The sequence below is a fragment of the Siniperca chuatsi genome, linkage group LG3, assembly GCF_020085105.1.
Source record: "Siniperca chuatsi isolate FFG_IHB_CAS linkage group LG3, ASM2008510v1, whole genome shotgun sequence".
NCBI classification, from domain to species: Eukaryota; Metazoa; Chordata; class Actinopteri; order Centrarchiformes; family Sinipercidae; genus Siniperca; species Siniperca chuatsi.
In genome coordinates, this window is record NC_058044.1 from 10,271,192 (window position 1) to 10,415,370 (window position 144,179).

General features: G+C 39.3%; 1 protein-coding gene and 1 long non-coding RNA gene across 3 annotated transcripts in view; one reads left to right on the forward strand and one right to left on the reverse strand.

Moving 5' to 3' along the window:
• The first annotated feature begins 9,399 nt into the window (after window positions 1-9,399).
• Window positions 9,400-78,430, forward strand: LOC122873189 (F-box/WD repeat-containing protein 7). 2 transcript variants are annotated; one of them, XM_044189581.1, is made up of 11 exons: window positions 9,400-9,793; window positions 53,971-54,053; window positions 55,366-55,507; window positions 59,331-59,465; window positions 61,445-61,568; window positions 61,748-61,884; window positions 62,800-62,913; window positions 68,643-68,824; window positions 70,892-71,117; window positions 72,640-72,850; window positions 75,951-78,430. In XM_044189581.1, exons 1-11 carry the CDS (start codon window positions 9,569-9,571, stop codon window positions 76,217-76,219), a joined length of 1,848 nt encoding a protein of 615 aa, XP_044045516.1. In that variant the 5' UTR covers window positions 9,400-9,568; the 3' UTR covers window positions 76,220-78,430. The 2 variants fall into 2 exon arrangements, with proteins under 2 accessions (XP_044045516.1, XP_044045517.1); XM_044189582.1 differs by lacking the exon at window positions 9,400-9,793 and adding an exon at window positions 49,267-49,704.
• A 38,292-nt stretch (window positions 78,431-116,722) lies between these two features.
• The window catches only part of LOC122873776, an 80,011-nt gene continuing 52,554 nt past the window's right edge, over window positions 116,723-144,179 (reverse strand). The window contains exons 2-3 of the long non-coding RNA XR_006377510.1: window positions 128,383-128,546; window positions 116,723-117,539 (exon numbers count right to left, since the gene is read on the reverse strand). This is a non-coding gene — a long non-coding RNA (uncharacterized LOC122873776). The remainder of the gene's footprint in view (window positions 117,540-128,382; window positions 128,547-144,179) is intronic.

Here is a 144,179-nt window from a genome sequence, read left to right on the forward strand (position 1 = left end):
AGAACTAATGTGCTCGGTTCAAAAGGGCTCTGATGTAGCACAGCACCAGTGTTTGGGTGTCAATGCTGGACTCTCGTTTCAGTGGTGACTGGTGGCATGGCCTTTTGTTGAGTGTGTTTCAGTGGCCTGCACTGACAGATTTTGACAAGAGCAAACAAATAAATTTAGAGCTGACATCCCTAAACATTGGCTTATTAATAATATGTCATATATGTAGGCTATATATTTAAAAAAAGCCAAAAAAGGCTTTAACAGCTTTAAAAATGACATGACAGTGCCACCCATATAATTCTTTGTTTCAATACAAGTACTAACTATATTGTGCATTTATATTATTTATATAATCAAAATCTGTAGCTGCATCAGACCCATTATCGTTTCCTTTTCCAAAATAATACTAGAGGCAGATTTTTGTAATTTAACAATACTTACATGAACAATCTTTTATACTATTGTATTGTACATTCTCCTTAATACACCAGAGGCAACATAGAGGACACCAGAGATAATACACACATCTCAACAGAGAGTAATGACTAAAGCTGTGACCGATTTGTCATCAGCATTGTAGTCTCGTGCTGCTCCTTCCACACCCTTCTGACAATAGGAGGCTGCACAGCAGTTAAGTTTAATTATTGCTGTTGAAGAGCATGTGGCTCTGTTTCCTGTATTATGTCATACCTGTGGTCTCAATAAAGAGTGACATGTCAACTGCATGTCATGTTATGTGTGTCTGAACCTTTGATGGAGATATTGCCCTTGTTTTTATTGGCCTAAATATAGCAGTTAGTCTGAATTTGCTTGTGTTTGCCTCTCACCATCTGACACAGCTGTCAGATAGGTTTGTCTAGGTCTTATGCACTATAGTGGGCCAGCTGGCTTTGATGTTGAATGTACACATTTTGTTCAGCTATGGGTCTTGTATGCTTGGAATTAGGAGTGGTGTAGAAAGAGTAGATCAATAGTTATTGACAGCTCAAGTGAGAAATGTAAAACTTCTCAAAAATAATAAATAAAATAAATTCTAAATTAAAAATAATTTCTCAGAATTACTATTTCATTGTTTAAAAAGTCAAATTCATCTGATGTATTTACACTCACTGTGTTTTAGGTGTCGTATGTCAGTGTAGATGGAGGCTTCTAAATTTTAGTGATGGTGGAAAATTCGACTGTAGCTGCCTTTGGGAGGGTTGCTGTATCCTACAAATTGTTTTTCTAGCCACTTATACCATATAGGAGATTAGAGATATAGCATAAAAAACTAAATTATCTTAGGAAGCCACAGTATATTCTTTTACTGTTGGATTTGTCCCCTGATTCCAGGGTATACAAATTATTTATGACCTTGTAGCTACTTCTATACCACTTTCCAAAAAACATAGGTTTAGAACGTGCTGTACTGTGATAAAATGAAACTCATAATGATCAAAAAGGCTAAAGCTTAACAGAGATAGATGAAAACGTACTAGACAGAATCAAATGAACAATAAAACAGGTTTTAAAAGTTCCCAAATTAGCCTAGATTTGAAAACAGATTCAGCCATTCTGAAGTAGTAGTTTAATGTAATCCAAAGCTTCAGGGCTGCAAATGTAAATTTTTCTTTAGTGTTGAGTAGGGAGACCGCTAGGGCTGCAACTAATGATTATTTTCATTATCGATTTAATCTGACTGAATAATCTGAATTATTTTCTCAATTAATTGCAAATAGTGAAAAATGCCCATCACAACCCATGGTGACATCTTCGAATGTTTTGTTTCGTCCAAACAGTCCAAAACCTAATAAAATCTTTAGTTTACAATAATCAGGGTTCCCACGGGTACTTGAAATCCTTGAAAATTTTTCAAAATAGACATGGGTCATTGAAAGTGCTTGAATTTATATATTTTGTGCAAGAATATAAATTGAAGTGTTCACACATTCAAGCCTTTCTCTCTTTTTAACTGTTGTCTGTGAGCTCCGGTGAAGCCTGCTAGTTCTCATTATAAAAATTCTCAGTGTTGTAACAGTAATTAACCTTGATCTGTGTCTCAAACTGTCCCATCCTGGGTCCTTGAATTTGATGGAATTGGGCCTGGAAAGTTTTTGAAAAGTCCTTGAATTTGATGTTTAAGGTGTGGGAACGATGAGAAAAGTAGAAAATCCTCACAAATGATAAACTGGAACTAGGTAATGTTTGACATTTTTGCTTGAAAAAGGACTTTCTTCTTCTTTTTCTTTTTCTTTTTCTTCTTCTTCTTCTTATCAAAATAGTGGCTGATTATGTTTCTGTCGATCAACTGATCGATTAATTGACTAATTGATGCAGCTCCAGAGACAGCTAAAGGGCCTTGGTAAGCAGCTTTAAGAAGACCACAATACTGTCTAGTGAGTGTGTAGACTTTATGTAGCATCCACAATGACTAATATAGACCATGGTCATATAATAACTGATTTCTTGTCATTGAAAATGGTCAGTGTATTAATATAAATAACAAAATTCAAATAATTCGTTACTCAGTGTTACCGGTAGCGGTGTCCTTGTTCATTTAATAAGCTGCTCTTGCAGATGAAAGCCTGAATATTCAAAAACACTTTTAAATGATGACCAAGGACCAAGAATCTGTCAGTCCATGTGGGGTTAGGTGATATGTACATGCACTTTATGTGTAGCAGAACTACATGTGTAAAGGTTAGAAGTAGAAGCAGCAGTATAAAGACCTATAATAACATGATGATGTTCAGCTTTCCGGGCATGTGTTAGCATGTCCCTGGTGAGGACAGATTGTGTTCCAGGTGCTGTAGACTGGGGTCACCAGAATTAGACATTTCATCTCCTCTTCTTACTTGACACTCTTGTTTTTTGCCCCCGTGCCAACGGGGTGATACTCGGGGTTATGCTCATCATTTAACTTTTTCAGTTCTTAAAGAGCTTCATGAATCAACATTTAAGACGCGTATTAGCATCCCTGCAGGCCTAATGTACAAAGAGATTCCTGAGTTGAGTTTAAACTTGATTCTGATTTACATTTTGAACAGATGGCTGTCTGTTCAAAGGTACCAAAAAGGGCATGCAGCACATGCTTTCATGTGTTGAATGACAGGATATATGGTGTTGGGTTAACATGAGCCTTGTAGTCGTTGGGCTGAAGCAGGTGTTGATATCTAAATACTGTGCCATATACATTAGTCCCTGGGAAAGCAGGTTATTTGTCATTAGTTGGTGGAAAAAATGTCTAAGGTTGTTTAAGGTAAGTGCTAAAGGTTATAACAAAATGATCTGAAGAGTTGAGTACATTTTTACTGAAAATGATTATTATTCCCACCCTTAATGGAAATTACTTCCACTTCTTAAATTCTTTCAGATACTATAATAAGAAACACTGTTTGTTACATTTGAAATACTCGTAACACCACATACTTTGATTTCATTTTCAGTGCCGAAAATATTGTAGACCATTAAAACACAAGCTCTGTGAGAACCCCCAGGAATTGTGAATATACAGTTACTACTACTGTACTATTATTGTAACTACTTGGATTTGAAACCCTTTATACTGCTCAGCTTCACAGACAAACCGGCAGGCAACTAACATTTAAGCTACTTTTCATTGGTTGGACTGTAGAAAAATGAGGAATTGGATGACTCTGTTCCAATATTCTCTATTTCCATAACTCTGCATGAATAGTGTTCAGTCACAGGTGGTAGATGTTGATATTTTTCAGGTGCAGTTTGCTATTTTGTCCAAGTGTAGAAATTGAATGTGTTTTATGTGGTAAGAATCAACAGGAACATATTGTGCCCATTTTAGGCTCCCTACAGTACACTGCTGCCTGTCCATCTTAGATTTAATTTTAACATATCACTCATAACTAATGACTAAGGCATTATGTGATCTTACAGGATTAGATGTCTTATAATGACTCATCAGGGACCTTTGGTGGCAAATGGATCTGCAGAGCTACTATAAGGCATAGTGGGAGGGCACGATGAGGGCATAGTGCATTGACAGTGTTACATTGACATCAACACTGGCTGAATAAAGCATTGAATTATCTGGATTGAAAGAAGATATTAACATTGTGAGGTGGGTGTTTGATATGTTACGTACATTTTGTCTTGACAGAAGGTTTGCATACTGCATCTACATCTGAGCATCGCTGAATGTGAAGTGTAAAGTATCTATTTAAATCTAATCTGTTTGTATCATCCATAGTTGCTCAGAGCAATATGTCTCTGAACTTTAGGAAAATGAACTACACCTCTACCGACTTATACCACTGTACAGTGATGTGAACTGTACTGCAGGATGTTCAATATGTGAACAATTTTCATGTATTACTAGTTTGAGATAGGAATGAGCAGCCAAACTATTTTTATTGTAGCAAACTTGGACAATTTGAGGTACATTCAGTGCTCCACTTTTCTTCTGTTCATTGCGATTAATTAAATGCTTTTCAAAGAAAAGGCAGCCTGCTTATTGTAGGTGGCGTCTCCCACCCACTGGCCTTGTCACACAGGCAGAGATGAGCCACGAAGGGCCAGTGTTCTCATCCTCCACACGAAACAACTAGTTTGAGTCACTACCAATATATATTGACGACAATTTATTTATATTCATTATATACTGATACACTTCCACAGGCCTGTTGAATTGATCATTTTCCAGCAGAGTCGTCTTTTCTGTATCTTTGTTAAAGGGATAGTTCGGCTTGCTCATGTCTTGGTTAACAAATGTTTAATTTATTTGGCATTATTAAGACATTAAATCACACACAACTAAAAAGACTTATTTCCATTGTAATACTTGATATAAAGATAACATAGATGCAAGTTTCAAGGTGACAAGGCGACATTATACTATCAACGAACTGACACAATAAATACCTATATCATCATCAATGAAGTCACTCAAAGTCGAATGTCCAAAATTTAAATAATAAAAAAAAATACATACAACTTCCAAGTTTCCCATAAGCCATTATTTGACCTTGATTTTTAATTTATTTTTCATTTTTAAGTTGTTTCTTTATACATACCCTCATGGGAGCTTAATTTGGGAGGCTAACAAACTAACCAGTATATGCCACAACCAACCAAAAGGAGTCACTACTGCAGCTAAAAGGACATAATCCCTCACTGGCTTCCCACTTGGTAGCACTTACATTTCATATGGGTCGTCCAATCATGCTGCAAGCACAACTGCCGATTGTCTTCTGTGCTGCCAGGTACATTATACTTGCAGGTTGTGCAGTGACAAATCTGTTGTCTGCAGTGGCAATCATGCTTGGGAAGTAGAGCCTGGTTAATGCCTGTGAAAGAGCTAATCAAGTTTAGTTGTGGATACTAAAATTGTGATTGGATTTTCATTGCATTGTGCAGCTCTAATTAGCATTACGGACTTCTTAAGAAAAGGTTCTTGGTTATTCGTAAGGTTCCAAGCACAGTCACTTAATAGAATTTAGGGATTATGTTGTTAACACAATAGATTCTTAAAACTTCTTGTGAAAACCTGCCTTTGTCAGGATATTGTTGTATTGGGGGATTTTGCAGTGCAGCATTGTTGTCCCAGTCTCTGACACCAGAGGGAGGCAGTGGTCTGAAAGTCATGTACGTACAATAACCCATGAGCCACAGGTTGTGGGTGCTTGTTGCAGCTATGCTCAGACTGCACCACAGGCTTTACCTTGTAATGAACTGTAGCCTGTCTCACATGGACACTGTCAAGAAGTGTGTGAAAGTGAGAGACCGTTCATGTGTTTGTTTTCTCTTGTGATGCCTCTGGTGTTTGGCAGAGGTTGTACCGTAATTGCTTGCTGATGTAGAGACAGTGTGGGGGTGAATAGGATGAGAATGATTTTAAAAAAAACAACATAATTTTCGTACTAGAAACCTTCACTTTACATGGATCTATTATATTACATATTTAAATGTAATACACCACGCCCCGTTGCCTGTTGGCTGATATACTGCATCATCCATTACAATTGCTGAACATGCACCTCAATGGTATTATCCCTTATAAATTAAAAGGCTGACTACTGCCTGTCATTAGGGCGCAGTAGGAATAGATTATGTTTATTATATTTCATCTTATTGAGTCTATAAAAAGATTCTCCATTCACAAAGTCACCTCATGCTCTCCAGAGCTGCAGTGATGGGGTATGAGTGATATTGGCAGCACTGAGCCAGCAGGAATAGTGTGGAATAGTGTGGAAGAATTTCAGTACAGTTAATATGCAGATGTAAAATGTATTTCTTATACTAGTAAAGGCTAGAAACGTGCTATGTTTTGCCTGTTTTATAGCAATATATTATAAGTGGAAAACAGTTTGAGCTACAAACATTTACTTGATATTCCGATATAATAAATTATCATGAGAAGCAACATTATTGTACCAGTATGCAAACACATTAGTCTCTTCTGTATTTGTCACTTTAATCTAAATGCTGTGTTTTGGCCATTTTTCAGTGGATTGGAGAGAAGGTGGTTCCGTCATATGTTTTCATTTGATGCCTGCACGAAAACTACTCCTTGCAGGTTTGGTCTGCAGTATTTGTTACCATGATCGCTTTGTTGCTTTGTTTGACTTTGAGATTCAGTGTTAATAACTTTATTCTGCTCAGGCAAGGCCTACAGTGTCCCCCATCCACAGGGCCTTCATCTGCAGTCATACCCTGTCATCTCTGTTGCTCTGAAAAGCTGGGATTGATTTGTAAGTGTACTGACTCACTAGAGGTCAAGCATTCTTGACCTCTGGCACTCCATCAGTCTTGGGATGTCTATCAGGGATTTCAAACTCAATGATCAGGCAGTAATACTAGGACACAGTATTATGAGAAAGCAGACAGGAGATATTTGCCCCTTTTATTAGCTTTGTTAGTGTACTTTATGGTCAAGTTATGAGCTTGTACAATAGTAACGTTGTGACCATAAAAGATTTGTGCTAAATAATTATAGTGGTTTGTAGTCAGTGGTTTTATTCCTGGCATTGATCCTCTACTTCTTTGATTCCTCAATGGGTCTGCATGTTTCTGTCTACCTTTGTAGCTTCATACTCCTAAGATACACACAACACAGTTTCAGTTGTGTCATAGGACAACATAACACTTCCTGCTTTTCTACTGCACAAAGTTAGAACATGTGATTGTGGGAACTTTTTCAAGAACTCCAGGAACTTTATTCCCTTTTTCCACCAGAGGAATCTCTCTCTTGGTCATGGGAAAGCAAACAGAAATACAAACAAAACATTTTTGAAGTTCCTTTACATGTTATTTCCTGGATCATTTGATGGAAAATGACATAATAGATAATGTTTAAGGAAAATGTTCTTCCAAGCATTGGGGATAAGCATCGCAGAGGATCCAAGGGTAAATATGCTGGCATGGCTTGCTATTTAACAAGTTACTTTGGGCTGATCACGTTGTCGCAGACTGGAACAGTGTGTCCGTCACATAGCTTTATGGCCTAAGATTAGTCCGAAAGCTCAAGTAACCTCTACAAGGCCTGGGTCATGTCAGAAACAAGCAGCCGTTCACAGGTGCCTCATTGGTTATTTCATGATGCATGTGAACTATTGTCAATCATGGTTTGTAAACTGAAAGGGAAAATTAAATGATCATATTAACCATATCATTCCAGCTGTATGGAAATACATTGCTTTTTAGCTTTTGTCTTTGTCAGTGTACATTTGAAATTGCCTGCACAATAGACTAATTCAAGTATGCGTTTCCTATTTTGCTGTGACCGCCAGCCGGCTCCAGTGGACTCACAGGTCAGAGTTCACCTTTGTTCAACTTGGGCGAGTAGATGTGCTCAGTCAACCAATGGAAACACTGATGCAGCTGTGTTTGTAAATGGAGAAATCATTTTTTTGTGTTTTATCACTATGTTTTATCATTTATTATCATACACTGTTTATAGTTTGCGATTGCTCGGATCAATATTTATTTATTACCTACATCAGAGCTGGGACATCACATCATTTTTCAGTGCTGAGTTTGGGGCAATTTTGTTGAACAGAAATGTAATGTGACCATACCTTTTTAGAATCCAAAAAAACATCAGTGAAAGACAATTCCATACAATATATTCACCATCACGAATCTGTTTAGTTTAATTAAATGCTTGGAAACCAATACTGGATGTGTGAGATTTAAAAGTTGCAACTTGAAGTCTAAAGTTTTGCCTTGCTTGGCACTGGTTCTCAAAACTTGGTGTTTTGTTGGCCGAATGTTCAGTCAGAGCGCTCTCTTTCACCGACAGCCTCTGCTGTTAGTTCAACATGCTCAATTGGCTGAACAGCTGCCAATAAGGCGCCAACTTGCTCCAATTGTGCTGAACATACTGTAAAAACTATGGGCGTTGGTCAGCCACAAACACTCAATGGCGTCCAACGGCCGACTGTTGGCCTGTTGTGTCGGGGCCCTCAGTCTACTCTGATAGATGTTCTGGCACTGTAATCCTCCTCAAACAATGGTGGATGTGAGAATAGAAGAGAGGTTAAGCCCTGTAGGTCTTTCTGTTACCATATGTTCAGACACACAGGGAAGGTTGTCTCTTGCCACTCACTCAATCTGTAGATTTATACATATTCAGCACAGATTGTCAGCTGTTTTCTGCTGCATATTAATGGTCTGTGGGAATTAGAATAAATGCCATATATAACTTTTCTCAACTCCCTGCTGTTGCACTACTTGTTGCGCCAACGCACCTCACACCTCTGACCTTAGTGCGTTGTTGTGTAGCAACATTTAATTGAAAAAGGTTGATATCCTGCTGCTGCTTCTCTGTTTGTAGCTGCATGTGAACACACTTTAATAGACTTTAATAAAGTCCATCCCTTTTGACACTTGGTCAAGTGAATCCCTGTTTAAGTGCGTGTGTCACACATACTAACATTGAACTACTGTGTGATGGTCTCCTGAAATATCCTCAGCCTCTTTGCTGACATAGACAGTTACTGACATTCCTGAACACCTTGGTTCATGGAAGAGTCAGAGAAGGTTAGCATATAACAAATCCTAGCTTCAACACTTACGTTGACAAATGTGATTTAGACAAGGATATAGTAATCTGTTGTTGTTTTGTATGCTGACAGATTTCATGGGGTAAAGTTAACTGGGCTCAGTGATGATGTAGGCCACTAAGTTGGGAGGACCAGAGGGGGGGGTCAGAGAATGACCACAATGAGGAAGCTCCCTGGACACGTGTGCTGTGTCAGACGACTGCTGGTACACATTCCACCACCGAGGGGTCATGAGAGCAGATTCCACAGTGCCTGTCTGAGAGGGGAGAGGCTGAGTTGGTCCATCCTCTTTTCAGGCCCTGACAGCAGCTGCTCTGCCTGGCTTTGGCGCAACAGTGACCTCACACCCCAGAGATATTTTAAAGGGTGCCAGTCAGCAGGGAGATGAGTTCTGAGTAAGTAGGTGCAGAGGCTCAGCAAGCGCAGTATTGATAACAGTCATACAAGGAAGATACTACATTACTACACTACTCATTTAAGAAAAGTTATCTGCTTGCGACAATAGTCGGCCAGCTTTCGAAGCTCCTTCTGGGATATGATCCATTAGACCTTTTTTTGCAATGCTGCGGCATTGCCCTATTCCCCGTTTCTCGTCTGGTGCTCGGAGAAAGATGCCAAATGTTGCCTGTGGGAAAGAGAAGACTTTGCACGTCCCGCTGGAGAGCAAGCCACTCAACCTGGCAGACCCCAAGGACGTTGCCACGGAACCGCTACCCCCTCAGAAAGTACTCAAGATATTTAGCATCAACATCATTGCTCAGGGTTTGCCCTTCTGTCGCAGACGGGTGAGTATTGTACCTATTGGACCAGTCAAACGGTTTGGGTTCGGTTGAGCCACAGAACCCAAAAATGTCAAAGGTCATCCTACACTCCCACCGCCCGGTTGTTGTTGCTTTGTGTAACTGCTGGTTTAGCAAAATGGCAAATCAAAATTTAAGCTACTTACTTTAATTTCTGTTCTATTTTTAATTTGTTTTTTCTTTTGTCAGCACAATGAACATTTAGACATTTACTGCCAAATTAACTTTTTATCAGTTTTGCTGGATTTAAAAATCAGTCAAATTAATGTAAACTGCACCCCAAAAACGTTTGCAGTCTTTGTTTTTCATAAAACATAACATACATAATATACACAAATGAGCAGAATATCTTCCTTTTAATGACTTGTTTGAACTTGAATACCTAATAAATTAAGGTACTTGTGATTATATAAGATGGATATGTCCTTTTGTCAGATGTATTTAAGTAGTTTCCGTATGCTTATAGCTACAAAGTTCGCTTGCCATGGCTCCACCCATGGCAGACGGCGGACACCAACATGTAACCTTAAAAAGGCCGTCGCCAATGTGCCTATTTTTAGGTTATGTTTTAAGATGAAGATATATATGCATTAATTGGAGAGAAAATAGGAAAAATAAATGTTTTATATTTATAGTTTATGGAATAATTATTTCTTATATAGAGTAATCTGTTTTGTCTTGAAATGTATGCAAATGAAATAAATAGCCCATACCCGTCAGTGTCATCCATCATGGCCAGTGAAGGAGTTCCAACCTGACTTATGACGGGTGGTGATTTTAACATAAATCAATTGTTTATTCCTACTTGACCATGTCTACTCGATGGTTTTATTTTATTAATGGTATGTTTGCATTAGAATTTGCAATTCTTCTAATATATCAGTTGAAGCAATTCCAAAATATCAATATGCTTTTTCTGAAAGACACAAACCCTCTCTAGATGACTAGATCTACATGACTAATCCCTCCATGTTTTGTCACTGGCAGTCTAACGCATCACATCAAGAGATTAAAACCAGTTACGACACATTCACAAAATTGTACAGCCATTTTAATCGATAAAAATTAAGTTTATTTCACGGTAGATTATATCTTACAAAACTGAAATTAATAAAATGTAGAGTGAATAAATCTGGTATCTGTACATTTATTTGACAAATAATTTATTCATGCTGGCATTTGAAAATTTCATTATTTTGAATTACATATACCGCTTTTGTTACTCCATTATTTTTTTGTAAACTGTAGATGATTAGAAAAACTACATTTTCTCAAAATGTAAAAAATCCGTATACAAAAACATCCACATAGCCAATATTCGCTGAAGTTGATTTTAGTTTTGGTTTATTCAAATGTATAAAGCAGGAAAGAATTATTTTTAGTTTTCATATTCTCTACATGTATTTGCTTTTTTTAATTTAGCGTTACAATACATATCTGACACAGTATGGTCTGAAATCCAGGACAGCTCAATGAGACTTAGAGATGCAACATTATAGTGCTGTTTCCATTTAAAGACCCACGTTGCTTCTGTCGCAGACGGGTGAGTATTGTACCTATTGGACCAGTCAAACGGTTTGGGTTCGGTTGAGCCACAGAACCCAAAAATGTCAAAGGTCATCCTACACTCCCACCGCCCGGTTGTTGTTGCTTTGTGTAACTGCTGGTTTAGCAAAATGGCAAATCAAAATTTAAGCTACTTACTTTAATTTCTGTTCTATTTTTAATTTGTTTTTTTCTTTTGTCAGCACAATGAACATTTAGACATTTACTGCCAAATTAACTTTTTTATCAGTTTTGCTGGATTTAAAAATCAGTCAAATTAATGTAAACTGCACCCCCAAAAACGTTTGCAGTCTTTGTTTTTCATAAAACATAACATACATAATATACACAAATGAGCAGAATATCTTCCTTTTAATGACTTGTTTGAACTTGAATACCTAATAAATTAAGGTACTTGTGATTATATAAGATGGATATGTCCTTTTGTCAGATGTATTTAAGTAGTTTCCGTATGCTTATAGCTACAAAGTTCGCTTGCCATGGCTCCACCCATGGCAGACGGCGGACACCAACATGTAACCTTAAAAAGGCCGTCGCCAATGTGCCTATTTTTAGGTTATGTTTTAAGATGAAGATATATATGCATTAATTGAGAGAGAAATAGGAAAAATAAATGTTTTATATTTATAGTTTATGGAATAATTATTTCTTATATAGAGTAATCTGTTTTGTCTTGAAATGTATGCAAATGAAATAAATAGCCCATACCCGTCAGTGTCATCCATCATGGCCAGTGAAGGAGTTCCAACCTGACTTATGACGGGTGGTGATTTTAACATAAATCAATTGTTTATTCCTACTTGACCATGTCTACTCGATGGTTTTATTTTATTAATGGTATGTTTGCATTAGAATTTGCAATTCTTCTAATATATCAGTTGAAGCAATTCCAAAATATCAATATGCTTTTTCTGAAAGACACAAACCCTCTCTAGATGACTAGATCTACATGACTAATCCCTCCATGTTTTGTCACTGGCAGTCTAACGCATCACATCAAGAGATTAAAACCAGTTACGACACATTCACAAAATTGTACAGCCATTTTAATCGATAAAAATTAAGTTTATTTCACGGTAGATTATATCTTACAAAACTGAAATTAATAAAATGTAGAGTGAATAAATCTGGTATCTGTACATTTATTTGACAAATAATTTATTCATGCTGGCATTTGAAAATTTCATTATTTTGAATTACATATACCGCTTTTGTTACTCCATTATTTTTTTTTGTAAACTGTAGATGATTAGAAAAACTACATTTTCTCAAAATGTAAAAAAATCCGTATACAAAAACATCCACATAGCCAATATTCGCTGAAGTTGATTTTAGTTTTGGTTTATTCAAATGTATAAAGCAGGAAAGAATTATTTTTAGTTTTCATATTCTCTACATGTATTTGCTTTTTTTAATTTAGCGTTACAATACATATCTGACACAGTATGGTCTGAAATCCAGGACAGCTCAATGAGACTTAGAGATGCAACATTATAGTGCTGTTTCCATTTAAAGACCCACGTTTTTTTACTCAGTGTTGAGGTACTCATCCGAGCTCACTATTTTTTTTTCAGGTATTTCATTGGTCTCCTCCAGCTGTTAGTAAAGATTGTATACTTTCCAAGCAAAATGTAGCAGGTACTTTGATGACAAGTAAATTGACAAATACATTTAAACAAATTTAAACATTAAGCTGAGAACATCTTGGCAAAGGGATACCAACTGTTTTTGTACGGCTGCATTTGACCTCTGAATTACAGTGGTGCTGACAGTGTTTCCTTATTGTCATCAGAGATAGAAAAATAGGCAGTTAAAAATATCAACCTCCAATCTGTCAGGAAAAACTTGAGATAGATGGGGTAATGAGGAGAAAGGTCGTGAAATATCGGGGAAAGAAATAAGTGTGTCACAATGTCACAATGACTGGAGAGTGTCTGCTTTTTCCATTCTTGGTTTTCTCTGATCAAAGCCAGCTGCTGTGTTGACCTTTTTTTTTTGAGACAAAGGATCTATTATGGTGATTTAGTTTTAATTAGTGCGGTTTATGCAGTAGTTAAACAGTAGGTTCAAAGGATAAGCTGAGACATACCGCAGCAGGAGGCTTCTTTAGTTTACCCAGCCACAGGCTTAAATTGTTCAGTCTAATCTGTGTTGCAAGGCAAGGAAGCACTGATTTAAAAATAAATAAATAAAAAAAAGTAGACAAAGTGTGAGTCGTTGTTACGCCTCCTTTGACAGGAAGATGTTATGTATCATCCCTAATTACATAATACACATACAGCCTCTATAATTTTATATGTTGCAGTCATACCTCAGCATCAAAGACACATTGTCCAAGATTTCAAGATTTGTACTTTCCTATTTTTAGCCATGCTAGCAGCATGGCTCTATGGATGGCATTCAGTTGGTTGGTCCACCGCTGTGGTCCACACTGAAATATCTCAACGACTTTTGGAGGAATTGCCATGAAATTCTATATAGACGTCCTGCTTCCCAGAGGATGAATCCTAATTACTTTGGTGATCTGCTGACCTTTTCTCTAGCGTCACCATGAGATTGACATTTGTGGTTTTGATTTAAATGTCTCAACAACTATTGGATGAATTGCCTGAGAATTTGATTTACAGTCATGTCCCCATCAGGATGAATTGTTATCACTTTGGTGGAACATCCATCAGTATTTATGAACAAATACCTACAATAATAATGACATTCCCATCAGCCTTTGTGTTTAGTGCTAATTAGCAAATCTTAGCATCCTAACACACTAAACAAAGATGGTGACCATGCTAAACATTATACCTGCTTAGTATCAGCATGTTAGCATTGCCATTGTGAGCATGTAAGCATGCTGATGTTAGCATTTAGCTCAAGTACAGCCCCGTAGAGCCTCTTGCATGGCTGTAGACTCTTAGTCTTGTTTATTTATGTGGTGAAAAGATGGTAGCAGAGACACCGACTCTTTTGTCATATACTTAACTATATTTTAAATGATGGGTTCCACACCCGTTAAGGTTAACATACTTTACACAATGTGTTCTTAGCAACAGCAGTAAGGTTTCATCCTCTGTCTCCAGCAGGATGAAAATTGGTTTGACTGTTAAAGAAGAAAGAACTGGGGAAAAGCACAGTTGGGATTATGCTAGCCCTTGAGTTAAGGTGTTAAACTCTGCCATCTGTATGCCAATGGCACCACCACATTAAGGGGTCTTACATTTTGTTTGCATGAAAAGACTAAGGCATCTGTGTTTGCACTCAAGAACACTTTTACTTGCTTTTGTTGTTTAAAAAGGCAAACAAGTCAGGAAGCTCTAGACGGAATAAAAGGAACATGAGCTTTAAGGTGGTTTACAAAGTCTGTTTTGCTGGATTAACTAAGTGGAAGGTCCCACAAGGCCAGTTCATGGGGTTGTTGGTCCATTCAGAGAAGGAAGCAATGTGGGCTCTGCTGTGCATGTGGCAGCTGTCTCCAGTGAATGGCATAGCTGGGATTTCCCAGGGTCTCTGCGGTATGGTACAACTTAAGTTGCCTGAAACTATGTCTTCAGAAGGAACAAACCATACTATAAAATACATATTTTGTATTCTTCAACTGTCTATCTTGTTGCTTGTATTGGTTATTCCTGGAAGACTTTTTCTTTTATTCCAAGAACTCTGATTCCAATTAATATATTAATTTGGCCTTGGACATGGGAGTTTTCAATGAGGCAATGTTGTTTCTTGTATGTCTCTTGAGAAACTTAAAGTGAGATCTACATCGGCCCTAAAACTTATCATACTGTACTAATAAAAATAGTCCTGGGTTAAATTTCCAATTAAAATGTGCCCAGGAGCCGCCACTGTATTTCCGGGAGCCAGAATGGGTATCCAGCTGTTGCAGGAGATAGCGATCAAGATATAGATCATTAATAGCAGGACATTTTAGTTGCGGTATTGCTTTTCTCACCCACCACACCCTGTGCTGCAGGCCTGTTGAGTAAGGTGATCTGGACTTGCCCATAGCAGCTATGTCTGTATCAACAGCTATCAGCAAGATGCATTTGCTGTTTGAGCAGGTGTTGTCGGTGTGTTGCAACTTTCTTTAGCGAGTTTGACTGACCCTCTGGGTTTCCTGTGGGTTTGTCTGTAGACATGTTAATTTGAGCCACACAACTACTGTAATTTTTTTTCTAGTTTTTTGCACTGTGTATGTTTTGTTAGCTTCATTTGTTGGCCTCTGTTTTAAGACTGTGAGCTGTAGTTATACTGGTGGCCCATCGGTCTGAGACGCATATGTATCCACCCAGGGACTCTTGTCGCATGTCTTTCCCCTGTTACTACTGTTTCTACTGTCAACTGGTTAATTAAGACAGGATGCCATTTTAAAGAGAGATTTATCAGTTAATTAGTAAGTTTTTATGCATATTATTTTGTTAAGTATGAATCATGCTCATCATGCATCATAATGACATGTGAAGAGAGACACATGAAAGACACAGAAACACATGTCTGGATGCATTGAGGACATTCGTATTCACTTTCAATTCGAGTTGTCTGTCCCTGTCTGTTAGGTGACAACTAGGGCGACCTGATATCGCCCCTGGTCCTGCTACTACAGAGTCAGATGATCTGATAGCGGCTCAAGTGTTATTTATCTTTACAATTCATGTTTCAAAACCAACTGTTTTCCATCACCAAACACTGAAATCACCTCAGGTAATTCAATGTTTGGATTGTGCTTAGTTAATTTTAGCTTCACAATCTATTTTGTCACATATCTTTAGTTGTTTTGCAAAAATGCAACCTGTTGGTACAACTGGTCAATGTTCTGTGATTATTTGTGCACATTTGTAAATACTACAATGCCATTTAAGTGACAGAATTGAGTAGCTTGTCAAATGAAATAACAAAACAGTGTCACCTTATTAATAAACTGAGTAAGTTGCAGTTGCCTTTTCTAATGTCTGCCTTTGTAGAGAACTGTGAAGAAAGTAAGGCTCCCCGTGACAGTATCATGCTGCTTCACAAACACCATCACTCAGGCCTTTTTAACCATTTTTCTGCTGTTTTTGGATAGCCAGATGTTGAATATTGTGTTTGACAGGACAAGAAGCTAATTAATCTTTTGAAGTTTTTAACTTTCATTTTTTTTTCTTCTTCCATTACTGATGCAATTCATTGCAACACACTGGAGTGAAGTTGCTGTGAAACTGAAGTGAGATTCCTTGCTTAGTTTGGTGTTGCTATTGAAGTATTTGACTCTTTTGTGCCATTTAGATATGTATCTTAGGAATTTCAGAGTTTTCTATTTTTATCTTACAGTGTTATCCCTGAAAAACTAGAATCAGACTTCTACGGTTAATTTCTCGTTTCTCTACCAAGTAAGACATGGAGACATGGAGCAATCATGCAAATTTGGTTTTGATTAATGTTTTGTTGGTTTTGAATAAATAAGTAGCAGATAAATAGTTGACTATTAATTAAGAAAATGAATCTGCAACTATTTCAATAATCAGTGAAATCAAATTTCAAGTTAACACCAGCCATTCTCTAGTTGCAGTTTCTCAATTGTGAAGATTTGAGCTTTTGTCTTATGTGACAGTAAACTGAAAATGGTTGGGTTTTAGACTGTTGGTCGGAGAGACAGGACATTTGAAGACATCACACTGGCCTTCAGGAAACTGTGAGAAATTGTGTATTTTTCACTATAATGAAAATAATCATAAGTTACTACCCTAGTTTAGAGACTGAACATATGCGTTGATCAGACAGGTTGCTGTGGTATGTTCATGTTTTAAGTCATTAAACTTCCTTTGCTTGCAACAAAGAGGCATCACATGATGATACCTTAATGCATTTGAGCCCATTTGTTAAGCACTGGCATGAAAGACGGCTGATTTTGTCCACCAGACATCAAGCCCTTCTCTCTATCCTGAAGTAAGGGCCACACCACAGTACACTGCAGGAGGTTGGATTCCATTGCCCTTGGGCTCCAAATAACACAGAGGGGAGGAAGGCATCTGCCATTGGCTATTCTGAGAAGCAGGCCCATTCCAGGGAGCACACAGATCCAGTCAGCCAGCTACCCAGCACCCAGATCAGCCAAACAGTTCTGTTTACCCCCGATTTCAGTGGAGACTCATATAACTAAGGCACTCAAAGACTGCGATTATTTTGTTGAAAAAGCTACTCTGCTTTGATTGAAATCTGTCTAGATGGCCCTTCTAATATTTTCTTGTGAAAATGGGATACATTTACAAATGTGTTCAAAAAATATTGCGATAACATATTGGGAAATCTAAATAAAAACTTTTTTTTTTAAATTGTGATAACCTGCTGCGCATACAGCTTTTCTATAGTCATTAATGACCGAGTGGCCTTTGCATTTTGACATTGCATGTGATCGGCGAACTTAATCCTGATCTAAATACCTCTTGAGTTCAAGCTTGGGGTGTATAGTGTGATACTGTTGTGGTGCTTTACATACAGAGCATACTGGATAGCGATGTGCTCCCACCTGCCGCAGGACTGCTTGAAGGCATTGACATTTCCCACACAGTTGGATAGGAGCTGAGAAAAGATACTCTCTTCCTTTAGGAAAGTGTCAAAACTCCTAAACATTTTCCTTTTTTAAATGATAACATGAAGCAAAATGAAACCTCTTAAACACTTCATCTTTCACACATACAAACACCTTCATTACTCTTTCGCTAAATTATTTATCTCAGTTGTGCTGCATTGCACACACATTTTGCCACATAATTCAACACTGTTGGATACATTCAATAGACTTGATCTGAATAAACCACCTGGGTAATAGCCTCTTGAGGTTCAACTGCATTTCAGTGCTTTTTTAGTTTGTTCTTGTAAAAAGCTCTTTATTTCTTACCTCTTGCACTAAATCTGCTGAGGTGTCCTTTTAAAAATTAAGCACTTTTCTGTGATAAAGTGCAACCCTCCTGTGACAGTGACCACACTTGAGCTGCTGTGAGATGTTTGAAATATTTCTGCATGGTGTTTTAAAGGAGTCTCTAAGCTGCCAACTATATAACCACAAGTTTCTAAGCTGTCTATCATTTCTTTTCCCCACAAAACAAAATTCATAATTCAAGGAGCTGTTCTCCCATGGTTCACACTGAATTAATTCAAACACAACCAATATAGCTTAATCTCACTTGGCTGGCAAGCTAGCAGGTGAGTCCTAGATTTGTTGTTGTTGTTGTAGAGTTATGGGCCATTCACACATACAGACTCAAATGCTGGGACAGCTATTAATTGTGGTTATTAATTGTGAATGGGACCTGGTGTTCCCCCCTGAGCGATTTAAACGGTGCCCAGCGGCACTACAGGGGAAAGTTGAGAAAAGCTTAACTTTATACAAATGTCCTCTGAACTAATGTGAGCAACAACCAGACGAGAGCCAATTGTGCTCGTTTTAATACCTGCAACAAAAGCACAGAGTTGTTTACTACTCTGCTCCACTAGTGGAGTGGGGATTGCTTCCAGGGCAGATACAGGGCCACAGTGCCAATCAGTCTTGTCCGCTCTGATGTCATTGTTGTATTAAAACAGTTTCAACAACGCATACCGCAAAGTCCGAAGGAAGACTTCAGGAGTATTCTGTACTTGAGGAAACAAACTGTGCAACAGTAAATTAACTACTTCCTTGTGTAGTTTCATACCCACATACCTGTAGTAACATACCCACAGAGCTACAGAGTTATTAGAGGCCAGAGACTACCTACTACTTTTATATCTGTATGTGTGTATGCAGCGTATGGCAACTGCTTTTTACAAAGTCGGCAAACAGTTTTGTTGGTACATTTGCCATCTATGGTGTAAAATACTTCCACAAGCTGCTTCTCAGATACTTCGTTGTCATGATTATCCGATCAGTTCATCTTTGCTCACCATTGTCTTCCTACATTATCATTTATTAGCTTAGCTTACTTATAGGTCAATAGGGCATGCAATACGTCAAGCTGTTAGCGCCCTTTGCCGGACCACAAGGGCAAACAGCTTCAAACGGACTGTTGTGCTTATAGACTGTAAATTTTGACTTCAAACTGGTCATTACAGTTCGAATATTAAATTTTTTCACGTTTGAACGTAAGTTCAAATTTCAAATAAAAAGTGACAGCCCTACCTCACAAGTTTGTTGGATTCCACAGTTCGCCCAAGTGCTGCATGTTCATACATTGCTGCTTGGTGCAAAACATTTAGAGTTGAGCCAATGGGCTGTAAAGCACTAGATTCTCATATGAAGTCTGATAATTGCAAGTGTTATACTAGTTTTGAAACAGTTGTAGTGTGTAACTGTAAATTGATTCACACATTGAGTCATCTGCTGCCAGTTTGGTTTTGTGTACTACCTGTGTGCATAGAAAATTGGTGAATATTCAATAGAAACTGTTGTATTATATTTTTTTTTTGCCATTTAAACAGTATTATCTTTTCCTTTTTTAATGACCCTGAAAAATAAAGGTTCTGTCATGTACTGTACGTCTGCGCAGTAATCTGAATTTTGGTATATTTGAATCAAAATCTGATGACAGTTGGTTGGTTGTTTGTTTATGTGCCAGGCACCTGTCAATCAAATGTGATCAAACCACACCCACACAGTCCTGATGAAGCAGAATAGTTGGGTTTTTGTGTGTTAAACTAACAAACTAACTAAGGGTGTGTTTTTTTTTCCTCCAAACTTTAAATTTGAGTTTGCTTATTTAATCATGAATATTTAATGTTGCTCTTGTGTTAAAATTCCTGTATGTATGTGACTTAAGTGGGCAAAGTCCTGACGTAAACACTCCATAATGATCGGTTGTCTTATGGTGACAAAATTTGTTTTGGCATCATGTTTGTGTCCTTTGGTGTAATTTTGTCTTTACAATTGGCCGCTCCACCAGACTGAGCTGTGATTTGCCTCCAGAAATGTGAGGCGTGGATCACTGTGTCCAGTCCTTTTCACCTGTCTTAGTATCAGCATTTCTCAGCGCTGACCTTCAACAAGACGCGCCTGTGCCTTTCACAGTGTCCCGCTTGCTATAATCTGGTCATCAGTGAAGACGGCCCGTGAATGGATAGCTGACTGGCTGTAACTGATGCGGCCGTCTGCATAGTTTGTCTAATCTGTGTATGAACCCTGCTGTCTGAGTCACAGTGTGTAGTCTCCCTGCTTTTGATGTGTACTTCTGTTGTACTGCAGTGCCGTCTGGACACTTGCTGCTGTCCGTGACTTCCTGCACTATCACACTACAGCAAAAATAACAGTGTTTAATATGAGGTTTGTGAAGTTGTTTTGCCTTGTTTTTGTTATGCAGTGTAAAAGGTATTGCTAATGTCAATGCTGTTTATTAAAGTTTGAAAGTTGATGGCAATTTCATTGTCAGTCAGGCAGTGGCAACTTAACAAACCGTATAAACATCTTTTAATATCAGAAAAAGGGAAGTGTCTCTAAAATACGCAAACACAGGGATATTGTCAGAATATATTAATTTAAAAAAACATTAAGCGATAAGCACACTCAAGGTCAAGTCTGGTTTGATAGCGTTACACTGTTGAAACACTCTGTACATTCTAAAGCTCTTAATATTGACTATTTGTAAAGGCAAAAAACCTTGAGCTTGCCGCCTCTTAGTATTCACCTGCACTTGATGATGGAGTATCAAGTGCCCCTTTATTACTTTAACGGCAGGAAGGCAAGGTAAAGTAGGCATGTGCACATCTTAGCTGGTGTCACAGAGGTCTGTTGTTCAGAGGTTAAGCAGAAATTCAAATACATGCTCAGCAGCAAGGGGATTACACCCTCTGTTGAATGCAAGGCCTCTAACAGGGCAAGACGATCAGAAAGCTTTTGAAAAGAGAGGGGAAAGGATAGAAAAGAGGATGAATGCAACTTAATGATATTGCACTGATACAGGGCCGTTCTGCTGGTGTTAACACAGTATTTTTAGCATTTTGTTTAATATCATCAAGGCAACAGGATGAAGAGGCCACATTGGGTGCAAATATTAGGTGTTGGTTTATAGAAAGCTATGGTAACACTTTATTTGGATAGTTTGCCTACAGATAGTATTTGTAACATCTGTAGATGTTTAACAGATTATCAATAAAGTATATGTGAGAATTCATGAACATACCCTAACCAAGATGTTTTTCGTGCCTAAACCTAACCTAACCAATTGTTGAATCTCAGCTAATAAGCTGTTGAAATGTTACAGATACTCTATAAACTATCTGTAGGGGGATTATCCAAATAAAGTGTAACCAAAACTATTTCTTATAAGAGTTAATTTGTAAAATGAAGCATATTGTGTGGAAAGTTGTTCCACAGGTGTCTTGATTTGACTAGTTGTTCACACTCATTCTTATCTGAAGCACATATACTACAAAGGCCCAAAAACATAGTACAATGAAAAACCAATTATGTTGTGCGAAATGCCCATGGGTCATATTATTCTAACAAACTTTGTGATGGTGCATTTTTCAGCTAACCCAGTGGGTTTTTAAATGGTTTGTTTAGCTTAAGAATAGAGCTGCAACAATCATTCGATTTAATCAATTAGTGAATCGCCAGAAAATTAATCGGCAACTATTTTGATGATCGCTTAATTGTTTTGAATAATTTTTTAAAGAAAATATTCTCTGGTTCCATCTTCTCCAATGTGATTATTTGCTGGTTTCCTTTCTCTTCTACACTTGTACAGTGAATATTTTTGTGTTTTGGACTGTTGGTCGGACAAATTAAGACATCTGAAGAAATCATCTTGGACTCTTGGAAACCCTGATGAGCATTTTTCACTATTTTATAGATAAAACGATTAATTGAGAAAGTAATTATCAGATTAATTGATAATGAAAATAATAATTAGTTGCAGCCCCACGTAGGAAGTAGGAGATTTTTCTCAAACCAAAAAAACAACAACAACCACCTAATCCTTCAGTTTCTCTTACAAATTCCAACCAGCCAAATTTGGAGATACATAGTTTTCTTCAGTAACACTCTGTAAATCTCAGTATAAAATGTTACATCTGTCACGTTCATCATAACACCAGTTAAGATTATTATGATTTTATGATGATTGAAGAACAAAGTCTGACTGTGAACCAAAAGTGAACATAATATCAGAGATGTGCAGTAAATCTTCTTGCGGTTGTCGGTGGCCAAGTGACCATATTCAGTCTGAGATACTGTACCCGATTCATCATCTGACATTGATTAGCAGCATGTACAGTGTGAGAGATGATGGATGACTGCCAGGTTGGGGCCATGACATCCATATTTATAATTTGTGCAGTTTATAAATGACCTTGGCTCTGATGTACTGTACCTCCAGGTCTGACAAGTAAGGCCTTGTTCAGACCAGAAATAGCTCTCTGTTAAAAAACCACAAGAGCCTGCGTTGCTACAGGTACCGGTGAGAAAATGAAATATGATTCGGGCGGTTTAGTTTAAGGAGTACATCCATGACTTTGAAGGCTTATCACATGCCAAAACACTACACAGGGGTTTATGATACTATGAGGGAGAATTTTACAACTCTGGAAAGTTATCATGGCGGCAGTCATTTGATCCTCAGCCATGGTGCTCTCAAGGTAAATAGAAGAATTAATGCTGTACAGTAACCTACCAGGAATATACGCTTGCACATACAGTACTTGATTGGCCAATGCAGTGTGCTGCCGGACAATGCAGCATCGCGTTGTTTTATTTTTGCTGGATGCGCCTGCATTTGTTTGCCGTAGCTCTCTGTAGGGCTCACTGAAATTAATGAGGAAGCTGTTTTTTTTCTGACGCAGTGCTGTTGTCAGTCTGAATGCAGCCAAACATATAATCCCCAGATTCTTACTTTTTCTTTTTACTGTCTGCCCACACGACATGAAAAGCTTCAGAATGGTTACTTAAAGTTGTTGTTCAATGAAATTAGTCTTCCTGCACTCCTCTGACTTTCTGCATTTAATTATTCAAAACATCAAGGTTGTGTTGCTGTGAGGAGGTGGATGCATTCATTGTAAATGCGCTCCTATTAATGTAAATGTGGTGACTCAGATGACTATTAATAGAGTCTTGACCATCTCCCTTCGGTCTCTCTCTGCTGGAATATTGTACAATGTGCTCCTCTCCACTGTTACAAACATCACATCAAAATATGGCCAAAGGATACATCAGCTAATACCAGGATCTTAGAGAATAAATCTGTTAAGAATAAATTATGAATGACTACCTCACCAACATCATACTTCATACTCTCTTATAACATCATGTTGCAGTAGCTGGATCGGTTAAAGCTTTCTTCCTCCCAGAGTTCATCCTTTTGTTAGTGTGAGTTATAATAATAATATAAGAAGAATAATCAGCAATCCTTCCAAGCTATACCAAAATGTCTTTCTAGTCTTTCAAGGACATACCTCTCATTTGTGTCATTAAAGGTACAATGAAGTGGAAATTATAGCTCCCTTTCAGTTGCCCTCTGAGGGCATAGAACAGAGGGAGGATGGCTGCATGCCTGGCAGAATTATTGACTCACTGTTCATAAAACGTCAACTCTCGCTTGGGCTATCTTTGTATCAATTTGTCATTCTCTCTTCCTACTTTTGCAGTCTTTTCTTTCACTTGTTCATTCATTAAAGGTTTCCCTCAGTCAGGAAAGATGACTCCTGGTCTTATCTCTGAGGAGAACACTATCACTCCTCACACTGGATGGGCTGCTTATTGTCCCGACTAAATTGAGTCATTCAGTCTCAGTGCAGATGACTCCATCTGACTGAGCATTTCTACAGCACAGACGACGATTGATTTTGAAACTTTTAACTTTCCAAAAAAAGTTGCCATTGTAAAAGTGTGAATTACTTAGTTATGAGCAAATCTATTTTATCCAATCTTTTTAAGAGCGGCAGACAAAAACAAGAACATAATAAAACTTAAAACACATCTTCATGACCACCACATAGTGTAACCTGGTGTTTTCTTTGTCATTAAAGTATGTTTTAGTACAGCTTCTTTTGGTAATTGTCAAGATAATTTTGTGTACTTTTGGAAAAGATTCCATTTTTGTTATTTCTAGTTTGAAGGCAATACGGAAATGTTGAACCTCCTCCTTTGCTGTTAGCAAGGATGGTCGAAGAAATATTGAAATTGTTCATTTGTTCAAAAGGTTGCTTTGTAATTTGACATTTGTTGACATTAGACTTCTGTTCCCACACTTCTGACTTTTACAATAACCCCTAATGTCTACTGGACGAAATCTGGACAAATCTTTTCCCATTTGTTTATGTCACTTCTCCAAAGTCTGTTAAGCAGGAGAGGAAATGCCACAATTTCCCTTCCACTAATTTGGAATGGATTTTAATATGCACTACTTGGAAAATACAGATACAAAATGAAGATAAGACGGCCTTTGCACATGCAATAATTAAAATTATTAAAGTGCAGCCACAAAGGATCTGTGTCCACAAAGAAAATACATGAGCCGCAAATATGTATTAAAATCCTTGTGAAAGACAAAAATGTTGGTGAAATAACTCTTTTTAACTACTTTCAGAGGCTCTTCTTCTGAAACTTTTCCATTGGACATTTTAACAGAGACGTGACATAGCTGTGGCACAACTCAAATGTGACAGAGCTGCAACCCGTGGATATCAGGGGTAATCCTTAAGTTGCTGATGCTGTATAGCCACTAAACTTTATTTGAATCATTTAGTGGCTCAGTTGATCAAGTAGTTCATTTGTATTAAGCAGAAAAATAAATGTTGCAAAGCTAACAAAGCAGTTTATTAGCCAATCATACTGGAATGAATGAAACCACAAATCTAGCCTTTAGTTTGAGCTGTCCATCTCCCTCTGATTAAAAAAAAAAAAAAAAAAAAAAAAAAAAAAAAACTTGAAACAAAAGAACAACTTGAAAAGGCGGTTTTGAGAGCTGCCTTTTGAGAAAATGTTTAAAATGATTGCTGCAATTTTAGCTCATTTGCAGTATGTTACAACATTTAGTTTTGAGGGTTCCCAGTGTGTGTAATTTTAAGTAAAGAAATATGTGACAAAGTGGGGGAAAAGTGAAAAATAAGTGCAGTTTCATTCCTGTGACTTGACGCCTCTGTCTTCTCACAGCTTGTGGACCTCTGTGACTTGTGCGTGGGAGTCGTAGTTTTCACATTTTGCTTTCAGACTAACAACTGCACACTATCACTCTTCTTTACCGTTTCAGCTCTGGTTTGTTCCTTTTTAAGGGAAACAAAGAAATTGCTTTTACTTTTCAGCTGTTTGTGCAGCGAAGGCTCTGTGCTGGTACCATTTTCAGCTGATGCTGGTCTGTACAATTGGTAGAGAAACTAAGGAACCGAAATCGATTTCTATGAACCAAAAGAGAATTGCTTCATCACTACACAACATTACATCAGACACCCACAACAAACACCTTCATTACAGAGCTGTGAATCCCACCCTCCTGTAGTCCTTGCAAGTCGGCCTCACAGAAGGCCAAACAGTCCGTCCTTTTTAGAATGCAAACATTTGAGTAGCTTCAAAACAGTACCCTAGAAATTAATTATTTATACTGTGCAAGTTGTTGTAATCCTGCTCTCTTCCTTTATCATATACCTCATTACTTATTTCTTTGCATCTTTCTTCCATTGATTGAAGTTCTTACACCTGCCGTTGTGGTGCTTTTAATATTTAGTTTAAAGGGTGTATGATCAGGTTTTACTTTTTCTGTGTGAACTCACCAGGTAGATAAAAAGCTGCTTAGGAACAGCTCTGCAGATACTTAGAATTAGTTAGTTGCTATTTAAAATTTGCTGTCCAAATCCTCTTGACCACACCTGTTGGTGTTGCAGTTCAACATTATTTGTTAATGGCAACAATACTAGTAAAGGGTCAGTTCACCCAAATTACACAAAAAAACATATTTTTAGCATTTAAGCCCCAGTAATATCTAACAATGCAGATAGTTTTTGCTTGATTTTTCCTTATATTGACATATCAGTCTCTGAAACTTCCCCCCAAACAATGAGTTGAATCGATTTCTGCTTGTGCTGCTCCAAAAACTGAAAAAATGACATCTGAAAAACTCAACAGAAGTGTGTGTTTCCAGAATCAATGTCCTTGTTACTAAGAATAGTCCACAGATCTCATTGAGAGTTTACATATGGACAATTTTTCTGTACGAAGTAGTTTGACTAAAAACTATCCCAGCTCACATCAGGAGACAGGGTACAACCAGGACAGGGCTCATGTTGGATTTAATAAATTATAACATCATGCTGTTTTAGTAAAAAGTGATTGTAGCACTTGGCCACCCATTGAACCTGCTTATAAAGCACTCACTGCTCATTCTCTTTACCTAAAATAAAGAGCCTTTGACTAACAGAAATGTGTTTTCATTTTTTCTCTCCTATGTCCTGCTCCCCTGTTATGCAACGCTATAAACACAGGTAAGAAAAACCTCATCTCTTGATAATGTAGCACTTGTTTTTCAGCTTCATCTATAGCATGTTTCTTAGTTCCATCTTTTCATGTACAACAGAAAAAAAATTAAACATAATCCCAGTGCGCTCTTCACTGGTGCTTGACATGTTTTCTCTGCAACAACTCTAAATGCTGTTTTGTTACCTCTAGGGGGCAGCATGAACTAAAAGTTAAATGATCACTAAGGCAGTAGAAAGCTAAGTGTCACCCAAGACCTGCCCCTTGTCAGTATACAGCTAAGAGGGTTTGTGCATTACAGCTGTGTCTGTATTCGCACCCTGTCTCGCTATGACAGTGGTTTTAACAACCAAAGGTTTGATGTGGACATTTTGTGGTCTGATAGGAATCCTACATGTTGTTTGCTGCAGTTGCTTTAGTATCAGCAGTTGTTTTGTGGCTCTCTGTTGTCATGCTTTAGTTTTGTGAAATCATGGACACTTCCCAGTCACATCTTTTGTGCCTGAAGACTGTGTGACTCCTTCTGTTTTCCATCCCCATCTCTACCTTTTGGAGAAATTTGTATTTATAAGCAGTTCACGTGTCCCTCAGACACACATCTGCTGTCTTTCAAGCACCAACTCTCTCCTCTTCACTCATTTTCCACATGCAGACACTCCCGGCTAAGAGCTTCATTAAATGTTCAGGTTGTTGTTATGACGACGAGTGCAGCACTCAATACTACATTAAAAGTCTGAAGAAGCTCTTACACTGTTGCACGCAGGTTTAATGCAATGGTAATTTTACAGAAAATCCTTGGGAAACAATTCCTAAGATGTTCTGTGCTAAAAGATCATTAGCTTTTGTTAAAGCTTTGGTTTGAGAAACAACTTAAATTTGAGGGGGCAATCTAAGAAATACAATGGCAGCTGTCTATTCAGTAATATTGTTTCAGTTAATATTTTGGTACCTTTTTAAAAGTAAAGTTTTCATGATTACAGTAATACATGTCATCATATTTTTCAAAATACCAAGTAAACTTGTAATAGCTGTGCTGTAACTGATCCATCCAAGCACACAGGTACTGTTGACTGGTGGGCTGTACCTTTTATCAGTATATAATGATCTGCAATCTGCAAACAGTTTTCCCTGGCATAGTGTTCTTTAGTTAATGAAATATTGCCGTATTGTTTGGCCTTCAGTCTCTCTGCTGGGGTGTGGAAGTGGAATTGCTCAGCCTTGGGTGTGCTAGAGTTTGATGGAGCGCAAGTCACCAGATGCAAAGTGGCTGCCAGTATCACAACTGGGCACGGCATGAAGTGGTGCAGGGATAAATGAGGACCTGGTGCAGCGTGGGGTCAAAAGCTGCATCTCATGCTTTTTCAGTGCTTCTGACTCACTGCAGATTCTCTGTGCCATAGAAAAGGGGTGTCATGAGGTCACAGGCCCACTCTATTGCACAAGCTCAGTCTACTACACGGTGTTACTCCAGTGTAATAGTTTCTGTGGCAACTGAGTCAAAACAACGTCTTGTTTTATACTTTATATAATGTTTATATCAACTTAAAAGAGCATTAAAGAACTACATTGTCACTTATTTTCTCAGATCAAAAATTATTCATTATTATTATTTATTTGTATTTATTTATAAGGCAAGGCAAGTTTATTTATATAGCACCATTCAGACACAAGGCAATTCAGAGTGCTTTACAGGGGCGTAGAAATACGTTAAAAACAGGAATGCATTTACAAAGAAAATCCAGGAATTTATCAGTGTTTATTTTTAATATTCAAAGAAACATGAAAATCCATAATACAAAACTTGGGATCAAAATCAGATACAAATGCAGTTCATATAGCAAACATTGTAGCTTATTGTTTGGATAAAGAGGGGATACAATCTAGATGAAAATCAGTTTAAACTGGTCTGCTCCTATTTTAAAACTCATAATTTTAGGTTAAAACCGAGAGCTATGAGCTTCAATTATATACTCTTGGTGAATTCAATGGTCTCCAAAACTTAAGTAAATACATGGTATGCCTTTTGCACTTCCTAGTTTCTTTTGACTTTGATCTTTTGACTAAGCCACCACCAGCAACCACCCCATCCCAATCTTAATGTGCCTTAAGCCTCTATGTTAAGGTTTCCAATATGATTCATGTGGAATCAAATGCACCATTTTCTGATTTATCTGTTGAAACAATATGGACAGCATCACATTTACGGATCATTTTTCCTGCAGCTCCATGGAAGAGTTGACATTTTGTCAGCTCTGCCAGGTGTCTTCAAGCATGAAAGGCATAAAAAACAAGTTGCCAGGCAGCACTTCTGTATTCATGTTGAGGTCACATTAGGCTACACAGAAAGCATAAACCAGAGATGTCCCTGTTGATCTCCCATCCCCTCATTGTGTATTGGTGTCCACTGGAAGAAAGAGCAGCTCTTTTTTATGTGTTTTTACTGGTCAGCACAGCTCTGACTTCTCATTGGATAAAACCATTGTTCACGTAGAAAAGAGTAAGAAGCTCATTTATTGATTCTTATATTCAGCCTGAGTGCATATGTCAAAGCGTGAAGGGAAATTGTTTTGCTTCAGAGGGATAATAATAATGGAGTAGTACCAATTGGAAGGAGGTGTGTGTTAAAGCAGTACTTTGTAGTGTTATCACCATCTCAGAGTGCTCACACATTAGACAGGAGGGTGGCATTAAGTTCCAGACCAGAAAAGGTATGTCACCAGTAATATTTTTGTACAGTGTTCTACCAAGAAAACATTCAAATTGTGAGAAATGTCATTTTGAATTTTCAGCCCAAGTTCATTGTATAAGTATGCCAATAGAGCCCACAGGGCTTAGGTGTGGTTTCGTCCGAAATGGCAATGTCGGCGTTTAATAACATTATTTTTTTGAATTGTAAGCTACCAAAACTATACTATTGCACAACAATAGTATAGTATATATGTATATATATTGTTTAAAACAGAACAACAAACAACAACAATAAAAGGATGTTGTTTTGGATGTAATTTCTACCATGACCAGAAGTTAACTACCAGGCTATTGAATTTTGAAATTAAATTACTCTGTAATGTTTTTGGTAATTGATTAATCTTCTAAGTCATTTTTAAGTAAAAATACCAAATATTTCCTAGTTTCAGAATCTCTGTTGTGATGATTTGCTACTTTTCTTTGTCTTATATCATAATAAAATAAATATCTTTAGGTTTTAAAGTGTTGGTCAGACAAAATGAGCAAATTTCTGACATTTTCTTTGTACTTTAAAAAAAAGCAAAAAATTGCTATCAAAATTTTCTAAACATTTTATAGAACTGGATAATCCAGAATACTGATGATAATGGTAATTACCTTTTTAGAAAGTTTTCTCATTTCTCTTTAAAGTATACAGTATGACTTTTGTAAAAAGCCCTCACCATTCCTGGATTTTTATATTAACGAAAACAAATTATACAAGGTTACAACTTGTGACTATACTGCATCTTTTCCAGTCCCCCAACAGTTTAGCTCTGTTTGTTTTGCATGGCCAGGAATTGAATATTTACCCTGATACAGTTCCGTGCAGAATTTGGATTTTGATTAGCAATTCATGGCCTCCTTTAAGGCAGTATAACAAAGCAATCAATATCCTCTCCTCTGATGAGGATGGGGGGGGGGCATGTTGTAAGGATTAATTTACTAATACAAAATGGAAAATCAATGATAGGCTCCTCACATGCACACACACACAGATGCACACATGCATGGACACAGAGCAGCTGGATCTTCTGAGCTTTGTTTTTATCTCAGCTGCAGTGTGTCACGTAGCCTCTTTTATATTATAGTGATGGATGACAATGAAAGGAATTCCATGGCTACATTAGATTTTCTAGCTACATCTCCTAACTGGGCAGCAACATCCACAGCCTTTCATTTAAACAGAGCTCTGATGTTATTAGCACAGCCTCATTACTCTGCTTGGAACCCCTCCCACTTGTTACCATTAGTCCAGTGGAAAAACACAACCATGTTGGGGACAGACTTCAAGTTTAGCCAAATTACATTTACCACTGATTTACACTAAAGTTAACTTTTAGAGGCAGGCATTTCCCACTTGATTTTTTTCCCCCTGAAATGTTGTCCATAGTTATTTTGCTGACTCCTTCCTCGCTAATGGAATATACTGTAACAAAATGTAATGAATCATTACTCCTGGTGAAATATGTACAGTATAGCTCTTAGACATTGGAGGTGTATTGGTGGTTTTAAGGCTCTCTTTCCTGGAGCATTTGGTAAAAGAAAAATGTTTAAGAAAAGAAAGCAGTCACTTACCTTTAGTTGATCAGTAGATTCTGATATTAAAAGGGGTAACTTTACACATCAAAGTCTGTTTACAGGTCTTGGGCAGTACTACTGCATACGTGAAAAAGGTTGTATAAAGCCTTTTGTGGCTCCAGAGGGAGCTGCACGAAGTCTGAAACTGCCTTAAGTGATGTCAGTTGAAAATGAAAAACATCTGGCTGTGTGGAGTTAGAAAGAAGTGAGTTTACCAGATCTATAGTCCACTCCTCTTCTCTGCTTGAGGCTAGCGGCTCATTGCTACATTAGCCGCTACTAGCATAAAGTACAGAATGTCAGCGCTTGAGTTGTATTGTGGGTGCCAGGTTTTGACAAGGAAGAGGAATGAGTGGAATAAAAAAAAAGACATCTCTGGTTCGTTCTTCTTCTCCTTCCCTGCCTTTGTTGGCAGGGTCACACTCACTCCGTAGCACTATTACTAATCAGAAATGTCACACCTTTAAATCTGTGATGGGTATCAGCCCTAAAAAGCCTGATTGGAACATCATTATGTGTAAAACTTTACATACATGGAATCTTAGTGACTGATGCGGTGAAATAATGTTAAAAATCTGCCATTTCTCTTTTTAATTTCCTCCTCCTATCTAGCAGTGTTTACTGATTAAAATGACCAAATATTTGGGCTTCACAAGTCTACAAAGGTGGTCTCCCACACCATCTGCAATTGGTCTCCCTTAATACCTGCGTTAAAGTCCTTGTTTCAGAAACTTAACCCTGAGCTTTACAAAACTGGTGTTTATAGTGGGGTTGCAGAGCCCCGTCATAACTACTGACATATATTACACCTGACAGTACATGACATACTGTATGACCCTGAATAAAGAACAAAAACCAAGAATCAGTCTGTAATGTCTGTTGCCAGCTGTTGATGTTGGATTTGAAATTGTATGAACTTCCATTTTGTGGTTATTTAAGCAGCAATGACTATGTGACAATTTTATAGGGTGACTATGACTGAACAGGATGAGATGGTGCACATATTCCCATATTCCAAGATAATTCTTCCATATACATTACAGTGCAGTTGTGGTGCTTTCCTGAACACCAGAAGGATGTCAAATGTGAGCTTTGGCCTTTTCAACCTCAAAATCGGCACCATAAAGTCCTTTTGAGAAGTTCTCACGCATATTAGATCTAACAAAGTCAGTGGAATTGAAGTTACCCTGGATGTAGTGGAGTTGCTTAAGGCTCACATGTGCACCTCATGCTTCATCTCCCCTGATCTTCTCAGGGCCTCCCTTACACCTCCTTACAACATCAGCATGCTACAGTGGATAAGAGAAAGTGCTGATTCGGTCCGACTGCCCTCTTTAATTTGCGATGCGCGTGAGAGAGTGGGACCCCACGGGGCCAGGTCGTGCTGCTGCTCCATCCCCCCTGGCCAGCTGTAGATGCACCTGCTAAGTCAGTGCCGGCTACCCGGTTCACTTTCTTGTTCTCACCAATACAGGGAAAAGTATAATTTGCAAACTAAGAACTGACCTCTTATTTATGCCCAGAGAGGAATATCCAAATGTCACTTTTTCTTGGTGAAATCATTCTTTAATGTAAACCCTTGGCATGCCATTTGTCCTCACACTTTATTTACTATTAGGTAAATAACAGAATACTTTGGTGTCCAATCTTTTGAGTTAATGTGCGTTCTCTAACACCTTTTACCAGTATACAAATTCATGTTTTAATACTATAAAAAGATTTTACTACCCCTAGTGCTGCCAGGCCTTTATAGCAATTTATGGACACCTAACCCTAAACTTTAACAAAACATGTTGTAAACCCATTTCTGCAAGGTAAGCATATGAGATTCAATTTCACAGTATGTGTTTTTATAACGTACCTGGCTGAGAGAGGATAATGTGGTTACCTGCATTCTTTAAAAACAATAGAATTACTCAAAAAAAGTAGAAAGAAAGTTGAAATAGTTGAGTGCATCTAACTCCAAATCTGCGCAGATGCATATTTTTCGTAACTCAAATCACATAAACAAACATGACAAAAGCATGATGATCTACACAGTGAAATCCTGACATCAGTTATGCGGAGGATCAGTTGAGCATCGCTTGTTGCTCATGTTTCATTACTGGTGATCAGATGGAGACGCCAAATCCAGTAGACAGTGTTAAAGTGCAGCTGTAAATTTCACTGGGTTCGTCCTGAACTGTGAAGAGATTTGTGGGCATGTTTAGGAGTCATCAAGACATGCCTGCACAGATAGCAGGCGATAGACCGTGAAATCTGGATAATCTAATATTCATGAGAACAAGGAAATTAATAATCATGTTACTGTATGTTGAGTATAAACATCATATCATCATAATTTGTGCAAAAATACACATAGATGGAATACTAGTATGTGTGTAAAAGTACTTGGCGAGATATGGATTCACACATGGGCACCACTGCCCTGTGGTAATTTTCTGTCACCATAGTTTTAAAAAATACATATCTATATTTATGGAAATGGAAAAATACTGCCTATGTCTTTTTCCCTGGGGCTGTTCTAGCATTACAAAAAGTTATTTAAAGCCAATATATTTATGAGACATATTGAAAGTGGGAAGAAAGTTATTTAAGATTGTTAAGATAAATAGTTATGAACAATGGAACAGGTTTGCTTGCTGTAATCATTCCTCTGTCCCTAAAGCGTTCCCTTCCTAAAGTGATTTCAGTGTGAGTGATGGGGACAAAATCCACAGTCCTCTTTTTGTAAAAAAACAAAAAACAAACAAAAAAAAAAACATAAGTTTATCTGGAGCTAATATGAGCATTCAGTAGTGTGAGTTAGACAAATTAAGTGGGTATCTTTCAAAGTTAGTCTTTTTAGTGTGCACGTCCCTCTTTGTGTTACTGTCTCTCCACTGCAGCCCAGACTCCTGAGTTTCAAATAAAGTTTTGAACCAAAGGACTGTGGATTTTGTCCTCAATCTCCTACATTGAAACTGCTTCAGGAAGAGATCTCCTTATGGCCAGTATTGACAGGAGACTAAGTCACAACGCCAGATGATATATCCTCAGGTCCCAGTGCAAACAGCAGCTGCAGATATTTAAGAACTGGGAACCAGTCAGTGTTTCTCTGTTGTGGTTCTTGGAACGCAGAGACCCTCTGGTTTGTACTGAATTCACCCTGGAAGACCAAGTGAATCCAACTATAACTACCTGGTAATATATAAAACAAAACAGAATTAAGACACAGTTGAAACTTCAGAAAGCAGTTTGGTACATTAATGTTTTAATTGAGAGTACTGATGTCTAAGGAGTCTGTCATATAACTGAATTTGAGCTTCCCATGTAGAGTATGCCTGTCATAAACTTGTCAAGATGCTGTGGAATTTTTTTTGCACTTCTGGGAAAAATGTTTTTGCCTCCATAAGTTTCCTTAAGAAATAAAAGGCAAATATTTGCTTAGAGCAGTTTCTGTCACACAAATAACTTTGTTGCTTTGCTGTATTTATTGTTAGGTGTCAGCACTTTTCCTAATGAAAAACAACACTTTCATTAAGAAGGCCTGCATGTTGAGGAATTATTGATGTGCATTATCAAAGCCTGCAACCCTGAAAGTTGAATCCCTGTCAACTTTCCCTCTCAGCCCCAATGAGGAGGATGTCTTCCCTTGTACTCTGACCACACCTTCTTTCTTAGGTTCGGTTTTATCTTCCAGTGAGTATTGTGTAAATCATTTAACCATTTGGTGATGCATTCATCTTCTTCATCTTGATGCACTTGTTATGTCTATGAGCACAATACAGGAGAAACACAGATGATTTGGCTATTTCAGACACTGGCTGAATGCTTGGTAACAATCCTATTTGTTGTAAGCACATCTCCCCTGCATAACAATTAAATGACATTGTCACTGAGTGCATCAGAGACAGATGGCATGGCCAATACAGGAGGGGAAAAGAGAAACTCTAGAGGTTGTGCTGTTTCCTGTTAAGGATGATTGTTTCCAGCCAGTTGGGGCTGTGGCTGGATGTTCGTGGCATTGTTAGCTGAGCGAGGTGAGTGACAAATTGTAATAACACACGGCAAGAAATTCCTGGTACATATCCAGCCCTGCTTATGACTTTGTGTCACATTTTGAAATAAAATTGGCCATATTCTCATGAAACTGAAGCCTTCATTAGCAGCCTCTGCAGAATTCATTACTGAATGGCAACCCCTGCATCCATTGCCAGAATTGGTTGACTCTAATAGCAAACAAGAGCCTTATCCCTGGATGAGGCCAGAGGCAGCACACTGCAGCCTGGAGGCCAGCGAGAGCGAATCCTGTTGCCAGGCAACAGTTTACAGATAGAGGGGGGGCTAGTAGCGGGGTCCTCCACTGCTGCCCACGCCCCTGCCTGTCCTTCGTCATCGTCGCGTCAAGATTAGATCTGCAACTTGACTGGCCTTGAATTATTGATTTGATTTTCCTTAGGCATCAACATTTTACTGTGCTGGTCCTACCTGAGATATCCGACAACAGCTGTCACTGATCACCAGTCTGCTGTTTCTTGAGGCTCAGGGAAAAACTAAAACCAACACCTGCAGTAGTACTAGATTATTTTTGATTGAAAACCTTAATTCTTATGAGGACCCTTGAGGATAGAAGAAATTAAGAGATTTCTTGTTATCTTGTATTTTGTTTCCAAAAGGAGGAAAGCCACAAGGTGGCAGGCAGAGTTCTTCAGTCTCATCACCTAAACAGTTTAAGATTTTTATTTCCTCTTTTCCCTTTTGTTTTTTGGGGCTCTCTGCAGCCTTGTGTGTTTGGTTGTTGTTGTTGATTTCGGATGCCTGTCTGTGATGGAGCCTTATTTGTTTCCTGAATGTCTAATCTGCCAAGTTCATGCCTTTGGCTACCCACTGAGAAGGGGGTCCTTGTTCTGTGTCTGCCTGGCTATCCCAGTGACTGTTGCTGTCCCCGGCCTCTTGTGCACATTAACATACAGCTGTCCCACAGGATGTAGTGAGACAGACACCCATGAGCTTCAGAGGGAAGCTGGGCACTCCCTCTCCTCTCCCAGATTCAACTCACAGGCAGCAGCCGCAGCAGATGGGCTGTGGAGATTAAACCACTAGGCACATGGCAGCTATTGTGGGCTGCCTATTGTGAAATTTCAAGATCATCTATAGGGTCAAGGCTGAATTGGTGTGGTGAGCCCCGCCTCTCAGTTGGCAAAGGTTTTGCTAATGATAGCTTTTTTGGCTTGTCAGGAATATTGATCAATAGACAGTGTGCTAAGGGAAAGCAAGAGTCAGAGTGCAGGTTATAAGCAGGAGCACTGGGTGAAATGTTTTGCATCAGCTGCATTATACACATTTTCTTCTTGTGATATTCTATATTTTCCTTTGTCAACAAACACTATGAAAAGGTACAAACCAACATGTAACCTACTAACAAGTATTGTTTGTATTTCCAAAGCTTATTATATATTAGCTTATTCCTCTGTGCCGCATGCCTCTATTGTTATGCAAAAAACGATCTAAACATCAATTAGCCACACTGTTGCACTGGTTAATATGTTTCTTCATTATGATGAACATGGGCTCTAAAGTTTATTTTGAGTGGATCCCACATTCAAAGCCCTGCTTTACTCCTGTTTGAGTAACATTTGCTAAAAACTAGTTTCCAGGTGTTTTTGGAAATGACTTAGCCTTTTTTAAATGAAAGTATTTGTTATTACTTGTTTTTAAAGATTAATAGCTGCAGTAGGAACAAATGAGCTTGACACTGAGTGCCACAGACAGGCTGGGAAAGTTAAAGTATTGAGAGATGGATGGAAAAATATGGACTATTGCCAATCTATTTCACATTCTTTTTAATAAACTACAAGTTTCTAGCCCCAAATATACCCACCTACTCAGTTTAAAAGACAAAGTAAAACAACCATACAGATCACTACAAACCCCCTGATGTCATAATGAAATGAGGCGCAAAACACTTGTCACAATTGCCCAGTTTTAAGCTACATCATTTTGACTTGCCTGACATTTGAAATCTGGAATTTCAGGTTGCATTTGACTCAAAGGTCATGAAACATGGTAGAGGAAATAGAAAGTGACTGAAAGTGCTGATACCCTTTGACTTAAACATCCTCTGCTGGGAGTTTAGCTGAGGGTTCATGAACGGTCCATGCAACCCAAAAATACAGTACTTTATCAATTTTGAATTTCATAAAATATAAATTTCAGCTACTCAAGTTTTGTCAACAACCACTCAAATGTCTGTTCCAATGTAGAGTTCAAGTACTGTGTAGATGGAGTTGAGGTTTGGATAACCTACTCTGGTTGCTATGCTAGTTCAGTTGCTCTCTCTGAGCAGTATTGACCCCCACGTTGTGTCCCACTATTTTTGAAATGCAGGCCAACGTCCCCTGAAGAAGACGGTGTGGTTTCTTAATTGAAAACATTAAGGTTTTCCATGCTGTTGCGGTGTGAGAGTATGACAGTGTGTGGCTGAGGAAAGTCTATTTTTGGGAAGTTGTTCCAACCTCCAACTTCCATTTTCCACTCTTGTGCTCATTTCATTGACTGGCCAGTTGGCTACGTAGGTTCTTTGTTGGGAAAGTTGGTAAAAGTGAAGGAAAGGTGACAGCATGACATGTCAACTGGCTCCATATTATTAAAAAAAAGTGACAACCATCCACCCACACAAGCAGTTGAAGGTTATGTGGTAGACTGAGTTATAACGGCTCTTAAATTTGTAAGGTTTGTCCCCTTCAAGGAAAGGAAAGTCCTCTGATTGTTGGCTTATGTTTGTACGTATCATATTTCAATTGATGTTATAGACTCTGTCTTTCACATGAGGCATTGTTGAGTTTTATTGTTGAGCGTTCATGCTTACTTGTTGGCCCCAGGAGTGCCTGCACCATTTAAATACGAAGGCATGTTTACTTTTTTTCATGCCATCTGCTGCCTCGGTGCCTGCAGTAGCCACGCTGGTTACCTCGCCCCTCAGGCTAGATGTCGTTTCAAGGTAGACAGCTCATCACGATGAATGACAAGTTTTGGAGAATGAAGCGGGACAATTGACAGCTTGAACTAACAATACACTTCCTGCCACAAGGTGAAAATTTGCATTATATAGCGTGTTATAGCTTGATGTCTATGTCAAATGGACAGATATTTTCAAGTTAATACCCCTGACCATAAACTGAAAATACTGCCATAATGTTTGTTCTTTGTTATTTCAGGCAATCTTTAATCCACTTTGAACAAGTTACCAAGGGAAAATAGAAGACAAATAATTCTCAGTCCAATTAGTTCTGTCAGAACGGGGACACAAAGTCACAGCAACAATGGAGTGTGTAATCAAACTCCACATACTGTGTTAATTTTAAAACTAAAATCTCTCAACATTTAACTTTGGAATTTTTTGACTGTATAAAGACAAAGGCCAGGTCTATTTCAAAAAATCATAATGAATCCAACAATAGACATTGTGATAGAAAATAATACTAGTGTGGGAAAAATAAATAACTATATATATATAACCTTTATTTAATCAGGTAATCTCATTGAAATCATGAGCTCTATACAAGAGAGACCTGAGTACAGCAGAGAGAAAGAAAACATAGCCAGACAAAGGCACATACAGCATCAGAGACAACCACAGACATCACTAAATAGATTCAAAGTTAAAGTTTAAAATCAGCCAGTGGGATGAGACATTCAGATTAAAAAATAAGTCTGTAATTGATTCCATTTATAATATAGTCAATTGCAGACATGATGGCTGACTGCACAATCATTTTCTTGTCCTCAAGACAGAAACGTGCTTTATTCCGATGTAAGAAACCCATTTTTATCTTTAGTTTCTGTGCTCCACATGCTTCAGAAGAAGACATCAGATTATCTTCTGTGTGATTTGGGTTATTTGAGAAAAGGTAACAAAGTATTTGGGTGTAGAAAGTATTGTTGGACATGTATGTGACTCTTTTGAATAAAGAATGTCAAACAATAGCAATCTGATAGTTTTTTAAACAATAAAACTTCCATAATGCTGGTGAAAACATTGTTCTACCTACAAATGTTCTGGTACAGTATATCAATATCAACCTATGCCCAAGACGTGCACTGTGCTGCCTGGTGTATGACTACGCATTGTATTTTCCTTTTGCGGGGATCTTGGGAAATTCTTGTATCCATTATGTACGGCATAAAGCACTACACATGAGCAAACAAATCAACAAATACGCACAATATCCACCTCCTAAAGGTGCTTTTCCAAATGACCCAAGATACTCCTCTCCCCTTATTCATTCTCTGCAAGATGGGAAGTAATAGAGTGGTGTCTTCTGTGTAGTTTGGTGTGTAGGAGTTCTCTCAGTGAACGTGTCAGAAGCTGTATGAGTTGGAGGCAGGGAGGAGGAAAAGACTGCAGCAAAGTCTGAATCCAATCAGTGACACATAACCACTGCTTCCAGTGTTTACCCTTTTTTGAGGGTTAAGCCACCAACAGCAACTTGGAAATGTGCTCTAAAACCCTGCTAAACATTTGGCTTAAACAATTTATTTTAACAAAAGCAATGTCACTTCTAATAATATATTAGCAACCTAGTTGGATGAGTTCTTGTAGCAGATGTGTCAATAACAAGAGGTTGAAGTCTGACTTTCTGCTGAGTTTGTTAGGTGTTTTTTATGAGTATGCCATACTCTTCCCTTTTCACATAAAATGCATGTCCAGCCATTCAACATTTCCTTTTGGCAGCAGCTGGGTTTCTCCTCTGTCTTCCGTCTGTCTCCATGTTGCCCAGCATGGGATGTAACTCCTCAGAGGCCCCATGCTGCCTGCCCTCACAGGCAGACAAATTTTCACCTCAAGAGTCAATGGACATATGGCAACCACTTAAAACATCAGCCTTACCAGTTATTACTGCAGACCTAGTTAGTACATTTATTATACTTATACAGTTATGGTGATTTTTCCCTGGTGGGTTTTATTAAGTTTGAAGGCAAAGATTTTGCAATAAACCTCCTATTTTAAGGACTGTTCATCTCCTATGTTTAGTAGATTTTTCTTACGTTAGCCTTATCTATTGTTGAGGTTTCTTTATTTAAGAGAAGCCCCATATTTGCTGCTGAAGAGTACTGTAGCAGTAGTCTCTAACTTGCATATTCTCTTATCTCTGCGTTAGTACATACATTAGGTCTATTCTGTCTACAACTGCTACAGTAGTATCAAGTATTTGTGTGTGTGTGTGTGTGTGTGTGTGGGAGTGAAACAAACATGCTTGCAAGCCATCCAAGGTTCACTGCTCCTTTGCCCTTCCTGAAATGAAACATTTATGACCCTTGACCCTTGTCATTCCATGTAGCCTTTTAAATCTTGGGAGATGCATCTCACTTGGCATCACTATCATCCATCTAACCAGACACTAAAGATTGTCTCCGTTTGTTCAGTATTGAGCCTTTACTGTGTTGTAGCATGGCTGGTCTTCTTCAGAATCATCTTTTGGTGCATTCTTTCTCCATAAGCGGTTTTCAGTTTGCCTCAGGTTGTTTTGTTAAGCAATAGCTTCACGTCTTTTGTGTTCACAGCGCACACCACCAAGTGTCTGTATTAGTTAATGTGGAGCGATACAAGACACGTGCCATTGCCATTTCTTATTCTCTGTACACTGCGGACAAAAATGTGATGGTAGCAATAGCAAGCAAATACAGACAAATATGTCCACCATTTTTATGAATGCATTCACCTTTGGATTTTCATGTCACAGGAGAGTGACGAGTTCCTTTTTGATGGTCACATTTAACCAAAATCATTAAACTAATTAATTCATAAAAGCTGCATTTAAATGATGCAATTAAAAAACATGTAAATGTTTAATAATTAAAATTATCATACAATTTATATATATATTATATATTTTATAATATTCTATCTTTTAATTATAAACAAATACATTTAGGTTAAAACTGATTCTTTAAAGCGGCTGTAATGAGTAATTTTATAATAACAATGTATCAAATGACAATGTGAAAACAGTGACAGTGTGAAAAGAGTCGCTCGTAGTCACGATCCTGCAGAGAATTATCACATCAATTGGCAGCTCCGCTCGGCTTTACGGAGCTTTACAGTGAGTTTCAGCTCAGGCAGATTTCAGCGAAACAGCACTAAAAACCCACTGTACACTACCTGCTCAGCACCAAACAGCAGCCAAACACAGTGAGCAACTAGCTGGTGGACATAGTGGAGCATTTATCAGCTAAAGAGCCAGATATTTCCCTCAGGAGTTGGTAGACACCAAAAACAGAGCTAAAAGTCTTCATGTTTTCATACAAGTTGCATTGCTGTTATGTTGCATCATTCATCTTCACCATCAAACGCCCAAATACAAAGATGTATGAAGTTTCTGGTGCTGTCTTTTTGAACTCTTTCTGAAATATAGCTATTATGTGAGTCTCCCTTTGTGCCATCTGACGTGGCAGTTGATAGCAGTCAAGTCATGCACTAAAAAGGTTGCTATCACCCAGTCTGTTGGTGGTCCGTCAGAGATAACAAGAATCCTAAACACTTTAGACAAGAGCCTTGGCTTTCAAAGCATGGCCAGTGGACACATCTAAACAAGATCAAATGTGCCCTTCACTTTCTGGAAATTGGATTTCTCTGTCAACATGGGAGTCACGTATTTCACTCATATCAAATGTTTTGGGGGTTTTTTGGTCACTGTTCGTTTGTGCCTCTTCTCTACTTAACCTGGCTATCAAGAACTTGCAAGATGTTCTACCTGAATTCTTTCCAGATTACCTCATCAGTCAGGCTCACCTGTCAGTAGGATCCACCTTAGTTTAATCTACTGAAAAGGCAGACCATAGCTACAGAACCTCATCCTCAAGACAGAATGGCTTTCCCAGCCTTCTCTGATCATTTTCCTTCCTGTCTTCCTCTTTCTTGAACTTCGTCATTCTACAAGTTGTTAAAAAGTATCCCTCCATTTATCTTACCAGTGAAGGTAGTGCACCCTTTGCTCTTTGGTTCCTCACTGGTTTGTTTTGTTGAGAAAGACACTAAACTACTTTTCCTCACAGTAGAACTTGTTGATTTTTCAAGGAAACTTTTTGAGGAACATTGCTAAGACGGATGGCACCATTCCCATCGAAACTCTGTTGCTTCTCTGCTTCCTCAGATTCTGGCAGAGGCTGCTCAACGAGAATGCATATTAGTATTATTAGTAGTGCCACTGGCATGTAACTTTGAACTATTTTTAAATGCAGAGCTCCTCTTCCATCATAACATAAGCTTAGATAGGGTAGGTGCTGTTTTTGAGTGTGTACTGTACTTGCACACCTCTGAGAAAGCTCAGCTTAGAAGCGCTTAACATACAGTACAGATCATATAGCAGCACTGTGGTATTATATAACAAGAGTCTACAGCCATGCTAGTGGGTCTGTGAGGCTGCAAAGAGGTGTTTTTAACTAAATGATAACATCAGCATGCTCACCATGACAAGCGGATGTTTAGCAGCTGAACAGTGAATGTCTCTACAAAATTTAATGGTGATCCATAGTTTTTGAGATATTTTACTGGATAAGTGAACATTTTGCCCTGCTGGTGGCGGTAGAAGAAATATCAGAGGATCACCAAAGTCATTAGGATTCATCCTCTGGGGACCATGACTGTTGGCACAAAATTTCATGACAATACATCCAATAATTGTTGAGATATTTCAGTCTGGACCAAAGTGGATTTTCTTTCATCGCCATCCCTTGACCCATGCCACTAACATGGCTAATAAAAATTGAGATTAATGCCCAAATGAAGGGTCAGTTATCAATATATTTGCTTATTTCACAGATTCCCACAGACTGTGTGTTAAATAGCATCCTCTGATATCTGATCCACTTAGATTAAGGTAAAATCTCAGTTCAGAGGTTACTCAGGCATGTTGTCTTTTGAAACCCTTTATTTGGAACAGCAAACACGCAAATTATTGCTTGCTTTGTTGTAGAGATAAAGGGTAGTCTGGGTAGATGGTGTTCCAGATGAGATCAGTATCACAAGTGCGGATAAAATACCAAAGGCACTGTGATGTGCGAGTTTCTGTAGTGAGTTCAGGTCAAGGCAAGCGACCAAGTCACCGTCAGAATGTCCCCACACGGTTTCCCACCACCTTTTCAAGCATATTTAGGGATCTACAGATGACAGGCAACACCCAGAAGGCACAATTTGGCTCGCTCTGCTTCATCTGGGATGCAGAGTGGTAATTCTGGATGATTAAAGAGGTTTATTCGTTTCTGTGTAAATGTTTATGCCAGCCCTGGCCAAGTTTCACCTGGCTCATCACACACATTTCCATAACCCTCTTTCATTTCTGAATGAGATATGACAGCTCAGGCTGCATCCAAATGCAAAACTAGATAGGCCTATCATTGGCAAAGGATTAGAAGTGGAGGAAAATGTTTTACCTCTATGGTGAAATTTTTCCTGTACAATTTGACAGTAGAATGTGACCTCGTCCTGAGGTACTTACCGTATAGTATATTAGAATTTGTAGAGAAGTTATTTGACTTAGAGCAAATCCAAGTTTCATTACTCTTCCTCTACAGGGCCAAAAGCTGTTTTAAAAAGACAGTCCTGAATAGATGTTGACTTTTTCTCATTTCCGAATGTCATATGTATCCTGAGGTATTAGCTTGAAAGTTATTACACTTAATATTTACTTTATATTGTACGTAACATTTTATTTACACAAAATTGCAATTCTACCACTGCTACTATCTTCACTGTACATACGGCACCTATTGTATCCATGTTCATGATGGAAGAGTGAGGCTTCCCCATTTTTTCCTGTTAGAGAGTTTTTGGTTTTCTTTCACTGTATCATTGATCTGAGGGTAGAGGGTGTCATTGTACAGATTGTAAAGTCTTGTGAGACAAACTTGTGATTTTGGGCTTGACTTTGGGCAGGCCCTCCATCCAAACTTGCTGCCCAACTTTTCAGCTATAATGTAGATCAAATGTAATGAGGATCAGTATGAAGGAGGTTGCAGCTTTTGGAGAGGGTCACACATTTCTATTCGAAGCTTTTTCTTACAAGTTTCCAGCAAGCTAGTGCCACTGAGCTGATGTTTGCTTTGGGCACTTTGCTGATGGCCTTAGGATTTGGGTAAACGATTGAGAGCATCATCCAAATGATGATGTCTTTAAAATGCAAAGAGACACATTCAGTCATTGATTACTTTACTGCATTACTTCTAACGCAACAAATGTAATATATTTGAGGAAAAACTACTGATGCAGTGTCCATCTTGATGCCCACCTCTAAAATTCTTCCCAGCAGGACTATAAGTCTCGCTTGGAAGAACTCTAGTCCGCCAGCATGTGCAATTTATTCTCCTCAGGTGAGATTGTGTGTATAATTGTTAAAAAATTATAGAACTATGTATTGTCATAGCCTGAAGCCACTGTCTTATTTGAACATTAGTGGGTGACGCAAAACTTTCCTCAGGAAACAGTTGATGGTTGGTGGTCTCTCTCTAAAATGCACTTCTTACACATATAATAGTTGAAATAATGAAGATTATAGAAGATTAAATTGAGGGATTAGGAGCCAATCAGAAGGCAGTATGTGTAGACTTTGTAGATTTTGCATTATGCTGCAGTTCTTTCAGAGATTTGGCATGGCCAGTGGTCAACCATTATTCATTTATTAAGGGTTGAGAATGGAGCAATATTTTGTTTTTCTGTGTGCAGCGTTCCTCAATTTCAGTGTACATATTGAGGCCACAGAGTCAATATCATCTTCTCTGAGCACTCACACCAGACTTACTTATTTTCCATGGGGAAATCAGTTTCTTGGTCTTTTTATTGCCTTTCTGAGGGTTCTGTGGTCAATTTTAATAGTACACATTACTAAATAAGGAGACAGAATGACTGTTATTCCCAGTAATGTTGTGTGATGACAAGAGACAAAACAGAGCTCTAGACATCGTAGCTCTGCTACAGATGCAGCAGAAGTTTATCTTTGTCGTCCAAGCTGTTTTGTAGCTTCCATGTTAGAGAGGAACTTTAAGTCCAGAATTTAAGTTCAAGACTGACTCCTGTGTTATACACACAAGTTTTTCACTGACGGTAGATGCTGTAATATTGTAATTCTGTTAGGAAGCCATACAGAAGCCCACAGCCTCCTGGTCCATTTAGAAACTTTAGAGTTCTACATTTAGGAAATGACACATTTTCTTTCTGTGTTGCATCATTATTGTGGTTTTCTGCTTTACTGCCTTCTGCTTATTGTTAAAGCAAACATCACAGAAAATAAATAGATTTTTTTGTATTTGTGGCAGGCCTTGGTTGCATAAATGCAATCAAATGTTTAAATGTCTCTTTTTTAGCCAGTTTATATTATAAGTATCTCCTCACAAGATTAAAAAAAGTAACTTTTATCATAAAATGAGACTTCGCCACTAATTAACTGGCAAACATTCCCATTTAGATTCTGTTCAGTGAGTGACAAATAACAAATTATTATTCATTATTATAATCATTATAATCATTATTTTTGACCAGTATTTTATGACACAGCCTCACCTACTTAAGCCTTTTAGTGTATGCATGTATACCTGTGTTGGGGGGACAACACTGGACACTGGCTTATTGAATTTCATTGTTCTCTCCTTCATATTTAAACTTTTGTACATTTTTTTCATTTTCACTGCGTAGACCATTGCCTATGAATTATTTTCTCAAGGCTGCTCATATACATTTTATAATGCTGCATCTGCTTGAAACTGCATTTTCTAAATAATTGCCAGTAATTGCAAATACTGACCTCTGTTCTTCATTAATTTCCCACGAACCTCATTGATGTCACAAGGGAGATACCAGTGGCTCTTGCTTTAATTTCTTTTTTGACCTGACCCCTTCATACTTGAATGTTTCGGTCGCGTGGGTGGCTGTCGGATATGTTAATTCAACACCATGCAGATGATGCTATTATTATCCTTTGCAGAATGCCATGATCCATGGTTTCCTTATTCATCAAACCTCCCCCACACGCATTGCATCTGTCCAGCCTAGAATGGGGCTCACACTTCACCATTTCAGAAAAATCTATTGAGAGGAGACCCCCTAGTCCTCATTTTTTCTACAGAGCGGACAATCGCACAATGACATGGCCCCATTTAGTGATGCATCACTGGCCAAGAAGTATTTGCCTCCTTCAAGTTCACCACCTCACATTAAACATTTGCTCAAGAAAGCCCCTTTTCTCCTGTAGTGCAGCCTTCTTCCCACCAACATCTGTTAATTTGAAATAGTAGGCCAGTCACATTCCTCCAATCGTACTAGACAGGTGTTAGACCTGTAATTCACTTATTACCTCTAATAAGGCTCAAGCGATTCATCAGTGACTCAAGGGAAAATTGATCTGACAATTTAGATAATCAATTTAGGGCTTCAACTAACTTTTATTTTCATAATCAGCTGATCTGCTATTACTTTACCGGTTAATAGATTAATCGTTTGGTCTATGAAGTAAAGTTACAACTTTTCACAGCCCAAGTTGATATGTTCAGTTTGCTTGTTTTGTGCAACAAACAGGCCAAAACCTATGATGGTAAAGACTAAGAAAACAAGCAAATCATCACATTAATCATCACGTAAATTGTCCTCATCCGTTCATTAATCGCCTCCTCTTGTATCTTCATACATCCAAGGATGCTCATCTCATCTGCAGGCTCGTACAGTATCTGTTGAGTCAGTTTGCTGAAACCTTGGCATTGATGTTGTCTATTATTTGTGCACAGTCAAATGAGACAGCATTTGCATTTCCCCACAAGCTATCTACTGCACTGCGATGTAATGAGTGTATTTTTATACATCGTCTGCTGTTCAAATATTGCAGCAAAAGGAGACGATGTCTGATGGAGCACTATTACCTGAAATACCTTGTTTGTTGATAATAACAACAAACATAAGCAGGAGTTCAGTGTGTGTGTGTGTGTGGGGGGGGGTTGTTAATGCTTTACTAACCCGCAGAAGGAGAGCGACAAAGGAGTCCACGGCCTATTCAAAGGCCACAGTGCAACTCCTCTCGCATGCCAAGCATTCCAATGTGCTGTGTAAAGGTTGAGCCGGCAAAGAGCTACGAGGCGGCCTTTTCTCATGAGGGCCACCTTAAACACACAGACAAAGCTCAAAGCGCTCTGTCTGATGCACCTCGACGTCCACTGATTTGAATGCTTTTCTGTGTGTATTGCTGTGGTGAGAAAGTGTGACTAAAATGCAAAGATTAGCCAAGTCCCTTTTTTACACCTGTCGTGTCCTCTCAAATGATCATGATTTATGTCTTACTACATTCATCCAGACTTATTTGTCATAAAAAATCCTGCATCTTACTATATAAAATTAGCTTTTATTTACTTTGGTGAATCACCATGCAAAAAGCTACAAGGTTTGCAGAGTGCAAGTGTCACGTCAGATCAATTTCTTTATTGTCTAGTCCAAAATAACTCAACAATTTTCTCTCAGGTTGTGGCAGATTTTTAAGATTTTTACCACAACTCTCTTGCCAAGTTTTTCTTTTCAGCAACAAGCCCTGAAATCCCCCCCTGTGCCAGGTCAGTCAGTAATTACAGGTGTAAGCCGGGAGTGTCTGGAAGGCTGCCAGATCTCAATGCTCCATCACCTGTGAATAGAGCCCTTCCCACGACCCTCCATTGTGTCCCTTGTTTCGATGATCTAATGCCGATGTCTTGTGAGGCCAACGGTAGCAAATGTTGAAGATCTATTGAAACTAATGGCGTGGTCCAAACTGGTATGAACTGGATATCTAAAACATTTTTGTGGGAGAAAATAGTGTTAACGGTGTTCCCAGAAGCCAGCGAACCCATGCTCAAAGTTTAATTTAAACTACATACAAATGTCAGTGTTTATAAATGACAACTGGTCAGATTAATGTAGAAATGTGTTTGAGTTTGTTCTCTTGCAGTACAGTGACGTAACACATTTGGCAGGGACACTGTTTGATATTCTCTGTTCTCAATTTGTCCAAATTAATCAAACAAAAAGCTTCTAGTGTATTTATCATGTATGGCTAAACAAGATAGATGTTTTTACATTCAGCTGCACTAAATGTTCATGTATTTTTAAACTAAAGCTGCCATCTTGAGGTTGTGATTTTGACGATCTGTAATAACAGTTGTGGAGCCATCAGCAGTGGAGATTGTTGTTAACTGGGCAGGTGCAATCACCCATTACCTGCCATACTGAAATGCAAATATTGGCCTGTTCCATTTGTGTGCAAATAAGCAGGTGCAGCAGTCGTGGATCCATTCGCACTGTTTCCTGATAGATTATAATGACTATTTTTTCTGTCCTTGGATCTGTTGGCTGGGATGTTCTTTTTAATGCAGCACTACAGTGCAGTATGTTCAATGTGTGTCTGCAGGGGTGGAAGAACTATCCAGATAATTTGCTTAAAATACCACATTGTGAAAATACGTCATTGCAAATGAAAGTCCTGTATTCAAAGTTTTTTTTTTTTTTTGATAAAGGATAAATCTTTGAGCCACTTATCAAGCAAAAATGCTAAAGATTCTCTGGCTCCAGCCTCTCAAAGGTGAAGATTTTCTGCTTTTCTTCATATTTCACTATTTTGCGACATTTTATAGACAAAATGAATAATCGATTAATTGAAAACATATCAGATGCGCAGATTAATCGACAAATAGAATAATCATTAATTGCAGCCCTGGAAGTATAATGTAGCATAACATGGAAATACTCAGTACAGTAAAAAGTAAATGTGCGTAGTTACTTTCCACAACTGCATATATGCTTTACTTGGAGGCAGATTAGCTACTTCAGTTTAATCTTCAATATAATTTGTTTGATGCAGAGGATTTTAGAAGTGAGGATGCCTCGTATGGAAAAAATAGAGAGAGAGAGAGAAGCCATGGGCGGGGTGCGCGCATGGATGGAAGAGGTGTTTTGGTTCTGCAACAAGTGGGGGTCCACCATTTATGCAGAAGGACCAGCGCGTACCCCACCCGGTGTCTGTGTGCTACGCATATGTCCCCGGTACCCTGCTCGCGCAGGATGCGCTGCGCACAGTGTTGCATGTTGGACTGCACCATTCCTGCCGTCTCCACCGGGGAGGCTGTAATCCGATCCTGTTTGGAGGAGCAGTCGTTAAGCCTGTGAAGAGGAAGAGGGCAGTGGCTCTGCGCTCTGACGCTCTCCCCTCCACTCCTCCCCTTTCTGCCGAGTGTCACCCTCTTTCTCCCTCATCTGTTCACTCCCTGCTCGGTGAGGCTGGTCGGCGGCGGGATCGTCGCATCGCATTGTTCACCCCACCGACCGAGCCCCATATAAGTCTGCGTGACACGGCGGAGCCTTTTCGCTTTTTTATTTTTTTTGTTTAGTCTTTTTTTAAATGCCTTTACCGGGGGACTCTACTGCATGCACGCCAGTCCGGTGACGTGCCCGAGCATGTTCACACCAGAGACGGCGTCGGATTTACCTGAGAGTACGCTGCCCTCACACTGTCAGAGCCATCTCCCCACCACGCACACAGATTTGGACTTCACCGATTGTCACTGAAGAGGAAAAAGGAAAACACACCGGATTACGAGGATGGGGTTCTACGGCACTTTAAAGATGATTTTCTACAAAGTGAGTAGGATTTCTGCTGGTGTTAACCGCCGGTGTCACCTCCAACACATCCCTGCCTCTTATTATTTAATGTTTGAGTCGCTCTGTCGCCCTCATTATCTCTGACGGCAGATTGTGCGGCCACTGCGGAGGATGAACAGCAGTGTAGCAGACCCCCAGAGACGCCGCTTTAATTGCCGGGGCCTATATGTTATGTTAGCGTTGCGTTAAATGTTGGAATATCACGACGGGATTTGGCATCCTTTGCCTTCTCAGTAACTTCAGCCCTGTAAATAAAGCATCAGATTCAGGGCGAATCGTTGTATCTGTAAACGGGTTACTGCTGTGGCACTTATATGGCCATTTAATTCTGCAGTGCTGGATAAAAACATGTTAATATTTCTGTGTTATACACTACTGAATTTCCTGTTTCTGGAACGCATAAGATCCCATTTTGCCTCCGCTTTGGCTCTGCACCTGCACATCAACTGTGGTCCTCCCTTCCATATAAGATACTGATGCTTTAGTTTATAACATAAATACTACATATAACAGACGGCTGGTATCACCTCCTATGTTTTAACACATGCATACTTCCACTTTTGTCATTAACTATCAGTTTTAATTAACAAAAACAGTCTCCAGCTAGTTTCCCCCTGCAATCCTCCCCAGTTTGCAGGGATATTATGATTGTACATTATGCAGCAGTGGTTCTTGCACTGACCAAAGTGGCTGCTTAAGATGCATGCATGTGATCAGTCTGCTGTCGCCTGTTGGAGTAGCCTATTCTCTGACATTGTGCACTCGCCTCAGGCTCCAACCACAGATAATGGGTCACTGTGTCAGACTGCATGAGGTAGAATATCCTCAAGGATGTTGGGTGTATTATGCTGGATGGCAGCCATAAAATGATGCTCCCTTAGTTGCAAATGCAGAGTACAAACAAGAATATGAAAGGGAATCCGTTATGTAGAGTGTGTAATGTAAACAAATGTGTTTCATATTTCAAACTCAGACTCAAAGAAATCCCTTGCAGTGAGGGATTTTTTGTGTAGCTGTGTGTGTGTGCACTTTGTCTCTGTAGTGTTGATGCTTATACTCAATTAATCCTAATGATTAAGTGAAAATGTCATTCTTAATCAATGACCAGTAGTTTATTGAATTGAACCGTGATTCATTTGTATTCTACATCCATTTTGTGGATGTGCTCATTCTAAGATATCGGCCCCTAGAGCACAAATATATCTTTATGCTGCTCTTTGGTGGTACTGACAGAAACTAAAACACCAAGAATTATATATTTTAAAGACATACTCAAACTTATTTTCTGATTTGATTTCAAATCTGGTACTGATCAGTTCTACAACTTGCAAATTTTTTCCAAAATGGCCAGTTCTCGGGTGCAAATGTTTCTGCGTCTCTTGCAAAGCTGATTTACATGATGAAACTGTTTCATGGCTGCTTAAAACGCTGTTTAAAGAATGAGAAAAGATTTATCAAGTGACTGATGCTGCAGGATGTAGTCTCCGTTGAAATGAATCAACACATTATGTAAGAGCGATTGCTGTCTTTAAAATATCATTAACTCTCTGTGTATCCATCTGTCGGGCTTTTGGACAGATAGGGAAGGGGGAAGCCAAGAGGAAGGAGGGGGGACTGATTAGTAGTGATTTACAAACACTGCGTTCTCTGGTTGCCTTTTCCCAGGCTCAAACACAAGAAGAGGCTGGTTACACGTTGTTTTGGGGTTTTTTCCACACCCGCATTTAGTTTGAGGTTTTTCTTACATGTGCACACAGAGGCGCATACACTCGAAAGCCAGCCAGCGCTCCCCCTTTTCTCTCTCACACTCTGAAACACACCCACAAAACATACGCACACACACACCCACTTCATGCGTACACACACCCCGGCAGTCCTTGGCTACTGAACTGCCATTGCAGTGAGATCACAGCGTTAAGAACTAGGCAGTGGGGTTTAAGAGCTGGATCTTAACAAGCAGAAGTATCTTATAAATCCCCCTTTATTTATTTTCCTTAGTAATCAAGCTGTTTAAATGTAGACAAGTGGAACATAAGCTACATACCTAGCTTTTGAAAACATTTGGTTTTTGCCACTTAGATTAAATTTCCCTGTGCTTTTTCTATACATTTCCATAATGAATTACTCGAGATTTTTATGGCTCTTCCCTTGATACTCTCTGCAGCTTTACACAGGAGCTGACTTGTGAGGAAGAGATCGCAAATCATTTGTCAGATCAGTCTAATGTCCAGGGGAGCACATAACCTGCAAGTTGGTGTGCTAGTCATGCCTCCATAAACTCTAAAGGCTTTGGTTGTTTTGGTGCATTGATTCATTCTGTAGTCCACATTAAATACTGAGGTAGGGATCCTGTATTGATGCCTGATGCATGGGTGCAGTTGGGATATCCTGTTCATCATTCAGCATTTCTGAATAGTTTTTCTTGGTTCATCATCGTTTTGACATACTGCGTGCTGTTCTCAATGCTCAAATGTGCCCCTCAGGCTGAAAACACTGAGAGGACAAACACACACGTACACACACTCACCAAATTATAGTGATAAAAACAAAAAAACACACATTTTGAGGAGAGGCATGTAATCATGCCACTGTACAGCCAGACAGTATGGAGTCAAACGTTGAGTGCTGTTTTCTTTTGTAGCACACAATAATACAATAACATACCCCAAAAGGCATGAAAACAGCATTGTTTGCCACAAAGGGGGGTGGGAAAGTTAATTTTGAATGTGGTTTATGCTTTCTACAAGCTATTTTCTACAATAGCAGGAGGACAAATAGAAGTTCTGCAACAAATTGTCCAGTACATGTTGTGTCTTGCAGCACAACAGGCTGGACGGCAACTGCAGACAAACTGTTGACAAATTCTTTTGACCCTAAATAAAAGTGCAAAACATGGATTGTTATGCCACATGTATAAAAAAAAAAAAAAAAACCTTGTGAAAAACATGCTATGTGCTACAGCGCAGGAATAAATCACTCATCTGCACCATGATGTCTATATATTTTGGTCAAAATATACCCTTGTTGGTGCTGCTGGTGTTTCCTACAACATAACTGATTTTAAGTGAAGTCCAGACAGAATTGAGAGAACAGTCTTTTTGTCCCTTTGTAGAATCGGTGGCTTTACTTGAGGCTTAAACTGTAGGAACATACAGGAACAAATCTTGCCAAGCTTTCACTCAAAACATATTTAATTAATCAAGAAACAAGACCAGACTGTCACATTGTGTATCTTATTTTCTGACTTAAAATCAATGTTCAGTTATTCAGCTTGTTAGCCATGAGGGAGTGGCGATGAGATGGTGATCACTCGCATATGTGGTGAGAGGCCTTGCCAGAGAGAGTGGCAGGCATGAGATGAAGAAAATTGGCTTGTACACAGGCTCCTTTGTTTGCGCAGTAGGGTAGATGGTAACAGGGATTGAGTGGTGTGTGCGCGCATGCAGGTGATAGAGAGCGATAAAGAACTGTCTTGCTCTGTTTTTTTTTTCCTGAAGTATTGTGTGAATCAAACTTCAGTGCCAAAGAATGCACCCTGTACCCTCCCTGAACACGTTTTTGTACTTTGTGGTTATTCTGTGTGCATGAACACGCTGTGCACACGGAGCTTTGGGTGTTAATGTGTGATTGCCTCTGGATATTATGGCGTGTCTGGTTGCCCAAGGATCACTGTTTACTTGTCATGTGTGCCTCAAACATGGGAAATAATCAAAATAAAAAAAAAAGCACAGCATTGTTAAACAAGCACCTGTTTTGTATCCTACTATCTCATAATGTTGAGCTTCTTCATCTACGGATAGGTCTCTGCTTTGTTATGGAGCATGTTAATAAATTGAATTTCTAGCCTGTGCATTAAAGTTTAATTTCCTATTTGCATAAAGCTGTTGCAAGACTTTGGTGTCTGTAATTTAATATTCTGAATTTCAGACATAATGTTAACAAAGTCTGTAACATGCAAAAGCAATTTTCTGCTTCTGTTTTTAAAAACTTCCATGACCCGTGTCTTTTCTTAAAAAGTAGTGACTTAACTTTCTATCAAAAAAACAGTCTATCAGAAGGGAGGGAAAAAATGACGAGCTGCCCCCTCCAACCAAATTCCACATGGCATGCTCTACATTTGTATTTACTTCTTAAAAGGATGCAATGTAAAAATTAGGTTTTTGTGTTTTTAAATACAGTCTCCTCCAGTGTTACGCTCTGATGATCTCTAACATTTTTCTTTTCTCTTTTTTATTTCTTTCTCAGATGAAGAGAAAGTTGGACCATGGCCCAGAGGTCCGATCTTTCCCTTCAGGAAAAAAGCCCTGCAAAGGCCCAGAGTATCCGAGGTAAAGCAACCTAGATTTCACCCCTAAGGCCTCCCAGTTGCTCAACAGAGACACACCTTTTCCCAATGTTTCTTCTACTGCAGTGTTCTGCATTTCTTTCCCACCTTAGGGTCAAAATAATTTTAGTAGAAATGACATTTTAAAGAGCCATATCTCCTTATTTTAGTGCTATACACATATTAAATGAAAAGAAATAATGAAAAAAATATCAAGAGGTATGAACAAAGATGCGACATGTCTTCAAACAGAATAAGGCTTCACATCATATTGTATCTCCAGCACCCAGTCAGCAGCCCCAGATGTTTCTCTAACCCTGAATATTTAATGCACGTGTTCACATGTAGCCACATTAAAATTCAGACTGAATACAGCTGTAAATGTTGCCATGTAACTGGCTCCGTCTCAGCTTCCCCTCCCATTAAAAATGAATCAATAATGAAATGGACCCCCAGCTTCCCGTTTTGCTGTCAGCAAGCAGAATCTGAAGTATTGAGGGTGCCAACGGGACGGTTTCTCCTGCTGCCCTTATATTACAAGAGCACACGGGTGCCCTTTGAAGTCCTGTGCTGCTTTTCACATCCAGGTTCTTATAACAGGAGAGTCTGGACTTCAGCAGAAATCTGAGGGATTGTGCACACTTTGAAGTCTCTGAGTTAAAAATGTATCTTGGAAGTACTTTGAGGCAAATATTTACATTCAGATGTGCTTCTCCTTTTGTGACCAACATTCAGTTTGAAACTAGAAAATGTGTGACAAGGACATAAAAATATCCTTTTGCAAGTTTAGATTTCTACATTTCTACAGCTGCAAAACTACTATTGTTTTTGATTATAACAACACATCTGTCCACTTGGTCATAAACTGTACATAATTTTTTTTAAAAAGTATGGGGATTATAATTAAGGAAATTAGCATAATTTAAAAAGAAAACAATTTTTATTTGAATTTGCCAAGCAGAATACACATGCTTTCAGCTGGGGGTTTTATTGCCAGTGATCAGTGATAGGATTAGCTGTTCCAGTGACCCAGGGGGCCATCTTTGGTGTTATCTCTGTTGTAATAATAATTTGTAGTGGAAATATCTGCAAAAATGAAGCAAAACTAACCCAGGAACAACTAAATGCCCTCATAATGAGTGTATTATTGATCACATTAATAGTGTATCCTTGTTCCCGTAATGTTTCTATTTTTTCCCCCATAATACTTGTTGAAAGCAGTGCGTTCTCGTCCTCTCTCTAATGTCTACAGTAGTAGCTATTTGCCTGTGAAGATCTCATAATTATTAGTTTTTAAGGTTTTTTTTTAATTGCAGCCCGACAGGAATTGTCCCCTGTCCAGCCACACCCACCACATTTGGCCACATTAGGACAGCCAATGGTCAGGGGCAGCAGAGACGGCGTATCACCTCAATCCAGCCACCCACGGGTCTCCAAGAATGGCTCCGAACATTTCAGGTGAGCACAGTGGAGTTTTCTTTCTTTCTTTATCTTTTTACCCCATGGGCAACTCTGAACCCTCGAGCAAAAGCTCATCAAAAAGCAGATGTTGTGCCCAATCAATGTTCACTTAGTCTCAGAGATAATTGCTGCCTTGTTGTCCTGGCCCACCACATTACCATAGGCACTGTAGCATGGAATTGGAATTAGCCGCACCTGTTCAGACTAAAACTAGTTATAACATCACATATTTCTACTGTAGACTTTGATGATGACCTTGTCATGTATTTTATGTATTTTTACTGCTTAACCCAAGGACAGTAATGCAGACTTTGGGTCTGTTGAGGGCATTTTGTGTCCATGATTAACAAACTTGGAATGGACAACTAATTTTATCTGGTTTTTAAACACTTCAGTGGTTACTGTCAGTGTATATAGACATCATAGACTGATAAAGACATATGGTAATACTGTATTAATTTCTCAATATTATAGTTTACCCTATTTTTATATTCATTTTACTATATTATCATTGCCTGTAAAGATGCAACATAATAGAGACATTTCTTTCATGTTAGACTTCAGCTCTAATGATTCCAGACTTCATGGAAATGGGATGCCATTTAAACATATTAGCCTTGACGGGGTCTCTCTGATTTCCTATATAATAGGTTCCCATGGATTTCATTACCAAAGAGAGCTTAAACTCATTATCTTTGAATAGCTGGGCGAACCTCTGATACCTCAGTGTTTATTTTACGTATATTAGTCCACAGGCCTGACCTGCCACAGTCTACTGTCTTTAATCTGGCAGCGCAGGCTACAGGCAGCTAAACCATAAACTTACATTCTGTACATTCCCCAGTCCAGTCCTAGCCTGTAGCTCTTATTAGAGAGGAAAACACAACTACAAAGCAGCATACTGTAGCTAAAAAGAAACGTCTGTCTTTTAGAGTGCAAAATCCCAAAAGAACACCAGAAGTTAAAACACAAGGACACACATGGTCATGGCAAAGTCGCATATTGCATTGAGATTTTGGGAAATGTGCTTATTTGTACTTTTGCAGAGAGTTAGATGAGAAGATCAATGCCACTCATGTCGCTTCATTAAATATAAAGCTACAGCCAGTAGCCGATTAGCTTAGCATAAAGGCTGGAATCAGCTGGTGTGGCTTCCTCTTACAGTAACAGTCAGCCTACCAGCACCTCTAAAGCTCACTAATTAACAATTTATTTCTCGTTGGTTTATTCCATCTAAAAACTTTAGTGTAAAAACAACATGTTTTGATTTTACAGAGGGTTATGTGTGGGAATATTTTGTGGCAAAAAAAGCAAACAAACATATATCCCAAACAGGCACATCTGGCTTGATACCATACATCAAATTTCAAATTTTAAAATTTATTTAAATAACACACATTTCCTACTGAACTTTATCTAAACAACAAGGCAATAGGTCAGTAGCTCAGCAATCTGTGTTGTGAAAGAAAAGTTTTTTGGCAGATACTTTTCCCTGAATGTCTGAACTAAAGTATTTTATCAGCAGCTTGTCACGATGATTAGTTGATCAAAAGAGTAACAACGCATGTGCATCAGTGAGCCAGCCAGAATTCCCTGCATTTTTCAAGTATCAGCACATCCCAGATGTTAACTCCTGGTTTGTCTTACAGCCATTGTCAGGGGATTGTTGAAAATTTAAGAAATAAGTAACTGAAGCAGAGGTAGGCCTGATGAATTGAGGGTAAGAATAGTTTACCAAAAATGATAAACTACAATTAATCACACACGTTTATATTGGAAACTCTTACAATACATTGAGCTCTTCAGAAGTTTGATTTGAGATAAATATTCATTATTCTGCAAAGTGAACAGCCCCATTGGGAACAATGAAAAGTCTTAAACTTTTAAGAAACTTACTTTTTAAAATGTTCTTTGGGGAAAAAACACAGTGAACCACTGTTTAAACCTGTACCAAATTAGAGAACAAAATATTTAAAATGACACAAACTTTCATCATTGAACATGAAAAATTGCCAAGTACATTTATGAGTACATAACAAACTAGAGGCTAGAAGGTTTACTAGCAGTTTAAACAAAACAATCCCATCTCAGGTTGGGAATTGTGAACCTGCAGTGTTTAGGATTCTGTTTAAACAAAAAGTAGTAATAATCTATGGCAGAAAATTGATTTAACACATAAGTAGATGTTGCATGGTCCTCCCTGTGGTAGGGAGGAGGTCTCTGAACCCCCTGATTACCTCCAGAACCAGCACCTCTGGCTAAAGCTTTTAGCTGCCAAATTACAGGTGGTTTGTGTGTGCCAGATTTTCCATCCTGCCTCGTAGCCTGTAATCATTGTTAGATTTCAGCGCTCCACAGAGGGAAAACAACTGCGGTTGTTGGGTCCAACATACAGTACAGTGCTACTCAGCAGCCAGAGTTAAACAACTGAATGTTCAAGCGGGAGAAATAACCCCACAGAGTTCTAATGTTGTTAATGGAGTCTGGTTCCTGATGTAAAAATTTTCCACTAATGTATTGGCTGCTAGAAATAGGCAGGTGCCTCAAGCAATTCTGTGCTGCTGTGGAGGTCACGTAGGGAACATTAACGTGTTACAGACACACTGCACAAGGTAGTATGTTTCCAAGGCGCTTCAATCAAAGGAAAATAAGAGCTTACACAAGCACACTAAGGTGTCTAGTTTGACAACGATAAATTGGCATAATCCTGCCCATAACGCCCCGCTGCTATGTTTTTCAGTTAACACTGAATACGTTTACAGCTGTGTTGGGCGTGGCAATCTAGGTGTGGAGGTGTAATGCATATTCAGCTGACAGTGTTCAAATAGTGTATTGCCACCTGTGATAGCCAACTTGCAAAAAAGATATATTTTCATTTTATTTTGAGAACCTCTGGAGAGGACGGTACAGAGAGAATACGGAGATACACAACTGTACAAGTCAAACAGTCCCTATAATGTTGTACTGATACCATATGAGGGGAAAAAACACTAAATAGCTATAACAGAAAGTGTGTTAGCACATGATTTGGGATATACATTAAAACAATTGCAAAGTCACTAAACACAAGTTGATACAAGGTAAATTGAATGTTTTGCTGTGTATGAAATTGTAAAGTAAGTGGACTTTGTGCTCCTGAAAAATATTTTTTAAATACATGTATTTTCTTGCTGGGCATCACATTATTGTCCAAAATCTCATGGATGTCAGTGGTGAAGAATAACATTATTTGATGTGATGAAGGTCTCAAAGTATCTTAGGCTACATCCACACTACTACGTTTTCGTTTCGAGTTTTGCTACGCTTACACCTAGTGTCCACACTACTGCTGCATTTTTGAGCCCCGAAAACGGATTATTTTGGAAAAGCAGCTGGCCCCAGCAGCTCAATACTTTAAATTAGCTACATATTTTCTTTATACTACAGTCTTACTAGAGAAAACTAGAAGGTGCATCCTAACTTCTGGAGGGTCAGCATTCCTGGATCTCATTTTGAGTTGACTCGGCAAATTCTCTTTTCATTAGGTTTCTATTAGTTGAGACTGTCGTGCATTGTGAGTTGCTAGTTTCAGTTGGTCTGCCACCCCATGCTAGCACTCGCGTACATCTGATTTAACAAAAAAAGAAAATCCTAAGCACTCGTACTGTGCCACTGTACACGCTTTTAGTTGTTTGAGAGTGATTGAACTTCCAAGTTTTGAGGACACGTAGTGTAGCTTTTATCCCTATCAAGCTTGAACGCACTTATTGTAAGTCACTTTAGAATATTAATGTAGATCATGTAATGTAGATCAAACCAGTTTCTTTGTCCTGTTTTCCAGAGCTGGACTGGCCCAGAGAAGCTGCTGGCGCTGGATGAGTTGATTGACAGCTGTGAGCCCACACAAGTCAAGCACATGATGCAGGTGATCGAGCCGCAGTTTCAGCGAGACTTTATCTCCCTGCTGCCCAAAGAGGTGAGTTCCTGGATCCCCTTTTCTGTTATTAAGTCACAACTTCATCTCCAGTCCTTGTCCTCCTATTCCTCTTCCTTCTGACCCGAACTCCCATGGGGAATCCCTCGTGGTAGACATTGTTTTTGAATAGGCATGACGTGACAGAGACGAGGCTTCCTCGCCAGCCCTAATCCTGTCACAGTCTTCCTTCACATCATTTAACAGCATCCATAGTGGGTGTCTTGTTTTTGCTCTGCATCATAACTGACAATACAAACAATCTCAGTGCCACACTGATGATAAGATCACATAAGGGATTCTTACAACAGCCACAGTCCACCGTGTCTGGTGTAGCTGATCAAATACTTAACACCTTGTCTCTGTCTGGCAGGTGTTAGGATGATGAGGGGGGGTTGGTGGCATTGAGAGTGAGGCAATAGGATGCAAGATTTCAAGGTGTCAGCACCACTTGCTCCAAATATACAAACAGCATCATGTGTTCTCACCAGGACACGAGCCCTCTCTTTTCATTTTGTTTTCTTTTTTTTTAATATCCTGTTCCCTCTGACTTCTTTTGATAATCCATCTCTCTCCTCTCTGCCAGAGCTGCTGGAAATATATTGGTGGGGCTGTCAAGTAATTTTAACAGGACAATCCCTGTGGCTGCACTATAGACACAGATGAAATTGAAACTATGAAGAGAATCTGCAGAAGGCTGTGTGTCAGGCTTAAAAAGCAATCACTGACTCAAGGTCCATTCATAAAACTTAGAATATCCTCAAGCCCGGTAATGACTACTGGCTTAGACCGGCTTACAGGTGATTGAGGTATGTCAAGGTTTGTGGGTCTTGTCTGGGGCAAGTGACTTGAAATAACCCTAGAACTTAACTGTAAAAACCCTTGATAATGACCCTCAGTCCTCTTTAAAAAGTTGTCAAGGAACTTTTGAACTCTGTAAAGTCAGATATTTGAGAAGGAACCATTATTAAGGAATAAAGTACTCGAACTTTTAAAGGTACAAGGATGTTCAGATCAGGGGCCCAGTGTCTCAAAGACAGACTTTGACTCTGGCTTAAATCTAACTAATAGTCAGTTTTCAGATAGATTGTCAATTTTTTCTGACATTTTATAGATCAAACGATTAATCAAGAAAATAATCGGCTGACTCATCAATAATGAAAATAATCGTTAGTTGCAGCCCTACTTTAGACTAGATCTAAGAGCAAAATGAAGATTGGCCTAACACTACCACCAGTCTAAAATATCTTGGTGAAACGGGCCCTGGTTGTTGGAGTGGCCCTGACATGATGTTCACTCCTGAATTTGTCACAGTGTGCTGTGGGTCATTATCATCTCGGATTGTTGTAATATAATAAAAGAACAATATTTGCACAACGGGTTACACCTCATCCTACAAATTGAACCCATAATCCTTCCCCTTTTTATGATGATACAGAGCAATCACTTGACCTAATGGATAATGCAGCGCATTGTCTCATAGTTGCAACAGACATCGTGTGCTTTGTCCAAATATATGCCTTTTTTAAAATATGTTTCAAAAAAACAGCATACCATAGCGTTTTTCCCCCTAATGTTCAGAGGTCCAGATTTATGCTCATTATACCAGGTTTTGTGTCTTTATGTGCAGGTTTTGGCTTAACAAACAGTAGCCCTGGCATTATTACCTGCTGTGTGAAGCTCCTATTGTATATTTTTGTTAGGCTTCAATAGAAATGTTGATTCAATTCTATGGAAATACCATTGTCTACCCTTGTCAGTTAGATTCATGTTGTTAATATTGTGCACACAGTTTGTTTGGCAAATGTGTTTTCTCAGCTTTTCCTTTTTGTTATTGTGATTTAGTCACTTCGAACTTTAAGTCCTCTTCCATGAGGTGTTTGTACTGTTACAAACACACCCACTGCAGTGAATAATGGGTCCTTTTTGTGTCGTCTTTTCCATTTACACCTCTCACATTCCTCGTCCTTGTCTTTCAACAGCTGGCTTTGTATGTGCTGTCATTCCTGGAACCGAAGGACCTCCTCCAAGCAGCCCAGACTTGTCGCTACTGGCGCATCTTGGCAGAAGACAACCTGCTCTGGAGGGAGAAATGCAGGGAAGAAGGTGAGTCTCGAGTCTTTGCAACAGATGCAGACAGACATGACAGCATGCAGTCACCCAGCGGGAGCAGTCTGAAGCTACCGCTGTGGTTAAAGATGTCGTTGTACCTGTTTTTAAAATAAACTTTTAGAAGAAAAGCATGAGCCTGTTAGTCCAATCTGCTTCTGTTTCTCTCCTAATAGGCATCGATGAGCCTCTGCCCCCCAAGAAGAGGAAAATCGGCAAGCCCGGCTTCACTCACAGCCCCTGGAAGAGTGCCTACATCAGGCAGCACAGAATAGACACTAACTGGAGGAGAGGGGACCTTAAATCACCCAAGGTAGCTTTTTCTTCAAACTTAAATTCCCCTGAGGTTAGCTGATCTTACAGATCTGATATTAAATGACTTTGAGTCACAGAACGACTGTTCAATACAGGTCTGAGGTGTAGAGTTGATGGAAAGTTAGTGACAAGTCAGGTCCGTGCTCCGCAGTATTCGTATTGAATGATAATTGAGCTGGAGCACAGGATGATCTTACTCTCCTTCAATCTAAAGACTCTGTTTGTCTTTTGCCTGTTCAGAAGTTTCCTATAAAGCATGACCAGCATGCTAGAGCTGATCCTTAATGGGCCTTGTGTGCTTTTGCTCCTTTTCAAACGGCCTCTGGGTCATTTTAGGCCGCCACTGATGTAAATTTGGTTACTCTTCATACTCCTTTGCATATGCAGTGTGCTCTGTGGTTTGCTGAGCTAGCAGTCCTGTGACCAATATGAGCCAGCAGAGACCACACACACACACACACACACACACGTTTGTTTCACTATCCCCATGGGAGACAGTTATTGACATAGTTCTTTCCCTAGGCCCTTACTCTAACCTTAACCATCACAACTAAGTGCCTAACCTTAACCCTTACCCAATTGTAACCTGTACCCTAAAACCAACTAACCCTCAAAAAGCAGCCTCTACCCATGGGGACCTAAATTTTTGTCTTCACGGTGACACAAGTTCCCATGGTGCATTCAGGTTAAAGTCCCCACCGGGATATAAGAACATGAAACACACACACACACACATCAGGTGTACACCTGCAGCACTTGATGACATTTTCCTCTTATCTCCTCTTTGATGTATAAAGCACCTAAGACGTGACATTGTCAGCCTCCATTCTTGCCATTTGCGTTGTCATTCCACATCCACCTCAATCGTCCACATCCTTTTCATTGCACCTTTCTTTATCCGTCCCATCTAAAGGTGCTGAAAGGTCATGACGACCACGTGATCACCTGCCTCCAGTTCTGTGGCAACCGCATCGTCAGCGGCTCTGACGACAACACGCTGAAAGTCTGGTCGGCCATCACAGGAAAGGTATGGGTTAACTGCTTTTCTATTTCGTGCTTTCTCCTTTAGTCTTAAAGGCTTCCTTTTTTCTGCACTGTTGTCAGATGTTATTGGGACCGTAGGCATGGAGTTTTTAAAGTTAACTCAACTTGTTGATTGGGAAGGGAAGGAGACTGTCATCTAAATAATTGCTTAATGGTTAAAAGACTTCCTGTCATATGTAGAAGGTTGTACATTTAGCTATACATAAAAACATATCAGCTTTCCTACCTGACACCTAAATGTATCTGTACAGCTCCCACCAACCTGATAGTTAGTTATTAGTAACATTTGTCACGTAAAAACATCCTGTCTATTCTCTCCTCTTACATTTAGCCAGTTTGCAGACTTGTTACACAGCACATGTCCGCATACTGTGTTAGTATTCATTGCTGAAGCTGGTGCAGCCACACCGGCCTTGTGCTGCAGCTTTACGCTGTGTATTAAAAAGAAAGGCAGTGGTTGTACTGTGTTGTTGGAGAGAGGTTCACAGATTGTTGTAAATCTTAGCACTTTCACACCTCGGTGTTGGACTCCATTTTCAAAAGAGCTTTTTTACTAAAAAAATCCTCTGTAAACTGTTGCATATTTCTCTTTTCCACTCCATTCCTTTCATTTGTATTTGGCAAATAATTGAGATAGGCTTGTGCTGGGAACTTGCAATTTCATTTCATAAAAATAAAAACATTCAAAGAAAAGAGAGAAATTGATATTCTGCATGATCACACTGCAGTAGGGTTCTCTTTCTGTTGGACACAATAAATTAGAGAGCTCGCTTTTCGTTGCTGCAAAGACTCGGTCTAACAGATAGTAAAGGTGGTATTCAGCCAGCTGGTGATTACACGCATATGCGTCACAGCATTTGCTGATCTGAACAGATCTAGCCAAGGTCATCCGATGCATGGAGCACGATTTGGCTCTCCTTCACCCAAAGACTTAATATCTGGATGACAGGTTGTTGAGTTACAGCTGCAGTGGCTCCATGTTGGTCGTGGAAGTCTGCGATGGGTCACATCGCCAGCAGGCTCAACTGCTTTTCGTGAAACCATCCTGCATTCAGACTGACGTCACAGACGCACAGTATATTGTCGGAGTTGTTGTTTACATTAGTCATGAAGAGGAGATGAGCCTAAATCTGTTTCTGTTTGGGTGCTGTATTCAGAGCACATCCCCCCTCTGTGGATTTCATCTCTTTGCTTCCTTAGCTCTCGACACCAGAGAGAGAATCCCTCACTCGAGAGGAATGGCCAATTAAGCCTAGTCGACCATTTCGGGTGAAGTAGCTGTCGATGCCAGTAAAACTGTAAAGTAAAAGTACAATGAGATTACCAGCACCTGCATTTGTTTTTCCTCTCAGCTGTCAACATTCTTTATAGTCTTTGCCAGCGTATTTGAGGACTTGATTGCTATGTTTTCCTCACTGTCAGTTTGTCCCCGTGAGATGCAGGACTGTAAAGTGGTTATCAGTGGTCTGGAGGTGTTACACAGTTTGCGATGGCCCTTGGATGAATGCCTCTTGTGGCTCCCAGTACACGTGCCAATATCCCTCCCTCTTGTCCATCATATTGCCAAGATGTTAGGAAAATATCTACTCCATAACCTTCCTTTTTAAAGTAATTTGTTTGACCTTGGTGCACCTTTTTATTTTTCACATAAATCCTTTAACTTCTAAGAAAGCTCAGGGTACTTTTCCACAGCTCAGCCGCCAGCACCAGAACGTGGACCTTACTCAGAACTGGAGCACGATGATCAACTCTGATGTTGAAGAACTCTGATGTTTTTCTTTAAACGTTCTCCTGTTGAAGCCTGATGCCATTAGACTGAAGATGTGGTTTTCTTTTATTTGCTCCATCACCTACATGCTCTGAAAAGATAGTATATTTGTTTTTGGGTCGATTTTCATTCATCAGAAAAAGCAGCCCTTGCAAATCAGTAATGACTTTAGTGGACGATTATAGATCACAGCTCATACGCTAAGATCAGCGGCTACATCTGTCCTTTTCTTCAGAGGAAAGATTTGAAATGTAGCTCCGGCGGCTTCGACTGTAGGTAGAGGATTGAAATTGATAGGACAGAAAAAGAAATTGGTCACAGCATAGACAAGTTGTGCCAGAGGTAAAGCAGCGTTAACACCTCTCCTCTGCCACCTGTGCTGCTTTTACTCAGAAACCTTGTGTTCAATTTAGAGCGATCAAAAAGATTCCCCTGTGAAGGGACAATGTGGGGTGAATCAAGTGGTGTTACATCACTTTTCAGCATCAAAATGTTCTCATGTTTTCTCTCCACCCACAGTATCCCCAACTCATCACTAAATAGTGCATCAGTTATGATGCTGACAAGATTGTAACAGATGTTTCTATTAATAGTTTAATGAATCTGTTCAATATCCTTTTTTTCCTGTTCAAGATTTCTTTGTGAATCATGTATTTTTCAAACTCACTGGGCATTTTTAGCACAGAAAGTAAACTGTCCCATCATACTGACAGGGTTATTTACATGGACTAATATGTTCAACAAGTATTCATCAGACAGCATTACTCCAGTGCAATCTTGCCAAAGGTTCAACAAACACTATAACAGATATTTGCTAATGTTTCATCTTTGCTGCCAGTCTTGTCCTGCCGTTGATTGATCTTGTTATATAAAACACAGTGAATTGAACCCTTGCTGGGAGGCAATCAGGGAATTATTTTATGAGCACGTTATGTGTCAATGCCTCCATGCCTCTGAAAGAGCTGGGCCGTTGCTTAGTGATCAGGTAAGACCATGGGGATTTGATTGTGGTGAAAATATTGCATCAGAGATTGAAATTAAAGTTATTCATCTTTGCAGGCATGTGCAGTTCAGATTTGAGGTCTGGAGGGATTTCAAAAATCTTTGTTTTCCTTCTGAAGAAGTGGTTGCTTAGACGATACTTGAAGGCTCCGTCTTCACCTGATGGACCTTTGTCTTTGCGTGTCCTCCAGCTTCAGTGAAAGATGTCAATCTTTCACACACACACACACACACACACACACACACACACACACACACACACACACACACACACACACACACACACACACACACACACACACACACACACACACACACACACAAACAGCCACACTCTCATTGCTTCAAAGGTGGGTGCCTGGTGCTTAACAGAGCAGCACATGCCCTTGGTGGTGCCTGTCAGCAGCAGTGTCAGCTGTCAGGCAGATCTAAGATGGCAGACCTGTGGACTGCTGTCGTATCCAGGGAGAGGTGTCCTCTGCCAGATGCTTTAGCTGCATAGATACCCAGTTTACCTTCTCCTCTTTTTAACTAATGGAGATTGGAGATTGCTGTTGAAGCTGTGAACTTAACAGGAATATTGTTAAGATGATAAGAGATGGGGAAATTACTTATGAATTTGTTAAGGCCATCTACCATTTATACATGGGTGCGTGTGACTGCACAACAGAGGCTGTGATTCCATAATAATGCCATATCCTGTTTAGGAAGCCGGTGTGTCAGTATTTAAAGTGAATCAGTAAATCATACCCATGTCATAAAATCAGCAGCTCAAGGAATGGAAAAGTCCTCATTCTCTCTCAGTGCTCAGAATACCTTTAGTCCTCATTCAGTCTTTTCATTAATCTTCCTTATTCCTCCAACATTTTTCTGTTCAACAAGCTGAGAACATAGTCAGTTTTTGCAGTTGCAGGGGAAAGCATGCCAAGAGAAGCACTTGGTGGCTCAGTTGGCTAAAGTGTCCTAACAGAATAACTTAATTACTTTATCTATCAGGATGCCTTGGGATACATTATTGCACATAACAATGGCCACTGATCAAAGAGAGAAAAACGGAAAGTTGTCTTAGCTGTTTCATAATTTAAATAGCATATATCATCACCATTGTTGCTGTGGTTGTTTAATCATAGGAAGAGTTTGAACAGATCTACTTTTGAGCTGTGTTAAACAGACTCCTGCCAGCCATGCAGAAACATGCATTTTCCACGGCCATGGTAGAAGTCTTTCTCTTTCCTGTCCCTCTTTCTTTACTGTCAAACTATGAAATCAATTGCAAAAGAAAAAATATATGTTAAAAAGATGAGAGAAACTTTAATAATGCCTAATGTATCATGCAGCGTGAGTCTATAATAATGTGACGACTTGACCTGAGGTAGTTTACTTAAACCTTTGCAAAACATTAGCTGCATGCACCTTAAGCCCTGTTATTTTCTGATATTTCCTGCTAAGGCCAAGGAAGGTGGCTTTTTCAATACAAATAGAAAACTACAGTATATAATCAGCCTTTCATGGTTTAGAGCTCTGTGGCTGTTGTACTGGATACTCTCCCATTCTTTTTTGTTTTAAATGAATAGAAAATATAATGCAAATGTAAAGCATTGTATTAAAACCCTCATGTGTTCGAAAAAAGGTCCTTTACAGGTCCTTTAAAAGAATGCAAATCTTCTTTCACTCTCATGGACATCATCATTTTATGTTTGTTTCACGGACAGATAAAGACGCCTATACCCTTCATTTCAGGTATTCTCTCTTCCCACGCAGTGTTTGAGTAGGCTCTAATCACACACTGTGATTTTTGTTCTTGGAACCTCAACCGCTGGCTTCAATTCACAAGAAAAATCTTGCATCCTTGAGAGTATGATTAAAATAAACTGCGGGCCTGTAGTTTAGTGTTACAGAAGAAAAGCAAATATTCATTTTAAATGTGGATTAAGATACACGTTGGACAGTCAGAGTGTTGTAAAAATCCTGATAACATACCACAATATTCCACAAATTAGCCATGTTTCTGTCATATTTTAAATGTACAATACACTGGAATTAAGTCAAATGTTTTTCCAGCTGCAGTATTCTTTGTTTCACTGCTGTATAAAGCTAAGAAAAAGAACCATGGTGATAAAACAAAAGAGACTTTTAACACAGTAGTGAGGTTGATTGTAGGGTCATGCCACATTGGCCCACAGTTAATGAAGTGATTCTCTTTATCACAGGACAGAGAGGGGGAAGACAGGCTGCTGCATCATCTTCCTCTTTCACTCGCTGCGATAAAACCTCTTGCCCTGCCATTCACTGCTCAGCGGCTTATCAGCTGCAGTCAGGGGGGTCACATGCTGTACACTTCAGCAACACGCTCCACTCTGAACCTGACATAACCACAGCACTCGCCACCGACCTCTTCCGCAGTTTGCTCCGCTCCTCTCCCCAAAGAATTTTAATTTAATGCATTTAGGATAATTAAAGAGGGACAAATGAGACAAACCGTGGGGACGCAAATTCAATTGATCAGAAAGATTTCCATAACTGCTGTGATCGATAGCTAATCTACCATCCCTAATGAGGATGAATGGGCGCATTTCATATTGAAGACAGTTGTCAACCCTTTCTGCAAAGAGAATGAATTGCCTGCTTTTCCAACAGATAAGTAAAAGCAATTATAAAAGCTCAGGGAGAGATTTTGTCCCAGTACAGCAGCAGCAGCAGCAGGTATGGAATGACTGAGATCCTCTTTCCCCTAAAAGGTCACACAAATTTCATTTTACTTGTCTTTTTTCCCCTAAAGGCAATAGGAGGTCAGAAATGTAATTTGAGTTCTTAAACTCAAATATAATGTGTATGAATGAAATCACCCTGAATGTCTTTGAAACTAACTTTTCTAACAACCAAAGTCTGCAGTAGCATTGAGGGATGTACTGATCAAGACTCTTCTTCTGCGATCTTTTCAGTGTCTGCGCACGCTGGTGGGCCACACAGGGGGTGTGTGGTCATCCCAGATGAGAGACAACATTATTATCAGCGGCTCCACTGATCGCACACTCAAGGTCTGGAACGCAGAGACAGGAGAATGTATCCACACCCTCTATGGGCATACCTCAACAGTGCGCTGCATGCACCTACATGAGAAAAGGTATGGAGCAATTTCATCCTTAAGCCTGTGTTGAATAAAATAACGCTTTCACAGTGTCTTTTGGCACCATAGTGCTTTTAAAATGATGCACATTTAGCTAATAAATCTAGAGCTGAAAGATTTAGTCGATTAATTGATGAGTTTAACATCAGAATATTAATCTGTTAAGTCCAGCTTCTCAAGTGTGTGAGGATTTGCTGCTCTTGTCTTATGCAACATTAAACGGAATATCTTTGGGTTTTGAACTGTTGGTTATATAAAAACAAGCAATTTTAAGATGTCACTTTGGGCTTCAGCAAAGTGTGGTGGCTGTTATTCACTATTTTCTGACAAATTAATAATCACTTAATTTAGAAAATGATGGTCAGATGCAAAGACTCGTTAGTTGCAGCCCTAAATAAATCCTTTAAATATGTGAATTAGTGAGGTTTATTTGTAAAAATGTTTCTCTTCGTCTTAAAGGAATAGTTTGATATTTTGTGAAATACGCTTTGTTGCTGGGAGTTGGATGAGATAATCGATACTACTCTCACGTGTGTATGATAAATATGAAGCGATCAGCAGCAGACAGTTAGCTTAGCTTAGCATAAAGACTGGAAGCAGGAGGAAACCGCTAGCCTGGCTCTGTCCAAAGGCGATAAAATTCACAGACCAGCACCTCCTACGTTATTTCGCAATAATGACCGGCTCGCTGTACATTATCCCGCTTAATACACGGATACTTATAAAAGAAATCAATAATTTAACACCAAATATTGATTAAAAATGTATGATTTAATTGATTTAAAAATGATTTTTTTTCCCCAAAGGACTTTCTGCGGATTGATACGATTGGACTCGAGAGTCTGTGATTAGAACTGCGTCCATAGCAACGGTCTGTTATTCAGAAATAACAGACCGTAGAATGCCGTAATTGACCAATCAGAATCAAGTATTCAACAAAGCCGTGTAATAAAGCTCAAATAACGCGTTATATCTTGTTTGTTTAAACAAAAAAGTACAAAAACCGAAATGTAAATCTTCTCATCTAATTAGCAGCAAGAAAGAAGACAAGCATTTGTCCCAAAATGTTGAACTGGTCCTTTAATGTCCCATTTGCTCTGTTATTATTAGAATCATAACACCCAACTTAACAGCGATCCCACCAAGCAAAAAGAGCATCTCTGCAACACTCTAAGAGGACAGTATCTATAAATGTGAGCATGTGGTCTCATAGTGATTAAACAGACCTTGTGAGCCGTCTTAAGTGAACTGCTGCTCACTCATTCACTAACTCAGTATTACGCTCCAGAGACTCAAAGTGCTCTTTTTGCCTTAGGGCCCACCAAGGCTTTTGTGTAGCATTTGATTACTCACTCAGTGGAAATGCTGTGAGCTGCAGGCAGACAGTGAATAACATGTTGGTGATTTCCATCTATGTAGTGCTGTGAGGCATTTTTATAAATGAGAGCATGCACTATGTGTATTTACAGCATGTGTTTTATCTGAAAAGCTTGTGATAAGAGATAATTTCATGATATTGAGGAATGTCTGTCTCAATCTTTATTGAAGTGTCAGGAATCTGATGTCAATCAGTGACCAGATTTCCCTCAGTATCTCATTTTTTAATAATAACCTTCAATAATATCCTCGGTACAAACTGTTCTTACAGTAATCTGAAAAATGTAAAACTTGAGTAACAGAGTTTTCTCTTCTATAATATCTTTCCTTTTCCATTCTGGGTGAAGACACCGCTGGAGGGCTGTTTGAGTTAAATAGGTGTTTTCATACATTCAAGTGTGAACATGAATGTGACGCTGTAGGTTACCCGTTATCAGAGGAGTGAAAGAAAATGTTCATACCTGTCTCATTATTCTGTCAATGCAGCTGCCAAGGTATTAATGTGTTTATGAATGAAAGTGTTGTGTAGACTATTGAATTTAATCTTATAGAATGGAAGGCATTCCTTCTGTGGGAAAGTGAAGCTCAGCATAAAGACTTTCACAGCAGCTGTAACTATTTGTGCTGTACCCAGACTCATACATTCAACCAAGTACCTGACTCGTTGTCTTTGTGCCTTTCTCTAAGGGTGGTCAGTGGCTCCCGTGACGCCACGCTGCGCGTCTGGGACATTGAGACAGGTCAGTGTTTACATGTCCTCATGGGCCACGTGGCTGCGGTGCGCTGTGTCCAGTACGACGGGCGGCGGGTGGTCAGCGGTGCCTACGACTTCATGGTCAAAGTGTGGGACCCCGAGACGGAGACCTGCCTCCACACGCTGCAGGGCCACACCAACAGAGTGTACTCATTACAGGTGAGCAGCTTCACACACACATTCAGTTGTGTGTGTTGTTTTTTGCATTTGTACAGCAGCAGTTATTCCAGTCATTTACTGATCTACATCAACAGGCTCCCATCCCAACAGGCTAAGGTTAAAGTTAAGGCTGAACCTGTACAATCTGCATTAAAGAATACAGCAGGATTGAGTTGCACCAGTAATTCGTAAATCTATTACTACGTTTGTATGTAAAGTCCTTGCAAAGTTCTTAAAAACTCTGAGCTGGTTTTAAACTAATAATTTGATAAGAAATGTTTCACCAATAAAAGTTAAGGAATATTTTATCTAGTAAAGACTTGTGTAAACTGGTTGCTAGGAAACATCTGTTGCGCCATCCACTAAAAACCAAACAACTATGTAAACAAGAAGTCACTGTAGCATCACAAGCTGTAACATAACTTTCAAAAATAATTATGGAGCCAAATGAAATATTAAACTTAGCTTTTTGTTTTTTTACATCTGCACACAATAACAAATGATTGTGTTTCAGAGTTTGTAGTATTCATGCAGTTGAGAATGAGAGAGAAATAACATTACATTAGCGTAACATTTTGTAATTCAGGGTAACTTGTGTTATTTTTGATAAATGTACTTAAAAAAAAGATCTTCCAAGTTTGCCATTATTAACAGCAATTTAGATCAGGTGTTGCTTATATTCAAAGTTTTACACCTCAATTATTATATTAGCAAGCTAATGTTAGTTTTGTCAGTTGGTTCACTTAGTAACTATTACACCTGGCAGTTACTGGGTGTAAATATTTAGTAACAACTGATCTCTATGTAAGAACCAGTTTGTGTGGTGCAACATGTTTCAATTTAGTGATTTTATTGACAATTTAGTTTTAATCTCCAACATTATAACTGAGATTAAACGTATGAACAGCTGGTGCGGCTCGTTCGAGGACTGACTTCTCTGTAAATTGTCCATGATTCTAGGACAGTGAACCTCATCGATATGTGCATACTATATGTACAAGTATGCAGTGTTTGTTATTTAAAATAAATAAATCAATCTACTCTGATTGCACCAATGTTTTTCTAGTCTTTTAATGCATCCTCTTCAAACGTGTGTGTGTTTGTTCATTCCTGTGTGTCCTCTAAGATGTCCTCTCATCCACTCTGATTACGGTGCACTTTAGCTGGTGCCATCACCCTCAGAGAGGATAGCTGTTTACTGCACCGATAGATTGGTTTTTGTACCACGCAGCGTCGTTAGGCTTTTAAAGTGTTGGTGCTCGACTATTAGACATGGCAACAAAAAGAGAACTTTCACAGATCAATAAAATTCATTCATTTCAATGAGTTTAATCTTCGGTTTGTTAATAGAAATAAAGTATGCTGTGTAGGTATCACCTGCAACTGCATCAACTGCAAGTTAAGGTGACTGTTACTGTTGGCAACTTGATTTTCAGTTTAAAATGAATTTCATCAACATTCAGTCTGCGATCAGAATGAAAAAAGTGCCACGGCTGAACTTTTGATCCTCTCTGCCTTCTAGTTTGATGGGATCCACGTGGTGAGCGGCTCATTGGACACGTCTATAAGAGTCTGGGACGTGGAGACGGGCAACTGCATCCACACGCTAACGGGGCATCAGTCCCTCACCAGCGGCATGGAGCTCAAAGACAACATCCTGGTCTCAGGCAACGCAGACTCCACGGTCAAGATCTGGGACATCAAGACGGGCCAGTGCCTGCAAACACTGCAAGGTGAGTCTACCATCGCACGGGCTGTTGCACCACCTAGGTTTAAGTTTAGGCGTAGCTATGTTTGAAGGTACTGCAGGAGTTACGATATAACTTACTTACAACGTAAAGTTGAGGTGGAACTTAAAATTTACACCTCCCCCGAGCAGATGTAAGACACTCCCTAACTGTTGTCGTAGCTGAAAGGTTATAAAAATGGCAGGGACTAATATTAGAAGAGCCAGAGAAGAAATTTTGTGTTTTCACCATTATCTCGAACATTTATGATGAAACTGACATGAATGCTCAGTACTGTGACGTACAGTTACCATTATTTAGTTATAACAAACGAGGGCACAAGTGCGATTTTATGCTGCATTTACTTGAGATGCCAGTGGCCGCTGTTTTTATTGAATCTAGAGGTTTTCCAGTGACTTTTGTTGATCTTTTTATTATTATATATTTAATTGTAACAGCCATCTTCACATGGAAAAACATCAAAACAGAGGAGATCAATAAATGATTGTTGAATTATTAATGAGGTATGCACAAACACGCGTTGTATCGCATTGTTAGCTAGTTCACACATGATATCAAACATCAGTGATTCTTAACCCCAGGGGGTACTTAATATGGAAACAAATGGAAATTACGATTTGATAAATATATATCCCTACTGAGTTACCTGTAGCACCTGAACACTACGTGTTGCAATTGAGTGTGTAAAAACAAGTGAGCAGACAAGTCTGACTGTTAGCTAAAAGTATTGGATAAATGGTTGAAACATCCAGCTTGTGCCACTCCTCCTAAACATTCACAGTTTAATTGTATGAAAAATATTGTAACACTTTTCTTTTTATTTTAGGTCACTTAATTTCTGTCACTAGTTGGTAGTATCTTTCTGCAACGATGTTTTGATTACAGTCGACTTAGTTAAATTGTGCGCATAAGTAGAGATGTGCATATGTACAAAGCGGTGAGTAAAAAATGGCCACATCATCCTTGAACAACAACAAAAAGCACATAAGATGGGACTTAGCTTGACACTCAGTCCAATTAAAACTCAGAATAAATGACCTGTTTGTGGCAGTACGGAGCTAAACACCTTGTGGGCCTGCCGGTCGTGATTACAGTCTCATTTCCTTTGTGTCTGTTTGTATAGTTCAAACTCCATTAGCATTAGCAGCACTGGTGCCTCACAGGAAGTTGGAAATCCTTTGCTGAATAGCAGCAGCAACCACCAGTGCCCAACCCCTAAATGCTCTCATTAGCAAGCTACAACCCTGTATGCTGGTCCTACAAACACCAACACACACACCCGCTGAACAAAGGAATGCCCCAGTGTGAGTCTAAAGAAAGAGGGAGGGATAAGACCGACCGGGGGAGGATGTGAGTGTCATGTGAAGAGGGGGTGACTACAGTGAAGGGATGAGGGCCAGGGAACTTTGTAGGTCATATAATTAGGTCAGCGGACAATTTCTGCCATTCATTAGTGTGTTTTGATAAGACAATAGGCCAACAACAAGGTCGTCACTGTCAGCTGAAGAGAGTATAGGTAATGATGAAGCAGGCTGCTTTGTTGTGGTAATGGGGTGAGAGAAGAGGAAGGCAGAGGCATGTTGGGGGGTTGGTGCAGCGCAGTATTGTATACTCGGGTAAATAACAGCCTTTGATCTAACTGCAGACAGAAATGGAAAAGATGTGAAAGCTTGTTGACAGTGAGATTTCAACAAATTTTCTCTGCAAATGGATTGTGAAAGCGTAAAGAAATTAAATGTCTGAATGAAATAGCTGCTATAGCAACCTCAGTAAAAAAGCACTTCATTTGCCAGCACTTGATTCTGCGCTTGTTTTTGTTTTGTATCACTCTAATTGATTTAATTAAGATATCATTTTCAAGCCCCTTAGGGAAATCTTAAGTCACTACATGCGTACAGTCACAAATAAAGTCACCTCAATGAAGGCTGTAACAGCCGCCATCTTCACTTTAACTGTGGCCTCCTGCCAGCACACAGACACACCAGACAGAGGTGTAGCTGGAGCTGCTTAGCGTCCGTGACAGTGACATGCCTGAGTCCTGGCATCTTACTGCTGCTCGTCCTGAAGCCTGACTACAGTAGGAAGACCTTACTACACACACAGCTTCAGGAATAAGAGAGAGGATTTTTCCTTTTGTCTCACAGGTTTTCTTTTGAGTTCTTCTTTCTGAATGTGGGTTCTTACGCCTTCTAGTCTTTATTTCAAACTCACCCATCCACTACTCTACCCACTACATCATATTTGTTACAAAAGGCTATTTTTTGACAAAATTATACCAGGAACTATAGAGGCCCAGGACATGAAATTGATTGATCACGAGACGAGAGGCTTACCGCCTCTAACAGTTTCCTTAGAAGATGGCGACCTAAACAATAGACAACTCATTATAAATGGCACATCTGCTCCTTTCCCCTGAACTTTAATGTTTTAGCTTTAAAACTGTGTAGATTTTTATAGTGTTGAGGGGGTGGTCCACCTCTGCTGTAGAAAAACTGTGAAAAACCCTGCAGGAAAGATCAGGAGCTCTTGCGCATTACTGTTTGCATTTCCAAAACGTCTGAACAACCGAAAATGATGGTTAGGTAAATTAGCCTGATAACTGAAAAAAAGCTGCTTTTCAAAACGCAACATTTTGCACACATTAAGACAAGCGATTTTTGCACATCAAAGAAACTCAACAGGGGCTGGACCAACAATAAGTGACTACAGATCTTTGTGGGGGGAAAAAACTGTGAATTCTATTTCCACAAAAGTTGTAGCAGCCTTGAGGCTTGTGTGTGATCAGTGACATTAAGCGCTGCTAACACTGCCATCAGAAACGTTTTAGGGGACAGGAAAAATCAGAATCAGAAATACTTTATTGATCCCCGAGGGGAAACTCTTTTGTTACAGCTGCTCACTATCACGTCAGTGCACACAGGAATAGAAGTACTAATATGGCTGAGGAACTAAATTTAGACCCTGGTACCTCTAGTAGGAATGCAGGTGAAGTTCCAGTTCCTGCAGTGGTAAAACACTTGTCCTTTCCTTTCTTTATCTCACACTTCATCCCTCTAACCAGCTGTTTCTTTCTTTGTGTGTTCAGGTCCTCACAAGCACCAGAGCGCCGTGACGTGCCTCCAGTTCAACAAGAACTTTGTCATCACCAGCTCGGACGATGGCACAGTTAAACTGTGGGACCTGAAGACGGGCGAGTTCATCCGAAACCTGGTGACTCTGGAGAGCGGCGGCAGCGGCGGCGTGGTGTGGCGCATCCGGGCCTCCAACACCAAGCTGGTGTGCGCGGTGGGCAGCCGCAACGGCACAGAGGAGACCAAGCTGCTGGTGCTGGACTTTGACGTGGACATGAAGTGAGAAGGGACGTGGTGGGGAATGACGAAGTGAGCGAACCACAGAGAGGAAGGAATAGAGAGGGAATGGGAGATGAGGCACCTAGAAACTGGAGGGCCGAAGCCCAGAACTCTTCACCCAAACTCGCAAAATCTACAACCACCACCACCAGTGGGCTGTCCTGTCCTCTACCATTATCTTCCCCGTCCCCCTTTGGGCAAATGTTACCGACAGAGCTACAGACCCTCACGTGTTCAGCCCCTGCTTTTGACCCCCTACCACCAGTACAAGGTGGAGTCATAGGGGATTGGGCTGGAAACGAGGCAGGGGGGCACCAATCTTTCCCCTGATTGGCTGGGAGAAAGAAGAGAGGAAGAAAGGAACGACGACTGAACTCTTTTGAAGTGACTCTCAACCCTTTTCGGTTTGGGGTCAGCTTCGCACAGAGACTTGGTTTCGCTCAAGCCTGACAGATTTTGAGATGTACAGAGATATATTATTTTTTAAAGACCCCCCACACACACACAATCCCTCCTCCTATCAGTGCGCGCCCACACACACATACACTCAAACAGCCAACTGAAAAGTGGGAAAGATTGAGGAGGGTGGTAGATATTTAAAGCTAAATTTCCACACAGTTACACCTAAAGAGCTGCTTGTAGAGGAGAGAAAGCGATTGGAGGGTTCAGCCTGTAATCAGGCTCGTTTCTTGTCACTCCATTTCCGTTCTTATTGTTCTCCGCTCAGTTTCAGTAGTTTGATATCGCACACAAACACAACTGTGAATTTCAATACGTTTTTGGTTTATCATATGAAAGGGTCTATTGTTGGTTTTTTTTTTCTTTCCTCGCAGTTGCCAACAGCAACAAATCCCAGTATTAGAAAGCTGCTCTGTTTAGGTTTGCTGTCATTATGTCACAAGGGTTTTTTTCATCTTTTTATTTGAGTTGTTTGTTCTTCCTTTCTGTTTTCTACATACCTGGGTTTGGCGCTCCGTCTCCACATAAACATCAATTCTGTCCAGACTTTTTCAGTCTAGCTGGGGTGGTTTCCTCAATGCCGGTGCTGTGACGAGAGGAAGTAAAGGTTCTTTGCTCTAAGTGCTGTGGATTAATGCCCTTGAAGCCCCCAGCCCCTTCCCCTCTACTGTTTTCCCCCCAGTGGCCAAACTGTATTTATGCTGCTAGATGAATGGAAAAAAAGAGAGAGGGAACTTTTACTTGCTGCGACGTTTTAGTCCCAGGCAAAATTCCAAATTGAACTCTATATGTTTGGACTTAAAGAAACAAAAGATAACATCTGACATTTGTTTTATTTTGTTTTGTTTTTGCCACTGAAACTTGAGCCAAACGTGCCTCTACGAGGCTGAGAGGAGGGAGCGTGTCCGACAGATACTGACGGGATCGCCTGCAGAGAGGAAACACGGGGATGTACACTGTTGGCGTGTGTGCGTGCATGAGTGCGTTTGTTAGCGTGTTAATGGGCAACTTGTAAACACATTCCTTAGGACAAAGGCATTTCAGCCTGTTCTTTGGGGAAATGTACAAATGCTGTGTGGACTGGCAAAGAAAAAAAAAAACTAGCAGATGTTATCGGTTTTAACGCGTGAATGAAAGAACTGTCCGTATCAGTGTGTGATTGTTGTTCCATTCAAAGATGTCTGAAGCAACAGAGGAGACCATCGCAAGCATGAACTGACAGGTCGAGCTGCCAGGAGTCTTAGTGTTACATGTGTTGCAGTTAATCGGCGGGGCGGCTGCAGCCTCGTGGATTGTCAGTGGGGAAAAATAAAAACACGAAGGCAACAAAGGTAAACAGAAACATTGTAGCCAAACGAAAATCGTCTCAATCTCCAAGAGTCACAACTCAAGCTGAACTGTGAAAGTGGTATAACACTGTATATTAAAAAAGAAAAAAGAAAACAATCTTGCTCTATCTCCTCTCGTTGTTTTCTCCCTCTGTTTTAATTTATGATCTGGTTTGAGAAATCAGATTTGTTGCAGGTGTTTTATTTTTTCAGTTCATGTAAACTGCCTGGCAAAAAAGAAAACAGACAGAAAAAACCTTAAAGGGATTGTGTATTTGTTTGATTCACTTAGAATTTTATTTTCTTATAACTTAAGTGCAATAAAATGTGGGTTTTTCTTTTTCCATTTCAAGCATATCAGTTGTCTGTTTTTGTTACCTGTGTGAAGGCATCTTATGTTTAATAAAGCAATTATTTGGTTAATTACATCCTCGATGGAAAACATTTATCGCAGTGCAGCTTTTGTAGGCCAAATTTATCTCAGCAAAACCAGGTAATGTTTATCACTTTAGAGTCTCCATATTGAACCGGTGTTCCCTTCAATGGCAGTTCTACTTGTCCCTGTTTGAGAAAGGATTTGTGTTTTACTTTATAGATCATAAGTTTTTCATTTTCTCTGCCATGGAGGTCGTGTTTTCAGCCCTGATTGTCAACTCAAGTTTAAATCGCCCAATATGTTAGTCTTTACAGGTCCACAAAAACAGGTCTGGGAACTTGTAATGGGCAGTTTTAACTATCTTGTTAGAGGTATGCATTCTGTAATTACTTTCTAGTTTTGTTATTGTGATGTTTTCATAGCTATTACATGCTTTTTAAAAGCTTTTAAGCAGTGTGACAAATCTGAGTCAAGGTAGCTTAAAGAGGCAGACGAAAGAACATTTATAATCCCAGTATTTTTCATTAACTAAGTTTACTGAGAGAGAGATTAATCTGCCCCTTGAAAACATAATAGGGTGTTTTTTCAATTTAGTTAATTTAATTGTTTTTGAACCTCTTAAGTGAGTTTGTGATTTTAGCCTCACTGACGCCAGAACAGGAAAAACATGTTGCTCTCAGTGTCTAAAGCACCACGAAGGCGACCAATTTGAATGTGACCCTCTGTGGGGTATTTTTCGTCCGTGTCAAATATATCCGGACCGTTATCTGTCATGAGTCCATACAGCTCACTGTAGTCTGTGCTACGCTGCGGATTCCCTCCTGCCTGTTGCCTAGTGATAGCTCATCTCTGGCCAGGCCTCAGCTCAGTGCACTCGCAGTATAAATGGTATTGTGAGGAAGCAGTAAGGGCTGTACATCCTCACATGAATGGACGCGTGGGGGAGTTTCCACTTTGGTTGGCAAGGTTGCTCTGTGCGCCTGTTTATTCCCAGGCTCCAGCAGCTCCGCTCCACTGACTGGTCAGGGAGGATAGTAATCTAGTTTTGGGTGTTTTTGTTGGAGCAGAGTGTTTGTGTTACGAACGTGTTTCTGGTTTCACACACAGACAAAATGCTACAACAAATTCTATGATGAAGGGCTAACACGATGAGTCGATTGACAGATCATTATTCAACAACAATTTTGATCAACTAAATTAAGAAAACAGTGGTGGAATAAGTACTCTGATCGTTTAATAAAAGTAAAAGTACCAATACCACAATGTAAAAATACAGCTGTAAAAGTCCTACATCTAATATCACACTTAAAGGGGAAGTGCATCAATTTTACACATCCAAGTTAGATTAAAGGTCATGGGCAGCACTACTGCATATGTGAAAAAGGTTGTATAAAGCCTTTTGTGGCTCCAGAGGGAGCTGCACGAAGTCTGATAAGTTGCCTCAAGTGATGTCCCTTGAGTCGGTACTGGTTGGGGCTGAAGACTACAAGTTTGAAAATGGGGGGAAAAAAATTGAGGGGGTGTGGAGTTAGAAAGAAGTGAGCTTACGAGACCTCTGTAGCGCGCTCCTCATCTCTGCTTCAGGCTAGCGGCTACATTAGCTGCTACTAGCATAAAACACCCAAATCTACGACCAAACTGCTGGCGGCGGGGTTGCATCGTGGGTAATGTAGGAACCATGTTTAAGGAAGAAGAATGTTTGTTTGAAATTTTAAACAAAAGACGATATCTCTGGTTCTGCTGCATCAATTTTAAACTGTCCATTGTGAGTCCGATAATGTTATAGGCTGGAATGCTAAATCGGTGGGTACTCTTAATAAAAGTACTTGTTTTGCAGAAAAATGGGCCCTGCCACTGATATTAAAAATCATATTATTATATTATTACTGATACTTAAACGTGTAAGCAGCATTTTACAGTTGTAGCTGGTCCGTGTGAAGCTAGTTGTAACTATTGTACAGTTATGTAGTTTAGTCCAGTGGTTCCCAACTTGGGGGTCAGGGCCCGTTTTAAGAGTCTCAACATAAAACTGTGGGATCATGAGATGATTAATGTCAGTTCTGCTACACAAACATTTTTTTTTTTTTTTTACTTTAATCTTTTCTACTAACAACTCATCTGAAACGGGACAATGGACACTGCTTTTTCACACAGCAAAAAGCTTAGGAGCCACCGGTTTATACTTTGATACACTGATAAAAATCTAATACATTTTAGTATTAGTATTAAGTATTTTCTCTTTCATAGCACTTGTTTCGATGTCTCACTACAGGAAACGTCCCCTCATGTGAGTGTATCCCATAGTGAGACATAATACTCAGAACTGAGGTTTATGCAAGTAACCTAAAGTTTTATATGGTTACATATAGTAGTTTTCTTTATGTACAGTCTTAATCTGAAAAGGAACTAGTAACTATAGCTGTCAGATAAATGTAGTGGAGTAGAAGTATAAGTGAAATACAGCAAAATCTTTACTTATGTACAGTACTTAGTTACTTTACTTTAGTCACTGCAAGAAAAAAAAAATCAGCAAGGAATTGGTAATGAAAGAAATCGTTTGTTGCAGCCCTACAATGACAGTGTGTGTGTTCATACGAGGAAATAACTTGTAAAATATTTTTCTTGGAGAAACAGCTATAATGGCACGTAACAAACACGATCATCTGGAGTATGAGACACTGATGTATCTCCATAGATAGTTCTTTAATGAACTTAATTTTAGGAAATGATGAATCATCTCATTCCTTGAGATTATTAGCCATTTATCTGCCTTACACTTACTGCCTCGATTGCACTGTACTTCCTCTTGATGAATGAACGCCCCTCGTCTCTGCTCTCGCCGCTCAAGCCAACCATGTCTGCTGTTGCCCCTCAGCACTAACTCATCCAGCGACAAACAACACACCACGGACATGCGAGATGGAAAAACTAGTGAGCTGCCTCACCGAACAGAATTTGATGGTAGTGGATACAATTAAGAGGTTTGGATGTCAAGATAAAATAGGTGGTGGTGTGTGCTCTCACACCTCATTCCATATCCCTCCCTCTCTTTGTTCAGTAATCCTGCCCTGCAGCATCGTGGCTCTTCGCATTGCCAGCAGATTCTCAAAGGGCCGTAGCATTAGCAGTGGTAGCATTCCACGTCTCCCCTTAATCCTATTTTGGACCTTTGTTGTAGCCCGAGAACTGATAAAAGGAGCACTTAATCGCCATAACCTGCTGTCAATGGATGATTGGTGGAGCTACAGTATTGTAGCTCACCATTGATCCGTGTATGCACATGGGTAGATCTAAAATGCCTTTGTTTCCTTCAGGGAGCTGATGTTGATGTCGGTCATTAATCTTGACGGTTGCCCTCTGAGGAAGCACATACAGTTAAGGCTGTGAGGTCAGCGTGTTCACTCAACTCCTCCCTCGCGGCTGAAAGTGTACGTTTGTGTGAATTTGTCAAGTCTGACCTTTTTCTCCTCTACACTTGTCTTGCGTCCAAAAAGCGGCAGTTCTTGAAAGCCCTATTGAAATGTCAGGTTTGTCATTGGCAAAATTGGCAATTTGAATGAATTCCTGCATTTGATCACAGCTCAGCAGCGCACCAAATCACATCTTGTGTTGCATAATTATATGTGTCAGAGCCATTCTTGAGTACAATAATCCTGTATGAGTTAGAAAGAGAAATATTCATTCATCTTTTTTCCCCTCTCTTTAAATCAGGCACGGTTAATCACAGCCAGGTGAATACGAGGCAGATTAGATCAGCTGAATCTCTTTGATTGTCCTGATGGGATTCATGCTTGACTGCCACTTCTTCAGTATCAAGAACCTGACAGCAGGAAGTAAAACTGCAGGGGTCATTTGTTCATATCACGGATGATCCCATGGGCCTCCGAACGCAAGACATTTATTTTAAATTATAGTCAAGATTTCAGTGTCTCAATAAATTACCCACCATGCGGGGCTGAATTATTGAGAAATGTATAAAATAATGTACGAGACATCTAAAAATTTCCGTTTCATCTAATGATGCAGCAACACAAATATGGCATCTAGGGTTTCAAAGTTTTATGTCAGAGCTTCAATGTCTAGAAGTATTAAATCCAAGGCAACTGGATTTGCTTCAGATGTTTTGTTACTCACCCAAGAGGCTCTTCACTTCTGTCCCAGGTATTTTAACCTTTGTTTGGTTGTTCACACATTGATGTCGCTTGAGGGTCATCGAGGTCACGCAAGAGTCTCTGGGTCACTTGAGTTATGGCATGAAACTGCTTTGGGAAAGAGGATGTCAGGATGGCATTATCTGTGAGTGAGTATTTCTAGAACTGCTATCCTGTGACCTGGAAGACGTAACGCCTCTTCACACTGTGTCAGTTTGGGCTCCCTTACAAAAGCTGACAAATGCTGAGAGAAACATGGTGAAATCTCTGGTCGTCACACTGTGAGAGACTGTGAGATCCGATTTAGAGCTTTTGCGATCAAAGACACTCTGCATTAAAATTCAGGTCAGAAATTTAGGACCAAATTCTCACAATGCTCACTGCTGCTACAACTCACGTCTACAAAGTAACCAACTGGAATACGGCATGAAATGACGTACAATACGCAGGCCTACTGTACATTGCATAATTTTTGACAAAAACAAATTTCAAAATGTGCCCTCGCTATGGCTAAAACCTGTTTTTAAAACATGACTGCTCTGCTTGCATGTTTTCCTCTACTTGGATTGTAATTCCAGCATTCATTATATCGTACAGACAGACACAGACTGCCACTGAGATTTTCTTTACACCCATCTTGGACACTGCGACATGACACTGTGCAAGATGCAATGAACTTGCAAGATCGTTGTTATCACACAGTGTGTAGAATCCTCTCAGACATTGAGCTTAAAGGATCAGGGAACAAAAACCTTCCTCACTTGCTCCAGTGGTTTCTAGCTGTGCAGTTAGTTTTGGTTTTATTTGCTCAGTTAGTAATTCAAATTAAACCAGCGGTGAGTGAGAAAATATGGTTATTGTACTTTTGGTCAACCAAACCTTTTAAAGTATGGTGGCAACTAATGGCTATTTTTATTATTGATTGTCTGTTGATTATTTTTCCAAATAATCATTCAGGAAAAAAAGTGCAAAATTCTCATCACAACTGTCCCTCAAGCCCGAGGTGAAGTCTTCAAATTGCTTGTTTTGTCCAACCAACAGTCTAAAACTTGGAGGTATTCAATTCGCTATAATATAAAACAGAGAAAAATCATAAAATCTTCACATTCGGAAGCTGCAACAAGTGAAAGTTTGGCATTTTTGTTTGGAAAATTATGAAACCATTTGTCAATGAATTGTCTGTTGATCGACTAGTAGATAAACTGACTAATTGTTTCAGCAGTAGGACAAAAGTATTTTGCTTTGAGTGACCTCTCTTAGTATTGTGACCTTGAGTTTGTAGGATTTGAAGGTGGGAAAGTGAAAGTGTGTTTTCCTACCATGGAGGATTGTAAAGGAGCATTCAGCTTCACGCTACAGCAGAGCCCATCTGCAACACTCGTGCGTAGGCGGCAAAAGTATGGCACGGGAGGATGCCAGCACATACTGCTTTAGAGAGGGCATACACGCTGACTATCCAGCACCACCTGTCTCACTTGGGTAACTGATGAGCACAAGGTGTGCAACGGTGTGTGCTCCCATTTATCTGCAGAGAAGATGAGTAAGCAAATTCACCTGTGGTGTCGTCCTCAAGTGCTAATTATGCGGTCAGTTTTCTGCAACAGAGGACAGTGTGAGCAGTCAGAGACAGATTTATTATGTTTGCATGAATATGGAAAAGAAATATCTAGGATTTAACTGATTCGATGTCAAGAAAACACAGTTGTAGTCGCTCTTTTTTTCATGTTTAAGCAGTTGTGCACTCCTGTTTTTGAGTGTGGAGGTTGTTGCTGGTGCTTTCCTGTGCCTGCCTTTGCCCGCTGTGGCTTGGCAGGGAGACTCGGCGGCTGACAGCTCCTGAGCAGGAGAGTGCCGCAGGCAGAGCTCGGGCATGACAAACCCTTCTGGAGCATGCTTATGACTCAACGGTGCCGAGATACAAAAAATACTTGAATCCCTAATGCCCTGACCTCCTGCATAATTCTCAAACTGTGTGTGTCCTGTGCTGAAATATTTGAACCCTGTAAAGCATATTCATGGTTTATTAAACTTGGGTCTTATTTTCATAGTTTAGGCCATCATTTCTATCAATAATGAACATTGTACTCACAAGTGTGGCAACAGCCTTTTTATTTTATGACTTTAGCCACTGGCTGTTGAATTTGGTGGGTGGGCTGATTCAGGTGTACGAGACCCTCTGCACTACAAAATAGAGGTTGAGCAGACGGAGGTGATTGCCCACCTGAAACAAGCTGAGCTTGAACCAGGCTCAACATTTTCTGCAACGCAACTCTACGTCATCCGGCGAGGCGCTGCGTTGGCCAATCAAATGGATGGTGGATTACTCTCATGAACGCTGTATTTCTACTGTTAACCGTCGCGATCGTTGAGTCGAAAGATAAAATATTTGCCATCCTGATAACTTTGTAGGTTGTAAAATCCTGCATGAGTATTACAAACCATTGTGCAGTGTCCTGACAGCTGATAAGCCTCTAAGCAACAATCTGTTAAACTGGACTTCCTGGATGGTATTTCATTGTCTCACCAGTATCTTAAACAACATGCCCCCACCAACGCAGCCCCCTGCGTTGTTTTAATGCCAAGATGTTTTCAGTCTTAACACCTGCTTAAGCTGTCAAAGTCTCTTCTTCATTACAACTTTTGCCATGAGTTTCTCTTCGTCCTCTATGTCCAAAAATTAACTGTCGGTCTGTAAATTGTGATGAATCTTTGTTTTCTCTTCCAAACAAGTTTGACTAACATGGGGATTTGTTTAAAATCTGAATGATCCTCTGACTCAGTGACTGAACTGGGCCGTACTCACCAGTACAGAGTGCCTGCACGTTAGCCCACACGAGTACTTCTACCTCTACTGCGGACTGTCGCCTCCAGTGGTGAAGCTGGTGCACACAAGTCTGAGTAGAAATGAAAACAGTGGCTAAAATGTCATTGTAATAAGCAAAAAACAACACAATGACATATGCAGATTGTGGAAGCTAAAGCTTTCAACAGATTATGTTCACTTCTATCTCTGCCTGCTTAAAGTTAAAGATATATCATATTGCATGGGGAAGCCATTGACTGTAATGATCGGCTTTCTCCACATTTGCTTAAACTGTGTTTACATAGTTGATCTGGAGTAGAAACATCTGTGCTTTCGTTTCCAGAGGGAATCAAAACAAGCAAGACTGGATGTCTCCAGGTTATCACTCCTGCACCTCGGAGCAAATCCACTTCTCCACGTCGTACCACTGGATGACTTTTGAAACTTGAATTTTGGGGGCAGTGCCAAGATGTTATTTGAAGGTTTCATTCACTTTGAATGGCAGCCTGTCGCACTTCTCTAGTGTTTGAGTCCGTATGTGTAAACGGGACCAGCTTGTGGCAGAGGTGCACACACCTGGCACAGCATGGATATTTTCATTAATTATTTAAATCTTCCAACACAGCACTGGGACGGTAATTGACCTTCTACACACTAATGAGCTGTTCTAAAAGATTCCAAGTTTATACAGTGAGATTGAGCCAACTTTATTATTACAAATCTCCAAAACCCATTTTGAGATGATTCAGAGTACTAGCATCTTTTTTATTCCAATTCAAGCATTAGTCTAACTGCTTGTCTTCTCACTTCTTTTAAGCGCCGTTGCCACATTCCCAGATCTAAGCAAATTAACTTGATGAGAACAATGTTATTATTACTGATAGAATTTAAGTTGCAATAAACCTGAATTAGCCTGTTAAAGGGCAGCACCAATGGGTAAAGTTCACAATTGCACCTTAGATGGAGCAAGATTCAAAAATCATTCAAGTGTATAAGTGAAATAATAGGGGGAAAAAAAACTTTATCTAGGTTAAATGTTTATTACCTATATTATTACATTTTATTATACCGTACATACTTATCAACCTCTAAATCCACTTTGGTACTTAAACTTATTTTAGCTTTTATACTTTATATCCACTTTGTACTTAATTTATCTTACCTGTATTATAGCGTATTATATTTTGATTTGCTTAGTACTTCTATTCCTTCTATTCTCAAGTGTGCATCGACGTAATAGTGAGCAGCTGTAACGAAAGAGTTTCCCCTCGGGGATCAATAAAGTATTTGTGATTCTGATATTACCCAGAGACAGAGAGAGAGAGAGGGGAAAGATGCAATGGAGCAAATACTGGAAGTGTCTTCAATATCAGGACACTAATTATTCTCTATATACCATCTGCAAAATATTGCACAGCAGGACTGTCGTGTTGTTACACTTTCATCATGAGCAAAATTTTCCCCAGGAGGAAACACTTCCATCCAACATGGGACCAATACAAGTCTGCAAATGGCTTCTAGTCAAGTGTTGCAGTGTAAATGTAAGGTTATTATCCTGTTAGAAGACAATTTTGTACACATGTTCCAAGTTAATCTGATGAACGTAATCACATTCAAAAGCAATTCAAAGTGCTTCACAGGGTGATAAAACAATAAAAAGGTTAAAACATAGATGCAGACAGACAACACACATATTCACACAAAAGTAGATGAAGATAGCTTTTGTGCAAACCTCAAATGAGCAGGCAGGCTGTTCTGGGCTTTAGGTGCATAAACACTGAATGTTCAATCGCCAGATTTAGAATGAGCTCTGGGACTTTGAGGGAGACATCTGTCTGGTGACCTGAGAAATCTGTTGGGTGGACAAATTGGAAGCATGTCAGATATATAATCTGGAGCCAGACCATTAAGAGCTTCATAGACCAGGATCGGGCTCTTAGAGTCAGTTCTATAATTAACAGGTAGCAACTGGAGATGTTTGAGAATCGGAGTGATATGATTGAATTTTTTGGTTCTAATTAAGATGCAAGTGGCTGCGTTTTGAATGAGCTGAAGCCCCTAAATAGCTATTACAGAATGACAAGCAAATAAGGGCATTGCGATCGTCTAGCCAGCTAAATTCAAAAGGCATCAAAAGGCTCTTCTGAATCCAAATGGGATAGAAAGCATTGAAGTTTTGAAACATGTAACAACTTATTTGACAAAACAATCTTAAAAAGAAAAGTTCGACATTTTGAGAAATATGCTTATTTACTTTCTTGAGAGTTAGATGAGAAGATCGACACCACTCCCCCGTCTGTGTGTTAAGTACAGAGCAGGAGTCGGCAGGCAATTAGCTTAGCTAAGCATAGAAAAGGTTACATTGCGTAACTCCCACTAAAACCAATTTTACATTTCTTTTTGTGAACAGTTTAAACAGATAAAATAAAACATGTTCATTTGTGAGCTTTAGAGGTGCTGGTAGGCATATTTTTTAAACTTTGGAGAGCTCCTGCATCCAGCCTTTATTGCTAAGCTAAGCTAGTCAGCTTCTGGCTCTAGCTCCATACTTAACGCACAGAATCATCTCACTCTCACCAAGAAAGCAAAGAAGCATATTTCCCAAAAGGTCAAACTATTCCAATTAACTCCATTTACTAGTGTGTAAGTGGACTACAGTGAAGAGGTTACCTATTCAAGCAGACCAATATTTCAATATCTCAATTAACTCTAACCATCACTTATAACAGGAAAGAGCAGAAGAGGATAGAGAGACGGAGGACGGGCATGTGGGCCAACAGGTACATGCATGGAGTGAGAATCCCACCCAGACATAAGACCAGGAAGTGATGCTGCTAAATTACCGTGGACCACCAGGAACATCCCAGTGGGACTCTCTTACGTGACTGCAGTCAGAACATTTAGCCAGTCGTCAAGTCACAAGGTTCAGCACTTGCCACAAACCATTTAACAATTCAAGATCTCTGCTCTGTTACAGTGCGTTCTAAAGACAGAAGGACTGGAGTGGAGTTGTCTGTGAACACCAGACCAAAACCAGTCACGACAACAACTGGGAAAGGGTCAAAGTCATCGACCAGGAGTCAACGGAGGCCGGAGAAAGATCAGGGAGGCCATCCACATCTGACACCAGAGGGCTTTTTGAACAGTCGGAGGGCTTATTAACCGCTATTGAAACGCACCATCACTTCCCCCTCTGCACTTTCTCTTGGGGGTTAGTTCGACCCTCCGAAGGCAGAGGGAGCGAGTCGACGATGATGACGACGACTCAAGCTGCACGTACTAATCAGTGTGCATTGTGCGGTTGCAATAGCCAGTGCCGGTTAATATTAACAAACTTAATTTTACATTGTTTTACATTGTTTTTGTTTCTGTGTTTTAAACCACAGTTTATCTTTAGCATTAACGAAGACACTAAAGAATTTACCTGATGATCACAAAATACTTTAAGCCTTCAGCATTGCAGTCCCCACCCTTTGGAGCTCCCTCCCATCCACAATGCTCCTTCTCTTTAAAAACCTCCTCAAAACTCCCCTACTCACTCAGGTCTTTAACATTATCCCTCTTTGTGTAAAGCGTCCTTGGGTCCCTTGAAAGGCGCTATATAAATCTAAGTTACTATTATTATTATTAATAATTCGTTCAAACACCATCTCCGCATTGACATTAATTGGTAAGAGAGACAAAGTAACTGCAACGCACATGTGATTAGGCAAAGAGCTGTTTCACGATTCATCACTGAATGGTATATGTCGAGTCTGCAGATGGGGGCAATTTTAAAACCTCCGTCTCCTCCCCTCAGACCCTGCCCCCGACCTCACATGACTTATGGTGTTATGTAATACTGAAGTGCACAAGGGGGTTACGGTCTCCCCCTATATAGGACCACCTGTTATCACATGAGCGAAATTTCATACTGCAGCCACATGACGACAACTGAGCAAACTTCATCTTCTGATTAAGACCGTGAGATGTGGTCGAAAGCCCTGGAAAAAAGCCAGTAACGCTACCTTGAGCTAAGATTGTTTTGTCAAGGTCAAAAAAGAACCTTCATGCTCAATTTAACAGCTTGTTATAATGACAGTGTGATCTCGGAGCAGAGGCCAACTTTACCTGAAGACTGGAGATGAAAGAAGAGCATCAGTAGGACAATAAATTATCACTGGGACATGAAGTCATTGCACTTCTGGGCTCTGCTACATTATTCCTGCTACCAAACAGCTGTCTGTCAGTCTGCAGGATGTGATGTATTTCTCTAGCAGTATTATAAAGCTCCAAGACAAGTGATTTAGCCTGAAACGTTGTATAATCATTATTGATTCTCATTGTTCTTGTTTTGTCTAATCACCTTAATTGCTAAAATACTATTTTAGAGAGCAGATAATCACAACCATAATAACTCCGGTGCTTCTACTAATCCTTCTCCAAAGCTACTGAAGAAATGTTGCATTTTCTTTCTTTTTTTTTTCTTGAAATCTCAGTTAATTAGTGTTACATCAAAGGAGCAGTCTCACGCTATAAGCAGGAAATGTAATTAGACACTAATGAAGAAGAAGACTGTGCTGCTTTCATTCCTCCACAGTGACACTCAAGGCTTGCGTTCCATCAATATCTCAGTTTTTAACCAAGCCCCCCCCCCGGAGTTGATCAGCTAGTCGCTGGGTGAGGCTTTAAACCCCCCTTGGGTGAGACGAGACATGCAGGAGGGAGTCAGGGGAGTGCTGCTCCTAATGACAAGCATAGGAGAGCTCAGACTGTCGAGAAAGCCTGACATCAAAGCAGCAAATGAGAAGAGAGAAAGACGGCAAACACAGACAGACATAACGTGTCAGAACAGAGAGCAGGCTGAGGGAGCAGAATATAAAAGGTTTGGGATTTAAAAATGTCCTCAACCATCATCAATGAGACACCTGAGTGCTCAAGTCCACTTACAAAGACCATACAGTGCACAGTCCAAACACACATCTTCACCTTCTGAAGCCTGCAGGACTTTGTTTGTGATGTATAATTAAGAAAACTGTGGCTGGAACGTGTTGCAACGCCCTGGACTGTATTTTGATTGATGATAATGATGGTAGCCCCCGGCTGTGTGAAACGACTTGCATGACGATGTACACCACACAAAACTGATCAAAGCCCCAAAATATGAAATGTGAAGATTAATGTTTGAAATGAGGGTAAGAGAGAAAGACAGGAAGAGAGATGCTGGAAGAAAAGAGGCTGGTTTCACCATAGAAACGCAAATGAGCAAATGAATGCATATCAGACGTTTATACAGAAATAGACTCTTTTCTCTCAGGGAGGACTCCTTCAAACCCTGGTGAAATAAGGCATGCATAAGGGCCTCCCCAGTGGACCGTGATGTATGCGATCGGTTTGCTCGAAACATAATGAAGATGCGTTCAGAGCGGATTCGGCGGACGTTTGCTGTGTAGCTGATGACTGCCAGAGCCTTGGGATAATGAGGCCCGGGATAAGACGACTGAAGAGGGATTGTAGGAATCTGCGGCAGACTGTTGGCAGGCTTGTGTTGTCTGAGCTGGGCTCTTACACCAACTGCACCAGAGGAAGACTCTTTAGATGACGGGAGAGTGGGAGAAAAGTTGAGGAGGCAGTTTGTGTGAAAGAAAGAAAAGAAAAAACACCCACGTGTAACAGCAAAACATTCGGCCGTAAAACGTGCTAGATTTCCCCATGTGGCCTGCTGCTACCAAAGAGACAGGAAGCAGAATAGAGGGATGTCAGTCAGTCAGACAGTGAGTGGGATGAGATGATCTGCCAGCAGATGAGATGAGTTGACATCACCAAACATACTGTATCGTGTTTGTATCAGAGAAGAAGCAGAACGATGTCCTGGTTTTCAGCTGTTTCTCAAAGTGCACACAAATCTAACTTAAATCTTTTGTCAGAGACTGAACTTGGCAGGGGTGGATTTGGAAACTTTTGAATGGGGGAAGGGGGGCATATTTGGGAAATGAGTGTTGGGTAAAGAAAAACTCACATTTAAAGCCCTGGTTCTTGGCAATAATAAACTGTACATTATTAATTGTTGAAATATTTATTCAGTGTAATAAATAAATGCCAAATAAACAGCTTTAAATACTCTAATATGACATAATATCAATAAAAAGCTGCTATTGTAACTATTTGTAATGCCAAATAGTCCACAGCCATGGACAGATTATGAGTCAATGGGCCCCCAACCCCTCCTACATAGGAGCAGGACACCCAGACTGAAAGAGACACAAAACGACTACAAACAACGAGTCTCTTCGTGGCCGTTTTGTGTCACTTTGTGGTCATTTGCATCTCTTTGTGGTTGTTTGATTGACTTTCCAGCAAGAAATGTTAAGTCACTTCTTACAGGGGTTCTGTTAGGAATTCACTCGCAGCCTTTTTCTAGTCAACTACTTATCACCTTTTAACCCTGGCCACCCCTCTGGCCCAGCCTCTGGAACTTGGTCCAACCCTCCGTTAAATTAAGGAAGGCACAGAGCAGATGAAATTGTGAGAACAGAAAGATGCTGCTGTCTCCCAAATGAATAAAAAGCAGGATGTTTTATCACTTTTTCAGATATGTACAGGAAGACAGCATTTTGTATGTGGGTGTAAATGACAATGTTGCATCTTTTGTTTTCAAATCAGGACAATTTCTATTTATCAAAAACATTAACTTCTCCAACAAAAACACAATTCAGCGCCCCATTTTCAGTTAGCACTGCAGTTCACAGGGCCCATTCATTACCCCCTCTCATTCATAGTTTTCCCTTGAACCAAAGGGAATGATTAAAAAGGCCCCAATTGGTTGAAGAGTTTCTGATTCTGCAGTTGCCCCAGACTTCAATCAGCCTCTAATTGAAAAGTTATAATGAGGTTCAGCCGAGCTCAGCTAAAGCACTCCAGCTTGACTCTGATTCAACGCTGGGCTCGTCTCTTGGAACAAAGCGAAGACGCAGCCGTTTGAATTTCCACACAAAAAGTCCTGTGGAAACAGATCTTCCTGAGAGGCTTTTATTTTGATTTTTTTATCAAGCTTAAAATGAAGTGACATTAAAGTCTGATTTAATGCAAATTGAATGCATGAAAGCAGTTTGTATTTTTGATTTTACTGAGTGTGTAATTAGTTGCAGTCCATTCAAAGTCACAGAGGAAACGGAGGAAAAACAATGCATACATATTGCATTAGGGAGCAGACGGCCGGGGAGGAACATTATTAATCAAAGATCCATAATCACAGCTCATAATGTTAATCTAGTGCTTATTTTCAAAGCTGTGGACACTTGTAATGAGCTATCTATTTCTACAAAGTATTTCTACAAAGTGGAGAAAGATGCAAAGCCAGAATATGTGTTAAATTATCCATTAGTAGGACTAGCAAAGTTCCCACCTTCTCTATCTGCTCATTTTTTCCATCCAGAAACATGAAGCATGAGTTCTACAATCCCTGATGTAATGAGAGTAGTACGTCAGCTTTCATGTTTTATTTTCACCTTGAGCCACAGTGAGGCTCTGTTAGTATTCCTCATACATCCCATCTTGCTGCTTTAGCTTTGAGGTATATGTGGATGTATGTTTTTTATTGTAGAGGTGCTTCAGATGAAGACTGGCTGCCTTCCTGTGGGCATCACAGCAACACAGGAGGCAGACAATCCATCGGCACTCGCCCGTATCGCCTCAAATTAATTTCCCAATGATTACCTCCAGGTATCTGCCGCTGCTGTTTTTCCTCTGCAGATCTATAATGCAAACACTCTGCGGCGGCTGCACGTGTGTGTGTGTGTGTGTGTGTGTGTGTGTGTGTGTGTGTGTGTGAGAGAGATGCACAAGCCGGCCGCAGCAAACTATAGTTTGTTGAAAAATGAGCACCCCTGAGCGCTGAGGGAGGGAAAGCAAGAGAAGATGGGGAAGAAACAGGAAGAGAGAGGAGAAGGAGAAGAGTGACTGTGTGTGTGGAGAGAGAGGCTGAGATTTTTTCTTGGACAAAAGAGGCGTAGACTTAATTTAAGAGTTCTGCCAAAATGTTAAAGGCCTAAAGAGAGGCACCAGTCAATCTCGAGAAAAGGCTGCGAGTGAATCGGCCCTACTGATCAATACTTGCAGGATCCGCTTCTGTGTGTATGATCCTTACATAAACTCAGTGGCAATGCCTATTACTAAGCTCCAATATATAGTAATAAAATATTATTTCATGCTTCAGTGCCCATTAGCTCACTGGACAAAACAAAGAGACATAAAGATTCATAATGTTTTCTAGATCTTTCAAATCACCCTGAGTCAGTGCTTGTCTGTTGCTCATTTCCAGAACAACCCATCTCCAATATCCTGTTGGCATCCTGCTGGAGAGGATAAAAAAATAAGGCAAAGAAAAAGAGCACACGGAAGCAGCATATTCAAACTATCATAAGTCCAAATTAATCTATTACCATAATTCTCACAGCTATTGAGTTTTTTTTCATATCTCTGTGCTCGGGGGGCGATGCTCAGAGCCTTTCCTACCCATCTCCATTACACTCAGCTTGTCAGCCGGCAAGCCAAGCAGAACAAGAAAGGAGGAACAGTGGTCATAATGAGATGGACGATAACAAAGCAGAGGATGGAGAGATGGCAGTGACGGAGTGAGATGGTGCTAAGATCTAAACAGCCTGAATCGCCTGAAATGAAGCGCCATCATTTCTCATAAGCCAGGCTTCGATGAGGAATAGTGAACTTAAAATGAAGGAAATGACAATTAGCAGATTTTTCATCATTTCTAGTAGCCTGGCGTTGTCCAGAGCAATATCCAGCTCTGCTTTCTGCATCATTTAGAGAAAACTATGAATTAAACATGGCCACTTACCACACTGGTGGAGATGGTGTGAAATCCATAAACATTACTGACACTTGTTTTTACATGTTATTTTATTAAAATAGCAAACAAGCATGGAGGATTTTGAAGTGATGAGTGATTAACTGGGAGGTGAAATGAACCTCACTATTGCTAATTCTCTCCAGAGTGTGATTGCCTTTGGCTATTGTAACACTGGTATAAAATTATTCATTTGCAGCACTGAAATAAATGAATCAATTCTTATGCTTCCAGCCTTCCTGTCCCAGTTGCCCTTTTTCTCTCATTTCATTTCTGCTCTTTTTGGGCTAAGATCCATCTGTGTGGTACCACTCAACCTTTCAATCTGTTTTGCCTGCAGCTTCAGCAGGTGTATCCACAGTCCATCGCAGGTCACTGATCCTCAGTCTGTCCACCTGCTCCCTGTCTGTCCGCCTTTAAGACTGCAAACAGGAAGCTGTTCTTTCTGCCAAAATAAGAGGTCAGAGGGCAAAATGCTGCTCCCTTTCCTTCTTATGAGAGTGTGGCCCAGTTCCAGTGTCCACACTAAACCCTAAGCACTGAACCCTCACAGACTTCAAATGACATGCAGGACCAGCCTGAAGTGCCTGAGTGAAAGAGGGTACAAGGGCTCCAAATGCTTTATGTGGAAGGGCAGAGCATTTGGTTAAATCACATGATAGGGGCATTCCTGTGGCCACATATTCATGCCCTCATATAATAAAAAGGCTAGACACAGCGCTTGCTCCCATGAGCATGTAAACATTTTCATGCCATCTCTTTCCATGCTTTTTTTAATGTGTTTTTATGATTTTGGATTTCCTCTGCCATCATTTTAATCTTTATAACACTATGAATTGAACGCTTTGATTTCCAGAAAGTGCAGTCTGGGCTCAAAGGTTGAGGTTGAGCCCTCAAGCACTTGTTGATTTCGCTGTGGGACATCCCTGAGCTCTTATGGACTACGCCCCCATAATTCCAATATCAAAAACGGTGTGGGGGGAGCAGGTTTTAGATGCTATTCAACGATCCAATAAGCACTTTGTTTGAAGCATACTGACCCCTTAAAGATGGACGACATGACAGCTCCCCAAAAGTGAAGCCAAAACATCTTGACTGCCCCCTGGTGGCTGGCTGCAGTATAGGTCATAAACCCCGCCCCCTCCATGTTAGCGGACAGGACATGAGACAAACTAAAAACTCAAAGTACACGTCAAATACATTTTTCCCAAAGATAGTTTCTGTCATTTTAGGTAGTTGTTATCAAGCTGATACATGTTCAAATGATCAATTTTCTGATAAGTTTGGTTTTAATGAGTTAATTGATGCTATAAAAAGGGGGTTTCACGGCCGGTTGTATGGGCGGGATACTGCGGCTCCAACCCCGAACACTACTGCGCAGACTCTGGATCCAAATGGCGTCACTAGCTCAAGATGGCAGCTCCCGTATTTGGGATATTTTGGCTTCATTTTTGTACAGTGGGAGGAAGTGGAGACATGTTGTCCATCTTTATATACGCTCTGTTTGTATTATTTTGTTTAGAGAGTCTACCTATTTTGCAAAAGTTCACATTCTTGCATTCAACTAAGTATTGACATTGAAATTCACCGCCTGCAGCCATAAAAACCTCGATGTATAACATACTGGAGAGAGCTTCCATTCTCTACACAAGCCAAGACAAACTCAGTGACAATGCCTGAAAGTCAAAGCTGATGTGCAGTCGGGATCAACACTCCACGAACTACGAGCAATGCAATATTGATGGTCGGGCCTAAATAATAAATACAACAGAAGAAGAGAATGTGTTGCTGCTTCTCATCAATGGGCTGTCAAAAGAAGAGAAACTTTTCTGACAACACTGTAAAACGGAAACAATGTCCATCAGTGACCATTCATAATATCCTCTAATGTTTCCAAAAATAATCTTCATCTAATGGCAAAACATAATTTCAAGACGTAGCCCAGTTTTCAGGCCTTGTTTCCATATTCCCTTTTCCTTTCTAATCATCTGCTCGACAGCAGCGAGCTCTCTTGTATCCCTTGCAGTTTGTCTTGTACAATAGCAGGCGTACAGTATCAGAGCCCTAAAATGGAGCACAATGGCGTCCCGAGATAAAAGCCCCCAAATTGGCATCCATAGATGAGGAACAAGGGTGTGTGTTTCCAGCCCAACCGTCTCCGTCTCCCTCTGCTGCTCTGACAGCTGTGTCTGTTTAACAGGTCTCATTATGAGCCTCTCTGTCTCAGCTTTTTCCCTGTACCTCACCCTCGATCTCTTCCTCATATATATTTTTCTCTCTCTCTCTCTCTCTCTCTCTCTCTCTCTCTCTCTATCCCTGTGACTGGGCCTGATCTTTGACTGCCACCTCTTTTTTTTTCCCTTTTCTATTTTTTTCTTTTGCAGGTCCATTTATTGCCCTGATTGGCAGGTAATTACCGGCCAGGTGACAGCAGCCTATTCCAAGAGTTGAGAGGTCATTGAGGTGTTTTTTTTTTGGTGCACAGACTTTTCCAGGACCTCCTGAAGTTCTCAGAGCCGGATTCTCCTTGTGAGGCAGCGCCAGGCAGTGACAGTGCGGAGCTGTTAGTTTTGGTCTTTATGTGTGTGGTGTTGTCAGTGCTGCTTCCATCCACATCCTCTCGGGCCATCTTTGATCCTGTGACTGAGAAGCGGGGGGGCTTGTTTTTCTGTCTTAACCACTGTTATTACATCAGGACAGGCGAGTAACTGCTCCAATTCAAGTGCATGTGAGGTTATGTAGAAAAATACTGTAAACTAAGTGGAAGAAGAAAAAGGAAAAGCAACGCGAGAGGAAAACATGAAACAAAGCCTGAAGACAAAGTGTGTCAACAATGAGATAGTGGATTAAACTGACAGTTTAAAGTGTCTTTCTTGTTGAACAGTATAGGGAGGGACAGCTCAAAAGTAAGTGGGTTAGACCGTAACAAACATTGGAAGAGACTTGGAAGAGTGCCTGTAAGTTTTTATTTTGTTGTAGAAGCCTTGTGTTGCCTCCAGTATTTCTTATTGGAGCAGGCGATGCACCAAATTTCACTTTAAAATTGGCGAAGTTGTAGGTTTTGTATGACGCAGGAAGGAGGTTTAGGGAAAGCCTTTAAAGCAGCATTAATTGATTTTTTGGCCACTTGGAGGCAGCGGAACAAACTGTAAACAAACTCACCGTATAAAGTTGTTGTGGCAAACGTGTTAGCAAACAATAACGTGGCAGACAGAGCGACATTAGCATAGATTTGGAGTCGTGTTTCTGGCCACCTGGTGAATTTAAGTCCAACATTCACCCCCCTTGTAGCTCAGTTTTTGGTCTCCATCAACTCCTGATGGAAATGTCTGGCTCTTTAGCAGCTCTTTAACGCTCCACTATGTTCACCATCTAGTTGCTAACTTTGTCGGTTGCTGTTCGGTGCTGGGCAAGAAGTGTACAGCTGCTGATGGAAACACTGTTGATAAAAGTGGTGAGACTGAACCAAAACAGTAAAGCTGCAGGCTGTAAAACCAAAACAATAAGCTGAAATATTACACAGTCATTTGATTCAACTTTATTATAAAAATATAGATTACTGCAGCTTTAATGTAACACATGAAGGGAACACCATGAAATGATCACTAAAAATATTGAGAGACAAAACTAAAGGGAGTTTGATATGAAAAATTTGAGGAAAAATATGTTGCAATGTGGAAAACAAGCTGACACAAATTTTAACTTAAACCCTCCATTTGTGCAATAAGTGTGCTTTGAATTAAATCTTAACTTTTCTGTCCTAAAGCCTAATGCCTCAATGTGCCCTCATATGCCCAATGTCATGGATATAACAGCCAGCCTGTTTCTCTTCAGCTTCTGCTTCCTGGCCTTTTGTCTTGCTAAGTGGTGTAATTGTTGTCTGCGTGATCTGGTCAGGTTTCTGCTCGCCGCTACCCCTCATTTATCTCATTCACAGAATTAACACATTAAAACAGCATCCTGCAGCTACATTTGTTGTTCAAAGACCCATTAGCTGCCCATTTAGCATTAGCTTCTCAGCACTAATAGTGACACAGATGGTAACTAACAAAGGAAACAAGATAGAGTAGCGTCACAATGTGCTTTGTAGTTAATCATGAGTCTGGCTACTCAGGAAGCAACAGTCAAAACAGCCAATTTACTTCAAAATTTATTTTTTACATTTTGAACTTTATATATAGTTCTGGTTAGGATGTACAAGCAGATAAACTACTGAGAAAAGAGACTCTGCTTTTTCTGTGAAAGTTAAATCACCCCTCTATCTGAGTGAAGCCACGGCGCCTGTCGGAGTGACGCCCGACATGATATTTTCAGAACAACATGAACAAGTTGTGTCTCTTCTTTCTATTCAGCATACTGTTATTGTACATTTGGACCTCGGTTACATAAGACTCAGTAGCCTTTATTTAGCCCAAGAAGGCTCTCATTTGAGGTGCAGCATAAATGATGCAGGGCTCTGAATGACGCACGTAGACACAAAAGCGATGGAAAGGTTTCCCACCGCGGCCACCACTTTGGGCATAAACAGTCGCCACCATGCTGGCAACACGGCTGAGTCACATACTGGACCGCATGTATGACGTCTGCACCTCTACTTAAAGTCTGTGGCTCGAGTCTCCTCCCAGGAGCAAGTAGCTCGAAGAAAGCTCTCATTTTAGAGGCTTGGGTGCATAATTCAAGAATCAGACACTCAAGCATTAAAGCAGAGCTCAGAGAAATGTGCTCTCACTTGGTAAAAAAAAAAGTCTCTCTTGGAGTTAAACATTGATGCACCTCAAATGCTAAAAAGACAAACTTTCAGACACACATGAGGGTGTGGTGGGAGCCGAGGCATCCACTTCCACAGACCAACACCACAACACATTCTGGAAACTGCTGACTGACATTTCCGGCTGCAACCACGCCGCCATGCAAAACCATCATTTACCAACAAGACGGTGCCTTTTGCACCAGCTAATACTTACTCCCACACATGCTGACAGCGCTATTATCATCTCAAAATTATAGTATTCTTCCTGCTCTTCACTCCATTTGTAAAATTAACTGGCAACACTAGCCTCCAAAGTCTCTCTCTTTGGCCCTGTGATGCATCTACATTTATCGACGACAGTGAGAGATATAAAGACGTGGTCCTCATCAGAAAGCACCCTGCATCCTGATTGATATGCACCAACTGTCCTCAAATAGGCTGCTACTACTACTGCTGCTGCTGCACTGGAAGGGGGAAAAAAGGCAGGCAGGCACAGAGACATAGATGAAAAGCCCACAGCTCATTCTATGATCCAGCTTCTCTGTTGAGCCCTAGGAAAACAGAACAGAGCTGCACTCTAAGCTAAACAGACCTGCAGATGTGAAATCGTTAATCTCATGTAAACCAGCCTAATTGATACTTTGCTGCTGCTCAAGATACAGGTCCATTCTAGTTTTATACCTCCTTGAGCTATGAGATCTGAAAGGTTAAAAAGATCATCACCGGATGTGACTGCATTTGACAGGAGTCTTTGATCTGTGGCAAAAGAATGAGTATTTATCCCTGGTGATGCAAGAAACAGAAATACAGCCATCATGGTGTTTGTGCGAGGGATTTTAGTTGGTTGTCATTTGTTAAGGTCAGAACGTTTCTGCTGAGCTGGGCAAAAAAATAAATAAAATAGAGACATATGCCACAGCGACCAGGCATCACAGGGCTTCTCAGATGTTTACAAAATGAATGGTTTTCAACACACACATAAACCTGTTGCTGCCAGATTTAACAGTACCCTCGTGCTGCATTACCTACAGTGTGGCAGCCCGAACCATGACTTAGCTCATTAAATGGAGACAAAAGAGGGCTTGACAGTTTACATAAACCACAGCAGATATGTGCCCTGTAGGCATAATCAACAACACCAAAACATCTCCTTAATTAAAAATCATTAACTTGATGCATTCGCTATTAACAGCACCAATTAATTACATACAGAGCTAATGTCTCATAAATAATGGAAAGCAGGGTAGATGGATGAAAGGATAGATGGATGTGCTCACTGTAGCACAGGAGGGAAAGAACAGATGGATGTTCCTTTCGCTCGTTTTGCTGCATCAGTTCACGTTCAGTCTCCCGCCCAGACCACTAAACTACACTAATGGGGTTCTGGTGTCAGCGGTCCGGCGGTTGATGGCGACAACTTTGTTTAGGGAAACAAATGAATCTGTCTGAACTGCTGCTTGAGCCATCTGTTGACAGGAGCCCACTTCCACTGACGCAACGACGGCCACTGCAAAGACATGAGGCCCTGGTATCCAGCATAGCTAATTTCATTAAGTGTGAACGGGACCACAAGTGTCTGCACACACACACTCCCACATCTGCATGTTGTTGTTGTTGTAGGAGGAAGTGTTTCTGGGTTGTAGCAGCAGATGGTCAAAGCTTTACCCCAATTTGTGCCTCTCATGTGTCGCCATTACATTCGAGTCACACAGCTAAGCATCCGTTTTTCCAAAAAATAAATGCCGGGCAATCTTTGAAAAACCCAAAAGGTCATTTGACAAAATACTTACTGTTGTGAAGTTATTTCCAAAATCCTCAACCATCTGGTTGAAAAAATATTCCAGCCGCTGCACAATAAAAAAAGATTTTTAACATGCGTGGTCCCCAGAGGATTAATCCTACTGATTTTGTAGGATTATTCCCATCCCCGGATTTTACCTCTAGCGCCACCATGAGGTTGACATCAGTGGTTCAGAGTGAAATATCTCAACAACTATTGGATGGATTGCTGTGACATTTAGTACAAGCATTCATGTACTCCTTAGGATGAATTGTAATAACTAAATGCGTTGACCTTTGATCTAAGTGCCATCATCAGGTCAAATGTTTGTCCAATACTTTGGTTTATGACCAAATACCTGTAAAACTAATTGCATTCCCATCAGCTGTAGTTTGTCTAATAAGCAAATGTTACATTATATATTCTAAACATCAGCATGTTAGCATACTGACATTAGCATTTAGCTCAAAACACAGCTCAAAGTACAGTTTGTCAGAACAGCTGGCATAACTGTAGACTCTTAGTCTTTTCCCAAATTGTGCCACTGTTCCCTAATGACATACGTCTGTGCTCAATTTGTATGGCGAGAAACACAATTAAAACCTTTTATTATCAGTTTGTTTGTATTGATGTTACATTTTCATGCAAAATAACTGTTTATACTGTGTATTTTTCTTGTGTTGTACAAAACGAGCAAGGACAGATGTCATTCCTGCTTGGATTAAGAAACCAAATTTGCAACTTGGGGAAAGGTTTAAACATTGTTTTCATTGTGCAGCAGACTTAACATTTTTTAATCCAAATGATTAGAGGAGTATCTGAGGATTTAGTCCATGAGCCAGACCAGATATCAGTACCACCTGAGAGGGCAAAATCTTACCTATACAAAATTGTTTATTGGGTCAATATTAGTAAATTAATATATGATAGCCTTTTCACAGGAGCACCTTTTCATGTTTATTGGACATTTTGTTATTTTCCCCGATTAGTGCCTTTGCATAATTTCCAAAAAGCACACAAATAGCCAAATACGCCCGCTTCCTTGGCAGGTTGCTGCTGCCTGAAGTTGGATCCATCATTACACTACTACTGATGTGGCTCTCTGAAATAGAGGAATGAATATTGTTTAACATGAAATTACCAAGCCTAATTATCCTAAACTAAAATATTATCAACTAATAAATAGATATATTGCATACCTCACTTGATTCAGTTGTGTCATCTGGAAGGAACAACTTAACTTATACCTGAAATTCAATGTTTCTTCCATTTTTATGTTAAAAGCTGAAACTAGAATGCATCATTTAACATGTTTATGGTAACAAGAATATTTTCAAATAATATTTTATATTATATTTATTTTCACTTGCCAATATTATACGTACATTAACAGCATTTTTTCATTTCAAAACAACAAAATGTGTATGCAGATTCAAACACATTGCTTTTATAACAAACAACCTTTACAAATATTTTAGTTGCCTTAGGTTTAAGATCAAATCACTGTTAATATGACATTGGCTAATTGTGTGTTTTTTGGAAATTATGAAAAGGCACTCATAAGGGAAAATAACAAAATGTCCAGTAAATATGAAAAGGTATTCCTGTGGAAAGGCTATCATATATATTTATTTACATATATTGACCGTATAAACAATTTAATATAGGTAAGGTTTTGCCGACTCAGATGGTACTGATATCTGGTCTAATTCTGGAAATACTTTAAGAACAGCGGGAAGTGTTGTTAAACAACATTCTGGGTTTTTCAAAGATGCCTGGTTATTTATTTTGTGAAAAATCAGATGCTTAGCTCTGCAACAGCCAAAAACTGGGGCTAGTCAAAGCTGAACATTCATCATCGGAGGGAGTGAGCAACAGAAAAATCGGTGCTACAAATCATAGAAGGCAGCCATGTCTAATACAGACATGCATCCGTTTTTTAATGAGCAAAGCATCTCCTCTATCAGCTCCCTTCTCCTCTCACACACAGTAGATGCATTTTCTCCCTCACGGTCCCTGATTCCCTCTTTGTTTCTTATTTCTCCTTCCTCGCTCGTTGCACACTTCCTGTCTGTAGCAACAAAAATGAAAAATGCCACTACTTCATATATATTTAAAAAAGGGGGGGCTCCCAAGGCTCCCTTCCAAGTTGAAAGCAATTCTTTTGATATACTGCAGAACAATTTCATGCCCAATTCATTTACTCCCTCGGTACTTTAATTGTGAACTATTTCCAGATCCACTGTAAATTTCCTACCATCTAATATCGTTAGAGTGGCGGTACCAATTCTCTTCAAAGTTTAGTGTCTGCAGTTAGAAACTTCATGCTCTGTAAGTACTTTATTACACACCCTTAATTACAGTCGTTCAATTCACACTTTTTCTTAGTGAGCAAGTGCTGAAAATATTAAATATTCATTGATTTGGAAAACATTGGTCCCACATGAACTAATGAGCCTCAGCAAGACTTACATCCGTCTTCAGTTTTGTTGAAGTAAAAACAATAAGCTACATATGTTTGCATTGTTTTATCATTATTTGTTTAGTTAAGGTACTACAGACTTCAGGCTTTCAGATATGAAAACAAATAAAAACTAACATCACAAGATTTCTCCTCCATCCACCAATCAAAACCCAGATCTGTCAGATCCCCCTTTCTCTAATCCTAACCCCATAATTTATCATCCCTGATCCATCAGTCAAGTCACAGGCTATGGCGTGTTCACCACAAACCACATCCGCCTTCAGAACAGGGCCGCGGTAAAACAAAGTCAGCCTCTATCTGCAGCGCCGGCTTCGATATGGAACAGTGCTGAATGTAAACAGAAAGTAACTTTTGTTTTTATATTCGGTTTGAAGTACGATTTAGCTGTTTTGTACAAGACAGAGCTGGAAAATAAGACGCAAACTTTGGTTGGGCCATAGACCTTTTTCACAGCAGACATTTTGACTCGTCATAGTAGGAAAAGCACAGGTGTTACCAATAACATTAACAATGGCCCTGTTCTATTCAAGTATCCCAGTAAGTTTCCTGTAACATATAAAAATGTCTTCTGTGAAAAATATGAATTACTTGAATTGGAATAAAAAAGGTACCAGTACTCTTACCCACCAGTCTGCATAGTATGCACATGCAACATTTGAGGGCACAAATTGTGCTAAAGAATTATTCATTTAAAAGGATAGAAATGACTAAGTCAGAGCGCAATCTAGTAATTCTGGTAATTCATGTGCACAAATTATCAAAAAGAGTCTAGTAGTCTTACTAGTTACTTTTCAGATTACAATTTTTCACACCCTTCCTGTCCAGTGAATAGATTTTTTCTGATGAACTGAAGGATTAAGTGTTCCTTTACTTATTAAGCTAAATAAACAATTTAAAAAATAACATCACTGGATTAGTTGGAAAATTGTCACAAAGCTGAAAATAGCGCTGTTTTTCTGAGTTCATGAAAAGTTGACTTTTTACTACCCAACAGTATATAAAGTAGTTAAAATGAGTGCAACCTTATACAACTACAGCAGTAAAATGTAACTTACACATGCATATGTGGTGGCACTTTAAAGATGAATTCACAGAGTGAGTTGTCTTTCAGAGTTTACACAATACAATATTCAGTCACATTTGCAAGTAGACCTCAAGCTTGCTAGGCAAAGAGACACTGAATAAAGTTCAGATAAAGGTACTAGACATTCTCATCCTTGGCAGGTGTCCTTAAACACACCGTTTTGTCTGTGGATTCACAACCTCACGTCTAGAGAGTCTCTTTCTGCCTCAGTCTGCTGGATATCAAGAGTTGCTGATATCATTGGCTGAGAAGCCGAAGGCTTCACAGGAGGCAGAAAGAGACAAGGTCTTAAACAGTATTCTGTCTAATGTAAGACACTATAAAGTGAATAAGGTTTTAAACTGCCAATACAATGCACCAGTAATATTAATCCAAACACATCATATATAACAGTAAAACACTGACACAGACCATTTATCTGCATAACGAGTACTTTTACTTTTGATTCTTTAAGTAAATTTAGCTGATAATGCTTACATACTTTTTACGTAAGGTTTTGAATGCAGGACTTTTACTTGTAGTGGAGTATTTTCACAGTGTGGTCTTAGTACTTTTACTGAAGTAAAGGATCTGAATACTGCTTCTACCACTGAGAACAACTAAAAAAAATGTTTGATTTCCGATGTGGTCGGGCAACACATCATACGAATTAGTTCAGTTCAAGTATAACCCGACCCTCAACCTCAACCCAACTTAAGCTATAACTCCAACCACTCATCTCTGTGTTGCCTAATCATTACCTAATGTGAACCTAAATTAAGCCCTAACCCCAACCACAGAAGGAAACCCGACTGGAAACACTATTCAAAATCCGATTCAGCTTTAAATACAAGGACTCTGACTAAGTTTTCCAGTAGCTCTCCCTGTATAGTGTAAAGGGGAGACAGTTCAGCACAAAGACCTGAAGTCTGTACCAGTAAACACTGGCTAAATTCCAGCACTGAGATGGGCGGTATTGTATGACAATAAAGTATTATTAGTTTATTAGCCAAAAACAGACACTCTCATCCAGTTATTTTATCTATAAATGGTATTTCATTACAAATTCAAGAAACCTTACAACAGAGAGGTTGGTATGATATATCGATATAACAATATAAAATTAAATATACCATGATGACTTTATCCATATTGCCACTCCTAAAATCAGTTAATAGCTTTATTGCTGTGTTATGCATTCTGGTATCTAATCAAATTAGCCTTTTTATATTATTTTTATATTAGCAAAGTAAGTGATTAGCTGATCTAAAGATGCAGCCTGGTTTCCCGTCTACAGTGAAGTACAGTATTCATCAGGATGTTTGGCATCATGTGTGTATACACTGACGGACTTGTTTGCCAAAATGTGACACAAAGAAAATGTCTTTGTCATAACAGCGAGCATGTGCAAGCACATCCGGTGTCCATGCAGGCACAGAGCCTCTCAAATCAGAAAAGCCTGTTAAATCCATGCTTTGCAGGAATTGTACCATAATAGGACACCTCTTATCCCTGCCAAACAAGGACACACAGGTTTAGTAATTGAAGCACACATGTACTGTATGTGTGATATTAATGTAGAGAACTATCTATCATGATTTAATTAAAAGATAAATACAGCAGGGGTTTAACAAGAGGCTTAATTTCACTAACAGATGAATGTACACCTGCTCCTTCAGGATATTGGGGGATGGATTAGTCTTTGATTAGATTCTATAGCTGATGGGGCAAAGCGAAAATGGTCATTACAACAAGCTGCTTGAACTACAAAACCTCAACAGCTCCGCAGGGGCTCAGCATTTACTTCTCAATACTCTGCATTAAAATAACAGGTGGAGTTTACATTTCAGGTGCAGCTTGTCTTCCACAAATCTCTCCTTCTGTCCAGGAACAGATTGAAGTCCTATAAATTTAATAACGGTTATTGACGCAAATAGTTCAGTAGTTCTGCAGAGAGGTGGCAATGAATGATCCTGGTACAGCACCACTGGAAAAATACCATGCCAGCATGAACAGCATGCAGACAAGTGTCTGAATGTCAATTAACCGACATTCTGATGGCCAGAAAATTAATTGACAACAATTTTTATTATTGACCAGTCTTAATGACTGATAGTTTATGTAATTTTAAAGTAAAAATGCCAAGTCTTTGCTGGTTCCAACTTCTAGCTATTTTATATCACTGTAAATCAAAATTTCTTAGGTTTTGGTCTGTTGGTAAGCAATTTGAAGGCATCATCTTGAAATAGTGATGGGCTTTTTCCACTTACTTATTTTAATGATTACTCAAAGACTAAACATAAAAATAAACAGATTCAATGCAAATAAAAGTAACCACTGAGTTGAATCATTTAAATGTGGTAGCACTGGATACTGAAGCACCACAATGCAATACACTGGAAACACTGACATTCTGCATTTATGAAATACTCTAATTCAGTTTACATGTCTGCAGATCACCTGTTATATGTTTAGCATGTCCATGCTCCCACACCCTAAATGCCGCTCTGTGTTTTTATTTTAGAAATGGAAAAAAATAGGAATTGATTGGTATTAAAATGAATTGTTACTCACCACACCATTTTACACTTTCTAATTCATAACTTGTTAAAAGCCAATCTGCCCACTTGAAAATACTGTAGCTATTACATTTAGAGGTACTTTTGTAGATGTATCTGTACTTTTAACAAAGTTATTCTTTAGAGATACAAATGGTTCTTTCCTGCAGTTGTGTTGCAATACTTCAATTTTGATTTCACTAATAGAAGAATTTGTTACTCGCAATGCATTCGTATGAGTTCATCAACATGAATTTACATGCATGCATACTGAATCCAATTGGTTAACTCAACAAGTCTTGACTGCAAAAAACCTAACTGCAATTAAAAGAATAGTTCAACTGTTTAGGGTATACTTATTTGCTTTATGTCCAAGAGTTAGATGAGAAGGTTAATATCAGTCTCATGTCTGTGTGTTCAGAATTTGTTCAGACTGGAAGATCTGAAAGACTGGAAAAATACACCTTCCAACACCTATAAAGCTCACTAATTAACATGTTATATATCTCTGTTTAATCCCTATACAAACAATGTAAAAACAATTTTTTTGTTTTTATGGAAAGTTATTTTTTTTGGAGAGTTACGCGGCGAACAACAGCTGGGCGCAGTGACTGTGCAAATCATCCCAAAGACTTGTCATCACAGTGAGGTTGCCAGATTTGGCTTCAGTGTGCCTGTACAGAGACCAAAACCAAAATCTGTGCTTACTGACTGTATATGGCAACCGACACTGTAGTCAGAGATATTGCACAAAAGTACTGGGTGGATGTTTGTCAAGAAATAGCTTCAGCATGTAATTCCCCCTAAAGCCACAAAATGTCAATTTCACCTCTCTTTTTATGTACAGGTTAAACAAATCAGATACAACATGCTAATTAGTGAGCTTTAGAGGTGTTGGTAAGCCTGTTTTTGAATTTTGGAAAGTGCTAATCTAACCATTTTCTCCTGCCTCAAATGTTTAAGCTAATTTAGGCTCAACACTTGACTCTTTGATTCTAGCTCCATACACACTTAACTTGTACTTAACACAGTCTTGAGAGTGGTATCAATCTTCTCATCTAGAAAGCAAATAAGCATATTTCCCAAAATATCAAACTAATCCTGTAAGGTTCTATACAACCACGCCAGGCTTCAACGTTACTTTACTGAAATTACAAAAATTATATACCATATATTAATTTAGACTAGTAATTTGTACAGAAGTACAGAATCTAAATATTTGTAATTAGGAGCATAGATTCTGATTGAAATAGACATTTTATGTGTTACTATTTCCTGCTTAATGTGTAAACTGTTTGTCAGCTTTCCCTTTTCACCCTGCGAAAGGCACATTAACACATGAAGCAGTAATTTCTGAATGAAAATGGGTGAATATTGTCCTTTGCCTTTTGAGAAATAATACTTTCTACAGACTTTAAAACTTAATCCATTAGCACTCAGTGTATTATGACAACCAGCATACATTGCTTTATTAATGAAGGGGGGAATGGATTCCTTCCTTGTACTATATGACACTAATGCCTCTGGATTTTCTGTATTACTTCCTGCATAATTTAACACGATCCTCTCAGTAGCCAGCAATGCCTTTCTTGCATTTTAAGTAATTGTGAAGCTCAGCTATAGATTACAGTGGTAATGAGCTCGCACCAGAACGCTGTGTTGTTTTCGCTCCAGTCCTCATCAGAACTCGACCCCTGCAAATGGCCGCCATCATCACCGTGTTTACCGTTTAATGCTGATCATCCAATCAGGCCCTGCTGTTGCAGCTTGTGTCCCGCTCCCCTCCTGAAACCAGAGGTGGACGCACAACAGCTCTGCACAAACAAGCCACGACAATCAATATCCAACACAAACACATAACAGTGGTGTTCTTCTGTAGCCTCTATCTATCGCTACTAAGCACCGGGCAGCTAAATAACCTTTTAGTGGGCCCAGGCAGGCGAGACAGATGACTTTCCTAAATGAGGCTTCTGCTGACACTGGGCCTTAAATCAATGGCGGTGGCAGGCGTTGAAATGAAGCCCCTGCAGCAAGTGCTCAGAGTTTCCTTTGAGAGAGTTGGAAGCTATACCTCTCCACACATATTAATATTTTATCATTGGCACACTCATTTGCTCACTCCCTTTAGAAGATATTGTTGCTATGAGCAAAATTATGATCAAATCCAGCACAGGCTCCTCATGATCAATAATGTCTTACTTTGACTTGCTGGACCTGGTATGAGACACAGTGAATGACTTTTCTGTTGTTTTACATCCCTTGAATTGTAACATTTGTTTCATAGCACACGATGATAATTTTTATTGTTTGTTGGATTCCGATTAGCTTCTGGTAGATAAGTTTCTAGTGTTCATGCATGAATACACACAAATAACATGAGACAACCATCTAGACATTAAAAGTTACAAAAGAAAAATACACATAAGAAATACATATTATAGCAAAAAAAAACCAAACAAATTAGACTAAATTGATACATAATCCAGAAAGATGAGACAGACCCAAAAAGTTAATTACCAAGATAAAGGATACTTACTTACATTAAAATATTTCCTAAAATATATTTCACTTGCACTTTGAAGCACTTTGTGTTAGTAAAGTATATTTGTTGTGAAATAATTTTAAAGGCACACAGGAAGGAACAGCTACTGAAGATGTTTATGCCTCTCCCCACTTTCTTTACAATTTTATCTCTATATGTGCTGAGAGCAATCATAGCATTCATTAACTGCTTTCATTACTTTTATTCTAGTTCACAATTCTTAGATTTGTTCTGAGGTAAATCAGGTAATTATACCTCGTCTGTCCAAACTGAGGCTGTAGAAAAGTCCATAGAAAATAAATAAAAACTGTAACGATGTACATATGCAGCATTCTGTGAAGTGTTTATGAGCATATGTCTCTATAATTGCTGCCCTAGTCAACAAATTATTTGTAACAATTTGTTATCATTTGATGTTTTGCATCCTGAGATAGACAGAGGCCCTAACCTGCTATGTAAGGGCTTTTTATTGAGATGCAAATGTTGTCTCAGGGATTTTAGCTCACAGTCAATGGTTCATTGTGTATCTCTGGCTTCCTGGTGCTCTGCAAATTTATGATGTTATTTGTGATTCAAATAGATCCGCCAGGGCATTGAGTACATGCAAGCTTTTTGTGCATATCTGATCTCGAACTTTGGGAGGAATATCTGCAGGTTTTCTGGAGCTTTTCCTTACCTGACTAATTGCTTTGAAGTGGCAGTTTTAGTAACCTGAGTAAAGTATAATTCATTCACTCCGGTTAATGGCGAGTTATAAAATCTAATTTGGTATTAAGAAAATAATGAGCGATTTGAAAAATGATCATTAATACATTATGAAGAATTTTCCAAATAGAGAAAGTGATGGTGTGCTAATAATATGAAAGCAATTTCCTTTGACAGGTGGCAAATGACCTTGAGGTAATGATATCTGAGATGGATAGGGATGTATTTCTGCTTCTATCCATCCATCCATCATATGAGGCTGTATTAAGAGTTAAATTCCACATGTAAAGTGTTTGGAGGGCGGTGTCTTTCTAAAACCAAATACAGAAAAGCAAACATGTAAGGAATGAATTGAACAGCCTGTTTGTCTGCTCTTACGTAAACTGCAAATATTAGATTATTATATATATTATTGCAGATCTACTGTTAGCAGCTAACAATCTTACTACCTAGAGTAATGACCTTCCCAGTGTTACTTCCAAGGCTAAAGAGCATTTTATACTTAGTGGGCTTACAGGTTACAGGTGCAAGAGAATATGGAAACTATTACTCTTTTAGCTGCACGTAGATTTTGTGAAGTGTGTAGTTGTTAGTATTTTGTGAAGTATTTTCCCACTTTGTGGAAGCTGGTTATGGATGCTACTATATCAAAATTATAGTAGGAGGTTTATACTCCAGCAACCACAGCCAAGCTCATTATCTGAGATAGCGTTATGTTTGCAAAACCCAGTGGTTAGTCCTCATTCTCTTGTGACATTAAAAGTGAACTGTTTAAAAATGTTAACAATAAAGCATAAACCAACTTCTGTCTTGCTTGTCCAAGTATGTAAGCTAAGCAGCTAAACAGGATTATGTTAGAATGAAGTAAAAGTCTGATCTTACATTTTTCCTTATCGTAAATAATACCAGGATTAACTAGCTCTACATTGTAATACAAGAATAATGCTGTTTCTTTATTTACATATCTTCTACATGGATCATTAACTGGTGAGGAAGCTGACATTGTGCCTACGACAAGCAGCTTTAGCCTCAGTCTTTTAGCATAATGTCATTTATGTAGCCATCAAGTATATATTTAAGACCCCTTTTACAGACTTGTTTTTAAATGTCAGTTGGAAACATCAAAAAGTCACCCATGAACAGTGTTTTCAGTCAACCCATGGTGTTAACATTAGCTTAATTAGCTAGCTAGCTATGGCTGATAGAATCTGCTAGCGATGGTTAACATTTCAGCCAATTTGATGGGCACTGGCTAGAAATGAGAAGCCTGGTTTTTGTATCCTTCTGTCTGAAATCATAGACCCATTGTTTCAAATATTACTACAAGTTTCTGAAAATCCAGAGACTTTTGCTCTGAATTCAGGGAGCATCAGCTCATCTTTCCCCCTCAAGACAGACGACAGTGTTGAAACAGTAGCTGCTCTTTTCATCACCAAACCTACAAGTTTCTCAACACTTTTAGGTGAATATAACATCATATCTCTGTTACGCTGTATGTTTTCTATACCAGTTTTCTGTCATTGAGCACTGCAGCATCTAATGCCGCTTTACTTTAGTCGTCCAGTATTTAGTTCTATATTTTCCAAGTGGCTGGAAACATAATGGCCACAGTAGCTAATATGCCGTGCTCGTCATATAAAAGACGCACATTTACCGCCATCTCTCTCTTGCCTCTGCTCTCTCTGTCCCTTTCCTGCTCACTTTCTCATCTGTCGCTCTAATGACGCCTCACTTCAGGATGAACACGCTGCCATTTTTTGTAATTACAGCCAGGTGTGATTTTCATACAGCCTCCTGGTTGACATTTATGAACACACACACACACACACACACAGCCATTAGAGGCTGCATGAGGACAGAACCTGAGAGAGAGAACGAACATTATTATTAAATTTAGACGCCTTTCTTAGACTTCCCAACTGCAAAACATAGTGAGAACAATTTAAAGCTGTGAAGTATATATATAACGTGACGTTACATGTTAGGTTAAGCTATTATCAAGACAATATATTATATGACCAAAAGTATGTGGACACACCTTTCCACATACTGTTGTGTATTGAAGTATGGGGCTGATTTTCATGGTTTGGTCTAATCTTAATACTAAAGTATACGGTCATACTTTAGACAATAATATGTGGGGCTGTAACTAATGATTATTTTCATTATCAATTAATCTGCTGATTATTTTTGGATAAACCGATTAATCATTTGGTATAGAAAATATCAGAAAATAATGGAGAATGTCAGAAGTTCCCAGAGCCCAATGTGACGCCTTCAAATTGCTTGTTTTGTGCGACCAATAGTCCAAAACCCAAAGAAATTCAGTTTTCTATCATGTAAGACAAAGAAAACAGCAAATCCTAACATCTGAGAAGCTGGAACCAGCTAATTCTTTGCACATTTTTACATGGAAAATGATTTGAACAATAATAACGATAACAGCAAAATTTATTTTGTCGGTTAACTCATCGATTCGTGAACAACTTGTTTCAGCTCCAATAGCGTTATTCCAATTTTGTGGCAACAGTTTGGGGGAGGCCATTTCCTGTTTCAACATGATAAATGCAACATGCACTAAGTGAGGTAAAGAAATGCTTTTCTGAGTTTGTTGTGGAAGAACTTAACTGGCCTGCACAGAGGCCTGACCTCAACCCCATCAAACACCTTCGGGATGAACTGGAACGCAGACTGTGAGCCGGGTCTCATTGTCCAACATCAGTGTTCAACCTCACTAATGCACTTCAGGCTGAATAGGAGCAAATCACTGCAGTCTGGTTCCAAAATCTGGTGAACAAAATCTGGTGTAGTAGAAGGATATCAATATGCATGGTTTTGAAACGAGATGTTGAACAATAAAATATGGGTGTAATGTTTAGGTGCTTTAAACCCAGGAAAACTCATATTGGGCATCCCATTGTAAGACACATACATATGTGAGAATGGAAGTTTGTTCTTGACCTTTGGAAACTATGCATAACAATATAAGCTCAAAAAGGTACACTTAGTAGCTTTTCTGAGCTTTCAACTGCATCTCACAGTCTTCCCCAACGAATGGAACGAGTGTCACCATGTGACTGCTGTGTAAATACATTTATTAGTGATCAACTTAATAGTTGTGAGATTTTAACACTTATATTTTCATCCAACAATTAAGTACAATTCTGCGATGTGACTTTTACTGTAGTGTTTATCGGTAAGCTGCAGAAGGGATATTGTTGTGGTACTCAGGGTATAAAAATAAACACAACACTTGACACGAGATAAACTATGTTCTTCTAAGTATATAATAATGAGTGGGGCCGTCAATTACTCCTTGTAATGCTGTAGAACTCCCGAGCTATTTTCAGCAGGGAAACATTTTTTCAAGTATGAAACTTCTTTTTCCTTGATGGATGAAGGACGTACGTTCTGGCAGTTCAGACATGTCTCTGTGGCGCTGTGTTAGTTTCTTTGATAAAACTCTCATATTAAACTTGATTTTTACACATCTTTTAATGCTGTGTGGAAAGCCTGCCTGATGACTTCCTAGGGTAGATGCATTTAGAATAAGTTTAGTTATTTTTCAAAAAGTTGCTTTACATGTTTTTCTTTTATTTTGGCCTACATTTTTGCTCATAGGACACGAAACAAAGCCATTGCCTTTGATTAAAAGCTGTACTTTTACCTTGAGAACGAATATTGTATATTATGGTACATACCATAGTTAACATTGATAAAGGAGTTTCATGACATTGAAAAGCAAAGCTCAGTGGTAGTAGTAGTGAAGACGAAAGACGGAACGGCCTTCTACCTTTTTTCCCCCCCGTCAGCCTCAGTTACCATTTGTAGTATCTAAATGCTCTTGTCCTGCATTTCAGCACCCAGGTTCTTTTCAGCCACCCTGACATGTTTCTCCTCCTTGTTTTGAGGTTTAAATGCAAAGTGATGGAGTGACAAAACACTGTCAATCAAAATGTGTTTCATGACCACTTGAGATTCTTGGCTGGTCTTGGAGTGTGAAAACATCTGAGGCTGTGAAGCCAATGTCTCATCGAGAGACTGAACAGCAAACCTGACTTGACTCTGAATAGGCCGCTAGATTCTCAAAGTGAACTTAAGACTTCTCTCTTCCTCTTTCTTGAGAATGGTCTCTATAAAACGTTGTTTTGCAGTAGAGCTTCAGTCCTATTCCCGTTCCCTCTGAATCAATGCTAAGCTTGTGAATGCGGACAGCCTATTTCTCAAGTCTTTCAATTAGAGTGTATAATGCCACTGTGTTCCTAGCCAGGAATTTGGTTTTTGAGATGTATAAATACATGGGTAAACACTCCTATTTACCTCAGTGTTCTCAAACATAATCACCAGGCTTGGCTACATGCTCTGTGCCCTGCATGAAATTAGCTTGCTATTGATTCCTTAAACATCTCCCCACAGTTCTCAGCATTGCAGGGCCCTAAGTGGCTAAACCGCAGTTTTTGTTTCAAGCAATGTGACAGTTTTACTCTTAATGTTGTCTACAGCAGAGAGGCATTCTGCAGAAGAACCATGCGATTACATTATATCAGACCTTTTTTGTTTATAATCGTATTTCACATCTCTGCCTGTGACATGAAGAGCTGGAGTGCAGAGGCCTTGATGTGACATTTGGTGACATTTAGCACTGGAATGTGAATGAGTCCTAACATGAAAGGTCATGCTATGCAAGAGTTTGCCCACTAGATCTGAATTATGTCTACACTTCTGTATTTGTACACAGAATGTACACCAAATTTTATTATTTTGGATCCCTACTGCTGTGTTTGATTTTTGTCCTTTGAGTCGGTATATAGTTTTTAAAAGTTGATGCGGTCCCATAGTTTCCAAATATTTTCCCAGAAAGGAACTGATATGTAACTGCAATTTCTTAGGAAGGTTCCTGGAAAGCACTATGTAATCTGGTGCTACTTATTAGCAAAACGTTCACTTTTAATTCACTGGTAGGATAACTGTCTTTTACCAAAGTAACCAGTTTTAGTGCACAAAAGGTCAATTTATCTTTTTGTGCAGTTCAATTACAGGCAAGCATACAGTCCAAGTCAACACAGTTCAACAAATAAATTAATATTTACTTATGTTAATGTTTACAATCTAGCTATAATTTTGTCATCCTGATTGTCCATACTATGATTTTACTAGGTTGGTTAATTCTATATGACATCCCAGTAGAGGGATCCCTCTTCCTGAGGTTTCTTCCATTTATCCCCATTAAATGGATTTAATTTGGAGTTATTCCTCAACCAAATCTATGGTCTAAGGATAGAGGGTGTCGTATACTGTACAGATTGTAAAGGCCCTTGAGACAAATTTGTGATATTGAGCATAAATATAATTGACTTGACTACTTGGGCTTAAATGGATTTCTTTTCAGTTTTTCCAGTCATTAAGATTTTAGGAATTATTTTAAAGAATTTTCCTTTGCAAATCAACAATTGCTTATAAACTCTTGACCATATAACGACCATATTCCTGTTTCTCTCTTTAAAACTCAAATAAATGATCAGAACATTGTTTCTCTTTTCCCTATAATCAATGCCAAATTATATACAATTATATAGTTCTTTCCCAGAAACTTCCAACAAATGTATTAACTAAAATGTTCATCACTAAAGGCAGAGTTTTGGCACATAGTCTCGGACTCTGAGCTGAGCTGAAACAACAAATTGATGAATCAATTAGTCGAAAGACCAATCATTTTGATTTCTTTTTTCAAAAGTAATTTTTCTAGTAAACATTCTTTGGTTCCAGCTTTTCAAATGTGGTAATTTCTTTGTCTTTTGTGATAATAAACTGAATATTTCTAGGTTTGGGGATGGTGTTTGGACAAAACAAGCAATTTGAAGATGTCACCTTGGGCTCTGGGATCACATAGTGACATTTTATAGAACAAATAAATCAGTTAATCGTAAAAATAATCTGCAGATTAATTGATCGTGAAAATAATAACTGCAGCTATAGACTAGGTTTATGTGATTACTGAATGAAGCATTGTGTTGGTTAAGCTTGAGCACGGAAGTTGCGCTTGCATTAGTTGGTTCAGCTGCCTCATTCATCAGCTGCTTGGCTACCAGCTGATTAATAACATCCAATCATAAAGGCCGGTGTACACGGCGGCCTTTATAACCTGACACTTCTTACAGACTGCTCTGGTGATACCTTATTGCCAATGGTGTTTGCTGCCACAGCTCCCTCCATCACCCAACCCTCCTCTTTATGTGCCAAGTTTTTGGTACTGTTGACTTCATTAAGATTTTATGTTCGTTTGTGTTTTTTTAAAGAGGGATTAGTTCTTCCAGCAAATATTCATTGCTGCTTGGACTGTTTGAGAGCAGACCCTTTTCCACTGAATCCAGATGTAAAGCCATTTGCTATAAAGGCTCAATTCCTTGATGTAAGTGTCTCTGACTGAATTGCAATTAAAACAGTGGCAAATTTTAAAAAGTGATTGTAAACTAAATGCGTTCTCCTCTACAATATTTTCTCTTCCACCTACTCCAGCCGCAGGTTCTGCAACATCGCTGTTCGAGGTTCGGGACCACAGTGGCTTCTAATTGGACAGGGACTGAGGGGACACTTCTGATGTGATGGCAATGACAAGAACAGGAGCATTCAGAGTCATGCAGCCTGTGGGAGCTCTCGCCACATCTTCTGACAGAATCGATGTGTGCGGCTGGCCCCGTCGAGGCCACGGGGAGTCTAGTTCAGCAGAACTAATTACTGTTCGTTTTAAAAGTTCATTTGTTGCTGGTTCACTCCTGGTGGGTTTTCTTTTTTCTTTGTTTCTGTCTTTCCCTCCCCTGTTGCTTCATTGAGGGAGTCACCATTATTTTGAAGTGTTTTATTAAGTGTTGGCAATCAGAGAGCTCCAGACAGCTCAAATCACTGACTTGATTTGATTCATAAAGGGATTCCAGGGCAAATGACAGACAATAATTGCAGGTTATACGGCTGGTTACATAGAAAAGATATTTAGGAAGCAAGAGAAGTTATGTTGAGTTTTGTTTGTGAATTAATTATTTAAATACTGAAATTACCATATTTTATTGGGTGAAATTATTCTTGTCTGTCTGAGCAACAACATAAAGAACAAATCATCTTGATGTGTAATAGATGTTTTCAGTATCCAAATATGACAACATCTAACACATTGTTTTCAATGATAACAAAACAGCAGTTCAGTCATGGTCTTTGCCATCACATCAACCCCAGACTGACAGCGTCCAGACTCAACACCACCTGACGTATTGTTTACTGCCTGACAGACGTACACACACATCCTTCCTCTTATTGGGAATCCAGGGGTGAAGCCTTCAAGCTGAGCTGCATAGCTCTGAGCTGACGCGAGAAGACAGGCTCCAGTAGGTAACGCAGGGGGAGTCGACCGGCTCTGTCAGTGGGGAATCCACGGCAGGAGCTCCTGAGCAGGTAGGGGGCTCACTGCAGCCCTCTACTCCAACAGGGCAGCTGATAGATTGCAGCATGCACAGACAAGACATAAGCCAGCAGTAAGTGGTAGTCACAGGATGCTAAATATAGCAGTGACTCAACAAAAATGACCCAGCTTTAAGAGGAGTTACTTCAAAAATGTATATTTTCAAGTATCATTGCATAACAACAGAAGTTTCTATGTTGATCATATCTATTATTTCCTTTAAAGAACTCTTAGTAATAGTGTGTATGTACAGCGCATAGAACAGACGAGAGACCATAATAAACTACAGGAATGTGAGAGCCTACAGGTGGATGCTGGGTGGAGTTTAGGGCTTATGAATGTTTGAGATTTTTTACTTACAGTAAGTCCTGGTAGGTTCAGAGAGTGGAGTAAGTCTGTGAATTCAGAGATGTGACTTTTCCTCAATTCTTTTCTACAGTAACATTGTCACTGACATGAGATTTGCCTCTCGCCAAGGCCTCAATCCTATTGGACGCGCGCTGTGAAGTCAGCTTTTTTCTGGTCAAAGTTTAATTTAGTTGTACTTTTGCCGTACAATCTGGCAGAAAATCTGCATAGTACGTACAGCTGCCTGAGAGAGCACAGCAGCTCTCGCCATTGGAAATGATCACCTTGCTCTGCGCAATGTCAAACTTGCAGTAAGGTGGCTTTGTTCTTGATACAAACGTGCTGAGCAGAGAAATAGGAACAAATCAGCTCGAGTGTCTACTACTCAAATGCAGGCAGAGTTTCATATAGTCCTTGTTACAAAAATGATACAAAAGCGGTAATTTTTTTTTATACACAAACATCTGCAAGACTTTGTTTTGTGAAAAGATAGGAAATGAGAAAACAAATAATGATGCTACTAGGACTTCTTGTGAAATAAAGGAGTTTGTCCTCATCGATTGTCGTGTTGTCACTTTTCCTGTATTGTTTTTAACGCTGTTTTGTAAAGCCGAAGACAATTTTCCACAAAATAACTAACTTAGTTATCTGATTTCTTTTTACTCTAATATTAGAATCGATACTGGCTTTAAAAATCCAGTTAGTTAGTTATGTTATTTAATATGTCATGCACATACAAGTGCCCAGCCCACATGGACTCCAGTATTGCTCAGTATCTCGGTAAAATGTCATCATATGATGTTTAAGTTTGAATCAGCTTTAGTGAGATAATAATCCCATCAAATTATCTATAACACATGTAATAAAAAGTAAAATATTATTTTGTAATCAAGAGAGTACTTTACTTTCAGAGGCTGTAAAGCAGCAGCACATGAAGCAAAGAGTGGGCAGAACATTGTCGCCTAATTGCAAAGGGTGAGTGAGCAGCGCAACTCCAGTTATCTTCCCGAACTAGCCTTGCTCCATTTACAATACACTTTTCTTTACAGGGTTACAAACTAACTGCATTATTCAAAACATGATTAGGTCATCATCTTAAATAAACTGTGGCAGCAACAGTAAAATGCATCAATTGTCCTAACTTAGTTATGTGAGAGAAAGCTTAGCATTTTTAAATGAAATACAAATAGTCTCCTAAACAATGAGGGCCTTGCCAACAATTGCTGAACCTCCAGGCAGTAAATATGAAGAAATGTAATTCTAAGCAGTGTACAGTTTACCAAAGTTTCACAATTTATGAATACTGATGTCAATTCAAACATTTACCCTTTCCATCCACTTGAAACCACAACCCTGTTAAGTTTCATTGTGGAATTTCCATTTCTCCTTCATGACAATAAAAGATGAATGACAAAGTGAACTGAGGTTCCAGGTTGGCTTTTGAAATATAGTGTTTATGCATACTGTTACTCAAAGGTAACATTTTTTGAATGTTAATATTGTACCAGTGATATATCACTCCTAAAATTGGTGTCACCGCCACTGGAAATACATTTACCAAACAAAATGGCACACACTACCACTCACCTCACTGAAAAAGATGATCAAACACAGTGTGGGGGTTGACTATAAAATTTTTAGAGCATATAATTATAAAGATGGATATTAAAACGTTCCTTTGGAATGCAAAATAATCATTATGGGGCTTGGATTGCATTCAAGCATATTTAATATTTCACGCTTAAACTGAGGCACAGCATTAACAAAATCATTTAATTCATTTATTCGGTTATCAGTAAATTCATTCTTGGCAAAGCTATTTAAATTTTCTAGCTTTATTTTCAGTTATGCTGCCTGAATTGCAAGTGCCTAATGCGCTTTTCAATTGGATAAAACACTTAATGTCTTTTGGTGCTCTTTGATGCCCTGAGTTCCTTTATATCCACTGTGTGTGTGTGTGTGTGTGTGTGTGTGTGTGTGTGTGTGTGTGTGTGTGTGTGTGTGTGTGTGTGTGTGAGAGAGTGAGTGAGAGATCCTCAGAGTTTCCTCACAGAAGTCTTTATTTAAGGGTGGCAGGGAGACTGTTAATCTCAGGTGGGCTGAGTCCACTGTGGTTTCTGCTTAATTAATGGCGTGCCATCTGTCTGTCTCCAGAGGAGGTAGGCTACCAGCTGCTCAGGCTTTGATCTCACCTGTCTGTCTATGAATATATGTCTGTATGTGTGTGTTTAAGTGTGAGGGCCTGCACGTATGTACATCAGTGTGTCAGTCCTCACCTCCTCATTTCAGAGCTGCTTGAATGGAGTGACATCATCAATTCTTCAGTATGGGACTCACTGCATTAACAGAGCAGCAGTGTAATTACAGTATATTAAAATGCTTATTAGTTATTAGTAGATCAATTTTATTATTTTCCTTAAAGCTGCTATAAATCAATATTTTATTATTATTAACAATGGATAAAATGACTGTGGGTTTGTCGCTATGAACAGCCCCTTTCACATTACACAGAGAATTATGCCCCAACTCTGCCGTTCCCCTCAACTCTACTGAGCGTTTTAGCGTCTTTCAGCTCAGTGTTTTAGTTTTTGCAGTTGTAGCTCTACCGCTTTTGTCCTGTCTCTCTGCTCTTGTCAACCTTGTTTCCAGCAGCAGCAGGCAGCTGTTTTTAGCGAAAAAGGACAAATAAATCAACCGTAAACAGCAGACAGACAAAGCCAGCAACTAACTGGTGAACACAGTTGAGCATTAAGCAGCACAAGAGCCAGATATTTCCCTCAGGAGTTGGTGGAGAGCAACACAGAGCTAAATGAAGAATTAATATTGTAGCATATAAATGTATGCTAATGTTGCTCTGCTGGATGTGTAAATAGACAACTGTTCACCATATCAGCTTTTTAAGATGATGTCAAATCTTGTTTACAGTCCAAATACATTACAGAATTTATGTACTGAGTAGTTAAACTGGATAAAACGTAAAAATCACATTTTATAAAAAGGTAATTATTTTACTTAACTATTTATGTCACGCTTATAGTATTTCTTTGTTTATTATATTATATTATATCATACACTACATGGTATGAGGACAGCCAAACAAAGTACATGGACACCTTAACATTATACCCATGTATGCATGACTGTTGAACATCTCATTCTGCAACCATCCCCTCTCCTGGGATGTCTAAAGTGAAATCTCAGTTTTAAAGCAACTTAACAGAAAAAAACAAAACAATTTTACAGCCATTCTATTTTAACATACACTACATGGACAAAAGTATCTGGACACATGAACATTATACCCGCATGTAATTAACATCTCTTTCCAAAACCATGGACATTAAACATGGTGCTACATGGACATGCCATGGACATGGACATGGATTGCCTCCAGTCTTCTGAGAACCTGGCTGCAGGGATTTGCTCCCATTCAGCCACAAGAGCATTAGTGAGGTTGGACTCTGATGTTGGGTGATACCTTTATTATCACCTTTAACTCCCTCTCCCTCTTCCATCCATTTTAAGAGTCAGTTAATGCACAGCATCATTAGTCTCATTATTGATCTGCCTCCTCACTGCAGCCAAGGCCTGAGGACTGTCTGCTGTCACTGCTGGCACTGATGTGTCCCCTTTAAAAGTCAAGGTGAAGCGTCAGTGTCTTGTGTGGGAGGAGAACGCAGATCTCGAAGCCTGCATCTTCAAACTGCCTCAGACAGCAGAGGTAAAGCACGCACAGCCTTCACTTCAATCCCGCCTCCCCTGAGAAAGCTTAAGGAGGAAGATTCACGCAACAGGTGATCCAAGTTTGTCATTGAGCATAGTAGAAGTCACTCTATCCCGGTTTTTAAAATTCCTTTCACCACTGGCTGCATCTTAATTTAAAAAGTGACATTTATTCAACCCATACATTGGGATGTAAACAGGATTTTGTTTCAGTAGAACTTTCCACAATATCATAATGTATTATCTCTTAAATAATTGATTTTCTTTTTGATTGTGTAAAAGTTATTATAATTCAGCCCCCAGGGACAGTGAGTTAGTTAGTGACAGAAACTGTGTGACTTAAAATAATACCCAGTTATCCGGATCACTAATGGAAATCCATTAGTTATTTCCTGTACTTACAGTATATTCTTTCTTATCAGCAAACTGATTTACAGTCATTACACCTCCCAAGACTGTATGACTAAGTAATTGACTGATTTATTTCGGTGTCATGCTCTGTAGCAGGGCTCAACAAAAACGATTGCTTGATTGACTGGGGCAAGTAAAATGCCACGTCAGGCTAGTAAATCTAGCAACACAAAAGAATAAAACACAATGTTTTTTCCAGAGCTGATGATGGAAGTAGCTAAGGAGTGAGGGTGGCTTTAGAGGATGTAGGCGAAACTCCAACTATTGCGCTGTTTGCCACAAGTTTGAGAGCGGGGTCGTTTTTCAAAAGGCACGTCAAGTTTCTGAAAAACGTCACTTGAGTGCCATAACAAGAGCCGACAGCATCTTGCTCACTCACTCACAGTTAAAGAGTCCATCTCTGGGAAAAAGGAGAGGGGGATTGTCAAACCAGATGAATGTGATTTTGCTGTAAACTGCACATTTGTAATTGTTTTTGGGGCATTTTATGGATTTATTAGAGTGGAGAGGTAACAGGATATGAGGGGAAATAGAGATGGGGAATGGCATGTAACAAAAGGTCCCAGCTGGACTCGTACCAGAGACGGTGCGAGTACATGGTCACCGACTTAAACCCCCAGGCCACCAAGCTGCATATTTTTTAAACGCATCAATTTAACAGACAAACAAATCATAAAATGATTGTATCTATGACAGACTGAAGTTGTTGACTAAATCTGACTTATACCAAATCTCAATGTTCTTCTACATTATTAAGGAATATATATATTCTTTCCAATCTATCCAGTATTACTCATCATAGTCTATTAATGTAAATTCATTATAAAGCATTTACAAAGAATGGAGACAGACTGTTGAGATACAGGATGGTATCCAAAAATAAATATAAATGTTGGAACACAATGACCTCCGTCTGCCAATTTTTATGATCAGGCTGGTGAACAAGCCTTCATCAGATCATCAAAATGATTTTCCATAATGAAATTCAGTTAATAAATTAAAGGAATTCATTTAATAGAAATGAATATCAGTGAAATCTCTTTTTATAGATTCTGGGAAAAACCCAGTGTTTTAAAGTTGAGACAAAGATAGATTGTGCTCCGAAGTATTGAGGGGTTCTTGTAGAATATCTCACTGTGTAGCCTCAGGAAGCATTTTGCATTTGAATCTGTATTTTTATAATCTATTGTATTATGGAGATGCCTTGCTCCAGAACAGTGTTGTTTTTGTTTTGAAGGAGGTGATAACATTCGATAACTGCGTCTATTTTAAATTTATAACATTGTAAAAAATGAAACTGGTGCGACATTCATTATGGTGCAACAATGCCACTGAAGACACTGAGCAAGAATTTTGTTTTATTTTGGAGTGTCACTATTTGAACTGACAGACAGTAACTGTCTGCTGGGTGATGGATAGTCACAAAAAGTTTCCAAATGAGTTGGTGAGCCTGTGTTTTGGCATATTTACAACTCTACAGCACCCAGAACCCTTGTTCTCAATCTACAGAGACCTGCACCAGAACGCACGAGTCGTGTATGTGTGTACGTGTAGTATCCTGTGTTTTTTTTTTTTTTTTTTTTTTTTTTACACTGTTTATTGGAGATGCCAAAGGTTTGTCATGAGTCAAATTAAACTAGCTCTCTACATATGGTCTATGAGTTATTTTGTTTAGAGCAGGAAAAAGCTTTAAGCTAAATTACTGATATAAAACACACAGTTCTACTTATTTTGATTAGTTGCAGTAATTGTAATTGCCTCGTTTACTTCAAAGTGTTCATATGGTAACCCACAATTTTGTCAGTTGATGATTAACAAGTGTGTTTGCATGATATTTAAGTTTGAATAAGTTTTATTAGCCAAAATAAGTTTCCACAAACTGGAACTTTCTGCCACTACTCCAACTAAGCAAGCTTGGAAGTCCAGACATCCCTCTCCCCAGCAATGTTTTCCAGCTCCTCCTGGGGGATCATGATGCGTTCCCAAGCCAGAGGAGATATATAATCTCTCCAGCGTGTATCATTTGGATGTACCCGGAAAACCTCCAAAGGAAGGCGCCCAGGAAGCATCTTCAACTGGCTCTTTTCAAGACAAAGTAGCAGCGGCTCTACTCCGAGCGTCGTCCAGATGTCTGCGCTCCTTACCTGCTTGCATAGAGGTGAGCCCAACTATATCTATTTGGTATCGCTCCACCTCCTCAATGCTAAATTAGAGGAATCTCTAGGAGTCTCTTTCTATGATATAGTATATTGTATACAGTAAGTAAGTAATATCCAGTAAAAGTATGTACAATGAAGTAATGTTCTGTAAAGAAAAATACAAAAGATTATTATCCATTATCGATCTGTTGGTTATGTGTTAAATGCATCTTTTAGTCTTTAAAATGTCAAATAGTGAAAAATGCCCATCACAAGATCCCAAAAGGCCAAGGTCATGTCTTCTAAATGTGTCTTTTGTCTAATCAACAGTATGAAACCCAAAAATATTCAATTTAAAATAATATTAAACAGAGAAAAGCAGCAAATCCTCAGATTTGAGCAGCTGGAACCAAAGATTTTTGACATTTTGCTTGGCAAATGACTTAAATAACTAACCGTGTTGTTGATTCATTTCTGTAGATCAAGAAATCGATTAATTGACAAATCATTTCAGCACCACTAACAATAGAACTTACAAAAAGAGGATTCTGCAATATACGCGCATGGTTTTCATACATCATCATTATAGAAATAACAACAAACTGAGGTGCTGTGTGTGTCAGATCAAAGTAATATTGAACTGGGCTCCAGTAGGTAAATCAATCAGTAATAACACAGCAAGGAAGAAAACTGACTGGAGAATTGTAGGTGCAGCAGCTGCATACCAGCAGAGTACTGTTTGAATGCTATGGTTTATATATCGTGTGTAGTGTCCAGTGGGCTTTGAATGGTCTTGAAAAAGCGGCAAGTGGAAAACAAATCATGTTCTGCCTCTCAGCTAACTATTGGGGCAGTCGGGTGTTTTCGGGTTTTATTGGTCCTGAATCACTCTGATGTAGCAGGAATGACCTTGACTTCACAGCCTCATGGCGCAGATCCTCATGAAGGACAGTACAGAGTGGGTGGAAGCATGGGGAGCCAAGATATTGGAAGACAACTTCCCTACTTGTAGGTTAACACCCTCCTCATCTCTACATCTGCCCCCTTCATTAATTTCCTCTCTCTTGTGACTTCTTTTCTTCCATCCAGTCTGAGGTGCAACAACATCATCTCTGGGCTTTTCTGCTGTCAACAATGTTAAAACAACCACTTGCAGCCTTGTCCTGCAGTGGAATATTAAATTTTAATCACATCAATACAGCCTCATAATTGCATTATGATTGCAAATCACCTACGCTATTGTTAGACTGATGAATATGAGAAAGTATGCTAGGAGAGTGACAAATGACAGGACTAATAACACTACAGGCTGACTGCAGATTAGCTGCAGCCTTATAAAAAGGTCAGGAGGAACTGCAGCAAAGAGACGTGACTCACACACACACACACACACACACTGACTACTGCAAATATCCACAGTGGTAATGGGCAGATTTATCCTAGTTGTACTTGTACACAAGCATGCATTTTGCACATGTGCATGAGGGTGTTTTATTGTATGTTTCTGAGCTCTTCCTGGCACTACTATGTGACCCACTGCTGGCCTGAGCACAATAACTGGACCCACTACACTGACAGGGGGATAAGTAATAGCCCCACTATGGCCGCCAGCCTATACAATCATCCCTGCGATTGCCTCCACTGATTTATTGAAAGACAACAACCTTTGGTTTCACTGAGCCCGCTGCCTGGCCCAGCTCCCAATGCATGGATTGTTTTCCATTTTAGTGCCACATATTGCCATGGTGGAGACACTGTGACCCTGAGCCGGAGGCCCTGTCATTGCTACAGATGCAACTGCGTTTGCTGTTAATAAAGTGGTCACGATAAATTATACGACTGGTGACGAAGTAGAGAGGGTGTACTTTGAATTTAATTGAATTTTTGTCAAAACATTTCAGGATTATAACACAGTGTAATGTTATTTACAACACACAACCTCAGTGAAAGACACTAATATACCACAATGGTATTTCATCAATTTTATTGTCGGGTGGATTTCCTTTGACTGATGGCTAATGTTTTAATTAAAATACGTTTCAATTATCCCAGTTGATGGAGTACAGATATAGTGCTGTGGTAAATCAGTGAACTTAACTGTTGAGACGAAACTAAATCACCTAAGTCATATTTAGCATTTTGAGTGTTTGTTAATTTATATTCCATTTCACTTTGTCTGGACAAAATGCTTTATGGAAAGGCAAATATTTCCACCGGGGCCAAAAGTTGCTTCCTGTGCACACACCATCATCAGTCGCTTCACAGTGGGTGAAAGTGCTGCCAGGAGCAACCATGCTGATAAAATAACGTGGCTTCAAGCAGACATTGATACTAATGCAGCCAATATGAGAGTATGGTGCTAAAATACAAAGGAATTAAAGAGGGAAATGTGGAAAAACAGAGATTATCTGGCCTAGACAGTGTAATTTCTACTCTATTATTTTCTCTATTCAAATTGATGAAACCTCGTCTACAGGATGAGGTTAAAAAGGAAACAGGAAAAAAGAGGAATACAGCTGTTAAATAGGAGGAGAAGTATTATTAACCACTGTAAATTCACATTTTAAAGTTTCTTTTAATGATTTCCTCAATATTACTCAACATCGAAACATAAGAGTCTCCTGAATAATTTAATGATACTACAGGTTTTATGTTATCGCCATCAGTTTGAATTATTTCAATTTGGTTTTTTAGAAATCATGTCTTTTGTTTGGCATGGTAGATGGCTTTAAAGTCATATTGAAATGACAGTTATTGCTTCTTTATGTTCCGTAATGTGACGTATTTCCCAGTGAAACGGAATATGCTGGTCAGGCATAATTATAAGAGGGATTTAAACTAATCCTACAGATTTGACTGGACTGGTTGAAAGTGGGCACATCTTAGCAAATACAACCCGATACAGAGCTATAGAGGTCTGCTAGCATTATACAACAACCATATTCTTTGAAAATAGAATTGTTTTTGCCAACAAAAAAAAGACATATTGGTTGGCAATGAGGGATGTCTTCTCATTTTTCCACAGCTGACTTTTTAATAAAAGGCATAAATTGTCCACAAAAATAATACTTAAAAAAAAGAAATGGTAGTTTGGTAAAATGCCTAAAACGACCTATGTTTATGTTTTCCTGACAAGGACCTCTTGTGGCCATGCGAATAGTAACTGTTGCCTCTTAGAAGCAAATGTCAAAGATCATCCTTGAATAGAGGCTGGGGTTACAATTTCCCCCTGATGTACAACCACCTGTTATCACATGACCGAAGTTCTGGAAACTGTAAATAAAGTGGACCATGAATAATTTTTGTAAAGTTCATGTGCATTTTTTCCACGAGCGATTCTGTTGATAGCGGTGCAGAGTCCGAAAACTTATACGGGTAGTTTTGGACACCAAAGACAATATGTTTTTGTTTAGTTTGGAGGACTTGTTTAAAACCTTGTAGCTCATAGTCATACCTGACTTCTCTCCTTATGTTTGTATACACACAGGCTTGTACCTTTAACTTTTTATCAAAAGAAGCATCTTCTTTACTGATGATTCAACCAGGAGTGTCCATCCAAGCCTTGGAAGAGCTCCAACTACCAGTCACCTAACATTATCTATGCAAGGAAATGAATATGACTTTTACTTGCAGGACCCTAGGCACCCTTAATAACTCCTCCTTCTTTGCTACTCTATGGGAATTATTTAAGGTTTTATGACTCACCAAAAATGAGAAAGAAAGAATATTGAGGAAGAGGGATGGAGTGAGAGTGAAAATCCTCTGTCAGCTTACATATCGAGGTTATGTTCTCCATCAGTGGGTGTGAGGGATTGAGGAAAGAGAGAGAGAGATCCAGTCTGCTGGGCACAGGAGCTCAGAGGGGTGACATGGAAGAGCACACACACACACACACACACACACACACACACCTCATCTACCTCTATCAACTCACACCTGTACTTATTTTCTCGCTGTATCCCTCCACTGCATTCTCACTTCTACACTTCACCTCTCACTCACTCAACTGTTTCATACTCTTTACTGACTTCATATTTCCCCACTTATTTTAAATTCATGTGCTTCATACAATCAGTTAGACTGACTTAGGTAGCATAAGAAATGTGTTGTTTGTCTGCAAACAAACAACTCATCTGATGGTTAATACTGAACACTGTATGTTTCTCTTTCTCTCTGGGGTGAAAATGCGGTTGGTAAAGAATGACTGGGTGATTCGGTGACAGGTGAGCGAAGCGGAGCCTCATAGGTTCATTACCGGCTGGCAGAGTGGAGCACTCCAGGGCACGGCGGTTGGAGGTAACGCTTCGGGCCTCCTCATCAGCATCCTGTCACCTGCATTTTCATACTCTCAGGCTTGGCACAGCGGCTGACCCGGTCCCCCCTGGGGGAAAACTGTCTTCCTGAACAATAAATCAGCACCTGGTAGCAAGTAAAAAACAGTGTGTTTGTTTAGTCACAGAGAAAATGAAGAAAAGGTGATGTCAGCTGACCTTCATGTGAATTTGATATGCAGTTTGCAATGAACAGCAGGGTAGGACTGAGTGTCTGTCATTGTATGTTTGTGCTAAAGGGTGTTTTACCACATTTCACATCTTTCTTATAGTTAAATAGTTTTCATACATGGAATACGTACTATTGCTGGCTTTATGTATCTTATCTAGCTCTAATACGTTTTCTTATCAGTGTCATCATTTATTAGAAATATTGTAGAGTTCTGGTGCCCACTGTATACAGTCCAACAGCGCCCAAGCATAGTTAAAAATCACAAGACGTAATGATGTGGTTTTACACTCTTTTTAAAAAATGGTTTTTTTTCTCTTTTTCCCTATACTGCCCTGGCTCTAGCGATGGCAATGTCAGTCTGTCAGTCGGTCCACCACTTTGGTCCAAACTGAAATATCTCAGCAACTATTACCATGAAACTGTACAGACATTTATGGTCCCCAGAGGAAGAAGCCTACTGACTTTGGTCATCCCCTGACGTTTGGGTATATTAGCACGCTGATAGCATTAAAGCACCGCTGGGCCTAAGTACAGCCTCACAGAGCTGCTAGCGTGGCTGTGGACTCTTGTATAATTTACTCTTTTGCCCTGCACTGTAGTCAGAAAATCACTGTATGTCTTTATTGATACCAGACAGTAGAAAGATGTCACAAGTGAGTGGAGAGCGATAGGCAAAGACATGCAACAAAGGGTACCCGGACCGGACGCAAACCAAGGATGTTGCAGTTCATGATAAAATTTAAATTGTCCAATTCACAGCATTTTGTGGTTTATTAAACTGATTTTATTATTTTTGTGGATAAGAGCTGATGATTAAATAACACATTTATTGCAGTACTCTTAGACTGTTTGTTCAACCCTATGCTGCTATTGGCTTTATGTTAATGTGACAGCAGTCAGTTTAGACTGCATTGGAGGTGTTACATAAATGTTATGATGTCTGACTTTGTAAGATTGCCTTGCAGTCACTCAAGTGCAATATACAAACATGAGAACAACATGGAAAATTACCAGCACATTTATGTAATAAAGTGTATGTTTGAAAGGTGTTATAGTCACTGCTGCAATCCTATTAACTTTCTCATTACTAGCACGGTCTGATTTTCTTCTTATTGTCCACACAGACTGCCAGTAAGAGCTCTTAATTTCAAACTGCAATCAAAGGGAGGTTTTCCAAAGGCTTAACTTCAGAGGCGAAATCTTTAAGAAGTTCCCCAGACAGTTTCACTGCAGTATGAGTCTACTTTTCACTGTTATATTCGAGTAGAAGAGGTAGGAGAAGGAAGTGATATCAGTCTGCAATATGTTTAGCTGAGGGTAAGAAATAGCCAGGCTTGTAATTGCTTTGGGACAAGCTAGGATGGATCCTCTGGCAGTAGGAGATTTTCTTTTGGTCAACCATTAGGGCCATAAGACAGATAAAAAAGAAGGGAGAGAGAGACAGACTGAGACAGGAGAGAGAGGGGGAGATTTTCAGATTTTCTGAAGTGTTCAGACGAAATAGAGGCATTATCATCCCTTGAGGTTACAATGAAAAGTCCACAGTTGGTTGCCCTTCCAAACGCAGAGGTTAAGGAGAAAAACACAAGACTGGGAAGTAAAAAAGGAGAAAGAGTTTCGATTTCTGAGTGGATTTCTGCTCATGAGCATCCTTTACAACTGTTTGTCCCCAGCTTGCAGCGACTGTCAGACAACCCTCAGAGGAGTCATGTCGCAGTCTCGGATTTTCAGTGTTACTATCAACAGCTTTTCTCTAAACGACTTCACTCCTGTTTCATTACCACTTCTCTACAAGATAAAACCTGCTGAAAGATACAGGAAGAGAGAGAGAGTGAAGCACCTGCAGCCACTGATGTGGTCGGCTGTCTCCTACAGTGGAAATGTACATTATTTGCACTTGTCAGGACAGAGCTTGTTTACTGTCTCTAAGGTGTGTCATTTAATTAATAGCTCTAGGGCTGTTCTGGGTAATAGCTGTCTGAAGTGGGAAAGAGTTTATAAAAGTGGATCAGTAGAGTAACGTAGAAAAGGTTTCAGTCGTAGTCATCTGAACACTGTTTTCAGAATCAAGACGTTTCGGCTCCCATCCGGAAGTCATTCTCAATTGTGACTTCCGGAACGTCTTGATTCTGAAAACAGTGTCCAGATGACTACGACTGAAACCTTTTCTACGTTAGAACACTCCTGGACGAATGAGGGACTACACCGTCTTATCAGTAGAGTAGACTCTTCAGTAGGGATGTGTGTTAGAGAAACAATTGGTCGCTTAACCGATTAGCTGATCGACAGAAAAATAATCAGCAACTAGTTTGATCGATTAATCGTTAGTCATTTTGTAAGCAAAAATTGCAAACACTCATTAGTTTCAGTGTCTTAATTGTGAGCATTTTGTGCTAGTCTTAATCTTATGTGATAGTAAATTGAATATCTTTAGGTTTTAGATCGTTGGTTGGACAAAACAAGCAGTTTAATGACATCACCCTCTGCTTCAGGAAATTGTGACGGGTATTTTTCACTAATTTCTGACATTTTATAGATTTATTTTACAGACTAGAAAATAATCATCTGATAATCATCTGATTAGCTGATAATGACAATAATTTTTAGTTCCAGCTCTAAAACAAATACCAATACATTATTCAGATATACATGTAAACAGGTAATGCATCTGAAATATTCCTCTCCTTCACAGTGAGACTAGGAACTGCTAGCAGCCAAAGCTAGCTAGCAAAGGCTTTCCATTATGCAGATTTGTCAAATTGTAAGGAGTAGATATGCGTTCAAAATTCAGACATTTGACAAGTTTCATCCTCAATAACTTTTAATCAGCTTTCAAGATAAAGATAAAGCTTGACATATTGCACAGATGTCATTTTTAACCTCATAATGTGATATTGAAGTCTGGCACCTTGTGTGACATGCAGTAAAGAGAAACTGATGGGCTGAAGTTAGGGACTGTCTAAAAAGTATGTGCCAGTTGTCCAAGAGAGCTTTCAGATATTTGACAAAAGCTCCCTCGTTTTTTCATAAAAACTTTATAATCATCTGGACCTCCTTCCATTGCATGCACAACTTCCTTTTTTAATTTTTTTTTTTTTATGCAATACGTCCCAATGAGCTGTTATGGCCATTTTTAAATCAACAAATTCCAGTCTAGGCCTTGCCCATGATATAAATCTGAATACAGATACAAATACAGATATTTTTGTTCAATAAACTGAGACAGAGAGTAGCATTGCCACACCTCTGCCCTGTAGATACTGTACCAGAGAACATCACATCTAGCTAGCTGGCTTTTTGAAGCCCATCTGGTGATTCATTTGTGTTAGTCAAAGTGTTCTCTTTTTGTTTGGCAATGTTCCTGGATGCAAAATATCCTAATGAGATACAACAATCTTATTAAACCGAGCATATTGTTGCCTAGAGGCAGTGACTCGACATCATTTTTCATCTCTTTGTTTTAATCTCTTATTCTGTTGTTTTGTTAAGAGTTCAGCAACTTATAGAGTAGGTATTTTCATTCTCATATTGAACTCTATTATGATGTTGTCTGGCTTTCCACATTGTAACCGAGTGCCCTGAACACCTCCTGCTGCAAAACATTTACTCTGCCGGTTGCTTTGCTCCAGCAAATCATAATAAATGTGCACGACCACATCATCTACAGTAATTCCCCTGTTTCTTTGCCTCCTTGTTCTACGCTTTATTTCCCCAAACACTCATTTTCCAGTTGGGCAGTTAATTGAATTCGGTGCTGGGTGTAAAGTAGTGGGTCCTTAGCCACAGCTGCCTGTTCGCAGTGCATGAGGTAACCGAGGTTAGATTAACTAAAGCTGGGCTCGGATAGAGGAGCCAATGGTGCATAGATACACACACTGAGTAACTGATCACAATATGCGTTGCTGGATGCTCAGAGTCGCTACTGGCTCTTAACACAGATACAGGAGTAAATCAGCTGCTCTGTTGTACCAAAGGAAAAGTTTAATTCTCATAACTCAGTGAGATGCTTGATTTGCTTTTGGCTATAGTGAGAGAAGATGGATAAATGCAGCACGTACAGATGCTTGATAGTCTTAATACACCAAATGATCCTGCTGGGGAGACAGTACGCCTGGAACAAATGGTCTCCAAGTATTTGTTATGTGGCATCTTAAAGAAATAATGCCTGCAGCACAGTATTATAGTCAGTATAATATTGTCCTTCTCTTGAGAGCGCCACTTAAAACTTAAGTGTTTCATCCCTGACAGATCTAGCCTTGCACATCCCTTTTCATCACAGTACGGTTCTTTTCAAATATTCATGTATATGCATTTTATTGTCATCATCCAAGCTCACCATCGAAACTACAGCGGTGCAAAGAAAACTCAAAGAACCAAGTCAGCAGGCACGCAGAATAATGCTGCATCCGAGCTGACCTTACTGATGGCTCCGATGGTGGCTTTAAAAATAGCCCTGGCTGTTCGCCTCTCCCCCCTCACTTCTCACAACACGCCACTGTCAGTGTGTCGCACCTGCTGTGGTGAGACCATTGCATAACCCTTTCTGCTCATGCAGAAGATCAGCGTTTCTCTCCAGCGACACACTGAGTGTGTGTTTTCTAAGGCTTCTAACAGAACAGTAAAGGACACTGAAGGTCAATACATACATCAAACAGAACCAAATGCACACAAATATAACTATGTACAATATTAAGATCTTTTATCATGCTGCTGTGTTTTATCATGTTTACAAAATCACCTTGCTTTTCAAACAATGTGTGGCTAAAGGTTAGGACGTCCTGTTACAGGACAGATCACAGAGTGCTTTCAGCAAGTAGGATAAATGTAATGTATGATAATGATGTAAATTTATAGTATTTACATTATGTGTTTCATGGTGAAATAACTTTATACTTTTATTTGTTGGGGGGGAAGTTGGAAAGAGAGAAGGAATTGAATCCATCTATGAATGATCGATTTAGAGGTAAACAGTGGAACAACAGAGCAGTTCACAAGGAAGAGGAGTGAATTTGGTGGTGGCGTTGCGATTAGCTTTCAAATTTGTGACGTACCAAATCTAGATTGCCCGGAGTACGTTTGAGTCTCAGATTTTTTTTCAGTAGAGGAACAGTCTACAGTTAAGATGGCAGAGTTGTTAAGGAAAGTTGCGTGAAAGGCTGTTAATTTTAGACAAATTCTAACAAATCTATGGCATTACCAGCGTAGTAGTCAGCCTTCCTGCAAATAATGTACCACGGTTTGTGGTATTTTCACCAACAGGCCAGAAAAACAAGCTAATTATGTCACTTTGGGGTATGAAGACTGTGGCCAGGTGAGAGCTAAATCTCTACTTTGACAGTAGCTGGTGATAATGTTGTTGAAATTTGACATTTAGCAGAACAGAAGAAGAAGAATCTATCTGTATATTTCTTCAAAATGGAGGTGGGAGGCTGCATTTCTTATATTTACCTAGTATTGATCCCATCCTTCATAATTATTTTCAAAAAGATGCAGGTATCAATTCATTAATCAATTACCAATTAATACTTCTGCTATTCCCGCAGAATTTTCAAGTGCACCATCTTGGCTGAAAAAAAAAGAGCAACTCTACTAATGTAAGAGGAAACTGTTAGATCTTTATGAAATACAATATTAGGCTTATTAAGTTTCCAGGAAAACAAGCAGTGGCTCTACATCCCACAGCAAAAGGCCACATATTAAATGAGTGAAGTGATTGTTAAAACTAACATCTAGTAACTTTGACAACTCAGCAGGAGGTTGATTGATCAATCACATCGTACGCTTGCTTTGCAGTAATTAATCAGAGCAACACCATTACAATGTCGGGGGGGGGAATACAAGCAGCCCAGTCACAATCAGGTGCTGATGTGTGAGAAAACAGTCATCACTGCAGGTCAGACACCAGACTGAAGTTAGGTTGATAATCACCAGATAGACACACTTTTACCCAACATAGTCAGCGTCAACATGAATTTAGTTTATGGTGGGCAGCACTTACCCCCCCCCCATGCAGATGGTATATCATTGAGACACACAGACTTAATGTGTATTATACATTTACACTGGTGTACACAAGAAGCTGTGAATCCAGATTCAAGAGCCAACAATCCCAGCAACTAACCACCACTGATTATAAGCAGATTGAAGAGCGAACCATTTACAAGAGGCAAACAAGTACAAACACACACAAAATACACAAAAGGAAGAGCGAGTGAGTAAGTGAGTGAATAAGAAAAGCAAACCACAGCAGGTTAAACTAACAATGTGCAATTTAACAAGATTTACAACAAGTGCTTTCAGCATTTATAAAGAAAGAAGTCAAATTCTCCTCGCTTTATAGGGAGAACCTGTAATAAAACAAGAAATAATAAATAGCACTTGTGCTTGGATAGCCTGCCTTGAGTTTTAATGCTGACTTTAATGGTACTGATTTACTGAGTTAACTTATCTATAAAATGTCCTAATGTGGCGTTCACACCAACCATTAGCTCTGTCCATTTTAATATAACTGTAAAACACTTTAAATGGTTTAATGATCTCTTTTTTTTTAATGGAGATGCTGAGAAATATACTCAGCTGTTGACTTAAATGTTAGCTCCACGAGTCACAAGTAACTCTTTCTACTCACCTCAAATATAAGTGATTCATGCTATAGCTTGTGATGGTATTATTGTGAATGTCCATGCAATGACTGTGAAAACAATGATAAGTTTTGTTAGAATACACTGGGATTTTTATACTGCACGACAGAATTTATGTATTTTTCAGGGTAACTATCAATAATTTATTAAATATAACATTCACTCAAGTGTAGCCTGTTCAGAAAAGAATATTAACCTTAAACTGAAGAATCTAATACAAATTTTCACCATTTGTCAACATAATCTCACTCGGTATCAATAGGCTCATCTTCAGAAGAGCTGCCTGTAAATTGATCGAGTTAAATTACCTTTTTCCTCTTCAAACACTTCTTTAAATGCTAACTTTAATAGGTTTTAGGTACAGACCAAGTCTTTGACTGCAGACTGAAAGCATGAAAGTCTCCTTTTACCAACTTTTTGAAAACTTTTTAATATCCTTTTTAATGATTATTTCTTTAAATTTTACAGTTGTTTTTGACCAACTTAATGTTCCTCTTAATGCATACTGAATAACACTTTTCATGTATTAGGGTATCTCTCTCTTAACACTAAAGAGAGCTTTTGAAAGGATGCTGTAAGTACAAACATAATACACTCAACTGGTTTGATGTCTGACTGACTGAAATGAGATGGATTTGAAATTGCGATCCAAGACATCTGCTGCGAATTGTGTGAACCATGTTTGCTGTGAGGTGTAGCGAGTCAATTATAGCAGAAGTGCTGGGCAACAGCACTCGATTTCAATTACTGTTATCACTTGCCTTAAAAGATTTGCGCATCAAGAGGCAATGCAGCCTTCAACCAAACAGAATGGCTCCGAAGGTCGATGCACAGATAGAAAAATGAATGGCTTTGATAGTGAACGGAGCTCTGTAGTGAAGTTAAGAATAAAGATGGAAGTTTCATAACCTTTTGCGATCCTTTGCCGCTATGCTAATAAATTGACTAAAAGTTTAACTAACTTTTGGATTGTATTCTCCAAGTTTTGTTGCAAGAAGTGTTACCTTTTGCTGTAACATACATTGAACTTTTCATTGATGCCCCTCAGAGGAGGGTCTGTAGAGGCAGACAGAATGGATGTAACTGTGTGATGAAAGTTCATGATGTTGCCAATAGTTTTCTGGAAATTTCATTACCACAGCCTTTGCCACAGCAGTGGCAGGCAAAAGTGGGGTTGCTTTAGGAGAAACACAAATTAACAAGAGGGGCTGGGGCTTTTAATTGAACTCGTTTCTGGAGAGATGGACATCTGTGTCACTAAATCCTTCATACATAATAATGTTCATCAATGTTATTTTGGAAGTCAATGCACACAATGATCTCATGTGATGTTACATCTTTGTACAGTGGTTTATTATTTTATCAGTTAACTGCAGTTTGAAAAGTCAAAAGTCATAAATTATTAAAGTTTTGGTAGCAAATAAATTAAAACTAAATTAATAAAATCTGCTATATCTTCAAAATCAAACTAAGTGGGTCACTTTATAATTGCGTACATTTTAAAGTAGACATTGGCTGAAAGTTAACTGGACCTTGCATTGCTAATTGTTTTGTAAAGATGTTTCCAATTCTTGTGGTAATCATGTTTGCGTTTCAATTAAAATGTGCACTGATTCTGACACTAGGTTTAGGAAATGTGTTTGGTAGGAGGAGTAAGACGTGCAGGTGTGGCACAAATGATAAACCAGCAGTCAGGGATGAAGATACACAGTGAGGACTGTCGGGAACAGGTCAATCGAAAGGAGTTCAGTGATGTACTCGAAGAGTTTGGAAAGAGAACTTTAAGACATTTTATGATATTTCGTGGAGCCATGTAAAATTTCAAAGGGTCACTAGGATGTCACTATCCATATTCCCCAGATTCCTCTACTCAAAAGAGGCAGTGCACTGTGTGTGAGGGTGAGTTATTGCCAGTTTGCTAACCACATGAATGGATGAAACTTTCTACATTATATTGCACATAGAAATGCACACCAATACCTTAAGTTAGAGGACCATATACACCTGTTCCTGTTGTCTTCATGTATTTTATCAACCATAATGCCATTGATAACATCCTGCAGACAGTTGTAGAAGACATATTTCTATAAAAAACCATTAATGTCACTTAGTAGCTTAAACACTCAGTCTTACTGGCATTATTGCTTTAAATGCATTCTAGTTACATTTTGAATCTGCATGTAAATGTTGAAAAAGTTATACTGACGTGAAGCAGGCATGCACAAAACACATGAAAGAGATAATATGATCTTTATGGGGTGCCTCGAGGTGCAAGGTTTGAAACCATAACTGCACTGCACCTCTGAGTATGTATCAAGAATCGCCTCTAGTGAGCTCTTCTACACTGTTATGGTGAACTGTGAAATTGCCAAACAGGAGCGGACAAGAAAAATAATTGTTACAACGAAATAACCACAAGGTCACTATTTACATCAACACAAAAACAGGACAATCTATCTTTATCCGACTTCTCTGGTTGTAAACTGACACATGAGCCGTACATAATAAAACACAATTGTTATATCCCGCTTTCTCTAACCACAACACCTCCATCCCCCAGGCTTGGCTATTTCAAAAAGAAAAATGCAAAAATGTTGCGGTCAAACGAAGGTGGTTCATGTAACTCTCCAGGCATGTCTCTTTTTAACTCTTAAACATAACTAATAAAATTTTACTTCTCCATTTCATGGACAAAGTTGTGTAAATGTTGCCGGTGTTATCAGCAGGCACTGTCAAGTTTAAATAAAAATAAAAATAATAGCTGTCATAATTGGCAGAGAATTTGCAGCTATAGTGAACATGACAAACAAACTAACAATTTATCTGTCCAATGAGGTGTTTGAGGCGACAAGAGCATGGTGATTATTTTAAATGAGCTTTTTTATTGTAGTCATCCAACAGCATCAAAAAGCTGTGTTTAAACTTTTGTCTTTTCTTGTTGGCCCACAGTCCCAAAAAGCAGACATTATTGAAACAACTCCAAATTTCCATCTAATCTTATTTAAATGACAGAGGGTGCTGGCTCAAAGTAAAGTGCTGGCTGAGTCAAGCTCCATTTCTTATATTAGTATGCCCTCAGTAATGTACACATGAAAGAAACGCTACTTTTTTGCCAAATTTGTCATGTCTTCAAAGCTACCTTGACTAAAGAACAGCCTCAATGGATGGGTTTGCATGTTGGTTTATTGGTATTTCTACAGACCTGAGAATAGCTGGCACAAGGTCAATTCAGCTGACAGTGAAACAGTATGAAAAGGAGCTGAAAGTGTCAGATCAGGGAGCAGAAACAAGAGTGAAAACCTATAATTCCTCAAAATGAAACAACAAAATACATTGTCATCCTGCCAATACAGACATCAGATCAGAAAAAGCTTGTCGTTCTAATGGGCCCTGAGAGCTCAGCGTACTGCAACTTTGGTTTTTTTTTTTCCCCACCTTTATTTATTTCAGGGGGAAGTTTCCCTGATCACATTCACACTGGAGGCTGTCCAGTACAACCACAGTCTGATCTGCTGGCTGGGGTTAAGGGCCTTGTTCAAGGGCACCTCAGTGGTGGTAATGGGGAAGGGGAAAGAAAGACGACCTTCCGGTCACAAGCTCGCTTCTCTAACCTTTAGGCCACCACATGCAGGGGCACCCAGGTAGCTCACATGGTAGAGCATGCACACCATGTACTAAGGCTGAATCCTTACTGCAGTGGCCAGGGTTTGACTCCAGCCTGGGGTCCTTTGCAATTCCACTTTGCTGCATGTGCAAAAAAAAAAATAATAAAAAAAAAATAATGGCTGATGAATTGATTGACAAAATGAGGTTTGAATTGCAAGTAGGGTTGACTAGCAGAAACTGAGATCTGTGCATTTCCTGGGAATTTTTGCCCAAATCTGCTCCGGTTTCCTGGGAAAAATACTTCCAGGAACATTGGATTTTAATCATCTTTGTGCCTGTGTGCACTTCACATACTAAAGAATATCAAATGTACTGACACAAAGACGCCTTCTCCAAACCTTATTAAGGTAAAAGCTTGTCCTGTCGTGAATGCTATTATTAGCATACAGTAATGAAAATGGATTTTAAAAAAATTCCTAAAGCTTTGCATTCTAAATTGGCAGTTTAGTGTGTATTTTGTAGACTGTGTGAACAATGCAAATGCAAAATCTGTAAATGAAAACTGGTGGCTGAATCTTATTCTGCAGATCTCCAGAGTAAAAGCATTAGGGCATATTGCAGAGCAGTGTGCAACAGCATTGAGTGTAGAGACTGGACCTAACATTACACCTAGTCCACTAACAATGCTTTGGTTCCTTATACGCAACATGCCAAAATGGCTGTATGTGACGGATATTCCTTCCCTGCCACTGCACACTCAGCTCTATGAAGATGGTCAGACTCTCCAATAGAACCACGGAGATATAAAACTGTTATGAGGATATGCTGAAAAACAAAGGATCAAATTACTCTGAATGGTTGGCATTGTGCTTTTTCCACCTAAATGGTGAAGAAATTGTTGTTCCACAAAAAAATATACCACATAATCTAATGAATATAAAAGGATAACTTAAGTTATGTTGAGTAATCTCGGGAATCCTGGGAAAAGAGTGATGTATTACCGTGAAGTAATAATTTTGAAATCACAGGAAAACCTTCAACCCTAATCACCGCCTCCTCAACTGATGATTTTAATCATCAGCATTTATCAGACATGCCTAGTGGTGATGCTAGTCATATACTGTAGTTCCTCTTTGAGTTTCGGGACATATCACAGGCTTCTGACAGCAAAAATATACAACTGCGATTCACACCAACACTTTAGAAAACAGTTGCCACATTGGAGGCGATGACTTTTTCGGAAATTGGCTGTTAAACAGTCAAATGTTAAGGGAGAGAAAATGGGTGTTTGAACAAAGTAACAAACAAATGTGTATATGGGTAGGCCAACAATAAAGTCGTATATTTTTTGTAATGAGTGAACATTACAGTGCTGTTTTGCACTTGCAAGTGTTGCCAGTACCTTGATATCACTCCTCACTGACAGCAGCTCCCAAATGCCCAAAATAAATAAGCACTGGATTCTGTACTAGTACAACTAATTCTCTTTTATAATTCTAAATAAACAAGAGACACAGGATCTGAGTTTGTTCTGAGTGATCCACCAAATTCCATCTTGGCAGCCTGTCAGCCTATGTTACACCATCTATTACAAGCCTCGGGATAACACATAACTCTAACCACTTTTCCCACTTATCAGGTCAAGAAGGTTCAGTGCTCTCTCTGCAGCTGATGAACATCTCTGAATAAACTCTGGTCTGTCCTTTACAGATTTTGAGAGGGTTATCGATGCCTTCATCTCATCTTGTGGGCTACAGTAAACTCTGTTTTGACCTCAGTCAGAGTTTGTTCTCCTGTCTAGTGGAAAATGCAGCTGCAGGGGTTATAACAAACTTGGACTTTTCTTTTGTTCTGGCTGCCGATTCATTTTGGATTCATTTCTTTTAAGAATCAACGTGGTCAAGTCCCATCATAACAGGCTTTCTGTTTTCTCTCATCTATATCTTCAATTTTAGCGCTTTGAGTGCTAATTTTTACTTTTTTGCTGCTGGTATCATTGGTTACTCAAGCACTATACTAATCACCTCGTTTGACATGTTTGGGTTGTTTGGGCTGCTATGTAAGACAGAAAAAGATTAGATGCTTACATTTGGTTAAGGAAACTCGATAAGATAAATATTACTACACTCTTCTCTGCAGTAAAATATCTTGTATATGCTCAACAGATTATTGATATTCACTTGGAATAAGTACAGCTAATTACTTGTTGCAAATGGCTTTCAACTCACTAATGAACTGCTGTTGCAGAGTGTACTGGCATAGCAGCCATATTTACTGACATCAATCGTGGTGAAATTGTGCAGTTGGAAACTCATACTAGTGCCAAATTAGTGAGTTATTAATTTGTGGATTCTATCTTTTACAGATATTTTAACTTCTCAGTATTGAAGATTTTCCAAATCTTGTTTATGTAGAATACATCAAACTGCTTTACTAATTTCAATTTAATTAAGATGGATGTTGAGGCAGTAAAGTTTCTGTATTTTCTTTATGGTTTTACTGACCTGGAAAGGACAAAATCCCAAGTTCATTAAAAAAAAAACCTCATATGCACATGTGCATGAGCAGACGCACGCTCGGATGTATCCAGACTCTCACACACAGACAGAATTGCACCAATGATTTCAGAGCTTCTGACTAATTGTTTAGATGACAGGCTGCAGCTAATGAATATGATTAGCTTAGATGCTTTTGTTCATATCAGTCATTAACACGAAAAAGAGTTGATCCTCAAACAAATTTACTGTGGAGTTGTACTTGTCAGAATTCAATGAAATGGAAAAAATTGAATATGAATATTAGAATATCAGTGGGTTTTTTTCCCATTTCATCCACCAGAGGACTGGAAATCCACAGTGAGGACAAGAGTGTCATTATTAAGCCAAATGTCGTGATTTCAGTTATAGACTTAAACAGCTTCAGTGAATTTCAGAGCACTTACTCAAGGCATGATTACTGCCACTTCCCCTTGATTTCTTGGTAAACTTGTGATTTAAAAAGGCACCTGCAAAAGACACACCTGTCTCAGACGCAAATCAGTCACATGGGAAATTGTCAACACTGTTGGTATTCAACCTGTTTGTTTTTTGTCTCGCTTCTGTATGTTCAGACTCAATTTGTGTGTGTTTTTTAGGCAACCCAGTCTCCTAAAAATTACAATACTAATTTGCAACAGAAAATATGTTTTAAAAGAAAAGTAATGCTACCAGTAATGCTACCCAGATTACATTTTGTTTCTCAACATAATGAAGATTGTTTTTATTAACATACATGTGAAGTCAAAAAATGTTCATGCAAGATACTCACTGACTACGTATTTCATTTGTTTTCCCTACAATATCTGCGCTCGCACAGATATACAATATTTTCTCATGGCAACTAAAGCATCATTGTTTTTTATGATTATGTTTTGGCACTAACAACCATTGACTGTATATAAAGATGGACGCCACGACAGCTCCCCAGAAGTTAAGCCAAAACATCTCGATTGCCCCCTGGTGGCTGGCTGCAAGATATGTCTTAACCCCACCCCCTCCATGTTAGCGGATAGGACATGGGCCAAACTATAAACTCAAAGTACACGTCAAATATATTTTTCCCCAAAGATAGTTTCTGTCATTTTAGGTAGTTCTTATTACGCTGATGTGCGTTCAAGTGTTTATAATAATATAATAATTATTTTTTTCTGATAAGAAAAAAATAACACTTGGTTTTAATGAGTTAATTGATGCTATAAAAAGGGGGTTTCACATCATGATTGACAGCTGAGGCCGTCTTGCGATTGAGTCTGCCTGGTTTATGGGCAGGACCTCGATACCGTAGCTCCAACCCCGATCACTACTGCGCAGACTCTGGCTCCAAAGGACGTCACCAGCGCAAGATGGCAGCTCCCGTATTTGGGATATTTTGGCTTCATTTTTGTACAGTGGGAGAAAATGGAGATGAGTCGTCCATCTTTATATACAGTGTATGCTAACAACACTTGGTCTTTGTTAAAAATGTAAAAAGTCAACGGTCTGTTTTCTTTTTCAATACTTAACCCTAACCATGATCTTTCTCTAACGTTAAACAAAGTGTTCTTGTAGCCTAACTGCACATTGGAGGCAAAATGCGAACCCACTTTGTACTGTGGGGCACAAAAACATTACTTGGACTGGGAAAAAAATTTCCAGGGAACATAATCGAGACACCTATTTCATTTCCTCTAAAAAGTATTTGGCAAAACCATTTAGTAGTAAATAAATGGAATTTTAGCCCAGTGAGTCATGTTCTGTCATCTGGAAGAATTATGTGTAATAAAGGCTGATTATATGATTATTATTGCACCATGTAGTCTCATATCATGCCATATTTCCAATTTTGTAATTTAAAATATGCCTGTTGTTTAACTTTTTTGATTAAAAAACTGTTTATGCATATTTACGCTCCAAATATCTCATTTAAATATATAAAAATATGAAGACTTATAATGAGTCCTCTTTTTCTCTCTTTAACACAAATCTACATAGCATAACAAAACCGCAGGGCCTCCATCCCTAACACAAGTAATCATTTCAATCTCCCATGATGCATCATTAATTGAACCCATCCAGACTTGTCTCACCTGACCTGGACAGTAACAGTTCCTCATCAGCTTTCAATAGATACCTCAGCTCGTGGATCAATGGAAGTATTTGACAACTGGAAGTCCGAATGGGAATTTGATGACCTGCGCTGGTGTCAGCCAGTTGCGGCTGTAATTGGACCTGCCTGCCAATCACTGTCAGGTTTGTTAACAATGAAATGACGACGCAGCTTTGGAGTCCTGCCTGTGCAGAGTTGATGCGCCAAGATGGTGGATCGGGAATGTCGGTCAGTGTCAGACAAACAGAACAGGTGCTGACTCTGCTGATTTAGTATGTTTCATGATAGTTGCACAATGGGCTCATTATAGTTAATGCTCCAGTTTTTTCCATGAGGAAAGTGATCATTATGTTTGACTGATTTGGACTGCAACATCAGTGCAACCGATTGAATATTGAATATACTTCAATGACCCTCACTCTCTTTCATAGTAACTATATAATATACTAACAATATTTTATTTGTAGGTCTGTGTTTATAAGATACTGTAGCTTTAGGACAGGCATTTTTTGACAAATATTAACCTGCAAAAACAACTTGACATCTTCCCAAATGTTCCCCTTAAAGGATAGGTTCAGATCTTTTCAAGTCTACAGTATCTTAATACAACACTCACATGTCAAAATGTCCATTTAAAGAGTTGTTGGTCACTGTAATTGTTCCTGCTGTCCATACTCGC

What these genes read in the sequence shown, in the direction of transcription:
- LOC122873189 (XM_044189581.1), top strand. Translation starts at nt 9,569, where the DNA reads ATGCTGCGGCATTGCCCTATTCCCCGTTTCTCGTCTGGTGCTCGGAGA. An exon ending in AATGGCTCCGAACATTTCAG is followed by an intron (nt 55,508 to 59,330) that starts GTGAGCACAGTG and finishes CCTGTTTTCCAG; the next exon opens with AGCTGGACTGGCCCAGAGAA. An exon ending in ATGCACCTACATGAGAAAAG is followed by an intron (nt 68,825 to 70,891) that starts GTATGGAGCAAT and finishes CCTTTCTCTAAG; the next exon opens with GGTGGTCAGTGGCTCCCGTG.